A 144,179-nucleotide genomic window follows, 5' to 3' on the forward strand; every position below is an offset into this window, starting at 1 on the left:
GCTACTATTTAAGCTATAGTAAATTGATGCACAAAATAGAATTGATGTTGCAAGCCTAGTGACTCATGCGGATTATTATACATGGACGTTGGTCATATTGTAATTGGTCCGGTAGGCACCCAACCTCCTCTCTCTCTCTCAGTACAAGCACATGGCCAGGTAACAGGAGAGCTCTAGAATAGAAAGAAGAGGAAGAAGAAGAAGAGGAGGATGTGTGGTGCATATCCCTATTTTGGCACCAACATTCCTCTTGGTGAATGAGTCTAGATAGCCAATTAATTTTGGTTTACCTCACAATGTCAATAAAGGTTATATCAAACCAATTAAGCTGTAGAACAAGTTTGAAAAATACTTTTTGAGTTAGGGCTTATTAACCTTAAGGATTAGGGTCTTAGATATCAAAAGCTTAATAAAAAAAGTGAGTAATAGACGTCATTAAAGTACTACAAAAGTTTCAAGATGAGAGGATGTAGTCCTAGCCATCAGTTCACTTAGTAGCTTCCTTGGATAACAGTCACTTTGATTTTGGGCCTGTAATTCTTCAACTAAATGCTTGAACATTTTTCTCTTTCCCTTCTCTCTTTTTTTATATTCTCTATATTTGTCATAGATAAGTAGGCCCCAACTTATGTTTAAAGTTGAAGCTTGTTGATAAGTAGGTCCTCAATGTGATTGAAGAAGGACCTTACGCTATTGGGAATGAAAACCTCAAGAAAAAATTGTAAAGTGATGAATTAGAAAAGTAGATATACCTCAAGTGATGGTGGCTATTCACTTTGATTGAAGAAGACTCAGCTTCTTGCTTCATCTCAGATCTTCAATCTCCACTCATGGTAATGGAAAGCTCTCAATGTAATGACCTCAATGATAGAGCCTTTGATACCAAATGTAGGATACGATATTCATGGAGGGTCATAAACCAAGAGATCCATAACATTGAGAAAATGAAAAATAGCCACTCTTTCATTGTATAAGGGATACCTCTTTAAATAGGCACTTTGCTACACTTGGTCCACTTTGACATGCCAACTAAGATTCGTATCCGTCAATCTCATATTTCCACACTCTAAAGTATACGTCATATTGTTCTACATACAAGAAAGTCATCACACATATGCACATTTATATAATGATATTCAAATATTCTAAAATAAACTATCCTTGTGTAATAATCCACCCAAAAATATTATGGAACTTGACCCCCGCACGCCCGTGTTAAAGCTGTGAAAAGTCATCTCCCGCATCGACTAATGATGGTGGCTAAGTGGTTACCCTGCGTGCGCAATAAAAATCCCCATCCGCGATGTGCAATTAAGGTCGGGGCATGAAGACCGCAAGCCGCACAAGAACACCCTTCTTGGATAAAGGGAAAATGGATAATGATGAAATTTCGGCAAATTTCTTTTACTAATTATCCCTTCCCCTAACCGATGCATGGCTAGAGGAGAGGGAGTGTGAGAAGAGAAAGTGTGGTGTGTGGGGAGCATGAGGAGGGAGAGGCATGCATAGGCCACGTGGTGGCTACCTCTCCCCTCCCTTAGCACTATATAACCTCCCTCTTAGCCTTGGGGGGAGGCACAATCAAAGGGAGAGAAGGAGAAAAGGTTGCCTGATGTTGTTGCGAGGCCACGGTGCCCGCCATCAACGCCGCCGTGAGGACCGCCTACAGCACTGCTGCCACCGCCCATCCTCGCCATCAACTTCATAATCCCCCCCTTCTTTCGTCGTCATAATTCTCCCAATCATCACCCCTCCTTTCTCCCACGTGATTGTCGGAGACATAAGCTTCTTAGAAGCTTCTAAAGGAAAACCTCTTAAGCCTTGTGCATGCAATCTTTTCCCGGGTCTTATAATCCACTTTCGAAAAGGGGTATTCTTGTGTAAGGGAGAAGTGGACAGATTTTGAAGCTGTTTACCAAGCTTGGAGGGAATTCACAGATCGCGTAAGGGCGAAGGCAAACTCAGAGTCCAAGCACACTACATCAACGATGGCTCCAAAGCCAAAGTCGTAAGGTGCACGCGTGGAGGTCTCTTCCCCGAACATACACGTGGACATCCCCACGAGCCCTCAAGCCTAGGTTCCACGAGTTCAATTCCACATAAAAGAAATGCTTTATGCACGCTTAGGAGGAATGCATTTACGCTTGCCGTTAATTCATGTAGTAAAGGTAAAAGTAAATTTGAGAAATTATCTCTTTGAACGATGGACAAGGGTTGGTGCATGTCATGAAATTGGGGTTCTTGCATTTCCAAAGTTGTGAACATAAATTACTTGTCCGGTCTTATGAGCTTAGTTGCATGTTGCTTTTTGATGGGACCTAAAACGGGCCGACACTGGCTCATGCACTAGCCGGACCTCTATCATGCGCTCAACAACCCCACGGCCTTGCGGCCAGGAGCGTTGATGACACATACATCATACATTGCCTTCCTAAACATCTTGCGTTTGTATCACGTCTCGTAGTCCAACTCTAACCCAGTTAACACTCCTCAGAGGGAGTCCCAGCACATTGCCAAATAGCACGAAGTACAAACATAGGAGGTCCTCCCACGGCTGACTACCACTACCTCACTACGACTCTCCTACACCTTGGGGATTGGCCCCTCAATGCATCGCTAAACATATATAACACTTCGCACATAATTCCACTCAAGGTACCAATTGATTGTATCCAGGAATGTACCATTTTTCTCACTTTCTTTCCCCTAGGACCCAACGCCTAGCCTACAGCTTGGACAACCTTACTCACTCAACGTTGGTCACGATCTAGAGAATACAGGTGCTATGCATCCAGGAGTATTGTCTGATACCTTTAAGTTTCTTTATGATTTATGCAAGTTGTTAATGTCCATGTGCTCAAACAATTAAGAAAATCAGCATTTGCGCACATGTGGAAAACATTTCTTTCAATGATTTTGACTAGCGCTCGTATGCGGGGTTGCATGAACCTAGCACCGAGAAACCCTCGTGCTACTAGGTTCTTAATTTTTAATTATCGACCAACCTAAATGGTATGCATAAAAACCAGCAAGCTTTTCATCATTTCATTCAGCATTTAAACACCTTTTATACACTCTACCCCCTCACCCGTTTAGATTGTGCATTATTGATCTGTTTAGGGTTCATTTTCTACATTTTTTGTGTATAGATGCAAAGAAAACCACACTAGAACAAAAATGTGGGGATGAACTGAGGCAAATCCTCATGCTTTGGACCCCACAAACATTCATAAACATGGTTCTTATTTTTCCTTAATTTTCGGCACTCAAAATCTATTTTCCCCTATTTTTCACCATTTTCCCTATTTTTCTTGTATTTTTTACAATATTAAATAACTGAAAATACAAAATGGGTTGTGGGCTGTGGCCCTTAGATTAATTTGCAGCAAAAACACAAATTTAGTTGGTGTGTCTTATTATATTTTCCATTTATATATCAAAAACACCTAATTTCCCCCTGTTTCGCATGTTTTACGGGTTTTACACCATTAATTTCAGTCACAACACTTATGATTTTCTGATTTTCTGAGCATAAACTGATCAAACTCATAGCAAACAACAACATAATGCATAATCATCCCATGGGAACAAATATTCATGAAGTAAATTGCATAAAACATCAATTTCCTTTGTAAAAATGAAATTACTGTTCTTTGCGGGTTGCGGGTTTTTTATTTGCCATATCTCAGGACTGATTTCCAGCAGCCATTAATGTCCATGACAGTCCACAATCAGAAATCTTCATTCCTCTTGAACCACAGAGCAATCCCGTCTTCATTGGACAAGCATCCGTCATCCATTCTTCTTCTTCTTCTTCACCACATGAATCTGCCCTTAGAAGAGAGAGAGGGAGGAGAGAGAAAGACTGAAATCAGAGATCTTCATAGAGATCACCATTGGAGGAGCGAAGCATGGCGATAAGACCAGCATCCAGAGGGAATTGAAGGGCAATGATCAATGGGGGGGTTGTATTCAGGCTGGAAGATCCACCCCCAAGATTGGGGCGAAAAAAACAGCGCCATATTGCGTGCTCTCCCCACATTTTTCTTCTTCATGAAATGCCACAATTTGTTTTGGCATAAAATGTTGCATGTTCCCCCCCCCCCCCCCCCCAAAGGTCACTTACATTTGGCCACTCTAATGTCCACCTTTTCGTATCTTGCCCGATTTCTTGGCTCCTTCCCCGTCCGGACTCCGAATCGAGCTCTAAAAAATCCTGGGTGTCCGGCTTGACATCCCGCATTGGCTGGTAACTCTTACCAACCCGCACAACAGTCTGAAAAATTATGAAAAATCAACAAGTGTCGCTCGGGTGCCTTTAAAGCACTTTGCCGCTTAAAATCGTCCTAGGTCGAGCCGCCGCCTTTGATGTTGAATAATTTTCCCTTGATATTCGTAATTTTTAGCTATTTTTAAACATTTCTCGACATCAAAATTCCGCTCTCACTTTTCTTTTTGTGCATTTTGAAAGTGACAAGTCTAAGCGCATATTGCTTAGGGTTAAAAGATGAAATTGTTAAGTGCATCTTTTGGTCGTGGAAAGAATAAGCAAATATTGCATTTAGGCAATACACTTCCTTGTTGTGACTCGCATGAGAAAGTCGTTAAGATCTGCTAAATGTTGTCTCAATAATTGCATAGCATGGAAATGGAACCATGGACTTGCAAGTTGCATGCAAAAGATGCTTGGGAATGGATTAAGTCAACACTAGTCTTATAATATTCGTTTTACATGAGCTTCATTAACTACATTGCATGTAGAAAAGGTTGCATGTCATATCAAAGCATGAAATTCCATTGCATTAAACGGAAGTTTGTAGGCATAGTTTCTTGATGTGAATCTTGTAGGTTTTATGCAAGATATTCTCCAAATTGTCATTCGTCATGACTTTAGCAAGAAAAGAAGTAGTTATTGCAAAACCTTTTAGCTGCCTAAAAGTAATGAATCGCATGTTTCAATTATTTACACCTTTAGAACAAGCTTAGCATCGCTAAGAAAGGATCATTCCTTGTCGCAAGACAAGTAGACCAATTTACCTAAATCACTTGTGAGGGTATAACCCTCAAGGGATTCTTATAAGCATAGCTAGTTAGCACAACGAACACCTCAAGTGCTAGCTAGGGTTTAGCACATTAGAAATTCTACCTAGTGTCGCATATGGTCGCTAAGTCGAGACCTCAAACCTAAAGGTCCTACCCACATTCACAGAATGTTTGGGTTAATTGGATGCCCATGAAAACAATTATCTAGGGTTTCTACCCTAAGGATCAACCGACCTAATGCTAAAACTGGGATTGAGTTTGGAAACCCTAGGACTGAATGTTGTCGGCCTAGTACAATTAGGGTTGGGTTGGGTAAGAAGACACCCCAAACCTTGCAACTTGACTAAAGATAATTCCTTGACCAGGAAACACTATTCAACGGGTGAAATGATTCGCATGACACTTATGCAAGAAGTTGCAATGTCGCATGGCTTTGTGGTTTAATCACAAGAGAGATTTGCCACTCCTTGGAACGAGGTTGGCAGGTTCTAGCGCAAGTCTAACTTGCAAGAGGATGAGTAGACATCTTGTTACATCACCTTTCTTGGGCTAATTTTCCAAGTTAAGGGAAGTTATGTTTTGCCTAATAAGCAAAGGATCAATCAAGTTAGAGCGACATGGTCTCAAGGATTTATTGTCTTAATCTAAGAAACAGTAAGGTGTTGGTTAATTTGGGTTAACAGGGTATAACCCTAACCCAAGGATACAAGGGTACACAAACAATGAAACCCTTGGGGATCTTACCAAGTCGCCATTGATCCTAGATTGAATGCTGGAGGTATTCGGAGATAAGGATTCACTCCTTAGCAGTTGGCCAAATAAATGACCACGGGATTGATTGTGCTTGTAACAGTTTAGGAGCATTGTTTGCATTGTATGCTCAAGAAACTAAAGATGAAAAGATAATTAATACTTTAGCTTCAAGGCCTGAAGGGAGAGGCAGTATCAGTTACCCCCGACTTTGTGCCTATTCCTAACCAAGGGGGTTGTTAGCCGCGCTGGGAACGTGGACCAAACCCGCCATGAGAGACCTCTCCATTGGACGCTACTTGGAGCAGGACGCTTGGGTGCCAGGGGGCTCTGGCCGTAAATCCCTTGCCTTCTGGGCCCTGCACAAGAGGCCAACATGACTTGGGATTGGATCTCGAGGCCCGCATACTAGTCTATGGGCGGAATTTTGGATTAGTAATCCCTGTGGATTGTTGGATTGCGTTTGGGCGGATTATTTATTAGCCTACGGGCTAGATTATATGATGTATTCCAAAGATAAATAAGATCAATTGATGTAAAGAAACTTGTTTGACATTGCTTGTCTATGTCAAGTGCTAAGATTACGTGAAGGAACCAGTGACTAATTGGCTAATTAAGGAAGTTGTTTTATGCGTGTCTAACTAAATGTGGTAGGTAGCTAGACAACTAAAGCAAACTTGAGGAAAGTGCGGTGGATGTGGCCATGGGTTCGTCCTATGGATGGGTGGTCCCGGTGGGTCGGGAACTTTTCTCGAAGGAAATGAACAGCAAGGAACATTGACCTAGAGTCTAGATTACTAGAATTTCAATTTATGTTGTTTTAGGGGAACGGAATGGGACTATGCCTTATGGGCAGACAAGTCGAGCTTTGCATCCCTCTCGTTTCCCATTCTCCTTGAACCAAGTGCAGCATGAATCTGCTTCAACCCTGACATTCTGCGTAAAGTAGTTTGCTTGGGGTTTGACGCTAGCACCCTCTAGGAATTTGACCACTAGTTGAAACCCTGATTCAGATCGGTCCTAAGTGGGAATGGCCAGAATGCTTCCGCTACATGGCAGACTCGGGAAGACCTAGATCGTAAACCCCGTAACATTCCATGGGAGTGCCGAGCGGTGCTAGCAAATCTGAAAAAAAAGGCATGCACTGCTGTATACACAGTATACGTGGTATATGCAACACATTGAAGAGCTTTGGAAGCTCTCTGACAAGCCTAGAAGCACTCTTGGAGCATAGGTATATGCTGGAGGTCATATGTACCTGTTGTGATCCACTGCAAGCTGATTTTGGTAACTGAAATACTCAGATGTGGAGCATTTCAGATAGGCTAAAAACTGTCATTTAACATGGACAGCAAGCATTTTTTCTTTACTGAAGCATAGTGTGACATTTGGTGACATCTATGAGATGTATGTACTGACATATGTATGTCAGAATGTTCATGGGTTGAGAAAAGCATTAAGTGCTACTGAATGCTGAAATTTTTGGAGCTGAAGCAAATGCAATCTTGTCTTTTTGGCTAAATACAAATTGCAGAAGTAATGTATGACTTTGCTTATTAGAGACAGACAGTCTATGGTCACTACATAGTCATGCATTGACCTTGTCATACTGGAGCAAATGTATGGTTTGGTTTGAAGACACTTTGAAGCGGTTTGAAGCTAGTTATGCTGGTTTTTGGTTAACTACAACTTGCAAACAAAATTGTTGACACTTGTACTTGCTGATTATGCATTGTTTCGTGCTTCTATGCTCATGTCTGGAGTGACATATGTAGTTGCAGTCATATGAGAAGACTTGGGACATATATGACATGTGTGCATGTTGTTTTTGGCATTGAAAGTGCTGCTGTTAATCACAGTTTATAGGTTTAGACTGCATGTTTTTGGACCCTGGCAGTGGATTTGCAGGAGTTCAATCTGAAGCAAGTACATGGCATATGTATTGATAGTTATTTCTACGAGCTGGACCACTTGATTGTGGACTATTTTGGGCTAATACTGGGCTGAAATTTACTGGTTTTTTATTGCAATTAATTGTAGACACTATCATCAACTATAGTGGACTGAACTTAGTCAGTCAGACTTATTGACTTGCAGGGAGTTAGGCATTTGACATACGGTTTGTTGCATCATGGCTAATGCACATGGGACTGATAATATCATGCAAATAGTTGGAGAAAAGCTAGACAACAAAAACTTTGCATTATGGAAATTCGGAATGAAAAATTTTCTGGTTGGCAGCGAATATTGGGACTTATGCACAGGAGATGAAGCAGCTCCTGAATTGCCTGAAGCAAATGCAACAAATGAACACAAGAGAGCTCACAAGTTATGGACTAAAAGAGCATGTAAGATATTGCATTGGTTTTCATTATGTATATTCGATGCTATGGCTATTCAAATCACTGGCTGTGAGTCTCCGAGGATGCTTGGGATATACTGATGAGAAATTATGGAACCATGACATCCAATTGAAACAGCAGTTCAATAATATGTCTAGAAACGGCAGGAGCATCCAGGTGTATACCATGGAGATCAAGACCATAGCTGATCAGTTAGCTACCATTGGTTCAAGGGTATCAAAAGATGATATGATTGCTGTTGCATTGAATGGTTTAGGGAAAGAATACAAAGCATTTGACACTTCCATCTCAATTAGAGCAGATCCCCCTGACTAGGAAGAACTAATTGCATTGTTGATGCATGAGGAGGTCAAACTTGGCCTAAATACAGGTTATAGTGCCTCTCAGAGCAGAGACACTGTGTTATACTCTAGCCAGCGTGGTAAAGGAGGCAGAGGCCGTGATTCATATCGAGGTCGTGGCGACACTCGTAATGCCTATGGACAGCAGCAGCAGAGCAGGGAAATTGGCATGGTGCCAATACACAGGGCCAGCGAGGATCTGGTGGTTTTAGAGGCAGGGGGAGATCACCTCGAGGAAGAGGAGGTGGATCTGGATCTTGGCAGTCTTTTGATCAGTCCAACAGGGACAAAGATTGCCATTATTGTGGCAGGTATGGGCACATAGCGAAGGAATGTTACAAAAAGCAGAATGACATGAAGGCAAAAGGGAAACATCATGGGCATTATGCATCCTCTAGTGGTGGTCAGGATGATCAGGTTGATAGACTCTTTGCCATGCAGCATGTGTCCAAGTCTACGTCAAGGCAGAACAGAGATGACAGGTGGTACATTGACTCTGGTGCATCAAACCACATGACTCCGCATGGAGAGTGGTTTGATGAGATGGTTGCAAGTACACATGGTCATGTATGTACTGGGGATGACATCCAACATGACATAAAGCATAAAGGGATTGTTCCATTGATGATGCCTGATGGCAAGAAGAAAGGCCTACATGATGTCTTACATGTACTGACCATAACGAAGAATTTGTTGTCTGTGGGTCAAATGGCAGAACAGAATCAGCAAGTGAAGTTTAACAAGGATGGATGTTTCATTGAGGAGTATGGAAATGGCTGCAAGCTAATTGCCAAGGGAATATTTATAGAACTTGCTTAGATAAACTCTAAATGAGCTATAAAAACTTGGTTTAAGACCTTCATGGTTGCAATTAGTTTCCTCCATAGTGGTTATATTGAGGTTTTTTTTTCCTTGGTGCAGAAACAAGGCCTAGAATGATTGTTGTTTGCCTAGTTGATAGTCATGAAAAAGGTTGTGGCTTGAAATTTTCTTTTTTGTAATGTATCTTTAAATGTTGGATAGAGCTACCAAACTACAAGATTAAAGGAGGCTGAATAAAGGAGAACTTAGAAATGAGATAAAGGTTAAGCCTTTTTAACTTGGTCTTGCAGGCGCTCACCTAGAACAGAAGGAGCTTTCGAGAAGTTCCTATATAGGAAAACTTGTGAAATGTAGGGAATTTTCTCATATTTCCTACATATGTATGTATGCAATTCCTACATATAACTAGGAAATCACATTCCCAACTTCCCATAGTAGGAAATCCTTTATAACAACATGTGTATTGCTAACTTACATCTAGGGAATTCCATTCCCCACATCTCATATTAGGGAATCTTAGGTATTTATATATGCATTCCCTACATATACATAGGGAATTTTATTTTCTACATTTTAAAATAGGGAATTATAGGTCATGTAAGTAGGGAATTCAATCCCCACATGTCTAAGTAGGGTATTGAAAACAATCACATTTGAACATATTTGTTGTTTATTTACTTGCTTCTCTATCACTATGTTTACTAAATGGCCAACACTTTATGTAATTGAATATGAGAGGCCTTAAACTAAGCAATCACTTGATCCCATGCTAGTAATAACTAATAATGTGATTCATTTCTAGCCCATTTTGATATACCTTTTTCTTATGATATTGTACAATATGTTTCTTCTTACTAATCTAAAATCTTATAATTGTAGTGCACCAAGCCTTGTGACGATAAATTGTAATTAGCCATTTATTTGATATCAACCATGATTTGACTAGGGCAATCAAGAGAAATAGTTCCATCTTGTGTTCTTTAGTATTAGTTAGTTGAAGTCGATTGTTTTTTGGTGTAGAAAAATTAACTAGCATCTTTTTTACTAAAGAATTGATGTGAAGTAGTTGTCATCTTCCTTGTTTTAGGTGATTTTCCCAAATTAGGAAAAGTGAAATATCTATCCCATTCTAGCATATCAAAATCCTAAAGGGATCTCAACATTTTCTTTAAAAATATAGCACAGTTGGGATGGCCCCCTTGTAGGAACTTGTTAATCCATTGACCCAAGCAAAAGAACCTATTATTTACGGTAAGCATGATCCATAAGGAACATTTAAAAGCCACTTTATATCTCACTTGCTAACTTAGACTACCAAATTTTCTATAAGATTGCTTGCAAAATCACATGTCAAACTAATTTGAAGAGGAAAATTATCATTTTTATTTTTGTCCAAATAAGGATTTTCTCAAAGTCGATTCTTTAAGAATACCAACTCTAGTTCATCATTTTTGCACCTTCTTCCACACCTTACATTTATAGATTGTTGAGCTAGAGATTAATATTGAATTGATATGCAAAGGAGATCGAATATGGTCATTTCACTTTCATGATGGATCTATTAATGCATGCGAGATAGACATAAGCTATAACATGATTAGAGGTACATGACATGGAGAAATCAACACTTAGATAAGTAGGGGAAGGTATTATCCAAGATTGTACCATATCAGCATTGAAGTTGTAATCAAAACTTGAAAGAAATACAAATGAGTACAAGAATTTTGATGTAGTGTTTTTGCTACAACATGCATTGAAACTCAAGTGCCTTGAAAGTTCCTTACAAAAGTAAGAGGAGTATAGAACTCAAGGTGCTAGACTTCCATGTACTATACTTTCATTGCAAGTGAGATATTAGGAGAAGAAAGGATATATCAAACATATTCTTATTTGCTTGTAAACACTTCACATTTAGTGGCGATCACATATAAGGACAACACTATTGAGGAAGGAGAAAAGAATAAACATACTTCTTAAAGGAATTGCAAAATAGTTTTTACTAAGGATTGGCATCAATATGTTACATAAATTCTTCATAGGTCATTGACAACCATATGATTAATTGCTGATATAGTGACATTCCCAATGTGCTTTTCTTTCGAGGACCAAGAAATCTGTTGTGGTTGATAATGTCAATTTTTTAGGAATTGATGTTTTAAACGATGAGTAAAGAAATTGATGATGAATTATGTGTGAAACCCAACTCTTGCTAACTAAAATACGAAGAGATAAAGAAGTATATTTACTATCGTCATGAGAGAGAGAGTGTGTGTGTTATAAACGTGCACCTCTAGAATTTAAGCATATATCTTTGATACATTGAATGAAGAGAGAATGACAATAACTAGAGAAGGATAGCTGAATTAGAAAAAAACATGTTAGCTGGAGGAACTTACTATATATATATATATTCTACATCATGTGCCTTCAAGGCCTATTTCTAAATATCCTTATCTATGAATTTTTCCTGAATAAAACATAACCCTTTTCTATTCAATTTGTAAATAACCCCTTTATATTATTACCTTCTATACGTTTAAAAAAAGTATAAAAATGGTATTTTAAATTTCCTTATTTTTAACCCATGTGATGTACACATATATTCATGATTAACTTACCCAAGAATGTTAGAAGAGATTATTTTAGTTTGATGAGTCTTTTAGACCCAAAAACACTTGTAAGGGCATACTTTTACCTTATAACCATTTGATTTGAGAAGGCCATAGTAATTATACCACCTTGTTGATAGTACACTTCAGTCAATGGAAATACTGGACTAGTATGAAAGTCTATTTTTATTTGTAAAATAATTTCATTTGATCATGTTCACCCCTCAGAACACCATGTATCTCGCCCCCCTCATTGACATGGACACAAAAATCTCCATAGCAATCATCCAGTACAACATGTCCCTAAAACTGACTAAGCCTCCCTTGTTGAACCTTCTAAAAGCCTCATATTAGATACTATTTGGCTTATCCAAGGACATCCATTAACTAAAGAATAGTAGAGGCTTCTTTTTCTTGCTTTTCACAACATATGAAGCACTAATCCCCATCTTATGACATCAGAACAAGTGGAGATACATATTTCATTATGAATAGACATGTGGATCTTTGAGGGGTGGGGTTTAGGGAGACATCTCAAGCATTGATAAAAAGCATAAAAAGAACATTGCATGTTAGTTTTCAAATGCTGGTGTAGGATGAATCTCTTCAACCACAAGTGTGGATGTGGAACTCAACATGGTGCTATACAAGTATAATAGATGACTGAAAAGAAGGCAAAATGTAATGTGTCCATCTGTTTCCTTGTAGGACACGTCTTAGCAGCCCATCAGGAAGAGATTCTAGAAAGCGCTGCCTGGCACTCCCACAGAATGTTACGAGGTTTGTGATCTAAGTATTCCGGAGTCTGCCACATAGCAGAAGCATTTCGGCCATTCCCACTTAGGACCGACTTGAATCAGGGTTTCCCCTAGAGGTCAAATTCCTAGAGGGTGCTAGCATCAAACCCCAGGTGAACTACTTTACGCAGAACATCAGAGTCAAAGAGGATTCATGCTACACTTGGTTCAAGGAGAATGGGAAACGAGAGGGATGCAAAGCTCGACCTCTCTGCCCATAAGGCATAGTCTGTTGAGATGACAAGCTCAACACATGTGGACATTGATGATGGACCGCCTAGTTAGATGGGTCCACACATCCACACTTAGCACATCGGTGGTCATTATGACTCTCACATGGCCACTGACTCATTACTTATTATATTCAGGTTGTTACACCTATTTACAGCTAGCATAGTTATAGCACCAGTCAACTAGTGTAGTCAGTTATGCATTGTTTGACTTAGTAGGCCACTTTTCTTTATGTTGTATCTTATCTATACTTTGTGTACATTGTAAAGAGTGTGGAAGAAGAAGAAGAAACTAGACAGAAAACGTTTTGGCCTCCATCTCTCTTCTTGTCTCTTGAGTGAGCTTCTTCTTGTGCGCTTTGTGTGTGTTTGGCGCAGTATCTTGAGCAAGTCCCCCCACCACGCGATTCTTGACATGGTATCAGAGCCACGCCACTGAGAGAGGCTGATTTCAAAGGCTGAAGTGAAGGAGAAGAAGCAAGGTTCAAGCAAGCAAGCCATGGGTAAGAAGCTCTCCCATCCTTCCACTATTTCTCTTGGATAGTGCCTGTGGAGGCACCGAAAGCAGGGCATAGCAAGAATCTCAGATTACAGTGAGATTCGGTGTGCGCAAAGAGCGCTGTGTATTCTGCAGTGAGTTATTTTGGGCATCTGAAGCCATTTCAGGCCCTATTTTAGAGCCGCAAGGTTGCGGATAGCAATTTTGGGGTACACTGTGATTTCGGCTGTTTTGACCGAAAGTGGATGCGCAGGTTACAGATTGCGAATTTGTAATTCTTGAGGTGTTTGCAGGAAGCAAACATAAGGTTTATTTGCAAACAAGTTGCAGATTGCATGTATTGTTGAGCAGACAGTGAAAAAGGCTGTTTGGTGTATTGCTGTGAACTACAGGTCGAGGATTGCAGAAGATTTGCTTGTTGTTTGGTATTAGTTTTGTTATAATGGCAGAGAATAGTGGAAGCCCCATCATTGAGAAGCTCAACAAGAACAACTACCCTTCATGAAAGTTCCGTATCATGAACTTTCTTATTGGAAAAGGCCTCTACGAGTTTGTTTCAGGTGAAGAAAAGGAGCCGGAGGTGAGTGATTCTCCAATTGCAGAAGAGACAAAGGCACGGAAGAAATGGAATGCAAAAGACAACAAGTTCATGTATTGGTTGTCTGCACTAATTGACAATAATATACTGGGACATATTAGAAATGCAGAGAATTTATATGCAGCTTGGACCATAATTGAAAGTATGTTTTTCATAAATACAAAGGCATGAAAGATTCAACTCAAGCAAGAGTTGAATACATTGAAGAAATGGAAGATGTCTATCAATGAGTATGCACTGAAGGTAAGGAGCATTACAAATGCATTGGCAGCGATTGATGCAATGCCCGATGATGATGATTTGGTGTCATCTACCTTGGGTGGACTTAACAATGAAAAGGATTGGAAGTATTTTGTAACTTCCCTATATGTTAGAAAGCCATTTCCAGATTTCGATGAGTTAGTTTCCCTTATGATCACTGAAGAGATCAACATGCAGAGTGAGACATTTCGAAGAAGTGGTGAACAGCTTCAAGATTTCTACTCCAGTTCAGGAAGGGAATGTGGCAGGTTTTCTTCAAGAGGCTGTGGTATAGGACGTGGTAGTGACAACCAGCAAAACAGATTGAATCAGCAATTTGGAGATATGCAGGTTTCAGGAGGTCATGGTAACTTTAGAGGCAGGGGGAGCTTTAGAGGAAGAGGTGGATGGCAGAATAGAGGCTCTAACAACTCTGGTATCACTACTGTGGCAAAACAGGTCATATTGCAGCCCAATGTTATGCTAAGAAAGATGATATTCGCAGTGGTAAGTTGCAGTAAGGAAACTATGCATCGTCTTCACGATAGAATGAAGACAAAAATGAACATCTGTTTGTTATGCAGCATATGATGTATGCTATTACAGAAAAGGGAACACATGATGATGTTTGGTATGTTGATTCAGGTGTATCCAATCATATGACCAGCCATGCAGAATGGTTTGGAGAGATGCAGGATTTGCAAAATGCAGGTTATGTGTAGATGGGTGATGATTCATGCCACCCAATTTTACACTTTGGAAAAGTTCCCTTGTCCTTGCATGATGGTAAGTCAAAGAGTCTTTCAGATGTATTACATGTGCCATCTATTACAAAGAACTTGGTGTTAGTCATGGTCAAATGGTATATCAAGGGCTGTAAGTCAGATTTAATGCAAATGGCTGCTTTGTAGAAGACTTCAATGACAAGTGCAGGTTGGTAGCAAAGGGAAGTAGAGTTGGACGTATGTTTACTCTGGATGCAGGAATTCCTATTATGAATGCTGCTATGTATGTTAAAGGAAAAGGTATTGTTGCGGATATTGAAATTTGGCACAAACGCATTGGACATGCAAATGTACAAAGGCTGAAATTAATGCAGTCCAAAGGGTTTGTTACAGGTTGGCCTACATTTAGAGTTGCAGAATTTCATAAGGTATACAAAGCATGTCAGTTTGGTAAGCAGGCAAGACAACCCTTTTCACATGACAGAGATGTAAGTAGAAATATCCTTGATGTTGTGCATATAGACATTTGGGGGCCTACACAAAATGTATCTCTTGGAGGCAATTCATTCTTTGTCACATTCATTGATGATTGTTCTAGAAAGCTGTGGGTATATTTTATGAAGGAAAAGAGTGAAGCGTTTGAGCACTTTATAACTTTCAAGGCTGCAGTTGAAAGAGAAACACGCTTGAAAGTAAAGTGCTTGAGGTCAGATGGAGGGGGAGAGTACCTCTCGAATGAGTTCAGTGATTTTCTGAGGTCTCATGGAATAAAGAGACAGTTCACATGCAGATATACCCCACAGCAAAATGGGGTTGCAGAAAGGAAAAACAGGCATATTGCAGAAGTTGCACGCGCCTTGATGGCTGAAAAGAATATGCCTAAGCATTTTTGGTCTGAGATTGTTCATACTACTGTTTATATTATGAACAGAACTCCCACAGCTGCAGTTCATGGGATGACTCCTGAAGAATGCTTTACTGGCAAGAAGCCTGATGTATCGCACTTGAAGGTATTTGGCTGTGTTGCATACGTTCATGTGCCAGATGAGCTAAGGAAGAAGATTGATCCAAACGCAGAAAAATGTGTTTTTATTGGATACTCTTTAGAGTAGAAAGGGTATCGCTGTTATAACCCTGTCACATGTAAGTTCAGAGTGAGTAGGGATGTCATCTTTGATGAAATGAGTAGGGATGTCATCTTTGATGAAATGAGCAGTTGGTATGCATCTGGTGGTGATGCATTGGATGATGATGATGATCATGACACTCATGTGCAGGCTGAAAAGCAAGAATTACGGACTCTTAGTGGACCAGAGACATCATCTGGTAGTCCTTGGACTGGGAGACTAAGAAGTACCTCTACATCTTCAGGTGCATCTAGTAGCACTACAGGTAAAGACAAAGGAAAGAATAAAGTGTCATATGGCATGGATGTAGTTCTTGATGGAGACTCCAGTGGGTCAGAGATCTTGGATGACGAGCTTGGTATTCCTTCTGTCAGGACACCAGGTGTACAGAGTGCTCATAGTAATGTAAAGGCTCCATTGAGTGATCCGGTGGTACGCACATCTAGTAAGGTCAGATACCCTATTAAAATATTTGGTTTTGAAGGTTATGCAGCTCACCATTATGCTTATATGGTGAAACTAGTTGAGGATGCTGAGCCCACATGTTTTGGGGAGGTTGTTGGTCATGCTCATTGGGATGCAGCAATGAATGAGGAGATGGCTGCATTAGAGGCCAATAAGACTTGGGATCTAGTATCATTGCCAAAGGGAAAGAAAGCTATTGGATGTAAGTGGGTTTATAAGATTAAGCACAATGCATATGGTTCTATTAGTAGGTAGAAAGCTAGGCTGGTTGCAAAAGGCTAGGCCCAAACACATGGCATAGATTATGAAGAAACCTTCAGTCCAGTTGCTAGGATGGCAATTGTGAGATGTGTGATTTCTTTGGCAACAGCCAAAGGTTGGAGGTTGTAGCAAATGGATGTGAAGAATGCCTTTTTGCATGGTGATTTGCAGGAAGAAGTGTATATGGATCAACCAGCAGGTTACGAAGATTTAGAGCATCCCACATATGTGTGCAGGTTGAAGAAGGTGCTCTATGGGCTCAAGCAAGCACCTAGAGCATGGTCTGACAAGATTAGAGAGTATCTTGTCAATATTGGATTTTATGTTTCTGATGTTGATCACTCACTTTATGTGAGAAAGGGAGATGTAGGTTTGGTCATCATAGTCATCTATGTGGATGACTTGATTATTACAGGTGATAGTGATAGTGGGATTGTTGAAGTCAAGGACTTTTTGAAGAAGAAGTTTGAGATGAAGGATTTAGGTGAGCTAAGGTACTTCCTTGTCATTGAGGTGATCAGATGTGATGATGGTATATGGCTATCCCAAAGACAGTATGGCTTGGATATGTTGTCCAAGTATGGTATGACAGTATGCAAACCACTTTCAGTCCCGTTGGAGTAGAATGTAAAGTTGAGTGCTGATGTTGGGGATGAGATAGAAGACCCTACTATGTTCAGGAGGATAGTGGGGAGTTTGATCTACATGACCATTACAAGGCCAGACTTGAGCTACGCTGTTGGTCTTGTGAGTCAGTTTATGCAAGTACCTAGAAAGCCACATTTGGATGTAGTTAGACGCATATTGAGATATGTGAAGTCCACATTACATTATGGACTTTTCTGTGAGGCAGATGTACAGGTGTTTGGATACACAGATGCAGATTGGGATGGTAGTATGTCTCATAGAAGATCTACCAGCAGATATATGTTCTCTCTTGGTACTGCAAAAGTTGCTTGGAGCAGCAAAAAGCAATCTATAGTTGCTTTGTCGAGTACAAAGGCTGAGTATAGAGGTGCTGCTATTGCAGCATGTGAGGTAGTATGGCTACAAAAGTTAATGGCTGATTTGAATGTGCAAGTGGAAGGTCCAGTTTTCATTTATTGTGACAACATGAGCAGTATACAATTGGCTAGGAACCCTGTGTTCCATGCCAAGACAAAACATATTGAGGTACACTACCACTTTGTGAGAGAGAAGGTACTAGCAGGTGAGATTGACTTGGTGTATGTCAGCACACAGGATCAGATAGCTAACATCTTCACGAAGGCATTGGGTACAGAGAAGCTTCAAAAGTTTCGAAGCTTACTTGGAGTTGCAGAGATGTAGTTGAGCTTGAGGGGGAGTGTTGAGATGACAAGCTCAACACATGCAGACATTGATGATGGACCACCTGGTTAGATGGGTCCACACGTCTACACTTAGCACGTCGGTGGTCATTATGACTCTCACATGGCCACTGACTCATTACTTATTATATTTAGGTTGTTACACCTATTTACAACTGGCATAGTTATAGCACCAGTCGGCTATTGTAGTCGGTTATGCATTGTTTGACTTAGTAGGCCACTTTCCTTTATGTTGTATCTTATCTATACTTTGTGTACATTGTAAAGAGTGTGGAAGAAGAAGAAGAAACCAGCAAGAAAACATTTTGGCCTACATCTCTCTTCTTATCTCTTGAGTGAGCTTCTCCTTGTGCATTCCTGTTTGTGTTCGGCGCAGCATCTTGAGCAAGTCCCCCCACCATGCGATTCTTGACATAGTTCCATTATGTTTCCCTAAAACAGCATAAATCGGAATTCTAGTAATCTAGACTCTAGGTCAATGTTCCTTCCTGTTCATTTTCTTCGAGAAAAGTTTCTACTGTCGAATTCGTTTGAGAAAAGTTCTCGGCCCACCGGGACCACCCATCCGTAGGACGGACCCCTGACCACATCCACCACACTTTCCTCAAGTTTTCTTTAGTTGTCTAGTTACCTACCACATTTAATTAGACACGCATAAGACAACTTCCTTAAATAGCTAATTAGTCACTGGTTCCTTCACGTAATCTTAGCACTTGACATGGAAAAGCAGTGTCAAACAAGATTCTTTACATCAATTGATCTTATTTATCTTTGGAATGCATCATATAATCCAGCCCATAGGCTAATCCATAATCCGCCCGAAGGCAATCCAGTAATCCACAGGGATTACTAATCCAAGATTCTTCCGATAGACTAGTATGCGGGCCTCGCGATCCAATCCCGAGTCACGTTGGCCTCTTGTGCAGGGCCCGAAAGGCAAGGGATTTATGGCCAGAGCCCCCCTGGCACCCAAGCATCCTCCTGCTCCAAGTAGCGCCCAAGGGAGAGACCTCTCACAACAAGTTTGGTCCATGTTTTGGGCGCGGCTAAAAACCCCCTTGGTTAGGGTCAGGCAGACAGTCGGGGGTAACTAATAATGCCTCTCCCTTCAGGCCTTCAACCTGAAGCATTAAATATCTTTCCATCTTTGGTTCCTTGAGCAAACAATGCAAATAGTGCTCCTAAACAGTTATAAGCACAATCAATCCAGTGGTTGTTTATTTGGCCAATTGCTAAGGAGTGAATCCTTCTCTCTGAATGCCTCCAGCATTCGATCCGGGATCAATTGGGACTTGGCAAGATCCCCAAGGGGTTCGTTGTTTCTGTACCCTTGTATCCTTGGGTTAGGGTTATACCGTGTTAACCCAAATTAACCAACACCTTAGTGTTTCTTAAATTAAGACAGTAAATCCTAGCAACCATGTTACTCTAAGTTGATTGATCCTTTGCTTATTAGACAAAACATAACTTCCCTGAACTTGGAAAATCAGCCCAAGAAAGGTAATGTAACAGGATGTCTACTCATCCTCTTGCAAGTTAGACTTGTGCTAGAACCTGCCAACCTCGTTCCAAGGACTGGCAAATCTCTCTTGTGATTAAACCACAAAGCCATGCAACGTTGCTACTTGTTGCACAAGTGTCGCACCTAACTCATGGGAATCATTTCACCCATTGAACGACGTTTCCTAGTCAAGGAATTATGTTTAGTCAAGATGTAGGGTTTGGGGTGTCTTCTTACCCAACCCAACCCTAATTATACTAGGCCGACGGTCCTAGGGTTTTCAAACTCAATCCAAGTTTTAGCATTAGGTCGGTCGATCCTTAGGGTAGAAACGCTAGATCGTTGTTTGCATGGGCGTCCAATTAACCCAAACATTCTGTGAATGTGGGTAGGACCTTTAGGTTTGAGGTCTCGACTTAGCAATCACATGCGACACTAGGCAGAATTTCTAATGTGCTAAACCCTAGAGGTGTTCGTTGTGCTAAGTAGCTATGCTTATCTAAATCCCTTGAGGGTTATACCCTAACAAGTGATTTAGGTAAATTGGTCTACTTGTCTTGCGACAAGGAATGATCCTTTCTTAGTGATGCTAAGCTTGTTCTAAAGGTGTAAATAATTGCAATATGCGATTCATTACTTTTAGGCAGCTAAAAAGTTTTGCAATAACTACTTCTTTTCTTGCTAAAGTCATGACGAATAACAATTTGGAGAATATCTTGCATAAAACCTACAAGATTCACATCAAGGAACTATGCCTACAACCTTCCGTTTAATGCAATGGAATTTCATGCTTTGATATGACATGCAACCTTTTCTACATACAACGTAGTTAATGAAGTGCATGCAAAACAAACATTATAAGACTAGTGTTGACTTAATCCATTCCCAAGCATCTTTTGCATGCAACTTGCAAGTCCATGGTTCCATTTCCATGCTATGCAATTATTCAGACAACATCTAGTAGATGTTAACGCCTTTCTCATGCGAGTCACAACAAGAAAGTTTATTGCCTAAATGCAATATTCGCTTATTCTTTCCACGGCCAAAAGATGCACTTAACAATTTCATCTTTTAACCCTAAGCAATATGTGCTTAGGCTTGTCACTTTCGATGTATGAAGAGAAAAGCAACATGCAACTAAGCTCGTAAGATGGACAAGTAATTTATGTTCACAACTTTGGAAATGCAAGCACCCCAATTTCATGACATGCACCAACCCTTGTCCATCATTCAAAGAGATAATTTCTCAAATGTACTTTTATCTTTACTACATGAATTGACAGCAAGCGTAAATGCATTCCTCCTAAGCGTGCTTAAGGCATTTCTTTTATGTGGAATTGAACTCGTGGAACCTAGGCTTGAGGGCTCATGGGGATGTCCACGTGTATGTTCGAGGAAGAGACCTCCACGCATGTGCCTTGCGACTTTGGTTTTGGAGCCATCGTTGATGTAGTGTGCTTGGACTCCGGGTTTGCCTTCGCCCTTACGCGATCTGTGAATTCCCTCCAAGCTTGGTAAACAGCTTCAAAATCTGTCCGCTTCTCCCTTACGTAGGAATACCCCTTTTTGGAAGTGGGTTATAAGGCCCGAGAAAAGATCGCGTGCACAAGGCTTAAGAGGTTTTCCTTTAGAAGCTTCTGTCTCCCAAAATCATGTGGGAGAAAGGAGGGGTGATGATTGGGAGAATTATGACGACGAAAGAAGGGGGGACTATGATGTTGATGGTGAGGATGGGCAACGGCAGCAGCCCTGTAGGCGATCAGCGTGGCGACAGCGGCACACAGCCTTTTCTCCTTCTCTCCCTTTGATCGTGCCTCCCCTGAAGGCTAAGGGGGAGGTTAAATAGTGCTAAGGGGGGGCAGAGGTAGCCATCACGTGACCTATGCATGCCTCTCCCTCCTCATGCTCCCCACACACCACACTTACTCTTCTCACACTCCCTCTCCTCCAGCCATGCATCGGCTGGGGGGAGGGATAATTAGTAAAAGAAATTTGCCTAAATTTCATCAGTATCCATTTTTCCTTTATCCAAGAAGGGTGTTCTTGCACGGCTTGCGGTCTTCGTGCCCCAGCCTTAATTGCACATCGTGGATGGGGATTTTTATCGCGCGTGCAGGGTAACCACTTAGCTATCGTCATTAGTCAATGCGGGAGATGACTTTGCATAGCTTTTACACAGGCGTGCGGGGGTCAAGTTCCATAATATTTTTGTGTAGAAATATTAAATTCTCTCCCCCTTAGAGGAATCAAGATGTCCTCATCTCGAGAAGAACTAGGGGTATTGTTGGTTGAGGGTGCTTTCATCCATCCAAGTGGCATCCTCCTTTGGATAATCTTTCCATTGGACGAGACATTCTCTCAAGGTTCTGGATCTCAATTTTCTCTCCCTAATATCTAAGATCCTATCAGGCCGTAGCTCATGGACTCCTTGGCTAGGCATTACAACTTGCTGATCATCAAGTACATGGCTAGGATTAGGTACATACTTCTTCAGTAGGCTGATATGGAATACATTATGAACCTTTAGGTTCTCAGGGATTTGAAGTCTATAAGCGTTTGGCCCTAAGCACTTGAGAATTTTGTAGGGTCCACAATACCTTGGACTTAGCTTCCTGCATTCACCTAAGGATAGGGAACTCTTCTTTGGGCGGACGCAAATGAAGACCATGTCTCCTTCAGCGAAGTTTCTATCTTCACGTTTCAAATCTGTGTATGCCTTCTGTCTATCCTTGGTGGCTTGGATGTCCTGTCTTATTGACTTCATTTGGTCATCCATATCTTCCATCATCTGCCTTGAAGCTTCAACCCTCAAGGTTGGATCCGAGAAGTTTAAAGGACTTTGATAGTCATGCCCATACAATGCTTGAAAAGGGGTCATCTGAATGCTTTGTTGGTAGGAAGCATTGTAGGCAAACTCAACCAGTGGCAAGTATTGAATCCACCTTTTTGGTTCATGGCAGTAGTGTGCCCTTAGCATATCCTCAATGACTTGGTTGAGTTGCTCCGTTTGACCATCGGTTTGGGGATGGTAAGCTATACTTAAAACAGAGTTAAGTCCCTATGGCTTCGAAGATAGCCCTCCAGAAGTGTGATGTGAAGAGAGAATCATGATCACTAACGATTATTCTGGGCAACCCATGTAGTTTGGATATCTCCTTGATAAATAACCTTGCAATGTCGGAGGCTTTATAGTTTGTCTTAATAGGAATAAGATATCCAACCTTGGTGAGTATATCAACCACAACCATAATGGAGTTGTATCCTCCCTGAACTTGGGGTAGGCCAACAACAAAGTCCATACTAATGAATTCCCATTTCATTTGGGGAATGTCAAGTGGTTGCAAATTTCCTAGCATTTTGACATGTTTGGCCTTAATACGTTGACAAGGCAAACGCTCAGTGACATATTTGAGAACGTCACCTTTAAGCCTCTCCCAATAGTAGCTCTTTCTGACTGCATTGAGGGTCTTGGCATAGCCAGGATGTCCTAAGAAAGGGGAATCATGAGCTTCCCAAAGTATCTTTTGCTTGAGTGACTGGCTTTTCGGTTTACATAATCTCGTTCTATAGTAGACAAGTCCACTATTGATAGAGAATTCTTGATACTTAACCTGTAGCTTCAGGTCTTGATCCTTGATAGGGATCTCCCTTAAAAACTTCTGATAGGTTGGATCATGGCATGCATCTTCTCTAGCTAGCTCAAGTATTGGGTTGTTTGGCATAGATACCTTTGTGGCTAGAGATCTAGCTGTTGATGGATCTTCAAGATTAGAGAATTTAGAAATGCCTTGCGACTAAGTGTATCGACAACTACATTCTCCTTTCCAGGCCGGTATTTGATTTCAAAATCATACTCCTCTAGCACTTCAATCCATCGACGTTGCCTCATGTTGAGCTCGTTCTGGGTAAAGATCCACTTGAGACTTTTATGATCCCTCACTAGGGTAAACTTGTTACCCAGCAAGTAGTGTCTCCAAAGCTTGAGAGCATGGATGACAGCTAACAACTCCAAATCGTGGGTAGCATAATTCTTCTCATGGCTCTTCAGTTTCCTTGAAGAGTATGCTATAGGATAACCTTCTTGCATAAGCACACATCTTAAGGCAAGCATGCTAGCGTCAGTTATTAATTCAAACTCCTTGCTAGGGTCTAGAAGTTTCAGGATAGGTACTGATACCAAGCTTTGATTTATACTATCAAAGCTAGATTGTTCAGCAGTTGACCATACAATTGATGTTTGCTTCTTCAGTAGATCCGTTAGAGAGGCGTTGCAATCAAAGCATAGTTTTTGATAAAGTCCCTGTACCATCCTGTCAATCCAAGAAAACTGCATATTTCTTTGACAATTGTTGGTATTGGCCATTGTAGAATGTCTCTGACCTTGGCCAGATCCACTGAGATTCCTTCCCCAGATACAATGAATCCCATATATTCAATTTGTTGTTTGAAGAATGCACACTTCTTCTTTTTGGCATAAAGCTTATGTGCCCTCATTGTCTCAAGGACAATTGTTAATGGTATTTTGAGAAGGCTGCAGAAAGCGCAAGTGCTGGATACTATTTTTTGGTGGATTACTATTTTGTGGAGCTTCATTGTATTACTTTGGGCACTTGTGTATTACTTTTTACTCATGGACATCATCAAACTATCATGGTTGTATTATTTTGTGAGAGCCGGGCTCACTCCCGTGCACATTGTATTTATCACCCGTAGTTATATTTGTTGCACCTGCATGTGTTGCATGGGTTGCACACATGTAATTGTGATTAGAATAGTGTAGGCTTGGTCTATTTAGGCTAAGGTTCAAGCATGTTTCAAGGATTGAGCGGCCTAAAGCCCACTATGTGGGTAGGATGCCCAAAGAGGGTGCAAACCCTAATTCACAGTTGTGGAAACCCTAAACGCAAAAGGGGTGCAAACCCTAAATGCAAAAGGGGCGCAAACCCTAACCCTAATTCTATGTCTATATAAGGGTGGGAGGTCTCAGTTGTATACACCCCCTTTGGCACATTCATGCTGCGGAAGCTCTGTTAGTGCAACCATTCAATCTTTCTATTCTATCATCTTGCTTCCATTGTGTTGAGAGTGACTGAGAGGGAGAGAGTGAGAGGTGTGTTGAGCGAGGGACTGAGGGAAGGTGAAGCTCTTCGTCGTCTTCTTGCTTTTCTTGTCGTCTCTACTAGCTCTTTGACTCGTTGGTGTGCTTGGTGGTGGATGCGAAGGAGCGACGGCATCGGATCGTGTTGATCATGGTCGTGGAACTATCTTCGAGCCTTCGAAAGGTAAGTTAGGTGAGTTCACTAAAACTCGAGCTAGTCTTGTGTTCTTTATTCCTTGGGTTGGAGAGGAGAATGCTTGGTTAGTTAGAGCGGAGCGTGAGAGACAAGGTGAGAGATTGTCGCCAACGTGAGTTGCAGCTTCTGAAAGAATAGAAGTTCGTCCAAAGTCCCGACTGTTGGTGCGTTTGCCTCAACAACAATGCGAAGCTGGGGTTCATGATCTTCTTCCTGTTTGGAGTAAACTAAGGTATCGTCGAAGAAAACGAGTACAAAGTCATAAAGATATGGCCTAAAGATATCCTGCATTAACCTGTTGAAGGTAGCAGGTGCATTTGTTAGTGCAAATGACATTACTAGGAACTCAAAGTGTCCATATCTTGTGTTGAATGCTATCTTTGGGATATCTTCTTCCTTGATCCTTATCTGATAGCATCCAAACCTGAGATCAATCTTGGAGAAGATCTTCGCACCTTGAAGACGGTCAAGAAGTTCATCTATTCTTGGAATAGGGTATTTATTCTTAATGGTTGATTGATTCAAACCTTTGTAATCAATACACAGCCGAAGCATTCCATCTTTCTTTTTCTCGAATATCACTAGAGCTCCCTGTGGCTGGGACGGATATAGCCCTGATCTAACAATTGCTTAAGCTGCTCCTTTAGCTCAATTGCTTCCGGGATGGACATCCTATATGGCCTCTTTGCAATTGGCGCAGCTCCTAGCACTAGCTTGATTTCATGATCAACTTCCCTTTGAGCCGGAAGTTCTGTCAGCTCTTTAGGAAATACGTCTGCGTACTCCTTTATCCATGAAGGTTCTTCACTAGACTCCTAATTATTGTCTAGCTTATTAAGCTTAATCAAATAGACAGGTAGTCCCTTTGTAACTCCCTTTATTATCCGAGATGCTTTGGCCAATTGAATTTTTGGCTTTCCAGCCTCTCCTTGAGTTGTGACCAATTCCCTTTCACAGTTTCGAAAGGAAACTTGACCCTTCCCACAATGAATGTGGGCATCATTGGGTTTAAGCCAATCCATTCTGAGCAAACACTCATGGATACCTAGGTTCATGACCGTGAATCTGACCAAAGTCAACTTTCCTCCCACTAGGAATTCCACCTGAGGATGCACTTAGGCAATAAGTTTCTTTACATTAAAACTTGCTAAGCATTCCTCACATTACATTTCATGCCCAATTCAGCTTTTAGCCAAGTGACCTAATCACTTAACTTCTTTATAAATACTCACAGTCAAGATAGTCATTGATAAAAAGAAGTCTTATTTCATTCATATGGGCATAGCCCTGTCGGAGTATAGTTATTATTGCGGCGATGGAACAAGCTGCTATATTAATTCAAGGAGAATAAGATGTTGTTGCATTCAGCTATGGGAACTGGGTAATAGTATGGATTGGGGTCATGGATTTTTAGGAATCGATAAGTCATTGGAAGACTAGGGTATATTTTCCTTTGATATCCATTCTTCTCATGACATCCCAATACCTGAATTCTGTCGGCAGGGATTACTCGAGTCACTTCCTCGTACACATACTTTTTTTGTTTAACCTTTCGACCGCTGACATGTAGGGTTGTGTTTGCGTGAGCCTCAACAAAGATGAACAGCTTCATGATCTTTAAGTCCTCCATCCACTTGATTCTCTTCAAGTTGGTTCGAAGGTACGCAAGTCGGTGGGGAGCTATGTAATAGATCCCTGAAACACCCATCCATCTTCGTTCCATGATGCGGTCTAAGATATTCATCATATCAAGCCTTCGTCGATAATCCGAGGCATGCATCGTAGTCATAAACATGACCTGGAACACCAAGAATCTGTTCCATGCTTCATGACTCTACAAGACAACATTGATAGGTAAGTAAGGAGACGATCTTATTAGCAACATTTGCTCTACTTTTCCTTATTAAGTTTCCTTGAAAACATTAGTTCCTCGTCGGTTCGCTCTAATACCTGTTGAAAGAGGGGAGAGAGGGACAGGGATGGAGCTAACAGAGAACCATCAGGTTCTTCTTCTTTTCTTTCATTATTCAACACTAGAGTAATACCCACACTACAAAGAGTAACCTAGTGTTAGTGTAACTAGACTGACTAACTCTAGTTAGGTCACCGACTAGCTAAACCAACTTATTCAATGTAGTCACATGCAGACAACTGCACACTAGCTATCACAGATGTCGGTCATACATAAAGATGGACAGATAGGAGAGCTTGACTTCTAACACTCCCCCTCAAGCTCAAGACAACATCTGCACACCAAGTAGCTGTCTAAAACCACAAAACTTATCTTTACCCAGAGACTTGGTAAAGATATCTACAACTTGCTCATCAGTCCTCACATGCATGAGATCAACCTTTCTTGCAAGAACTATCTCTCAAATGAAGTGGTAGTGTACCTCTATGTGTTTTGTCCTGGCATGGTAAACTGGATTCATGGCCAGGAGTACACTACTGAGATTGTCGCATAACAGTGTCACTGGAGCATCAACCTGTATATCCAAGTCAGCCATAAGCTTGAGTAGCCATGCAATCTCACATGCTGCCAATGCAGCTTCCCTGTGCTCAGCCTCAGTACTGGATAAAGCAACCGTAGGCTGCTTCTTGCTGCTTCAGTTGATCATGCCACTACCAAAGCCAAAAGCATAGCCACTCGTAGACCGTCTGTCAAATGAGCATCCTGCCCAATCTGCATCTGTGTATCCAATCAGTGTCAAGGGCTTATCTCTGACATAGAACAGCCCATAGTCTACAGTGGACTTAACATACCTCATGATGCGTCTAAGTGCATCCAAGTGCGGCTTCCTCGACTTCTGCATAAACTAGCTTATCAGCCCTACAACATAGCTCAAGTCATGTCTAGTGATGGTTAAGTAAATCAGACTGCCAACCATCTGCCTGTACATAGTCACATCTTCAACTTCAGCCCCAGTGTTCATGTCTAGCTTTACATTCTGATCCAGAGGTGTATCCAGTGATTTGCATTCAGTCATGCCATACTTCTTAAGCATTTCCATGGCATAGTGCTTCTGTATCAACCATAAACCATTTTCAGCTGGTACAACCTCAATACCCAAGAAATACTTCAGATCTCCTAGATCTTTCATGTCAAATTCAGATTTCAGTATCTTCATTGCATGCTGAATTCCCATGTCATCATCTCTAGTAATTATCAGGTCATCAACATATATGACCAGCACTACCAAGCCACTATCAGTCTTCTTTGTGAATAGGCTGTGATAAGCCCTGCCAACAACAAATCCAAGGCTCTGCAAGTAGCTGTTGATCCTAGCATGACAGGCTCTCAGAGCCTGCTTCAGCCCATACAGTGCCTTTTTCAGCCTGCACACATAATGCTGAAAATCAGGGTGCTCATACCCTTCCGACTGAACCATATATACATCCTCTGCTAAATCACCGTTGAGGAATGCATTCTTGACATCCATCTGCTGCAATTTCTAGCCTTTTGCAATAGTCAAGGCAATTACTGTACGTATGGTTGCCATCTTTGCAACCGGGCTGAATGTTTCATCATAATCCAATCCATACTGTTGAGCATATCCTTTAGCAACCAGCCTGGCTTTGTATCTTTCCACACTGCCACCATCAGACTTACATTTGATTTTATAGACCCATTTGCAGCCAATGGTCTTTTTCCCATCAGGTAGTGGCATCAAATCCCAAGTCTGATTTTCAGCCAAGGCATTCATCTCTTCGTCCATAGCATTGCACCAATTTTCATCCTTTACTGCTTCAGCATAAGTACCTGGTTCTTTGATCTCCATCACTTTTGTCATGTAAGCATAGTGCTTTGCAGCATAACCAGTCTACATAAACCTATCAACAGGTCTCCTGATCCTCTCTGATCTCCTGAGCTGTGGCTCACTCTGAGCTTGCCTCTCATGAGGCGGCACGTAACGGCTCTGCCTAGCACCTGGCATCATAACAGATGGAATCCCCAATTCGTTGTCTAAGCTGTCACTGCTCGATGACTCATAGCCTGCTGTGAGTGGTCCTGTCACATCCTCAAAAACCTTTTCTTTTCCTTTTCCCTTGTCATTTCTCCCCCTCACTGACATGTCCATGTCAGTGGACGTAGAATTACAGTTCCGTAAGTGTCCTGACCAAGGACTCACTGCGGAAGATACATCTGATGTCTGACCACTCATAGAAGTACTCTCTGCAGGATTTTCAGCATGATTCATACTAGGTGCTCCATTAGTAGGCACCACAACCAGATTCCCATACCATGATGCTAACTCATCAAAGACTACATCTCTGCTGATGAGTGTCTCATGTGTAGAAGGTACATAACACTTGTATGCTTTCTGTTCCTGTGCATATCCCAAAAATACACTCTTCATTGCCTTAGGATCCAAATTCTTCCTCTTCTCATCTGATATATGCACATACGCAATACATCCAAAGACTTTCAAGTGCCTGATGTCAGGTCTATGACCATATAGTTTCTCATAAGGGGTGACTGCATGTATTCTTGCTCTAGGAGTGCAATTCAGTACATAAACTGCAGTCATTATTGCTTCAGCCCAATAGGCATTAGGCAAACACTTCTCATTTAGCATAGCTCTTGCTGACTCCATTAAGACTATGTTCTTCCATTCTGCAACACCGTTTTGCTGTGGTGTATAGCTACATGTGAGCTCTCTTCTGATCCCATACTTGGAAAGATATCTGTCAAATTCTTTGGATACATATTCACCTCCTCCATCTGATCTCAAGCATGATATGTAGTAGCCAAGTTCATTTTCAGCATGTTTTTTAAAGTCTCTAAAGACTTCAAACACCTCATCTTTATGCTTCAAAATGTACAGCCAAGTGTACCTGCTGAAATCATCAATAAATGAGACATAGTACCGTGCACCTCCAAAAGACGCATTATGCGATGGTCCCCAGACCTCAGCTGCACCAACTGCAAAGGCCTAGTGCTGCTTTGTACATGTCTCATGAAAGGAAATTGTGCCTGCTTCCCAAACTGACATGCAAGACACACATGCCCAAAGTCATTATACTTGAATTTCTGTAATCCAAGTATGACTGCCTTCTGCTGCATGGATTTCAGCTTTTGTACATTTACATGTCCAATTCTCTTGTGCCAAATCTCTATATCTCTAATGGCACTCTCATCATGAGCAAACATAGCTACTTTAAGTTCAGGAATGGTCGCTTCCAAAGTAAACATCCTGCCATCCCTTCGTTTATTATAAACTTTGTATATGGATATGGTAAAATATTGAAATATAAGAAAATATTCTCATATTGCCAAACTTTTATATTACATAGCTTGACTCTCATTAGAGTTTGATAACCTTAGATATACATAGGCAATACTTATAACTATACAGAAAGTAAAGAGAGCTTTGCTTCAATATCTTTGCAATAATATTTTTCTCCCATCTCTTTGATAGCCTCAAATTCTCAACATAAATTTTTCTTATAAAAGGAGTTAAATCAAATATAGAGACAAGTTTGTATAATTTGCTACAAAAACTTACCCTTTAATAAAGTTTGAAGACAAATAATCTTGCAATTCAATATTTTCATTCTAAGTTCATCCTTATTGATACAAAGTATATGATAACATTTAGAATTATAATGAATTTCTCATTGAACCATATATCAAGATCTAGTATAGAGTATTGACTAAAGTCATCAAGATTTTGGTCTAAAGTAGTTAGGTCACCACCAACATGATGAAATCTACTATAATAAAAGCTAACGATGCAATTTTGAGTAGTCATCATGTATTTACAAGCTAAGGATGAAATTTTGAGAAGCCATCCATCATGTATCCAAAGGCAATAGAGTCATGATCTATTTTAGATGTTAGCTTGACTTCTATCTTTTCTATCCGATCCTTCATCAACAAATTGCAAGACATGATCATAAACCAGTCTTTTCATCAAGAGTATGCCCTTTGAGCTCTTTTGGTGCACACCTCGGACGCCATATGCGCGTTGTCGAAGGGTTTTCGAAAGCAAAGTCGTGACCACTGAGGTTCTTGAGAAATTCCAAGATAGAAGATCAATCAAGAGAGATTAGGCTATGCAGCAGTAAATTCCAGACTCTTCATATTGAATGCAAAAATTGCTGATTTATCATGCATCTAAGAGATTTCTCAAAAGAAGAAGATTTAGGAGTCCATTCCTAATTATTGCTTGGATCCAAAGTGTAGGAAATCTGGATTTGAAAGCAAAGAGGAGGCACTTTAAGACTCCAATCGTGCAAGATGTTTTCCGAATTTCCTCAATCGCGAAGGTCTTCAAATGCAAGCGCTTACTTCCTTAGGTGTTAGAAGAGATTAGGATGATGACAATAAATCTCATGTCACTGTTATAACTTTCTCAATCTACAAAATTCTCATAGCTGAAGACTTGCTTGACCTTGCATGCACCTTTACTAACAGATTGTGTGGAAGAAAGTATCTTGGGCACAGCCTCTTAGAGCACCAAAGATCCATCAGCATGATTAGTGAATCATAAATACATTCCAGAAGAAATCAATGGAATAATGTATCCCTCTTATAGAGTCAACGAGCCTCCATACATCAAACCTTTGCCTCAGTTCTTGCCTTTCGATATTCAGTATGTGGCAACAACACACCTAAATTCTCCTCACTAATCACAATCTTGTGAGAATGCATTTGTTCTTCACAACCAGCACTTGATCAGAAGTCCAGTATGAGAGCCATATGTTGCGGATTTCATGAGTCACCCTGGCATCAGAGAGGGCATCCACCCACATATTGACAAAGCGTTCCTGCCTGTCTGGTGACCACGATCTATATCTTGCTCCAGGTTGAGAGAAGTTGTTTTCTTTCTCAATCATAACCTTCTCACGACGCCCTGTCAGCACATTCGAAGGAATAGGTACTCTTTCCGAGTGTCTTACTCAATCAAAGCGAGATGGGAAGTAGTTGACCTCCTCATCCCTGTGCATAAAGTTCATGAAGCCCTCATGGTGATTGTTGTGGTGCGTACACTTTGGTGCATTCACAGGTAGCATAAGGTAATTGGGTCCCAGACTGTGCCTTTGAGTATCTGCATATGAGAATATCCTGGTCTACAACAGTTTGTCATCAATATAGTACACACCAGGCACTATTGCGTTGCAAATCGTACATGGCGTTTATGCTTTTCTTCAATTCTGAGACCTTGTTCCCCCAGGTGGCCTACAACACGCCTCTTTCTGACCAGAAAAGGGGCCCTTCCCACATTAACAGAATTCACGAGAGCCTAGAAGTTTGGTGGATTGCTTCTCTCCCATATCATTTTGAATGACCAATTATGAGCTCCCACTAAGTGCCAGATGGAAGTTGTGATGATGAGCCTCTGTTTAAGAAAACCACGTTATCCTCCTCATTGTTCATCATATCCCTTGATCAAGGGTGTAAGGGTGGAGATTGGCTCCCAAAAAGCAGACAAGCCTTTACTGCACAACAGAGCCCATTTTTGCATAGAGCTACTATTAGCACATTTTGCTCTGCCTGTCTGTTCATGCGGACACTTGGTGTAGCATAGAGTAAGCATGCCATAATCACTTAGCAGTTATTGATAATAATCAAAGCACAGCATAGGCATGCTGTGATCACTTATTTATCTTGGGCAAATTTACAGACAGATCTTTTGGCCAACATTAACCAATCTTTGTATCAACATACTACATTGCTTTCCCTTTGACATACTCTATTCTCTACACATCCCCTTGAGATTTCTCATAGTCCATGTATTTCTTGAATAAAAAATTCATTTTTTTGGGAGGGAGCTCTAAGCATGTGGCTCTTTCAAACAAAGCACGAATTACAGTTGGATCTCCAATCGCCATTTCCTGGTCAAGGTAAACACTCCACAAATTTGTCCTCTTTGGATAATTTCGAAGTATCCCCTCAAACATGCCATGGGCTCTCTCTGGTGAACCAATTTTGAATTCTGAAATGGCAGCTTGAGAAATGAACTTGATATGTTTGTGCCATGGTAAATTCAACAATGCTCTATCCAATGCTTTATGAGCAGCATCAGGCATTTCCGCTTTAGCAAGTAGACTATCTACCTAAGCCAGACTTTTGAGAAAGATTTGAATTTCTGAATCATTGTCTTCAAAAGTTCATCGGCCAAATCATGCTGCTCACTCCTTTCATAAATTCCCAAAAGTGCCAAATAAAGCTTCTTAGGGTCATAGTATTGCAAAGCTCTCTGGAAAACCTTCAATGTTGCTTCCTTAGTGAGACTTCCATATGCTCCTTGGCATCTTTTACAAACCCTATTGTCACAATGGCTTTCATTTGAAATGAATCATGTTGATGTGCTGTCTCCTGTTCATCATTATGCTCCCCACCTCCATGGGTTTGTAGGTGTGCTTTTGAGTGAACATCAAATCATCTACTAAACAGTGAGGTTTGATCTCCAGCCCACGCAAAACAAAATGCAAACACAACAACTAAATATGTGCAAAAAAACAAATGTCACACACACAACTTTTTGGTGGATTCACACCTCCGATGCGTAGCAGTACGACATCCACCCCCCTCTGATCCTGTGCATCCTCCGGATGGGCCAACTACCCATGATCATTGTCGTCAAGATCCACGTATAGATCAATCTCTTCATTGTGTATTTTCGGTATATCAACAAGGTTATCTGTCATATCATTTGTCTCTTCTACTAGGGTTTCTTTTTGTTGCTCTTCTCTTGCAAATTCTTCCAATGCATAATCATCATCATCTCTTCTCTTGAAAATCTTGATTCTTTTTCCTGCAATAGACACTCTAAGCACTGTCCCATCCAATTCTGTCAGCTCATATGTTGCATTGTCAAAGACATGTTTCCCAAACCGTCTTTTCACCATCTTCCGAAGTGCAATATGCTGATTTTCAAGGCTGCTATCAAATACTAATACCCAATCTCCCTCTTCTATTGCTCTAGGCCGCAAACGATGCCTGTTGTCAAACCTGTCCTTATTTCTAAGTCTAGCAAACATCAACCTGCCCAATAGCTAGTTGAATATCCTCTGGTCTTCTCTTCAACTTCTAGATCCAAAGAGCTAAGAGCTCCTCTCTCGTCAAATCCTCTTGCCAAGGTAAAACTGACCAAGTCAAACCACAAGTCTCAGTCGGCATAATCGGTTTCTGACCATACATCAACTTTGCGGGCATATATCCTGTGGTAACACTGTGAGTCGTACAATCAGCCCCCACAAAGCAAATGGTAGAAGTCTCGATCATTATCCAATCCGTCCTCTGCATGCTTTGGCTAATGCTTTCACTATCGACGGATGCCCTCTTTCACTCTTTCCATTTCCCTCTGAATTGTATGCTGTGGTTAGAGCGAACTTGATTCCTAGTTGAGAGAAAATCTCCCTAGCTTCATCTGCATCCAATTCACCATGATCTGTAGTGATCGTACTCACACAGCCATACCTACAGAAAATTTCTTGATGACGCACTACGGAATACATATGACAGTCTCTGCAAGTCTCTACAAAGCGAGAAACATCTCTGTACAGGCCTTTCCACCAATATTTTTCCTTGATTTTCTCATAAGTAGCCCACACTCCTCTATGACTAGCCCAAGGACTCTCATGAAACTCTCTCATCACCTGTAACTGGGTCTCTTTATCGCACACAACCTGTAATCCACCTCTTTTCTTCGGGTGCTTCCAAAGAAATCTGTCCTTGAGAAAATAACCATAGGCTTTTCTTCTGATCTTCTTGAACTCTTCATATGTCCATTCATCTCTTTTGCTTAGTGTACTAAGGTACTTGCCAATCTGCAACCAATCTCCAACATAGAGTTCTTTTATGAAAGCCACAATATTATTGACATGACAAACATGATCAACCCTAGCGGCCGAAATTTTTGCATCATCCTCTTTTGCAAGCACTGTCTCCTCATCATCATATCTGGCTCTAGACAGCATATCCACCACTGGATTGTCCTTCCCTGCTATGTGTTTAAATTCTGGATTTAATGACTTGATGTATGTGATCCATCTCAGCATAGCTATATCCGGAGTAGAGCAACTCGTAAAGTACTCTTTGTCACATTTGAGAGCCTAGAAGTTTGGTGGATTGCTTCTCTCCCATATCATTTTGAATGACCAATTATGAGCTCCCACTAAGTGCCAGATGGAAGTTGTGATGATGAGCCTCTGTTTAAGAAAACCACGTTATCCTCCTGATTGTTCATCATATCCCTTGATCAAGGGTGTAAGGGTGGAGATTGGCTCCCAAAAAGCAGACAAGCCTTTACTGCACAACAGAGCCCATTTTTGCATAGAGCTACTATTAGCACATTTTGCTCTGCCTGTCTGTTCATGCGGACACTTGGTGTAGCATAGAGTAAGCATGCCATAATCACTTAGCAGTTATTGATAATAATCAAAGCACAGCATAGGCATGCTGTGATCACTTATTTATCTTTGGAAAATTTACAGACAGATCTTTTGGCCAACATTAACCAATCTTTGTTTCAACATACTACATTGCTTTCCCTTTGACATACTCTATTCTCTACACATCCCCTTGAGATTTCTCATAGTCCATGTATTTCTTGAATAAAAACTTCATTTTTTTGGGAGGGAGCTCTAAGCATGTGGCTCTTTCAAACAAAGCACGAATTACAGTTGGATCTCCAATCGCCATTTCCTGGTCAAGGTAAACACTCCATAAATTTGTCCTCTTTGGATAATTTCGAAGTATCCCCTCAAACATACCATGGGCTCTCTCTGGTGAACCAATTTTGAATTCTAAAATGGCAGCTTGAGAAATGAACTTGATATGTTTGTGCCATGGTAAATTCAACAATGCTCTGTCCAATGCTTTATGAGCAGCATCAGGCATTTCCCGCTTTAGCAAGTAGACTATCTGCCTAAGCCAGACTTTTGAGAAAGATTTGAATTTCTGAATCATTGTCTTCAAAAGTTCATCGGCCAAATCATGCTGCTCACTCCTTTCATAAATTCCCAAAAGTGCTAAATAAAGCTTCTTAGGGTCATAGTATTGCAAAGCTCTCTGGAAAACCTTCAATGTTGCTTCCTTAGTGAGACTTCCATATGCTCCTTGGCATCTTTTACAAACCCTATTGTCACAATGGCTTTCATTTGAAATGAATCATGTTGATGTGATGTCTCCTGTTCATCATTATGCTCCCCACCTCCATGGGTTTGTAGGTGTGCTTTTGAGTGAACATCAAATCATCTACTAAACAGTGAGGTTTGATCTCCAGCCCACGCAAAACAAAATGCAAACACAACAACTAAATATGTGCAAAAAAACAAATGTCACACACACAAATTTTTGGTGGATTCACACCTCGGATGCGCAGCAGTACGACATCCACCCCCCTCTGATCATGTGCATCCTCCGGATGGGCCAACTACCCATGATCATTGTCGTCAAGATCCACGTATAGATCAATCTCTTCATTGTGTATTTTTGGTATATCAACAAGGTTATCTGTCATATCATCTGTCTCTTCTACTAGGGTTTCTTTTTGTTGCTCTTCTCTTGCAAATTCTTCCAATGCATAATCATCATCATCTCTTCTCTTGAAAATCTTGATTCTTTTTCCTGCAATAGACACTCTAAGCACTGTCCCATCCAATTCTGTCAGCTCATATGTTGCATTGTCAAAGACATGTTTTCCAAACCATCTTTTCACCATCTTCCGAAGTGCAATATGCTGATTTTCAAGGCTGCTATCAAATACTAATACCCAATCTCCCTCTTCTATTGCTCTAGGCCGCAAACAATGCCTGCTGTCAAACCTGTCCTTATTTATAAGTCTAGCAAACATCAACCTGCCAATAGGTAGTTGAATATCCTCTGGTCTTCTCTTCAACTTCTAGATCCAAAGAGCTAAGAGCTCCTCTCTCGTCAAATCCTCTTGCCAAGGTAAAACTGACCAAGTCAAAGCATAAGTCTCAGTCGGCATAACCGGTTTCTGACCATACATCAACTCTGCGGGCATATATCCTGTGGTAACACTGTGAGTCGTAGGATCAGCCCCCACAAAGAAAATGGTAGAAGTCTCGATCATTATCCAATCCGTCCTTTGCATGCTTTGGCTAATGCTTTCACTATCGGCGGATGCCCTCTTTCACTCTTTCCATTTCCCTCTAAATTGTATGCCGTGGTTAGAGCGAACTTGATTCCTAGTTGAGAGAAAATCTCCCTAGCTTCATCTGCATCCAATTCACCGTGATCTGCAGTGATCGTACCCACACAACCATACCTACAGAAAATTTCTTGATGACGCACTACGGAATACATATGACAGTCTCTGCAAGTCTCTACAAAGCGAGAAACATCTCTGTACATGCCTTTCCACCAATATTTTTCCTTGATTTTCTCATAAGTAGCCCACACTCATCTATGACCAGCCCAAGGACTCTCATGAAACTCTCTCATCACCTGTAACTAGGTCTCTTTATCGCAGACAACCCGTAATCCACCTCTTTTCTTCAGGTGCTTCCAAAGAAATCCGTCCTTGAGAAAATAACCATAGGCTTTTCTTCTGATCTTCTTGAACTCTTCATATGTCCATTCATCTATTTTGCTTAGTGTACTAAGGTACTTGCCAATCTGCAACCAATCTCCAACATAGAGTTCTTTTATGAAAGCCACAATATCATTGGCATGACAAACATGATCAACCGTAGCGGCTGAAATTTTTGCATCATCCTCTTCTGCAAGTAGTGTCTCCTCATCATCATATCTGGCTCTAGACAACATATCCACCATTGGATTGTCCTTCCCTGCTATGTGTTTAAATTCTGGATTTAATGACTTGATGTATGCGATCCATCTCAGCATAGCTATATCCGGAGTAGAGCAACTCGTAATCATACCTATCAATGCAAGCAATCTGTCTCTACCACAACTAGGACTCTAGTAAAGTACTCCTTGTCACATTGGAGAGACTTAACAATTCCCAGTAATTCCCTCGATTTGCGGATACCTCCTCTGTCTCTCATTTAGGACTTTCACTCCAAACCGAATAGCATACTTGTTTCCATCTGCATCATCTTGACCCACAGCCGAACCTGTGCCAATTGGACTAGTGTCAATTGTCAATAAAATAGGCCTTCCACAATTATAATCCGCTTTCCTGAGAGTAGGAGAAAACTACAATAACTTCTTTAATTTCGGCATGGCTCTAGTGTGGCTCTCATTCCAACAAAATTTATGCCCCTTTCGAAGCAGTTGATATAAACAATCTACTATGTGTGCAAAATGGGGTATCCAAATCATGTAAAACACACAGGCTCCAATGAATCTCTGTACCTCTAAAGTGGTAGAACAATACTCCGTAATCTTGCCTATAGCATCCACCTTCTTAGGTGAGGGTTTCCTGCCATAATACCCACACATATGTCCAACAATGACGACCTCATTTACTCCAAAAACAGATTTTTGCCCTGATAGTGTCAAGTTCACTTCTTCTAACCTAGCCAAAATCTTTTCACAAGCTGAAATATGATAAGCCACAAAGTATCTCCATCCCTGCTCATTTAGACTCTCATTCTTCTCTTCTTTTGCACACCCCTTAATGGGCACATCATCCAAGAAAGGCATGGTAAGCTGAGGTATGTACTCACGAAGGACCTTATGCATGCATTCATCATATACGCAACAGAATTAGTGGCACCTTGAGGCAAGGTACACATCGTGACAAGTCCAATAGGAGTTCTCATAGTGGTTATGTCCCTACTTTCCAAAGCCAGCTGAAATTGATCATATCCTGAATGCAAATCACCTAAAGAATAGATGGCATGTCCAGCAAATGCTTCTGCAAACTCATCCACAACTGGACCTAAACCAAAATTCCTGATAGTAACTCTGTTTACTAGCTCCATGTCCTGTATAAATCGGAGAGTACCATTCTTCTTTGGAACCGTAAACCACCTATTTGAGTATGGTGTAGATGAAGGCTCTAGGATTCCCATCCTGATTTTCTCATTCAACAAATAAACTAACTTTGGCAGGTGTGCCCTAGGCACTGGAATAGGTCGGAGATTCCATGGAATATGAGGAATAGTAAAGATCACTATAGGGGCAACAATATTTGGATTCACACATCCAATCTCATGTGAAAAGAAAGCAAACCCCCTTCCATGTCGCTCAAGCATATCCTGAAAACATTGCTTCTAACACCATATTGGGGAATATGGGAATTTCCCATAAGTTTGGGACACGAGGTCAAATCTTTGGATTTGTCATAACTTGAACATTATAACTCCAAATCGAGTGCTCTATAGCTCAATAGATTCCATTTTTCAAGTGCTTTTCAATTATAGATCACATCATATGGTTTTGAGAAACTTATGGGTACATCTTTTTAGTATTAAAAAATGGGAATTGGGAGATTCCCAAACTCACTAATATTGTGTTTTCTCTCTCAGGGTAGTAAGAAATCAACATTTCCAATTTTTAATTCAACAAGAGTCTCTGCTGAAAATTTATGGCCTATGTGCTCTGGATTCTTCAAAATTGGCTGCTTGGCAGCCCTCTCTATTTGCTGATCACTGTCAGGTGGAAGCGGTCCAGCTACCGGCTTCACCTTCTTATCCACATCCTTGTATTTCGTGTCAATCCTGGCTTCATTATGATCCTCTACACTACTCAAATCTTGCTGTAAATCAACAATTTTGCCCTCTGGTGGACAGAATATCCTTAGCCCTCTGCTCTATGGACTGCATAGGAACAGCCCTAAACTCTGGATGTTGAAATATCTCAGTAGAGTAAACTCTATTGGCTGAAAGATTTCAGCCCTCTGTGTCTCTGTAGGCTGACCATAATCAGCCGAAAACTATGTTTGCTGAATTTCTTCAGCTCTCAACAGTTTTTGCTGAGTCACCTTAGCCTCTAACTCTATCTGTGACACAAAATCCGAAATTTCATGAAACATGTCCAGGGACAGCACTGATACATTACTGTGACAACTTTGCATATCAATTTTTAGCATATTTTCCATCTCTCTCATCGTATCTGCACAAACCATACTATCATACATCCCATCTATATGCTTATCATCCTATAAAATGCCTGCATTTTTCAAATCTTTCTCCTTTCTGCATATGTACTGCCTGGCAGCTCTAGCAACTTAGAAATCTTTTGATACTGTTTGCTGAAATTCCAACAAAATTGGAGGAGAAAACACTGCTGCCAGGAGGCGAGAACTCCAATCTCCTCTGCTCTGTACCACCGTCATCTTGCGGAATAGCGGTACCTAATGAAAACCTGAATCCCTCATAGTGGGCAAAGGTACATCTTGAAGAGTATCCCTATTTCTAACATGGTTTACACACAGTCATAAACTGGACTGCTCTCATACCATCTTTACTGTGAATCCATGCATAAGCAGATCCATCATCCATTACTTTTGTCTCCATGTGCATCTCGGTAATGAATGGCTGTCCCAGGATTATGGGGTAAGAGCATGAATCCTACAAAAAGAAATGGAAATCCTCCTCTACATCTCCAATAGAAATCCTGACACTGGGACAGGTAGCATACAAATCACTTGTAGTGTTGTTGGCGGCTCTCATACACCACCCATGCTCTGCATCCATAGGCCATCTATTACTTTCATAAACTCCATGAGCTATGAGATTAATCTCTGAACCATGATCCACCAAAGCAACATAAGGCACCTGTTTCTCTCCAATTTTTACCATTATTTCCGTAGTTGCCCTAGCCCAATGACTCCGCGAAAAATGACTACATGGTACCAAGATAGCCTCATCAGTTTCAGCATAATGAATAGGCTAAACTCTCTTCTCTGTCTATGGAAAAACAGAAGCATTCTCAACCATAACCTCATCCTCATCCTCATCCAACTCCCCAATCAAAACTCCCTATGTATCAGTAGTAGGCAATGTATGTCTTTTTCTCTTCAGGATTTCTTGGAACTAATCTTGAAACTCTCTTTTCGAGATGCCCAGAACCTCAGAAATAGTAAAAGTCACCTCACTGCCAAGTATCTTGTCATTAAATATTTTCTTCATGTTCGTAGATATCTCAATATCAGACTGTTGAGATATTGAGCTCCACTCATGATATGCCAGGGTGATCGTTGTGCATTTATGTCACCGACTTGTCAGTTGCAGATGCGGTTGGTACACCGCCCATGAATAATAGCTACATGATAGCTATCCTTATCTACTCTAGTTCGTGGCTCAGTTAGTATGCCACCTTAGTTAGTTGAGTTTGGTTTGAGACCCATATATAGGGTTCTTCTATTTCCTTGTACTAGAGTTCTTTTGGCTTACACAACTAAGAAGAGGAAAACTGTTTTCAGCCTCCATCTGTGTGTGTATTCCCCCATTGTGCAAGCAAGAAAGCTACAAGTGAGACTCCTTCCTTCTCTCCCACAATCGTGACATGGTATCAGAGCCTTGTTCGTGGTAAGGAGCTCAAGAAAGCAAGCCAAGCTCGCAGTGTTCTGGTAAGAGGAGCAGTGTTGCTTTCATTTTCTGTTTTGGGAGCAGATCTATGTAGGTAGCACAGTCGAAAATTGCAAGAGTGCATTGTCTCAGGTTGAGACGCCCTTCGCGGTGAAGCAAGAGGGCAGTATATACTGCGGGTAAGGGCTTTAGCCCTTGGCGACCCTGTTTTTTTGATTTGAGGCCATTTCGGGGCTTGTTTTGGAGGCGGAAGTTTTCTGCACGCACTCAGAAAAGGCCCAGTTTTATGCTGTGCAGCCACTGTTCTATAGGTCGGTGAAAAGTTACTTTAGAAATTGCATCGTATGCTTGTGCGCAGAGACATTGGGAGTTACAGAATCATCCCTGTTGCATGTTGATGCAAAATCGTCACTAGGAAGTGACTGTGTGGTCAAATACCACTTTCGTCAGTTTTGCAGATTTGCCTTTGTGAGGCTGAAGCTGTGTTCTTTGCAGTGACAGAATTTTTTGCAGTGTTCTGTAATGGCGTCTGATTCTCTCTCACAGATTGTCACTGAAAAGCTTGACAAGAGCAACTTCCAAGAATGGAAGTTTAGAATGACGAATTTCCTTATGGGAAAAGGATATTGAGAATTTGTTGCAGGAAATGAAGAAGAACCAGTTCTTCCTGATGTTCCCAATCAACAGCAAATGCAGGCATTTCCAGCATGGCATGAGAGAGCCAGGAAAGTTATGTACTGGCTGTCTATCAGCATTTCAAACTCTATGATTGTGCATATTCAACATGCAAGAACGCCAAAGGAGACATGGGATACTTTGTCAAAAATGTATAGCACAAATACGCAAGCCAGGAAAATGCAGCTCAAGCAAGAGTTGCACAATGTGCAAAGAGAAAGTACGAGCATCAATGACTACCACATGAAGGTGAAGAAGATTGCAGATACACTTGCTTCCATTTGGTCGCCAGTGGAAGATGATGATTTAGTCTCAGTGACCTTGAATGGTCTAGGAAAGGATTATGCACAGTTCCGAACATACATTTCCGTCCGTGAAAGATTTCCTGATTTTGAGGAGTTGATTGCTCTTCTAATTTCTGAGGAGCAGAGAAATGGTGGTGCATCTTCTTCAGGAGGAACTTCAAAAGAAGCTGTCTTCTACTCAAATGCTGGAAGAGGTAGAGGCAGAGGTAGAGGAGGCCGATTTGGAGGCCGTGGTAGAAATCAGAATATACAGCAAACTCAAGAAAACCAGTCCTATGGAGGAGGACGTGGCAACTCTAGAGGCAGGGGGAGCCAAAGAGGTCGTGGTGGATGGCAAAGAGGCCAAAATGCAAACAGTAATGTTGAATGCTACTACTGTGGTAAAATGGGTCATATGGCTAAAGACTGCTATAAAAAGCAGAATGACATCATGAATGGAAAACTGCAACAAGGGAACTATGCATCTTCTAGTAGATAGGGTGATGACAGAAATGAGCATTTGTTTATGGTGCAGCACATGAACAATTCTGTGACAAGTGCAGAAGAAAGCAATGATGTATGGTATGTTGACTCAGGTGCATCAAACCACATGACAAGTCATGCAGAATGGATGGAGGATGCAAGGAAAATGGAAAAACCAAGATTTGTGGAGACTGGTGATGATATTGCACATCCTATTGTGCAGATTGGAAAAATTCCTTTGTCTATGCAGGATGGAAAAAAGAAATACTTGTCCGATGTATTTCATGTCCGGAATATCACCAAGAATCTGGTTTCTGTTGGTCAAATGGTTGAGCAGGGCTTGCAGGTCAGATTTAATCCTCATGGATGCTTTGTTGAGGATATGAAAAATAAAGGTCGCTTGATATCAAAAGGAAAGAAGAAGGGCAGAATGTTTACGTTGGATGTAGACATGTCTGAATTGAGTGCAGCAATGTTTGCACATGGGACCGGTGTAGTTGCAGATATTGATATCTGGCATAAATGCATTGGTCATGTTAATGTACAGCGACTTAAATCAATGCAGGCCTAAAATATTGTTGCAGGATTGCCTAAATTCAAGGTTGCAGAAATGCATAAGGTATGTGAAGCCTGTCAGTTTGGAAAACAGGCAAGGAAACCATTTCCTAGACATGTTCAAGAGAGTAAGAAGCCATTGGAATTAATCCACTCTGATGTGTGGACTACTAAAGCTGCATCTCTTGGAGGCTGTCATTATTTTGTTACTTTTATTGATGACTATAGCAGAAAAGTTTGGGTGTATTTTATGAAAAAGAAAAGTGAAGTTTTTGGGCATTTCAAAACTCTTAAAGCTATGGTTGAAAAAGAAACAGGCCTGCAAATAAAATGCCTAAGGTCAGATGGAGGGGGAGAGTACCTCTCAAATGAGTTTGCAAGGTTCTTGCAGGAGCATGGCATAAAGCAGCAATATTCATGCAGTCATACCCCACAACAAAATGGAATTGCAGAAAGGAAAAACAGGCATATTGGAGAGGTATCTCGTGCCATGCTCAACGAAAAAGACTTGCTAGATTTTTACTGGGCTGAAGCAATTGCTACAGTAGTCTATATAATGAACAGGACTCCCACTGCAGCAATACATGGGATGACTCCAGAGGAGAGGTATACTGGTAGGAAACCAGATATTTCTCATTTGAAAATTTTTGGTTGCATTGCCTATGTACATGTGCCAGATGAGTTGAGATCCAAGTTGGATCCAAAGCTGAGAAGTGCATCTTTATTGGTTACTCTCTGCAGCAAAAAGGGTATAGATGCTATAACCCTTCTACTCGTAAGTTTACAGTGAGCAGAGATGTTTTTTTTAATGAGATGAGTAGCTGGTAAAAACCAGTAAATGTGATTGATGATATAGATGCACAAAATGGTAATGCTGCACAGAATTCACAGCAGCAGTCACAAGATATTAGTGGACCTAGAGCGTCCTCTAGCAGTGGTTCACATTCTTCGCCATGGACAAGCAGATTGAGATTAGGAGAATCTTCTCAAAGCAATGCAGATAGTGGTATGCAGGTATCACGAAAAGGAAAAGAGAAGGTTGATCAGCCCATGTTTGATGTGAATGCAGGTCACTCTTATGTGGATGGTGAATCCAGTGGCTCAGAACAGAGCATTGATGATGAGTTGGGTATTCCTTCTATTGTTACACCTGGAGTAAGGAAGACCAGGGATGTTTTGAGAGAACCTGGGAGTGAACCTACTTTGCGCAGGTCTACGAGAGCTAGGTATCCTGTGGATAGGCTGAAATATGATGGATTTACAGCCATTCACTATGCATATATGGTCAAAGTGATACAGGAACCAGAACCCACTTCTTTTGAGCAAGCCATGGGAAAAGAAAAATGGGAGAAAGACATGGATGAAGAAATGGATGCCTTGGAAGCAAATGCTACATGGGAATTGGTACCTTTGCCTAAAGGTAAGAATGCAATTGGCTGTAAGTGGGTTTATAAGGTGAAGCACAATGTAGATGGTTCTGTGAACAGATACAAGGCAAGATTAGTAGTCAAGGGGTATGCGCAAACATATGGCATTGACTATGAAGAAACATTCAGTCCGGTTGCAAGGATGGCAACCGTAAGAGCAATCATTGCTATGGCTACATCAAAGGAATGGTCTTTACATCAGATGGATGTAAAGAATGCCTTCTTGCATGGTGATTTGCAAGAAGAGGTATATATGGAGCAGCCACTAGGTTATGTGCATGTTGTTCATCCTGAGTTTGTTTGCAGGTTGAAGAAAGCATTGTATGGCTTGAAGCAAGCACCTAGAGCATGGTCTGACAAGATAGGACAGTATCTCGTCACTATTGGCTTTTTCAGATTTCCAAGGCAGATTTCTCACTTTATGTGAGAAAAACAGAGAAATGTATTATGCTACTTGTCATTTATGTTGATGATTTGATTATGACAGGTGACAGTGATGAAGTTATCCTTCATGTGAAAATGCTATTGAAGCAAAAGTTTGAGATGAAGGATTTGGGAGAGCTGCGTTATTTCTTGGGCATTGAGGTGATTAGATCACCAAGTGGGATACAGCTCTTGCAGAGGCAGTATGGATTGGACATGCTGTTCAAATATGGGATGACAGGCTGTAAGCCTATTTCAGTTCCTTTGGAGCAGAATGTGAAGCTGAGCACAGATGCAGGTGAGCTTCTGGAAGACCCTACTATGTACAGACGCATAGTAGGAAGCTTGATTTATATGACTATTACCAGGCCAAATTTGAGCTATGCTGTTGGATTGGTAAGTCAGTTTATGCAGGCTCCAAGGAAACCGCATTTGGATGCGGCTAGACGCATACTTAGGTATGTGAAGTCCACATTGTAGTATGGACTATTTTATGAGACTGGGGTTCAAATACAACTGCATGGATACACTGATGCTAATTGGGCTGGTAGTATTTCTGATAGACGATCTACCAGTGGATATGTGTTCTCGTTTGGGAGTGCTACGGTCACTTGGAGCAGCAAGAAACAGCCTACAGTTGCCTTGTCGAGCACAGAGGCCGAGTACAGGGGTGCAGCAATGGCTGCATGTGAGGTAGCTTGGTTGCATAAGCTACTTTATGATATGCATCAGCCTACAGATGGGCCAGTTGTCATTTATTGTGACAACATGAGTAGTATACACTTGGCAAATAACCCAGTCTATCATGCTAGAACAAAGCACATTGAGGTGCATTATCACTATGTGCGGGAGAGGGTTTTACTAGGTCTTATTGATCTAGTTTATGTCAGCATAGAGGATCAAGTGGCTGACATATTTACGAAGGCATTGGGTGCAGAGAAGCTGCGCAAGTTCAGAGACCTGCTTGGTGTGCAGGAATTGGGATTGAGCTTGAGGGGGAGTGTTGAGATATTGAGCTCCACTCGTGATATGCCAGGGTGACCGTTGTGCATTTATGTCACCGACTTGTCAGTTGCATATGCGGTTGGTACACCGCCCATGAATAATAGCTACATGATAGCTATCCTTATCTACTCTAATTCGTGGCTCAGTTAGTATGCCACCTTAGTTAGTTGAGTTTGGTTTGAGACCCATATATAGGGTTCTTCTATTTCCTTGTACTAGAGTTCTTTTGGCTTACACAACTAAGAAGAGGAAAATTGTTTTCAGCCTCCACCTGTGTGTGTATTCCCCCATTGTGCAAGCAAGAAAGCTACAAGTGAGACTCCTTCCTTCTCTCCCACAATCTTGACACGGACATCAATCTAAACCCTGGCTACTTTCTCTCTTTAGGCTCTTGTCTCTTTTCTTTCTTTTGAGCATCTTCCATCTGTTGTTCTGGCCCTGGTCTCAAAGACGTCCCTGCAGTAGGTGGAGTAACAAACTCACCCCCTCTAGTTTTTTTAGCAGCATTTGGATTCTCTTCATCTCTCTTACGCTTCTCCTCAACAAGTACATCTGCTCCCTGAGACTTAGCCAAGTAGGCATAAATAGTGTACCTGTCAATAGGCGAATCCCAACATGTCTTAGATCTGATGCTAAAACCTGCACTAGTCCAAACAGTCTACAAAATTTTCCCTTTGTTTGTCGTCTCCATAGCATAGATCCATAATGCTGACTGACTCTCTAAACCTTTCTCAATCTGGACTCCATGTGCAGAAGCATCTCCTCTAGCTGCCACATAAGTACGCGTAGCCATACCATCTACTAATTTCTTCATTACGCCTTTTCCAAATTGGTAGCAAGTGGAGCTCCTGTTTCAGTCAACAAGATCTTGCCATCTTGTCCCCAAAATACCAAATTCTTCCTCCTTGCATCTTGAAAAGATTCACAATCCCTGCAATGCTCATGGTCCTTATTATCACAGCAAATACATCTTCGATCTCTCCTAGGTGCACTAGGAGCACTCCTAGGTGTAGTAGGAGCACTAGAAGAAATAGTAGGTGTAGTAAAAGCAAACTGCTCTTTCAATTTTCCCACCAATTCTTCTTTAACTGACTCCAGTGTCAAATCCATTATGCCTTTTATTATGTCATCAAGAGAGGAAAGAACCAACGAAGCGGATGGTTTTGGAGCAGAAGGAGTTGGCATCGGTCTTGGAACAGGAGGAACAGGAGGATTAGAAACATTAGGCACTAGCATAGGCCAAGAAACTGGCTGAGGAAGAGAAGAAATGATAGGGGTAGAAGCAGACAGAGGAGTAGAAGATAGCATTGGTGTCATAGATCCATTCTGTAGGCGAGTCTTCCATATCCATCTATTGGTCAAAGTCGAGACCGCATCTTGAGCATCTTGCCAATACATTTTAAGACCCATAGGCTTCGTGCAATCCTCAAGAAGCTCTCCTAATTCTTCCTAAAGAGCAGGATCTGCAGCTTGCAAGAAAAGCTCAACTTTCTCAACATCCAATGCTCTTTGTTCAATAGAATCAAGGTGACTATACCTCTCTTCAAATTCTTATATCAATTCTGAAGCAGCTAGACCTTTGTTTGGCATGTAGACCCACTCTCGGAATGACCGCTGTGTAGCCATCCCAAAGTCCTCAAGAAAATATTCCTCTTTCAGGGCCTTCTTAAAATCTTGCCAATGCGCTTGGATGTCATGTCTTATTGACTTTATTGGGTCATCCATCTCTTCCAACATCTGCCTTGAAGCTTGAACCCTTAAGTTTGGATCTGAGAAGTTTAGGGGACTTCGACAGCCATGACCATACAATGCTTGGAAAGGGGTCATTTGAATGCTTTTTTGTTAAGAAGCTTTGTAGGCAAATTCAACCAAAGGAAAATATTGAATCCACCTTTTGGCTCACGACAACAGTGTGCCCTAAGCATATCCTCGATAATTTGATTGACTCGCTCTGTTTGACCATTGGTTTGGGGATGGTAAGCTGTGCTAAAATAGAGTTGAGTCCCAATGGCTTCAAAGATAGCTCTCCAGAAGTGTGATGTGAAGAGAGAATCACGATCACTAATGATTCTTCTGGGTAGCCCATGTAGCTTGAATATCTCCTTGATAAACAACCTTGCAATGTCTGAAGCTTTATGGTTTCTCTTTACTGGAATAAGATGTGCAACCTTAGTCAGCATGTCAACCACAACCATAATGGAGTTGTATCCTCCTTGAACTTGGGGTAGGCCAACAACAAAGTCCATACTGATGAATTCCCATTTCATTTGGGGAATGTCAAGTGGTTGCAATTTCCTTGGCATCATGACATGCTCGGCTTTGATACATTGACAAGACAAACACTCAATGACATATTTGAGCATGTCACCTCAAACTCCTTACTACCTCAGTTACTACCTCAAACTCCTTACTGAGGTCTAAAAGCTTTAGGATAGGTGCTGATACCAAACTTTGCTTCAATCTGTCGAAGCTAGTTTGTTCAGGAGTTGACCATGCAAGGGAAGTTTGCTTCTTCAGTAAGTCTGTCAGAGGTGCTGCAATCAAAGCATAGTTTTTTATGAAGACCCTATACCATCCTGTCAATCCAAGAAAACTATGTATTTCTTTGATAGTTGTTGGTATTGGCCATTCTAGCACATCTCGACCTTGGCTGGGTCCACTGAGATTCCTTTCGCTAATACGATGAATCCCAGATATTCAATCTGACGCTTGAAGAATGCACACTTCTTCATCTTAGCATACAGCTTATGTGCCCTCATTGTCTCAAGGACAATCCGAAGTTGGGGTTCATGATCTTCTTCCTGTTTGGAATAGACTAAAGTGTTATCAAAGAAGACGAGTACAAAGTCATCAAGATATGGCCTAAAGATATCCTGCATTAACCTATTGAAGGTGGCATCCGCATTCGTAAGCCCGAATGACATAACTAGGAACTTAAAATGTCCATATCTTGTGTTGAATGCCGTCTTCGGGATATCTTCTTCTTTGATCCTTATTTGATAGTAACGAGACCTGAAATCAATCTTTGAGAAGATCTTTGCATCCTGAAGATGATCAAGAAGCTCATCTATTCTAGGAATAGGGTACTTGTTCTTGACAGTTGATTGATTCAACCCTCTGTAATCAATATGTAGTCGAAGTGTTCCATCTTTCTTTTTCTGGAACAGTACTGGAGCTCCCCATGGTGAACTGCTAGGATAGATGTAGCCATGATCTAACAGTTGCTTGAGTTGTTCCTTTAGCTCAATTGCTTCTTGTATGGCCATTCTATAAGGTCTCTTTGCAATTGGTGTAGCACCTGGTACTAGCTTGATCTCATGATCCACTTCTCTTTGAGGTGGGAGTTCTATCAACTCTTCAGGAAATACATCCGCGTATTCCTTTAGCCATGAAGGTCCTTCACTAGAATCTTTCTTCTGATCTAACTTGTTGAGCTTAATCAAGTAGACAGGTAGTCCTTTTCTGACTCCCTTTATGATCCGAGATACTTTGGCCAATTGAATTTTTGGCACTCCAACCTCACCTTGAGTTGAGACTAAATCCCCTTCAGAGAAAGGAATTTGGCCCTTTCCACAATGAATGGGGGTGTCATTAGGTTTAAGCCAATCCATTCTAAGTAGACACTCATGGATACCTCGGCTCATGACTCTGAATTTGAACGAAGTCATCTTTCCTCCTAGAAAGAATTCCACCTTAGCAGTTTTCCTGGTACATGTAACCTCACGACCATTTGTCAATTCCATAAGCAAGATAGGCGCTTCTACTATGGCTATTCCTAATCTTTTTGCACAAGCTGGTGAGATAAAGGAATGTGTACTACCACAATCAATCAAGGTCTTGAAACCTTTACCTTGGTAGTCCAACGGTATCTGAATCACTGAGAATTGGCGATTCGGCCCTTTCTTGTGAAGAGCGGCATGGATTGTCGCCCTTTCAAACTCTGCTTCCATGGTCGAATCTTCTTCTTCTTCGCACATTTGCCTATTGGCAACGCAGGCAGTTCTTCCTCTACCTCGGGTAGCGGCTCCCTGTCCACGGCCCGTTCCTTGGAAAGGTGCTTGACGATGTCCTCCTCCAAGCTTGGGACATTGCCTCTTGAAATGACTGGGCTCGTTGCAGTGGAAACAACGGAGGTTTCGGCCATTGCTTTGAGTAGGAACAAAGTTGTTGATATTATTAGTCCTTGCTTTCTTTCTTTGTCCCTGATTTTGACCTTGAATTCTCTTCATTTGAGGCCTATATGCTCCTCTGTTTGGGTCATTATAAGACCAAGTTTTGTTACCTCTTGGTCTAGTCTACACCTCCTGAATTATAGGGGCAGCTTGAATGAGTGCGTCCTGTAGATCTGATGGGCGCATAGATTCAAGAAAGGTATTCACTAGTGGATTTAAACCATCACAAAATTTTGACACCTGCTGTGTCATGTCCATCTGTGGCGCATACTTAAGAAGTGAGTCGAATTTAGAATAGTATGCGTCAAGAGTGAGCCCACCTGTTTTAGCTTGTAGAACTCATTCATTTTCTGCTTGCGATACGCAGGTGGTAAGTATCTTCCCTGCACGGCTTTCTTTAGCTTCTCCCAGGTAACGGATCCTTCCGCAATCCCTTGATCTCTGCACCATTACTTCCACCAAAGCTTGGCTTCGCCAGTGAGCTTCAGCTTGGCGAGCATAGCCTGATTGGCGAGTGCAATACCGGCTACTTCAAAGTAATCCTCCATGGATTCAATCCAAATTTCAGCATCTGCTTGGACGGACCTACCTCTCCCATCAAATTCGGGCGGCTTAATCTTCTTGAGAAGAAACTTCTTCTCCTAGATTATAGCAGTACTTGATGTAGGAGGCAAATTGGGAATCTGTACCTAGGGTTGTGCCTGGATAAAGGTTTCTTAACATTATTACTCATTAATCATTACGATTTACATTTCATCTCCATTTCAACTATCAACCAAGCAATCTAACCACTTAACTTCTTATCGATTCTCATGAACAAAACAGACATTGATAAAAAGAATTCTTATTGTATTTATATGGGCATAGCCTTTTTGGAATATAACATTTCTTGCGATGATAAGCCAAATGTTTACATTTAGTTTGGGGAGAATAATGTTGTATTACATTTATCTTCAAGAACTGGATAATAGTATGGTTTCGGGTCATGGATCTTCAGGAATCGGTAATTCATTGGAAGATCAGGGTATCCTTTCCTTTGGAACCCATTTTTCTCATGGTGCCCCAACACCTTGATCCTGTTGGTGGGGATTACACGAGTCACTTCCTCATATACATATGAGTTCAGCTCAACCCTCTGACCACGAATATGTAAAGTTGAGTTTATGTGAGCTTCCACAAAAATGAACAGCTTCACGACTTTCACGTCTTCCAACCACTTGATCCTCTTTAGGTTGGTCTGTAGGTATGCAAACCGGTGGGTAGCTATGTAGTAGATTCCTAAGGCACCCGTCCATCTTCATTCCATATACAAAGGCGATGGATTATAAATATGCTCTAGGATGTTCATCATCCCAACCTTTTGTTGATAATCTGAGGAATGCATCACAGTCATAAACATGACTCGAAACACTAAGAACTTGTTCCATGCTTCACAATTCTGCAAAGTAAGGAAATGTTTGGAACAACAACATTTTCTTTACTTTAACTTATTAAGATTTCATAAAAACAAATCCTTTGTTGGTTCGCTCTGATACCAACTGTAACGTGTCCACCTGTTGTCTTCAGGACACGTCTTAGCAGTCCATCGGAAAGGATGTATAAAAAGCTCTGCCCAACACTCCCATGGAATGTTATAGGATTTGCAATCTAGGACTTTCCGTGTCTGTCACGTAGTGGAAGTATTTTGGTCGTTCCCACTTAGGACCGACCTGAACCAGGGCTTTTTCTATTGGTCATTTCCTAAACGGCAGCTAGCGTCAAACCCGAGCGAACTACTTTACACAAAAACGCTAGGTCCGGAGTGGATTCACGCTGCACTTGGTTCAAGGAGAATGGGAAACGAGAGGGATGCGAAGCTCAACCTCTCTGTCATAAGGCATAGTCCCATTCCGTTCCCCTAAAACAACGTAAATCGGGATCACTTATAACTTAGACTCTAGGTCAGCGCCCTTTTTCTATTCGTATCCTTTCAAACGATCTTCTCACTGTCCATCATGATTGAGAAAAGTTCCCGGCCAACCGGGACCACCCATCCGTAGGACGGACCTATGGCCACATCCTCTGCACTTTTCTCAGGTTGTTTTAGTTATTTAATTACCTAACACATTTAGTTGGACATGTATCAATCAGCTTCCTTAATTATCCCGTTAGGTTTCTTCACGTAATCATAACACTTGACATAGAAAAGCAATGTCAAACAAGTTCCTTTTCAACAGGTTATCATATTTATCTTTGAAATATATAAAATCCAACCCGTAGGCTTATCCATAATTTTCCCGAAGTCTATCCAGCAATGCACAAGGATTACTAATCCAAGATTTCCCCCTTAGACTAGTATGCGGGCCTTGAGATCCAATCCCGAGTCACATTGGCCTCTTGTGCAGGGCCCGGAAGGCAAGGGATTTATGGCCAAATCCCCCTCTGGCACCCAAGCGTCCTCCTGCTCCAAGTAGTGCTCAACGGAGAGACCTCTCGCGGCGGGTTCGGTCCACCTTCCCGGTGCGGTTAACAACCCCCTTGGTTAGGGTCAAGCAGGCAGTCGGGGGTAACTGAAGCTACCTCTTCCTTCAAGCCTTCAACCTAAAGCATTAGATATCTTTTCATCCTTTAATTCTTTGAGCAAAAAAAGCAAAACAGTGCTCTTAAAACTATTACAAGCACAATCATTTCCATTGGTCGTTATTTAGCCAACTACTAAGGAGTGAATCCTTCTTTTCGAATGCAACCAGCACTTGATCGGGTATCAATTGCGACTTGGAAAGATCCCCAAGGGTTTGTTTGTTAACCCTATATCCTTGGCTTAGGGCCATACCCTATTAACCCAACTTAATCAAAATCTTTAAGTTCTATTAGCAGTGAATATATTATTCCAATTCACTGATTGGTCTTTTGCTTCCAAGCAAATATCTAATCCCCGTATCTTGGTCACTTTACCAAAGCAAGGTACTATATCAGGACAATTATTCATCCTCTCGCAAGATAAACTTGCGTACAAATATACCAATATCATTCTGAGGAATTGGCCATTCCCTTGTGATCAAATCATAAGATTGTGCGACTCTACAACTTCATGCACAAGTGTCGCATCTACTATGGGACTATTTACCCATCGAATGGAGTCACGAAATCCTGAATAGATATAACAATCTGTTCCTGAGTGCATTAGGCCGACATTGTCGATCCTAGGGTTCCAAGTTCAAACCGAGTTTGATCTTTTTAGCGAGCGATTCTTAGGGTATAAACCCTAAATCATTTCTCGCAAGTATGTCCTATTGTCCCTACATTCAGTGAATGTGGCAAGTCTTTAGGGTATTGGGGTTTTAGCTATGGCAATACGAACGTCTAGGTCACGTCCTCAACGTGTTAAATCCTAGTTAGCTCTTTGGGATATGTTGCATTGAGTTACCCCTTCCGAAATGAGTACCTCGTGGTTTTAGGTGTTTAGGTTTAAACCAATTTAACTCGTCTGGTCTTGAAGATAATTACGCTATCATTCTCGTAACCACATGATTCATTGTCTACGTATAAGTTGATTTACAAACCCTAACTTTTCGAGTTAAGATCAAAGCATAGGTTAAGTTATAGCATAATTCTAATTGATCATCCTATAACATGTAAACAAGATTCATGCTACTAAGCTTTTAGGATTTTGTGTTTAATCATGCACTTTTTTTCTACTTTTTTTTTTCTGAACGAATTTGTCGTAAGTTGATCTTACACAACCTTTCATTGATTTGAGTTTTTTAGGCCACTTGCCTAGAGGTAAATCTTCTTCATGCAGCCCTAGCAATTTTCTACGGTTGCTAGCAACTTTCTTTAAGAATCATTTCGAAAAATATGTTCAATAATGCAATATGCGGTTTATTCCTTCCATGCGTAATCGAAGTGTACTATCATAATTCCATTTTGTAAAGATGGGCATTAATTAATCTAATTAATGCATAAAGCCACTTGCTAGAAATGCATAGAAATCTTATGCTCACTTTATTTTGTTCGTTTTATTGAAAGATACTAATGACCAAATTCTTCCATCGTGAGCTATTTTCTTTAAATTAGTCAAAGTATTTAAATCGAAAGATGCATCCTATCTCCAAAAATGATCCATGCACGATTGAATTATAATGACATAAATCAAAATTAGGAAGAAAAACCTAGACTTGTGGTGAAATGTCCACATGGATGCTAGGAGACGATCCTCCTGCGGTTGCGCGTTGTGCCTTCTTAGGAGCCATCGCGAATGCGGTCTTTCCGTCTTGGATGCAGATTTATGATCTTGGCCGATCTTCTTCGAACTTGAAACTCCCTTTGTGAGACTGAATGCCCCGTCTTTCAGAGTCGGCTTTAGAAGGCTTTATAGGTTTTTCCTCCTTAAATGTGGCTAAAGGGGAACTTGTGGGGAACCTAAGGGGAAAAAGGGTGTTTGTGAAGGCCAATAGCAAGGGGGTTCTAAGGGACCCCAAGGTTAAGATGAACCCTTGTGTAAGAACGCGAGGGGGGGAAAAAAAAACTCAATGGGCTTATAAAAGCTTGGATGGGACAATACGGAAGAAGGCTTTGAAGGAGGCCCACAAGAAAGGATTAAGGGGCCTTTGAATTCTGGGGGTGGGGAGAACCCACGGGGAGGGTTTTTAAATCTCGGGGAGGGGGATTTAAAATCTTTCGAGGGTAAGGCTTATTAAAGCCACGGAAAAGGGCTTAATGGCCTTTTACAAGCTCAGATGAGATCCCACGGGAAAAAGGGGAAAGCAAGGGGTGCGAAAGACCTTCTAAAGGAAGGCTTTAAAGAGGCCATATGAAGGGGGGCTTCTTAGGAGGCTTCTTAAGAAGCTTCTAAAGCTTCTAGGAGTTGCCGTGGAGGCCCACATGGCGAGAGAGAAGGAGATGAATACTAGCGGCAGCAGTGGACAGCGCTAGGGCGGCGAGTAGCAGCAAATCTTCAATATCTTCTTCCCTCCACTCTCAATGGTGGCATCTGCCACGAAGATTATCGCCTCCTCCTCTCTATCAAAGCTGTGTGATGGCTCCCACTCTCCTCTCATGACTCCCCTCCCCTCCTCAACAACAGCGTGACGGTCCTGTCCTTCCTCTATCCCCCACGATGCCCTGGTTTTATAGCCGTGAGGGAGAGGTACCTCCCTCCCTTTGGCCATTGGCATGGGGTTCACCCCCCCTCCTGCATCCAGCAAGGATGCTCATTCTACCCCTTTGCTCATCTATGACCTCCTTCGCAAGGCCTACGTGCCCGTGGTTTACTCTCCCACCTCCAGCACAGCCTTCGGCTGGGGAGGATAAAAAGATTTGAATGAAATATTTCACCATAAATCTTCTCAATTTCCTCTTGACCTCCTCCCAAGAGGAGGTTCACATGGAAATATGCGGTTGTTTCATTAACCATAGTTTTGGTTCTACCAATGATACATCGTGTTTTAAATTTTCACTCTCCATGACCCAATGCCGACATTGTCTTTTGCCTGAGAATTCACACGGCTTCGTAATAGCTGAAATATTACATAGATAGAATACTTAAGTTCAGTGGGTTTGAGTTTGCAGCTAGAGTAGGCTATGGGATGAGAATCTTGCATAAGGACTGCTCCTATTCCAAATCCACTAGCATAAGTAAAACTACTAAGAAAAATGGTCTATTGAAGCCAGGTAATTGTAATACAGGAGCATGAGTTAAAGCATGTTTCAACAAATCAAAGGACTTTTGTTGATTGTTAGACCAATTATACACGATGCCTTTCTTTAATAGTTTTTTCAAAGGTAATGCAAGCAATGAGAAATTCCTCACAAATTTTCTGTAAAATCTAGCAAGACCTTTAGATGAAATAATATGTCCTAAATATTCAACTTTTGTTTGGAAAAATTCACTCTTTTCTGGATTGGCATATAATTGATTCTCTTTTAATAATTTAAAAACCAAAGACAAATGTTCATAATGCTCATTCTCATTTTTACTGAAAACCAATACGTCATCAAAGAAAACAATGACACAATGCTGATGCTTCAAAAATATGTGATTCATCATATGACTGAATGTGGCTGGTGCATTAGTTAAACCAAAAGGCATAACCAAGAATTCATAGTGTCCAAATTGTGTTCTAAATGCAGTTTTGAATATATCAGATTTGTCCAATCTTACTTGATGATATCCAGATTTAAGATATATCTTGCTGAATATGCAGATACTTGTAGCTTGTCCATAAGATCTACCCTAAGAATCGGATATCTATTCTTAATAGTAATTTTATTTAGGACACGATAATCAATGCACATGCGATAGGTATTGTTTTTCTTCTTCACTAATAAGACAGGTGCACCAAATGGAGAACTACTAGGTCTAATTAGTCATCGGGTTAGCAATTCTTCAATTTGGCTTTGAATTTCTTTCTATTTAATTTGGTTATGTCTATATGGTGCTTTACATGGTGGTTGTGGTCTAGGAATTAAATCTATCTTGTGATCTTCAGGACGTACAGGTGGTAATCCAAGTGGTAAATCAACAGCAAAACATTCTTGGAATTGGGAAAGAAATTGTACGTGCCTAGGATGCATCTGGTTTTCTTTAGCTTTTATTTCATTCACCCATATTAAGTAGGATTTGCTACTTTTTCGTAATGCACGTTTAGCCTGAGTATGAGTAAGAAATGGAAAATTATTGAGAGTGTGCATGCCATGCAATGTGATTTATTTTCCTTGAGAATGGATTTTCATTGAATGTGTAGAATAATCTATATCAGGATTGTATTGATGTCGCCAAGGCATTCCTAAGATAATGTCACTAGACTACAAAGGCACAACTAAGAAATTTCTTCGTTTAGTATAATCACCAATTTTAATTTCTAAATCATGCACCTCTTGTGTTCCATTATATCTCGTACCTAGGAATGCAGCCTTGATGTGATAATGTGTAGAAACAGTATGTAAATTCAATTCTTTGACCAATTTTGTAGAAATAAAGTCGTGTATACTCCCATCATCATGTAAAATAGTCTTTTCTTCACCATGCACAAGACATTTCATTGTTAATAAGGAATGGGGATTTGGCATGCCTGGCAGAGTATCGAAAGTAGTACCAATGTCGTCATCGTCTTCCGTAAAATACGGCATCTCTTCACGTTCTTCATCTTCTATTTCTCCCAAATAATTGATATGAACAGTTGGCTTTTTGAATTGACAATTGGCCACGAGATGTCCAAGTTGATGACATTTGTAACAAACTATGGGTTTTGCTTTCGATACATTATTGGTAATGGCAGGAAGTTTAGGAATGTTGGGATTTGACTAGAGAGATGGCTTAGGGTTTGAATTTGTGTTTGATGGCAAGACAGATGGTTGTGTCCAAGATTTACAGAATGAAGATGGAAGAAAAAAACTTTGATTGAATCTTCGAAAATTTTAATTTAATTATTTGGAACCAAAGTTACCATTAGTTTGAAATTGTTGTGGTCGCTTATCTCATCCTCGAATTTTGTCTTCAGTGTCATGGGCCAAGGAAATTGCATCTTCGAGAGTTGTTGGCTTGAACATATTGACCTCCGCATAAAAATGTCCAAGTAAGCTAGACATAAACTTGCGTTTATGGGTTGCTTTAGGTACATCTTCGAGCATTCGTAGTTGCAATAAAGCATTCCAAAAACGCTCAGTATATTGTGAAATAGGCTTACAATCCCTTTGTTGTAGAAGATCCCATTGTTTGATTGCTTTTTCGTGAAATTGGGATGGAAGGAAATTTTGCAAAAATTTCTTTTGGAAAGTCTCCCAAGTAGTGGGACAATCAATGCTTTTGCGGACAACAGTCCACCATAGGGATGCTCGGTCAACTAGATGGTTAGTGAGACATTTAATTTTGTCTTTCTCAGCACATGATTCTTCATGGAAATAATCATCAAAATTGACTGATAAAAGCAAGTACAGTCTTTCCATTGCGTGATCCATTCAAAGTACAAAATTTGAAGTATCTTTTACTTATCTTTGTTTCTTTCCAAATACATTGCGCTTCAAGTGTTGAATCGATCGTAAGTTGTATAAGATCTTCAGGTTGCGATCCATCTTGGTCGGCAGTAGATCGTTGCAGATTGGCCAATTAAGCTTGCAAGGTTTGTCGTGCTCTTCATTCCTCTTGAAGCTGCATCATAATCAAATCTAGTTTTTGCTCCATCATTGGTTCGGGTAGGTCATCTTCAGCCATAAAATTTTCAATGGTTTGATCGGACATCTTGTAAAATTCTAAAAGACCTCACACACTCGAAACCTTGTTAGCAAGATGAGCATAGCTCAAAGTCAGGTTTACAAGGCTTTTTTTTTAAAAAAATTTGGCTTTTGTAGTATCTCTCCTTTACAATTGCGAAATTTGATATCACGGTTGTCTTCCAAGAAGATAATCTTGCGTATAGACTGCATGGTGCCAAGTGTTTGCTGGAATCTGGTTCTGTTAGTCCACAGGTGTGAACAGGGACTTCCAGTGAATTGTAAGCAGGTTCCTGTGTAATCAAATAGAAACTGTCGCTATGGTAGGTAATTGAAGTTGAAGCTTGGAAACTTTAGAACCTTGGGGTTCTAAGATTTTTTTTAAAAAAATTTAAATGTGATTTTTCTGAGGACAAGAGGACATTGAAGTCTGTTTCGGCGAAATGCAGTACATACTGCCACCGCCAACGGAAAAAAATGATGGTTGAAGCTTTTTAAAAGCTTCCCTTAAAGATTTCTAAGCTTATTCTCCAAGCTTTAATGGCTATGGATAGAAATTTTCTTATCTGCTCAGAAGAAATCAATGACTTGATGTAGGATCTTTCCGCGTGGTCCTTCGCCTGCTGTAGAGGCTGCTCCCTCGTGATCTGAGTATGTAGCAGGGGGTTCTTGACTGCCAGGAACACGCTGGTATCAACCGTTTGCCACGAGATTGACTGTAGAGCTCGATCGTTCCAGGAGCTCCACCTTCGTGCGAGATGGTAAGCGATTGGAAGCTCTCCATCTCAGCTTTGCTCTAATACCACTATGCATAGATCGGACATCGTATGCACGCGTAGTGAGCGCCAGAAGGTTCCTAAGAACAAAAGAACTCTACTTTAGTACATTTACATTGGTTACTCTCACTTTTAAAGAAAATATTTTTATAATTCAAAGGTACTTTATACCTCCCCCTTCTATGTGGATAGATATGAAATCAATCCCCCCATATAAACTTGATTACTAGGCTTGAGATAAGCCTTTGATTTTATGAATGTAAAGGATGTTTGTTTGTCTTGGGAAGAGGAGTGCAATCCCGAGTTAAATATGATACCATGTTGAGAGAGAGAGAGAGTACGAGAGAGATACACAAATAAGATGAGATCGCAGAATCTGCAAACCATGATCAAGACGAGCGTAGTTGAGATGCATGACAATCAAAATAGGGATATGCACGTAAGAATGATGAAAAGTATTGAGTGACTAAACAGAAATCCTGAAATAGAGAGGCGTAACGTGCAAGACGAGATGACGCATACAAGAAAAGTGCTATTTCGATCGAGCAAAGAACGTGAACGATAATAAAACATCGCTAAAAATATCAAGATGTTTGCTTGTCGTAATCAACATCATTAACAAAGATGAGCGATTAATAAACTATAATTGGGGATTAACGAACTGTAATTAGAAATACATTTTTAAATAAAGAATCGCAGATTCGAGCAGAATTGCTGTCTTGAATCCTGAACTGTCATAACTTTTGATCCAGAACTCCCATTGACAAGCAATTTTGACAAGATTCGAGAGCACGACGAGAGCTATGCATCTGGGCCTGGTTTTGTTTTTAAAGAAAAAATTAACTAATATTTCTAATTTGAACAAGTTCATGTATCAAACATGACTTGGGTCTCACCTATATATACTAACTCTACATCAATATGAATCATTCTTTGGGAGCATGTCTTGTGTATCTCTCTTGTACTCTCTCTCTCTCTCAACAAAATATGAGAGAGAACTTTGGAACCACAAAGTGAGGGATAAAGACTTGAATTGGTAGATAAAATAAGGAATTGTTGATGATGATGATTCTTATGCATGTATGGAACCCATGGACTTAAATGATGACTCCACCAATTAAACCTCTACTCTAATATCAACGTTCTTGAATAGAACCTTAAACCACAAATTGATGACCCAATTGCACAAATTAAAATTGCACACAAGAGGAGAATAGAGAGGAGAGAGAGGAGAGGAGAAGTGTGAAGTAGTAGGCTAGTTGTTGTTCACACTGAAGGAGGAAAAGAAGACCTAGGAGGAGTCAATAACTAATTGAAAGGAGTTCATCTCTTCTGGGTACACAACCAACATGTATGCTCTCATATGATCTCTATTCTTCCTTACCCATATTTGTTTGGGACTATCTTGAAGGCACACTTTTCTTTTTTGTGGTTCTTCTCACCATGTAGGCCTCTCAACTTGAAAGAGACTCTTCAATCTAGTAGGACACTATGGTTTGTTTGCCCTTAGCTTAGACTACTTGAGATCTTGAACTACCTACAAACCCTAACCCAAAGAAAAAGGGAAACAAGCAACCTAGCTTGCCAAGCCCTTGGAATCTCGCCAAGTCGCAAATGATCCAGGATCGAATGCTGGGAGCATTCAGGAAGAAGGAATCACACCTTAGCAATTGGTCGTACGAATGACCACTGAAATGATTGTGATTGTACACTTAGGTACATTGTTTGAACTTCTTTGCTCAAGGAACTAATTCAAGGAAAAACACTTAATGCTTCACGTAAAAAGCCTGGAGGGAGAGGCAGGTTCAGTTACCTCCGACTGCCTGCTTGGCCTTATCCAAGGGGGTTGATTAGCCGCGCTGGGTACATGGACCGAACCCGTCGCGAGAGGTCTCTCTGTGGGTGCTGCTTGGAGCGGGAGGATGCTTGGGTGCCAGGGGAGGCTCTGGCTGTAAACTCCTTGCCTCCGGATCCTGCACAAGAGGCCAACATGACTCGAGATGGGATCTCGAGACCCGTGTACTAGTCTACGGGCGAAACTTGGAGCAGCAATCCTGTTGATTGCTGGGATAGCCTTCGGGCATGATACTTGATGTATTCTGGGACTATGATAAATAAAGATCTGATATTTGAAAAAGAACTTGCTTGACATTTTTTTTGTGTCAATGCCTAAGTTACGTGAAGGAACTTGTGTTCAAAGTGACTAATTAAGGAAGCTACTTTTGCATGTCAAACATAATGTGGTAGGAAATTAGATAACTAAGCAACCCAAGGAAAGTGCGGTGGATGTGACTTGGGTCCGTCCTATGGAAGGGTGGTCCCGATTAGCTGGGAACTTTTCTCAAAAGACGTGATAACAAAACTGTGAAGACTAGAGTCGGTAGGGTTAGAATCCCGATTTATGCTATTTTAGGGGAGTGGAATGGGACTATGACTTATGGGCAGAGAGGTTGAGCTTCGCATCCCTCTCATTTCCCATTCTCCATGAACCAAGTGTAGCCTAAATCCCCTTTGACTCTGTTGTTCCTACACAAAGTGGTTCACCTAGAGCTCAACGCTAGCTACTTCCTAGAGACTTTGCTGATAGGAAAGAAACCCTAACTTCAGGTCAATCCTAAGTGGGAACGATCGGATACTTCCACTCGGGGCAAACTCGGGAAGACCTACATCGTAAACCCTATGACATTCCTTGCGAGTGCCAAGCGGCGCTTTCTAGACTCTCTTCCCGATGGGCTGCTAAGACGTGTCCCACAAGTGGATGAGCGGACGCATTACATGCTTGAATTCAGGTGGTTGCTCCAAATCTTCTTCCTCGGGTTTGACTTCCTGAAAACTGATCTGATATGAGTATCAGAGGGTTCAGTGAGAAGAAAAAATGAAAATGTCAAGTTTTGAAGCTTTGGCTATGGCTACCCACAAAGATGATAGTTAGGATTTCACAGATTGTGACAGATAGAGAGAGAATTTTGGGAAGCACTTTCAGCTTGAGATTTCCCACTTGGGGGTCTTCAAATGCCCCCTCAGGGGGTTCACTATATATATATCCTCTATATAACGTGCATTCATGGTCTATTTATAAATATCCTAATCTCTTAATTTTTCTTGAATAAAACAGAATCCTTTTCTATTTAATCTGTAAAAGTAACCCCTTTATATGACACCCTTCTGTATTTAAAAAATGTATAAAAACGATATTTTAAAAACCCCTTATTTTGAACTCACGTTATATATAAATATATTTATGAGTGACCCCCCAAGAATTCCCCACAAAGATCTAGAGAATTGCGACCTGCACGCAACATGGCAGCAATAAAAATAGACACATGCATAGTTTCAGCAACAAACTCAAATTCCATCAATGATGCTAAGCTATAACTAGGTAATGTCAATGTTTGAAGTGATAGCAAGTTATCCAAGGAGTCAAGGGAGACTTCTCCATAGAAGAGCGTGAAGAGATATGCTCTGGTTTGAAAGATCTAGGTGCTAAAATAGAGGTGGGTAAAGGATGTGGATATGGCATACACAAGTTCAAGATGAAGGTGAAGTTGAAAATGGAGTTATGAGCTAGATGTGAGCTAGACAAAGATGACCAGAGGTGAAGAGAGACTAGAGAGCTATGCCATGCTCAGCTGAGCTTTGATACCATGTCAGAAACACGGATCTAGAGCATGACAAGAGCTATGGAGGATGGAAGATGAATACACAACTTATAGATGACATAGACTTATATAGACTAATTGTTACACAAGTGAATTAAGTTTCAAGATGGAAACTTGGACTCATAAACAATTCTTGTGTGAGATGGACAATGACACTGACAATTACTCAAACTGATAGTACCATTACCTTGAAATGAGTGTCAACGCGTACATGCCTTTATAGCTTTTGGATAGTAGCATTGTATCTCATTGTGCTTATGGGATTTTTTCATCTCTTCCTAAGGCATATATCATATTTATATCTTCCATACAAAGGAACTTATAGGCAAGCCTCTTTTGGGTCCAAAATTTTGGTTGGGAAATAGAATACTTTGAGCTTTGATTTCAAGATCTTTTACATTCATACTTGACAAAGGTCACATTGTTTAGTGCTTTGCCACTTACGGACTTGGATATTTATGTTGTTTGCATACTCTTAGATATTACTTAGCATTATTGGGCTTCCAGATATTACGATGTATATTATGCATTAAGCTTTCCTTGCACTCAGTTATTTTGACTTACTTCCAATGAGAGTAGTTTTCAGTTTTACATTGTAAAGCTTGGTCTTTGGAGCCCTAGGATCTCTCTTTATGCTCTTTTGTTTATGCAAAGCTTGTCCTTGTAGTCATTGATCACTATGGACTGATCCCTATTTGGGATTTGGTTCTCCAATACTTCCTCTTATCAAATATATTTTCAATCTCATGGATATGTACTTCATTATGTATTGAGCTTCACTATTCTTGAGCAATGAGTTGGTTGTAGTGTGGTAGATCTTAGATGTGTTTAGAGATCTATTATGTATAGTTGCCTTATGTACATGGTTACCCTGTGGTTGGGATACATCTATATTTGACACTTTTGGATTCTCTAAAAATATTGGGTACTTGGAGTTCCATACACTTTGTTGGACACTACTAGTTTCATTGTAAGTCATGTTGCTATGTAGACTTCCTTAGTAGTGGAAACACTCTATTTTGGATGTTTCGTCTACAATTGCCTCATTATTTACTACATTTTTATTGAAAACATTGCTAAAATTAAGTTTTGAGCCACTTTATTGAGAGAAGCTACTTGTATTAGACACTACTACTTTCATTTTGTTGACAACAATACATTGGGTTGTTCTACCCTATTGTATTCATTCCTAGCTTAATTTTGGGAATGTATACTAATATTGTACTAGCCCATTAAGTCTTTACTTTGCAGTCAATAATGGCAAGAGCTTCTAGTGCCTCTAGGGATAGTGCCATCTTTAACATTGATAAGTTGGATGGAAATAGCTTTAACTATTGGAAGACTTAAACATAGCAAGGTTTGGTGTAAAAGAAGCTAATTAGAAAATTGAAATGCAAAGGTATAAAGCCCAAATATATGGATGCTAACACTTGGAATGACCTTGATGAGATATACAAGCCCACTATCATTTTGTCTTTGTCTAAGAAAGTATACTTTAATGTTATTTGAGATTGGAGGTGGTGCATCGTAGTTATGGGAGAAAATATGCAATCTTTACGATAAGAAAAACCCTACCTTAGAGTTATACTAGCTCAAGAAACATGTGGACCTTCAGTTGAAGGAAGGCACTTCGATGTCTACTCATTTGGATTAGTTTCACTCTATTTGCAACTAACTTACTTCACAAAAGATCATCTTTGGTAATAATATAAAGCTTATCTTTTTGTTTCTTGCTCTTCTAAGGCCTTGGGATACCTTTTGTACTACTATTATCACTAATGCTCTTGAGGATGGTTTCGAGTTGTAGAGAGGGAGCCTTGCTGATAATACCTAGACATATGCCAAATATTGCAAAAAATTTCAAGAGTTTCTATACATTTGACACATTATTACCATATTCTTACATTAATTTAATGTAGATGCGGTGTTTATAGTTGGTGTCTTTGGAGGATGGTCTTTGCAATCCATTAAGAGGAAAAAGAAGTATGTTACATTGAGCCTAATGTTATAGGATTTGTAGTAGGGAAAAAAGATAATTTCCTACCTTTACAAAAACGATAAGTTTCAAGGCAAGTTAAGGGAAGAGGAAAGGATCAAAGATTTTCTAGGAATGATAAGGTCAAGACATTCAAATGTTCTTGCAAAGTGCAGATTGCTAGGGGCATAGCATTTACAATAGTTAGGTGTATAATTCTAGTATCATTAGACAAAAAAAATCGCATCATCATCACTATCTAGTTCAACAATAGATTTGACATGTTGTTGTTTATGGTACTTATGATGATTATGTGGCTTAGAATAGAGTGGATGATGTTCATAGTACTGCTAAAGAGAATACGCATAATGATCATATCTTTGCTACCTATAGGAAAATGGTTGAAGAGGGTAATGCCCATATGCATTAGTTGTTGTCCATGTGCACTTTCATGTTGCTCAAATTGTAACATGCCCGCTTGTCCGCTTGTGGGGCACTTGGCAGCCCATTGGGAGGAGGGTCTAGAAGGCTCTGCTTGGCACTTGCAAGGAATGACATAGGGTTTGCGATCTAGGTCTTCCCGAGTCTACCCCGAGCGAAAGTGTCTGGCCATTCCCACTTGGGATTGACCTAAGGTCAAGGTTCCTTTCCTATCAGCAAGGTCTCTATGAAGAAGCTAGCATCGAGCTTTAGATGTACCTCCTTGCGTAGGAATGACAGAGTCGAAGCGGTTTCATGCTGCCCTTGGTTCATGGAGAATGGGAAATGAGAGGGATGCGAAGCTCAACCTCTTTGCCATACGACATAGCCCCATTCTTTTCCCCTAAAACAGAATAAATCGGGACTCTACATCTACTGACACAAGGACTTCATAGTCTTATTATCTCATCATTTGAGAAAAGTTCCCGGCTAATCGAGACCACCCTTCTGTAGTAGGACGGATCTAAGTCACGTCCACCGCACTTTCCTCAGTTTTCTTTAGTTATCTAATTACCTACCACATTACATTTTGACATGAAAAAGTAGCTTCCTTAATTTAATCAAATTAATCACGGGTTCCTTCACGTAACTTAGGCACTGACACAAAAACAATGTCAAGCAAGTTCCTTTTTCTCCAATAACTGCTTTTTATTTATCAAAATCCTGGAGTATATCCAATATCACGCCCAAAGGCTATCCCAGCAACCTACAGGATTGCTCCTCCAAGTTTCGCCCGTTGACTAGTACACGGGCCTCAAAATCCCATCTCGAGTCATGTCGGCCTCTTGTGCGAGATCTGGAGGTAAGGGATTTACAGCCTGAGCCTCCCCTGGCACCCAAACGTCCTCCCGCTCCAAGTAGCACCCACAGAGAGACCTCTCGCAGTGGGTTAGGTCCATATACCCGGTGCGGCTAACAACCCCCTTGGATAGGGCCAGGGAGACAGTCGGAGGTAACTGTTCCTGCCTCTCCCTCCAGGCTTTCAACCTGAAGCATTAAGTGATTTCCTTGAATTAGTTCCTTGAACAAAGATATTAAATAATATACCTAAGCGTACAATCACAAACACTTTAGAGGTCGTTTGTACGACCAACTGTTAAGGTGTGACTCCTTTTTTTCCGAATGCTCCCAACATCCGATCCTGGGTCTTTTTCCCAGATGCTCCCAGCATCCGATCCTGGATCGTTCGCAACTTGGCGAGATCCCAATAATCTCAAACAAGATTACACAAGCAAATGTTCTTGGTAAGTTAACTTATTTTGACTTGCCCTTTTCCCTTGGGTTTTATCTTATAGTATCTTAACCCTAACTTGGCAGTAGCTGGTCAGTCAAGGCAACGGACATGCCTTATTCACAATCCAACCAAGGGTCTTTTAATCTTCTAATTCCAACCAAGCTCAGTACACACTAAGCAACACATGATTCTTCATTTAGACCTTCAAGATGCAGTCTAGATGCATGTGATCCTTCCATTTCTCTTAGTGCAGTTTTATGCAGGATTTTCAAATCAACCTTATCTATCATGCACATGGTGCGTTTAGTATAGTTGTACATCCTGAACGACCTTTTATCTCTCTTCATTCCTCACAACGAGTACTTATTCCTAATGCACCGGATCACATGTGACTTGCGTATATGAGAGTCTAGGTTTTTGTCCAACGGTGCAAGTGTATCTCATGAACGGAAACTAACATTTCATGTGTTCCTTTTAATCATGATTGCAAAACATGAATTCCAAATGACTATTCATGCACTGAACTGGTTAAAAAGCTATCATATTATGTGAAGTAAGGTGATAACCTCATCATTTTATGTGTGTAAAAGCTATCATGCATATAAGCTTACCATTCTCTACCATTTCACGCATGCAACCTAGGACTTAGAGTAACAAAAACCCTAAGGCTCATTCTTGTTCCATGCATGTAGCTAACCCTTTCATCTCTTCCATAAGAAATAATATATAATTAGTCATAACACTTTAAGAATCTGGGTTTGGTTCATGTTTGTAGGGGTGTTTATTGCGTTGGTCGCTCCGCTCGCTTCTCCCGCATTACCAGTACCAACGGTAACTTTGGCACCTATGCTTCCCACGATTTTCTTCTTGGGTGCCATTTCTACTTGAGGTTTGGGAAGTCCGGGCCTTAGCGGTCTTCAGGATGATCGGTATGGGAGGGAAAGGTCGTGGAAAAGGGGATCCTTTGTTGATGAGGGGGTAACTTGTCTCCAACTTTCTTCCTTTCTCTTTCTCCTTCTCTCTCTCTCCCTCTCTTCTTCCTCTTTTCTCCTCCTTTCTCTCTCTCCTTCTTCTCTTCTCTCTCTCTTTCTCTTCTCTCCTTCTCCTTCTCTCCCTCTTTTTCTCTTCTCTCTCCCTCTCCTTCTTATTCTCTCTCCCACTCCTTCTTCTCTCTCCTCACTTCTTCTTCTTCTCTCCTTCTCCTTCTCTTCCTCTTCTTCTCTTCTCTTTTCTCTCCCACTCCTTTTTCTTCTCTCCTTCTCCTTCTCTCCCTCTTCTTCTCTTCTCTCTCCCTCTTCTTCCCTTCTCTCTCCCACTCCTTCTTCTCTCTCCACACTCCTTCTTCTCTCCTTCTCCTTCTCTCCCTCTTCTTCTCTTCTCTCTCCCACTCCTTCTTCTTCTCTCCCTCTTCTTCCCTTCTCTCTCCCACTCCTTCCTCTTCTCTCTTCTCACTCCTTCTTCTTCTCTCCTTCTCGTTCTCTTCCTCTTATTCTCTTCTCTCTCCCACTCCTTCTTCTCTCCTTCTCCTTCTCTCCCTCTTCTTCTATTCTCTCTCCCTCTCCTTCTTCTTCTCTCCCTCTTCGTCCCTTCTCTCTCCCACTCCTTCTCTCTCCTTACTCCTTCTTCTTCTCTCCTCCTTCTCTCCCTCTTCTTCTCTTCTCTCTCCCACTCCTTCTTCTTCTATCCCTCTTCTTCCCTTCTCTCTCCCACTCCTTTTTCTACTTCTCTCTTTCCACGTGCCCTTAGCTGGTTGGCAAACGGGGGGAGGGGGGAAGGGTTACTTGAATCATAGGCCCTAGGGGGTGCTGTCACGGCAAATCAAAGGGGGGGTTGAAGACTCAATGAAAGGACCAAGGGCGCTGTCGCAGCTACAACACGAGTGAGCACGGGGGAAAAGAGTCACAGACGGGGGCCCAGGGCCACACAACTGCCGATGGAGGGAGAGGGTGTAGAAATAGGGAGGGGGGATGCTCTTTCCTGTCTGTCGCCAGGGGAGGGGAGAAGCCTCCCCTTATATAGGGGGGAGGAGGTGGGTGGCATGGCCACCCCTCCCACCTGGGGGGCTGCATGCCCCCCCATCACCACCACTCCCTCTCTCTCTCCCTGACGTGCTGTCGGTGGGGAGAGAGAGGGGGTTAAAATTTTTTGATCTGATGATAATAATTTTTTTTTTTTGGAATTAAAAAAAGGGGGGGTGTTTCTATGGGGGAGAAAACACGAGAAATGTTACATCCTCTCCCCCTTAAAGGAATTGAGATGTCCTCATCTCGAGAGGACCTGGGGGTATTGTTGGTTGAGAGTATCTTCATCCACCCAGGTGGCATCCTCTTCGGGATAATCTTTCCATTGGATGAGGTACTCTCGCAAGGTCCTTGACCTCAAATGCCTCTCCCTAACATCTAGGACTCTATCAGGCCGTAGCTCAAGGACTCCTTGGCTAGACATTACAATTTGCTGATCATCCAGTACATGATTTCGATTAGGTAGATATTTCTTCAATAGGCTAACGTGGAATACATTATGAAACTTTAGGGTTGCGGGTAGCTATAGTCTGTAAGCATTAGGTCCTAGGCACTTAGTGATCTTATAAGGTCCACAATACCTTGGGCTTAGCTTCTTGTACTCTCCCAAGGAGAATAAACTCTTTTTAGGGCATACGCAAATGAAGACCATATCATCTTCAATGAAGGATTTGTCTTGCTGTTTCAAGTCCACGTAAGCCTTCTATCTATCCTTGGAAGCTTGGATGTCCTGTCTTATTGACTTGATTTGATCATCCATGTCTTCCAGCATCTGCCTTGAAGCTTCTACCCTCAAAGTTGGATTCGAGAAGCTCAAAGGGGTATGACAATCGTGCCCATACAATGCTTGAAAAGGGGTCATATGAATACTTTGTTGGTAAGAAGCATTGTAGGCAAACTCAACCAGTGGCAAATATTAAATCCACATTTTGGGTTCGTGACAGCAGTATTCCCTAAGCATATCTTCAATGACTTGGTTGACTCGTTCCGTTTGACCATCAGTTTGGGGATGGTAAGTTGTGCTAAAAATGAGTTGAGTCCCAATAGCCTCAAAGATAGCCCTCTGCAAGTGTGATGTGAAGAGAGAGTCACGATCACTAATGATTCTTCTGGGTAACCCATGCAGTTTGAATATTTCCTTGATGAATAATCTTGCTATGTCCGAAGCTTTATAGTTTGTCTTGAGAAGGATGAGATGTGCGACCTTGGTGAGCATATCTACTACAACCATAATAGAGTTGTATCCTCCCTAAACTTGGGGTAGGCCAACAACGAAGTCCATACTAATGAATTCCCATTTCATTTGGGGAATGTCAAGTGGTTGCAATTTCCCTGGCATTTTGACATGTTCTGCCTTAATGCGTTGACAAGACAAACATTCCGTGACATATTTGAGAACGTCACCCTTGAGCCTATCCCAATAATAGCTCTTCCTGACCTCATTAAGGGTCTTGGCATAGCCAAGATGTCCTAAGAAAGCGGAGTCATGGGCTTCCCAAAAAATCTTCTGCTTGAGAGTATGGCTTGCAGGGATACATAATATTGTCCTAAAGTAGACAAGTCCACTACTGAGACAAAGAATTCTTGATACTTTGGGTTTTGATCCTTGATGGGGATCTCCCTTAGCAATTTCTGATAGATGGGGTCATGACATGCCTCTTCTTTAGCTAGCTCAAGAATTGGGTTGTTTGGCATTGATACCTTTGTGGCTAGAGATCTTGCTGTTGATGGATCTTGCAAAATAAGAGATTTTAGAAATGCCTTGCGACGACTGAGTACTAGAATCTCTTTTTCAGGCCTATATTTGATTTCAAAATCATATTCTTCCAGCACTTCAATCCATTGACGTTGTCTCATATTGAGCTCATTCTGATCCATTTAAGACTCTTGTGGTCTCTCACTAAGGAAAATTTGTTACCTAGCAAGTAATGCCTCCAAAGTTTGAGAGCATGGATGACATCCAACAGCTCCAGATCATGAGTAGCATAATTTCTTTCATGGCTCTTCAATTTCCTTGAAGAATATGCTACGGGATGACCTTCTTGCATAAGCACACATCCTAAGGCAAGTGCACTAGTATCAGTTACCACTTCAAACTCCTTACTAAGATTAGGAAGTTTCAGGATGGGTGCTAATACTAAGCTTTGCTTTAGTTTGTCAAAGCTGGTCTGTTCGGCAGGTGACCATACAATTGCTACTTGCTTCTTTAGTAGGTCAGTCAAAGGTGTTGTAATCAAAGCATAATCTTTGATGAAAATCTTGTACCATCCTTTCAATCCAAGAAAGCTATGTATTTCTTTGACAGAAGTTGGTGTTGGCCATTCCAGAACATCTCTGACCTTAGCTAGATCTACTGAAATTCCTTCCCTAATACAATGAATCCCAGATATTCAATCTGTCGCTTGAAAAATGCACACCTCTTCTTCTTGGCATAAAGCTTGTGTACTCTCATTGTTTCAGGAACAATGCAAAGCTCGAGTTCATGATATTTTTCCTGTTTAGAGTAGATTAGGGTATCATCAAAGAAGACGAGTACGAAGTCATCAAGGTTGGGCCTAAAGATATCCTATATTAACCTATTGAAGGTAGCAGGAGCATTCGTTAGCCCGAATGACATCACTAGGAATTCAAAGTGTCCATACCTTGTGCTGAATGTAGTCTTCGGGATATCTTCTTCCTTGATCCTTATCTGATAATATCCAGACCTGAGATCTATCTTAGAGAAGATCTTCGCACCTTGAAGATGGTCAAGTAATTCATCTATTCTTGGAATGGGGTATTTATTTTTTATGGTTGATTGATTCAACCCTCTATAGTCAATGCATAGCCGAAGCGTTCCATCTTTCTTCTTTTGGAACAACAGTGGAGCTCCCCATGGTGAATTGCTAGGACGGATGTAGCCTTGGTCTAACAGTTACTTGAGTTGCTCTTTCAATTCAATAGCTTCCAAGATGGACATCCTATACAACCTCTTTGCGACTGGTGCAGCTCTTGGTGCCAGCTTAATTTCGTGGTCGACTTCCCTTTGAGGAGGAAGTTCTGTCAGATCTTCAAGAAATACGTCTGCGCATTCCTTTAACCATGAAGGTTTTTCCCCAGATTCCTGATTCTGATCTAGTTTATTCAGTTTAATCAGATAGACAGATAGGCCCTTTCTAACTCCTTTTATTATCCGTGTTGCTTTTGCCAACTGTATTTTTGGCTTACCAGCCTCTCCTTGAGTTATGACTAGTTTCCCTTCAGAATTTTGGAAGGAGACTTGGCCCTTTCCATAGTGGATGTGGGCATCATTGGGTATTAGCCAATCCATTCCGTGTAAACATTTGTGGACACCTAAATTCATTACCCTCAATCTCACTGAAGTTGTCTTCCCACCCAGTAGGAATTTCACCTTAGCAGTTTGCCTAGTATAAGAGACATCATGACCATTTGCCAATTTCACAAGTAAAGTAGGTACGTCTATTGTGGCTATCCCTAGCCTTTTTGCACAGATCGGTGAAATGAAGGAATGCATACTGCAACAATCAATCAGGGTTTTGAAGCTTTTACCTTCATAATCTGATGGATTTTGAATCACCGAGAATTAGCGATTCGAACCCTTCTTGTGCAGAGCGGCGTGAACCGTTGCCCTCTCAATGTCAGCATCCATGGATGGATCTTCTTCATCACCCAGCTCCTTGTTGGAAACACTGTAGGTTCTCCCTCTGGCCATGATGGTGGCTCCTTGGCCATGGGCGGCTCCTTGGAATTTCCCTTGGCGATGTCCTCTGCTAAGCTTGGGACACTGCCTCTTCAAGTGTCCGGGCTCATTGCAATGGAAGCAAAGTAGATTGCGGTCATTACCTTGTGTAGGAACAAAGTTGTTGACAGCATTGGCCCTAGCCTTCTTCCTTTGGCCTTGATTTTGACTGTGCGCTCTCTTAGTCTAAGCCCTGGACATACCCTTATTCTGATCTCTGTAAGGCCAAGTCCTGTTGTTCCTTGGTTTGGCCTGTACCTCCTGTATTATTGGAGCAGCTCAAATGAGTGCGTCTTGTAGGTCCGTTGGATGCATGGATTCCAATCGGGTGTTTATGGGTGGATTCAACCCAGCATAAAACTTTGACACCTGTTGTGTCATATCCATTGGAGGTGCATATTTTAAGAGCGAAATGAGCTTTGAGTAATATGCATCAAGGGATAGTCCAAGCTGCTTCAATTCATAGAATTCATTCATCTTCTATGTGCGGTAGGCAGGTGGCAGATACCTCCCTCGCACAGCTTCCTTAAGCTTCTCCCAAGTGAATGTCCCTTCCGAGATCACTTGGTCTTTGCACCACTGTTTCCACCAAAGTCTTGCTTCACCTGTAAGCTTAAGTTTGGTGAGCATGGCTTGGTTAGCAGGTGCAGCTCCTGCTGCCTCAAAGTAGTCCTCCATGGACTCAATCCAGATCTCGACATCGACTTTTTGAGAAGGAACTTCTTCTCTTGAATCATAGCTGAACTTAGTGCAGGAGTTGGACTTGGAACCTGTGCTTAGGGTTGCATCTGGACAATAAGATTCTTTATGTTAAAAACTCATCAAACGTTTTCCATATTACGTTAATACGACTGGCACAGTCTTTAACCAAGTGGTTTAATCACTTAACACCTTAGCTAACATTTACAATCAAGATAGACGATAGTAAAAGTCTTTTTCATTCATGAGGGCATAGCCCTTTGAGTACATTTATTTTGGAAAAGTAGAACAAGCTGATTGATACATCAATTTGGGGAAAATAGGAATGTGTTACAATCGGCTATAGGGACTGACTAATAATATGGAGTGGGATCGTGGATTTTTAGGGTACGATAAGTCATAGGAAGCTTGGGGTATCCCTTCCTTTGATACTCGTTCTTCTCATAGCACCCTAGCGCTTTGATCCTGTCGGCAGAAATCACCCGGGTCACTTCTTCATAAACATACTTGTTCTGCTTGACTTGCCGACCGCCAACATGCAAGGTTGCGTTTGTGTGAGCTTCGACAAAGATGAATAGATTCGCGATCTCTAAATCCTCCATCCACTTGATTCTCTTCAAGTTAGTCTAAAGGTACGTGAGTCGGTGGGCTGCTATGTAGTATATTCCTGATTCTCCCGTCCATCCCCATTCCGCATACAAGGGTGAAGGATTATAGATGCGGTCTAGAATATTCATCATGCCAAGTCTCTACTGATAATCCGAAGTATGCATTGCAGTCATAAACATGACCTGGAATACCAAGAACTTGCTCCATGCTTCGTGACTCTGCAGTCCAGCATCCTTAAGTGAGTAAAGAAATGTTTTCAACAGAAAACACTGCTCTATTCCACTAACCTTTCCCTACCTGTCCCCTTATTCCCTTTATTTTTCTCCATTAGGTTCCCTTGTAAATCTTAGATCCCATTGGTTCTCTCTGATACCAACTGTAACGTGTTCCCTTCTTCACTTGTGGGACATGTCTTAGTAGCCCATCGGGAGGAGGGTCTAGAAGGCTCCACCTGGCACTCGTAAGGAATGACACAGGGTTTGAGATCTAGGTCTTCCCGAGTCTACTCCGAGCGGAAGTGTCCGGCTGTTCCCACTTGGGATCGACCTGAGGTCAGGGTTCCTTTTCTAAAAGCTATTATATTATGTGAAATAAGGCGATAACATCATCATTTTATGTGTGTAAAAGCTATCATGCATATAAACTTACCATTCTCTACCATTTCACACATGCAACCTAGTGCTTAGAGTAACAAAGACCCTAAGACTCATTCTTGTTCCATGCACGTAGCTAACCCTTTCATCTCTTCCATGAGAAATGATACATAATTAGTTATAACACAAAGAACCTGGGTTTGGTTCGTGTTTGTAGGGGCGTTTATTGCATTGGTCGCTTTGCTCGCCTCTCCCACATTACCGGTACCAACGGTAGTTTGGCCCCTACGCTTCCTGTGAATTTCTTCTTGGGAGCCATTTCTACTCGGGATTTGGGAGGTTTGGCCTTAGCGGTCTTCAGGATGATCGGTACAGGAGGAAAATGTCACGAAAAAGGGGATCCTTTGTCAATGAGGGGGTAACTTGTCTCCAACTCTCTTCCTTTCTCTTTCTCCTTCTCTCTCTCTCTCTCTCTTCTTCCTCTTCTCTCCTCCTTCTTTCTCTCTCTCCTTCTTCTTCTCTTCTCTCTCTCCTTCTCTTCTCTCCTTCTTCTTCTCTCCCTCTTCTTCTCTTCTCTCTCCCTCTCCTTCTTCTTCTCTCCTTCTCCTTCTCTCCCTCTTCTTCTCTTCTCTCTCCCTCTCCTTATTCTCTCTCCCACTCCTTCTTCTCTCTCCTCACTCCTCCTTCTTCGCTCCTTCTCCTTCTCTTCCTCTTCTTCTCTTCTCTCTCCACTCCTTCTTCTCTCCTCCTTCTCTCCCTCTTCTTCTCTTCTCTCACCCTCTCCTTCTTCTTCTCTCCCTCTTCTTCCCTTCTCTCTCCACACTCCTTCTTCTCTCCTTCTCCTTCTCTCCCTCTTCTTCTCTTCTCTCTCCCACTCCTTCTTCTTCTCTCCCTCTTCTTCCCTTCTCTCTCCCAATCCTTCCTCTTCTCTCTCCTCACTCCTTCTTCTTCTCTCCTTCTCCTTCTCTTCCTCTTCTGCTCTTCTCTCTCCCACTCCTTCTTCTTTCCTTCTCCTTCTCTCCCTCTTCTTCTCTTCTCTCTCCCTCTCCTTCTTCTTCTCTCCCTCTTCTTCCCTTCTCTCTCCTCACTCCTTCTTCTCTCCTTCTCCTTCTCTCCCTCTTCTTCTTTTCTCTCTCCCACTCCTTCTTCTCTCCCTCTTCTTCCCTTCTGTCTCCCACTCCTTCTTTTTCTACTTCTCTCTTCCCACGGGCCGCAGTTGGTTGGCAAACAGGGGGGGACTTGAATCGTAGGCCCTAGGGGGCATTGTCGTGGTAGATCGGAGGGGGGGTTGAAGACTCAACGGAAGGACCAGGGGCACTGTCGCAATTACGACATGAGTGAGGACGGGGGAAAAGAGTCATCGATGGGGGCCCACGACCATGCAGCTACCGACGGAGGGAGAGGGTGTAGCGGGCAGGGGGGGCGCTCTCTCCTATCTATCATCGGGGGAGGGGAGAAGCCTCCCCTTATATAGGGGGGGAGAGGAGGTGGGTGGCATGGCCACCCCTCCCACCTGGGGGCTGCATGCCCCCCATCACCACCACTCCCTCTCTCTCTCCCCGACATGTTGTCGGTGAGGAGAGAGAGGGGGGTTAAAAAATTTTGAACTGATGATAAAAAAAAATTTTGAATTTAAAAAAGGGGGGTCTTCCTATGGGGGAGAAAACACGGGGAATGTTACACAAATACATTTGCATATTGCTACCCATGTAATGAGCATTCTACCCATGACCATCAGATGGTTGTCCATAGCCATGACCATAAGGGTGCTCATGAGAGTATGTATGTTCTTCATTTACATTTTTCCTATAGTATGTATGATGCTCAAAAGAAATATGACCATCATTCACACATGACTATCCATAAAAGCAATCATGACTATCATCATAATGCTAGTCACCAAACAAGCTGGACCTTGACAAGCATAATCATCATCATGTTGTCCATAATAATCATGTTGTTACTCATACGATGACTATGTGTAAGAAAATACACAATAGGAATATCCATAAGATTTAGCACCATATGAATGTTGTCTGTTGTTGAGGATTGAAATGACTTGATTTTTTGGTTGATTCTTGTTGTTTTTGTGGACTAAATGGTTGATTTTTTATTGAATTTGATTATGATTAGTTTTTTTGGAAGTGTTTAAGAGTGTTTTGGATGAGGTTGATTAGGTTTGAGAAGATCATGATTTTTTATAGTGGAGATATGATGTTCTGATATGTTTTGTTGATGTTCTGTTAGTGTCTGATTGAGTCTGTTGAGCTTTTGTTTTGCTCTCTTTTCTTCTTGTATGAGAGGTTGGAATAATGATTGATGAGCTTTAAGAATTTTTGGAATCTTATTGAATAATTTTTTATGGTTTTTAATGATTGAAGTTGAGCTAATGCTTTCTGATTACCTTCTGTAAGGTTCTTTAGACCTTGTGTTTGAGCTTCTATAGAGCCTTTGTTTTATGTTTTGTTTTGTTCTATATGCCTTTGTAAGTGTCATGTGGGATGGATGTGTAGCTTGGGGAAGTTTCTAACCTTGGGAAGAGATGAATACAAGTTCAAAATAGCTCAAAGAAGTGGAAGAAGTATTTGCTGAAGACTCAAGTAAAAACCGAAGTGACAATGACACTTTTAAGCTACAAAGGAACACTGTAGTGGCTCTAGTGACCTTTCATATCAGACATACCTCTTAGGGGGGGTATCCATGACCAAAGAGGGGTCATGAATGATGATTCTTTATTATTTCATTGTACCATTGAGATAGAATATGATTGAGAGAGAGAGAGTGTGTGAGAGATAGCCAAATCTATACTGAACAATGTATCTATAAGTGAGACATTATGAGAGAAAGCTACGGAACTATTAAAGATGAATGCTATGTGATGATTTCTATTCAAAGTAGTACAATATCTTGTGTTTTAATGGTCTCTTGATGAATTCTATGAAGAATGTGAAGAGAATAATAGATTTTGTTCAAAGTTAAATTCGTGGGAAAATAAGTTGCGTGAATATTTCTTGTTCCTAGTGTTCTTTTCCTTGTTGTGGTCACAAAAAATATAAAGATATTTGTATTGATGATACAAGATATATTTTCTTGCTATAGATTCCTTGTTTACTTGGTGTTCCTCTTGGGAATCTATGTTTTTGGTGTGCAACTAGAGAAAATTGCCATCAACAAGCATCAAAAGAGATTGAAATGAAGGAAATGGCATTGCTGGGAGAAGAATATTTCAATGGATGCTTGCAAAGTTTCTTCTACCCCTAAAGAATTGAAGATTCTCATTGCCAAAGACACTTTGTACAAATAGTTCATCCCACAATGGCGGAATCATAATACCATCTTGATGCAGGCTCTATGTGGTATACTATTTTCCCTCCCTATTGAAGCAATAGAGATGTGCATCTTGGTTTGGGGAAAACTAGAGTAGAAATAGAGAGAACAAACATCCATGGGAAATTTTTCCTTCATTGAAAAGTTTCCAAACATCGGCAAGTGGAAAATTGTGAAGAAGCTTCACGAGTCATGGTCACTTGAAGTTTACAAGGATAAGAAAGAAAAAAGTTTGAATCTGTTTGTGGATGCTCAACAACAAGATACATGGGATGCTTGATGCATTGAAAATCTTCTATTTGTCCAATTAGAAAACCACTGGAAGTTGGTGGACAGAGTGTTCTTGACAATATACTCTGTTGAAACCATTTGAAGTCGACATTGCTATAATAATGGCACCACAATAATGCTTAGAAGAACGAGTTTTGATACCTTTAGAATTGAATATCATCTCCTCAGTAGTGGAATGAAAGTTGAATTCAGAGACATTGAAAAGAAGGAAATAGAAGAAACGTTCGCAAGAGATTCCTCTACAGATTAAAGCCCCTTTGATTCTGTTCTGTTGAGTACAAAGTAACTAGGTGGAGTTAACTCCCTGATAAATGACGTGATCAAGAGGCAAGCACTAGAACAAGTCCAAAGATACTTGAGAAGAGAGAAGGAAAAAATAAAAGCTGAGAACAATCTAGAAGTAGTAGAAGCCTCCTTTGATGCCCTAGTAGCACACTTTATAGAAGTCCCAATGGTGACTCAAGGTCCCCTTCCTAGTTAGATTTGTCCTAGAAATATTGATGACGGGCCAATATATGTAGTCACATTACCCATTTTTAAGGGAGTACGATGAAGTCCCTAATCTTCATGTAGCATAGATTATGGTAGCATGTGTAGCTAACAACTCTAGAACCCCAGAGCATAGGTTGGCGATATTTCTTGCCACTTTCAAAGGCGTGGCATTTCAATGGTATGAGAGACAAGTAGCAAGAACTTTGTAATATTCTCACCATAGCACTTCATATCAAGAAACAAATTCGGGCTTGAAATGTTTTAAAAACTACTCGTCGAGTTATCACATAAGATCGCACATAATTTTTTAAATATCAAGTCTTGCATTAAATCAATTCCACAATCTGACATGAGAAGATGCCGCAATGTTCTCAGCCAACAAAAATCAAATACGCCTTGTAAATAATATTACCATGACTTGATCATAATTTTTACTACATTATATTTGATTTAGTATTCCTGATTCCATTTAATGCATCAAAAATCACATTGATTTCGTAACCGCAAGACAAATCGCAAAAGCCTTAATCGGTAGACAAAGAATGTGCAAGAACGAGCATGATATTGAGCAAGTTAAGTATCAAAGAGTATGGCATGACTTTATAAACTAGAAAAGTCATGAGGTAACTTAGCCGAAAACCACCAGATGAAGTCATTTTGAAGAAAAAATACGTTTTTTAAAAAATATGCCAAAAATCATGAATTTTTGACACCTTGAGGGAGAGAAAGCATTTTAAAATAATCTCCATGCCACCATCCAACAGGTAGGCAATCAAAAAGCATTTTTTATAAAACTTACTTAGCTATTGACAAGTAGCAAAAAGAATGAGTTGACTTCATGCTCCCCCTCATGGCTATAAATACACCCCCTCTCCTTCACAAAGGAAGCAAGAAGGAAGACCTCGTGATGATAGAAAAATTTCTCAACTTCTATTTTCCATTGTAGCTTGAGCCTTGAAAGAGGAAAATACCTCTCTTCTACCTCATTGCAATTTTCTCTAACCCTTGTTATGCCTTCCTTCCATATAGCCATATCACTAAGTAAAATGTGGTGAAATTTTTCTGGACAACCACAAACTCTCCCTGAACTACCATGTCAATTTTGCTTGACATCTATGGCTCCACCAGGTCACAAAAATTCAAAAATCCCATTCAAAGCAAGAAATGCGGCCGATGGAGAAAATGATGTGGTTAGAAATGGAAAAACCCCAGTTATTACAAACTTGATAGAGATAACATGTCATTGGTTTGGAAAAAAATAATATTTTATAAGCTTATTGCTATATTTGGCTTTAAATGATTATTAACGCATTCTAAAGAAAATGCATATGAACTATTGGTTAGGAAAATAGCCTAAGTGAAAAGACTCTTTAACTTGGAAAAGGATTATATGCATGTCATTAAGAAAATATCTTAATTATAGTTTATTTTGTGATGTTTATTGTTATTTCATTAATGATATGTGTGATTATAATAACAAAAAAAGGTAGATGGTGTTGGGGAAGGGAATATTTTATAATTTTTCCTTGAAAGTGACTATCTCTATTTCATTTTGCTAATGATAAAGAGATGCATATGAGTTTTATAATAATTTATAGAAAATCATTTAGATAATATCATGAAATAATCAATGTATCAAATCAATAGAAAATTGCATAGAAAAATATGTACTAGATGCGCATAAATTAGGTATGTGAAAATATAATTTGATGTATGAAAGATGAAATAAAAATTACACTTATGATTTTTGCATTGCTTAGAATAAAGTTTTCTAGAAAAAAAATTAGCATTGCACTTGGGATATAGCCAAATGAAAATTGATATTTCTAGATAACGTTGAAAGTTCGGACATCGTCGATTAAACCATGGAATATGAGTAAAATAATTATTTTCTTACTGAAAACACATGCAATGTTAATAATAATGATTATATTAGCGAGAGCATCAATATCATGAGTTGACTCGCATATGAGTCAGCGAGAAAACCTTACCTAAAATATCAAGAATGTTGAGGAAAAAACAATTATGGAATACTTGATAGCCATGAATCTATTATTATTAGGAAATTAAATAAATATTAGAAGTCTGTAAGACTTGTTGGACATTGATAAGAATTTTCAATACAAATTCTAAAGTCTAAGCAGACTTAAGAAAGCATGTGAAATCTTGCTAAGCGCGGGTTAGGGCAAGGCAACGCATAAATTACCTGCAATAGGTATAAATGCCCATATTATCTTTTAGGGCGAAAATACCAAGTTTTTTATATGGATTAAATAGACTTCAGATTCGCGAAATAACTTGCAGATCCCGAAAAAGAGTTGCAAGTAGAAAGCAAAAACCCTAAGATTAGGTTGGACCTTGAAAGAGAAACCCTAGATTTGGGTGGGGTTGCTATTTGTGCTAAAAATACTTGTTGTTTTTTCTTTTTTGATTTGTGCATGTATTAATGGTTGCACGTGAAAGATTGATTGTGCTTGCAGTAGTTCGATCTGATTGTAAATATATAATCGTGATAATAAGAGGAAAGATCATGATATGCCTCCCCCACGACTAGACGCAGAACCTTGCTCTAAGGGGGATTATTTTGTACAGCTACGAGGAGCTTTAGAGTGGCTTAGATGATAGCGAGAGGTCACTCGATGAGGAATCCATTAGGTAGGAGGAGGTGGGAGTGCCAGCAGGGCTCTCGCCGTAAATCTCTCGATCGCTCCTAGGAATTGTCTGGCCCTCACACAAATTAGGATGGGATCCTAGAGTCCCCAGTACTAGTGAAGGAAAGAAAATCTTGGAGAGTTTTTTTCCTTCTGCACAGATAGGAGGGATTTTCCATTGAATGGAGGTTTATCTTCTGTATAGGCAGAAGGAAAAAATCATTGTAAATAACTTTGCAAAATAATAAATAAATAAATTTTGTCAAAAGACTATTTTCTATGTCTTTGTGTTGTGGCTTATTATGCGAAGAAACCTATGATAACAGGTTAATTAACAAAGTTGCTTTCATATGTCATAACTTAATTTGATAGGTAATTAGAAAACTAAAGAAAACCATTTGTGGGAAGCGGGTGACCAAGATCCTTGATGGATCTATCCTATGGATGGGTGGTCCTGGTAAGCTGGGAGCTTCTCTCAAGAGATTAAACAAATTGTTAATTAGAAAAAATTAGGTAGAGCTGAGTGTTGACTTACCTAGGGATAGGTCTTAAAACCTTGATCATAAATTATCTTAGGAGAAAGGTACAATGGTTATGCCAAAACTCCGTTAAGGTTTCCTAAATCCTAACGAGTTGCTGGAAAAAAGTGTTGCACTCCATGAACCAAGGGTAACTACAATTGATCCAATCGGATGAGAAGCCCTTGTGGGACACCTGTGATGGAGCTAGCTGATGCATCGAGACCTCAGTTGTCAAATTAGGACCCCGAGCTTATAGCTTGATCCTCATGGGGATGGACTCTACCTTTCGTTACTATGGGGTGGACTCTGGAAAACCTAGACGATAGACCTTGTGCATTCTCGTGAGTACCGGGCAAAGCCATCTAGGATATTTCCCCAATGGACCACTAAAATGTGCTACTAGGAAATTAGTTAGGCACATCACACGTGGTATTAGAGCATAATTGAAATTAAAAATATATGTAGTTTTTAAGACCAGTTGTTGTAAGTAATAATCACCCTACTAATTGTTAAGGGATAAACTTTGGCATAATAATGAAGCTTGGAACCAATTCTTTGTTTTTCGAGTAATGTACACATCTGCGTTGAACTCCATGGATGATGAGTGGAGAAGAGAAATGATGAGGATACTTGATTGTCTATATGATCCATCCCCTATGAATCGTGAAAGAAGATGATTCCGGGATGAGCGTTATTGTTACTTCGAGCCTGATCAATTCTTCAACATGTAGACTAGTTTAAAATGCCTTGAATGGATGGAAAATTTAAAAATAGTTGCGGCCTTTATCTTTTGTCCATCTAAGAATCCACTTATGATTACCAGTGGTCGGCAGATACGTCTAGACAGTTATGTCTATGAGAAGTTACTGAAGGTAATCCCAATCAACAAGATTATAATCCACGGACGTCTCAAGTATCGAGATTACCATATCCATGGTATTCTAGATCTACCATTTCCACAGTATAGGTTTTTGGACATAGACAAAAATTGGCCTCTTTCTTCTACATGAGTGTAATTTATATCCATCCCTGAAAAAGAAAAATATAATGATATCCTGTTTTGGAAATTGTATATAGTATCCAACCTATCCTATCGATGCTCATGTATCTTTACTTGTAAACATATGCCATTTGTAAATATCCCTTGTAAAAATCATAACATATGGCTACTGATAATAAAAGATAACAATGGCTAGATTTTGTAAAAATATTGTGCAGCTCTTTGCCCCAACATTATTTTAAAAAACTAGTAAGATATATTAATGTGGAAACGAAGCTAAAAATTTTAAGTGCTAAACTAAATCGTGAAACTTATGATAACCCAAGGTAATACAACTATCACTAGTTTAATTGAAATTCAAGAGAAGAAGTATCTCCTTAAGCAGGTTAAGCCACTAGAATTAGATGGCAAGGGCAAAGACACTAAAGCTGAGGTAGAGATTTCAATTGAGTCCATGGAGGACTACTTTACTGCCATGGGAACTACCCCTGCTAATCAGGCTATGATTGCCAAGTTAAAATTGACCGATGAGGCACGCCTGTGGTGGAAACAATGGTGTAAAGACTAGGGACTTACTGAGATTGCTATTACCTAGGTTAAAAATGAAAGAAGAGGTGCATGGTCGATATTTTCCACGATCTTATTGCACACTAAAAATGAATGAGTTCTTTAACTTAAGACAGCTGGGAATGAGCCTGGAGGCATATTACTCAAAGTTTATCTGACTACTTAAATATGTGCCTTCCATGGCTATTGCTCATCAGCAAATGTCAAAGTTTTGTCACTGATTGAGTGCTCCTCTAAACACAAGCCTTGAATCTATGCGTCCAACTGATCTACAAGATGCTTTGATTCGCGCATCACCTCTTGTTTAGGAGATTTAATTAAAGCCAAGGAATAATAGGCTCAAGAATCAAAACAAAGGGACTTCACGGGGCTAGGTTAAGCGAGCCCAAAGTCACCATCCGCTTGGTCAAGGAAAGAGGGCCAAAACAAATGTAGTCGATAACTTCATACCTACAGGAAGTAATTCAAGAGTACCTAGGTGTTTCCACTATAATGAATCAAGCCACTTTAAAAGAGAGTGCCCAAAGCTTGGCCAAACTCCTTGCCAATGATAGTACAAATTTCAGAACCAAGCTTCAATTGCAAAAGGGCTTGAAGAAGAGGGAAACCCAAGTATGGAAGCCGATATGGAGAGGGCATTAGTTCACACCACCCTCCATAAGATAGGCCCAAATCACCAGTTTTCAAGGATTCAAAAACCAGCATAATATCAGGGTAAGTCCTTTAAAATTCTAATTGATTGTGGAAGTACAAACTCATTCATATTACCAAAGTGTGCCAAGAAATTAGGTATAGACACAATACCTACATCTAGGTTGCTTGTGGAACTTGCTAATTGAAATGAAATCTTGTCTACTTGGAAAACTTGCAAAGCAATATTTAGCCTGGGAAGCAATCTCTTTAAAATGGGATTTCGGATCATGAATCTAGGGGCCTACGAATGTCTATTGGGTATGGATTGGCTAATCCCCAATGATGCACATATTTAATGCAGAAAAGGCTAGGAGAAATTTCAAAACCTAAAGGGGAAAAAAGTGATGACCCAAGGTGAGGTAGGAAAACTCAAGGCTCAACTAGCCAAATCATCTCACATAATAAAATGGTTAAGAAAAGGATTACCTATGTATCTCATAAAATTAAATAAGGTTGAGAAAAATAAACAAGACAAGGGAGAGCCATCTTGGCTGAAGGAATATGATGACATCTTCCCAAAAGAGCTGACTGAATTACCACCTCAAAGAGAAGTCAATCACGAGATCAGACCTTAACCATGTGCCGCTCCAATCGCTACGAGTTCGTATAAAATGTCTATCCTTGAAGCAATTGAGTTGAAAGAGCAACTCAAGCAATTACTGGATCAAGGATGCATCAGATCTAGTAATTTGCCATGGGGAGCCCCAATATTGTTTCAAAATAAAAAAGACGCAACTCTCCACCTTTGCATTGATTATTGAGGTCTAAACCATGTAATAATGAAGAATAAGTATTCGATCCCAAGAATAGACGAGCTATTTGATAGGATCCAAGGGGGAAAAATCTTTTCCAAGATTGACCTCTGATCTGGATATTACCAAATAAGGATCAAGGAAGAAGATATCCCCAAAATTGCCTTCAACACCAAATATGGTCATTTTGAGTTCTTGTAATGTCTTCTGGTTTAACTAATGTCCCTGCTACATTTAATAGATTAATTCATGACATTTTTTGACCTTATCTTGATGAGTTTGTCCTAGTCTTCTTTGATGACATCCTAACATACTCCAAGAGAGACGAAGACCATGAGCTGCAATTGCGTATTGTGTCGGACACAATGAGGACACACAAGCTCTATGAGAAGAAAAAGAAGTGTGCATTTTTCAAAAGATAGATGGAATATCTCCAATTCATAGTATCTACTAAAGAAATCTCTATAAATCTAGCCAAAGTTAGAGATGTTCAAGAGTGAAACCTCCAATGACAGTTAAGGAAGCAAGAAGTTTCTTAGGGTTGACTGGATGGTATAGAGTTTTTCTAAAAAATTACGCCCTAATAGCTGCACCTCTCACTAACTTGCTAAAAAAGAAAACTACCATTGTATGTATGCTCATTGAGCAAGGCAATTTTGAGAAACTCAATAAAATTTTGGTAACAACACCCATTTTAAAGCTACTTGACCTAAGTCAAGAGTTTGAGGTCGTAACATATGCAAGTTCTCTTGCACTAGGTTGTGTGCTTATGCAACAAGATCATCCGATAGCCTATTCCTCAAGGAAATTGAAAATCCATGAAAGGAATATGCTATCCATGATCTTGAGTTATTAGTTGTGATCCATGCTCTCAAAATTGTGGCAACACTATCTTCTTGGAAGCAAGTTTACTTTGGTCATTGACCATAAAAGTCTCAAATGGATATTTACTCAACTAGATCTCAACATGAGGCAGCATTGGTGGATTGAAGTCTTGCAAGAATTTGATTTTGAAATCAAGTTTAGACCTAGGAAAGAGAATGTGATTGCTTATGCATTAATTCATAAATCTTTTGTGGATGCACTTATCATGGAAGAGCCATCTAAAGGAGAGATTTTAGCTACCATGATATCGATGCCTAGCAATCCAGTCATTAAGCTATCCAAAGAAGAGGTAGACGAGGATCCTAAGTATCACCTAATGCTTAGAGAAATCCTAGTTAAGGACACTGATCCTAAGCTTAGAGTCAAATACCAAAATTTCACTGTGGATGATTGATTTGTCTATTTCAAGAAAAGGCTCTGCATTCCCCTAAGTCAAGTGTTGAAAAAGAAGATATTATGGAAAGTCCACGAGTCTCCATTCTCAGGACACCCTGGCTATGCAAAAATTCTTAATGCAGTTAAGAAAAGTTACTATTGGGAAAGACTGAAGCATGATCTACTCAAATATGTTACTCAAGAATAAGCTCCTCTAATCATTAATGAGTAAATCCCTGATGATAAGAGGTCAATTTCTTCTATTACAACCACATGGATCACTTGTTTGTTCGACAAAATGGACAAGAACAATGGGCTGCCCTATTTATGACTGGTTTTTTCCGCCCATAACAGTCCATACACCTTCAAAATCCTCCCCCTTTGCTTGCCCCAAAGTCACTTAAGTACTTGGGTACAAGTTCGGCTTAATTGGAAATAAGGTAAATAAAATGAGAGAAGACGCACATAAGAGCAGGTTGAATACTTTTCTCGCAGATTTTCCCCTTTTATAGACTGTCATACCATTCATTTTCGTCATACCAAATGGACGGGTAAGAGGAGCTCTCACCTTTCTTGTTTGTATCTTCATCTTCAGCTTCAGTTAGCCTTCAGTTTGCATGCTCTAAAGCATGCACCATAGCTCACGGTTCTTCTCCAGTTGTTGCAGGTATGCAGGCCCGCATTTTGCACCGAAAGATGCGGGCTGCATCTTGTTTAGCTCCCACTTCACTTTTTGAGCTACTTAGAGGTCATTGATAGGTCACTTAAGTTTATTACTTCAGGTCCCCCATGAATCTAGTGGACTTTTGGCATTTTTCTTGAGTTCTAACCATGTTTTCCACTTGAATCAATGCGATTTATCCTGCAGACTGTCAATTACTTCCAGCTGATCAAGTTATAGGTTCCCATAGACTTAATTTTTTATCAATATATGTGGTACAACTGAGAATTGTATGACAAATACAAATGAACTTATGTAACTAAGTGATATCTAAGTTGGTTGTTGGGTAACAATGACTGAGTTATGTATGAAAATTCCTCTTATAAATCCTAGTAAAGTTCTTCTATGTTCATAAGAATCTCATGATTTATATTATGAACAATGAACTCTTTGACAACGACTGTTTGTGAAAGAAATCTTTAAGCTTCATGGATTGCATAAACGGATCGTTAGTGACATTTCTAGAGAAGTCTATTTGAAGCAATTAGAACCTGGCTTTGCTTTAGTAGAGCTTACCATCCCCAAAATGATGGTCAAACAGAGCGGGTTAATCAAGTCATTGAAGATATACTAAGAGCTTACTATTCGAGAGAACCGAGAAGGTGGATACAATATTTTCCCTTAGTAGAATGTAACGTGCCCACCTGTTATCTTCAGGACACGTTGTCGTCGCGTTAAGGGTTGAAGGTCTACCACCGGGGCTTTAGTGTAGAAGAGGAGTTTAGAATTCAAGGTTCAGGAAGGGAGAATATATTGGGGTTTAATAAGATCCGGGATTTAGAAATGATTTAGGTACGGAAGAAGAGTTCAAGCTTTTACACTATGTACTTAGCATACATGAACGGAAGAAATAAGTCTATCTTGATTACATCAAATGCCTCTGGTTGCATACATCATATCATAAAGGATATTTTCAGATCCTCAATTCATTTATGAATATCAAATGCAAGATCTAATGGCATTTATTTCAAGTACATGGATGGATTTCAATCCTTTGGGACAAGTATTTTGTTGATAGATTCAAATGCATTCAAGATTTGGGCCAAAGATACATGAAATGAATTGAAGAAGCATAATTTTAGCTTCAGCCCTGTTTTAAAACAGAAAATTCCAGCCCATAATCAAGTTCAAAATGAGTGCATAAAATCAAGAAGAAGCACTTCTGATCATTGATGAACAATGTCCTGATGAAAAGAGGTCATTTCCTTCCATTACAATCACATAGATCCCATGTTTGCTCATAAAAATGGACCATAACAGTGGGCTGCCCTGTTTATGACTAGTTATTTCAGCCCATAACAACCCGTATGCCTTCAATATCCTCATCCTTTTCTTGCCCCAAAGTCACTCAAGTACTTGGGTACAAGTCGGGCTTCATTGGACCAAGAATATGGTAGACAAAATGAGAGAAGTCGTGCATAAGAGCAGGCTGAATACTTTTCTCTCAGATTTTCCTCTTTTATAGACTGTTTCAGCATGCATTTTTGTCAGACCAAAGAGGTAGAGAAGTGGAGCTCTCACCATGTTTACATCTTCAGTAATTGGGCCTGTTGATCTTCAGTTTGCGTGCTCCAAATGATGCACCATAGCTCCAGCTCTCTCCAGTTTGCTTCAGACTATGCAGCCCACATTTTGCGCCGAAAAATGCGGGCTGATCCCTGCTCAGCCCCTGGTCACTTTTTGACCTACCCAGGTCACTTGCTGGTCACTTAAGTCTTTTACTCCAGGTCCCATGTGGACCTAGTGGACTTTTGGCATTCTTCTTGGGTTCTAACCATATTTTTGCACCTGTATCAATGTGATTTATCCTGCAGACTGTCAATTACTTCCAGTTGACCAAGTTGTAGGTTCCATAGACTTATTTTTTATAAATATACATGGTATAACTGAAAATTATATGCTAAATACAAAAGAACTTGTGTAACTAAGGTGGTTATTGGATAACAATGTTTGAATTTTATATGCAAATTTCTCATATAACTCTTAGTGAAGCTCTTCTGTGTTCATAAAATTCCCATAATTTATATCATGAACAGTAAACTCTTTGACTACGTCTTAGCAGTCCATCAGAAAGGATGTCTAGAAAGCTCCACCCGGCACTCCCATGGAATGTACGAGGTTTGTGATCTAGGACTTTTTGCGTCTGCCTCATAGCGGAAGTATTCCGACCATTCCCACTTAGGACCAACCTGAATTAGGGCTTTCCCTATTGGTCATTTCCTAACGGCAACTAGCGTCGAACCCAAGCAAACTACTTTACGCAGAAATGCCAAGTTCGAAGCAGATTCACGCTGCGCTTGGTTCAAGGAGAATGGGAAACCAGAGGGATGCAAACTCAACCTCTCTGCCATAAGGCATAGTCCCATTCCGTTCCCCTAAAACAACATAAATCGGGATCAATTATAACTCTAGGTCAACGCTTTTGTTGTTCGTATTCTTTGACGATCTTCTGGCTATCCATCATGATTTAAGAAAAGTTCCCGCCCAACCGGGACCACCCATTTGTAGGACGGACCTATGGCCCATCCACCGCACTTTCCTCGGGTTGTTTAATTGGACATGTATCAATCAGCTTCCTTAATTAGCCCGTTAGGCGCTGGTTCTTTCACGTAACCATAGCACTTGACATAGAAAAGCAACATCAAACAAGTTTCTTTTTAACAGGTTATCATATTTATCTTTGAAATACATAAAGCCCAGGCCGTAGGCTTATCCACAATTCGCCCGAAGGCTATCCAGCAATCCACAGGGATCACTAATCCAAGATTTCGCCCGTAGACTAGTATGCGGGTCTTGAGATCCAATCCGGAGTCACGTTAGCCTCTTGTGCAGGGCCCGGAAGGCGAGGGATTTACAGCCAGAGCCCCCCTTGGCACCCAAGTGTCCTCCTGCTCCAAGTAGTGCTCAACGGAGAGACCTCTCACGGCGGGTTCGGTCCATCTTCCCGGCGCGGTTAACAACCCCCTTGGTTAGGGTCAGGTAGGTAGTCGGGGGTAACTGAAGCTACCTCTCCCTTCAGGCCTTCAACCTGAAGCATTAGATATCCATTTATCCTTTAATTCATTGGTCAAACAAAGCAAAATAGTGCTCTTAAATCTGTAACAAGCACAAACATTTCCATTGGTCATTTATTATTGGCCAACTGCTAAGGAATGAATCCTTCCTTTCGAATGCATCCAGCACTTGTTCTAGGATGACTTGCGACTTGGCAAGATCCCCTATATCCTGGGTTAGGGCATACCCTATTAATCCGACTTGGTCAAACCTTAAGTTCGTAGATTATTCCAATTTATCGGCTGGTCTTTTACTTCCAAGCAATTATCTTTACTCAAGAAAGATACTATATTAGGATGATTATTCATCCTCTTGCAAGATAACTTGCGTAAGGACGTGCCAACCTCATTGAGAGAATTGACCATTCCCTTGTGATCCAATCACAAGATAATATGACTCCGAACTTGTTGCACAGGTGTCGTATCGAACTATGAGACTATTCTACTCATCAAATGGAGTCACGAAACAATTTGTTCCTGATTACATTAGGCTGACGTTGTCAGTCTTAGGGTTCCAAGTTCCATATTTTTAGCGTAAGATTCTTAGGGACAACCCTAGATCACTTCTTAAGTATGTTCCGTTGTCCCTACGCTCAGTGAATGTGGGCAAGTATTTAGGGTATAGGAGTTTCGGTTTTAGCAATACGTGTGACTAGGTCACGTATTAAATCCTAGTGAGTTCTTTGGAATTGAATTAACTCTTTCTAAAACGAGTACTCCGCGGGTTTTGGTGTTTAGGTTTATGCCAATTTGTTTAATTCTTGAAGATAATTACATTATCACTTCCATAAACACATGACTCGTTGTCTACGCGTAAATTGATTTTCAACCCTAACTTATGGATTTAAAATCAAGCATAGGTTAGGTTATAACCTAATTCCAACTAATCATCCTATAACTTGCGAATAAGATTCCCGCTAAACAAGCAACCTTTTACTAGTAATTATGCAGTTGAAAAATGATAATTGACTAGAGTTATGCAACGTAAGAATCATTTCATGCCTTGCAATTCCCTATGGGTTATTAGCACTTCCCATGATGGCTTATTGCGAAGAAGATATGGCCTAATAATGTAACATGCAATTTTATACTTCCATGCCTAAATGGAGTGCACTATCTTAATTCAGTTTTTGTAAATATGGATTAAACGCATATCAATTTTCTAAAGCATTTAAGACGAAAAATGCATCCTATTTCCAACAATTATCCTCACACGATTATATCAATACCAAATAAAAATTAGGAAGGAAAACTTGGACTTGGGATGCGATGTCCATGTGGATGCTAGGAGACAATCCTCCTGCAGTTGCACCTTGGGCTTTCTTAGGAGGCATCGCAAATGCATCCTTTCCGTCGTGGATGTAGCTTTGCGAATTCCCTTTTTGAAATACCACCGTCCTTTATGAGTCTTCTGTTCTTTCCTTTCATAGCAACTCTTTGAAGGGATACTTGTGGAGGAGGGGAGAAACCATGGAAAGGGTTAAAAACTGGGAAGGGGTGTTTCAAAATCCTCCGCGAATAAGGCCCATTAAAGCCATGGGAAAGGTTTAATGGCCTTTTAAAGATTCACAAGAAAGGGAAAAAAAAGGTGTAGAAACCCTTACGAGGGCTTTTGTATGGGGAAAGAAGGTGTCAAATGACCCTTAACACTCTCTTTTCTTTTACGTGTGGGGGGAAAAAAACCAAGGTACGAGAGAGCTAAAAGGGGTATTTTTGCATGGGAAAACAAAGGGGTCTAAGGGGCCCTTAGGGGGATTTAAGATCCGGGAAGAAAAAGGGCTTTAATGTAAAATCTTTTGGGGGAAAAAGGGGCTTATAGAGCTTCAAGGGGGAAATTTGAGGGGGGGAAAAGGGCCTAAGGGAGCCCTTAGAGGAAATTTTCAGGGGGGGTAGTTTTAAGGCCACAGGAGGGGGGGCTTAGGAAGCAACCCTTGGAAGCTTCCAAGGGCTTCCAGAAGCCTCACAAGGCCACGTGGGGGGAAGGATAACTCCCCAGCCGTTTACGACGGCGAGGAGGTGGCCGTGGCAGACTGGTGCGATAGTTCTAAGCGGCCCCTTCTCTCCCAGCCCAGCTCTTCGACGACGTAGAGTGGCGGAAATCAGACTCCTCCTTCACGACGGCGTACGGCTTCAGGCGGTGCCGCAATCTGACGGCCTTCAAACTCTCTCTTCCTCACAATGCACACACAGTGCCTCACTCTCTCCCTCTTGAAAGTCGACGCCGTCCCCCCCTTGAGGCATTCATGGTAGTGCTCCATCCCCCCTTCCGCTTGCACCCCATTGGTTTAAATAGGGGAGGGGATAAGATCCTCCCTCCCCCACGCGTCGAGGCGCATGATCCATAGCCTAGGCAAGCTCCAGCAAGGAGCTTGCCTACACATGCTATTCCCCTCTTCCTCCAGCTCAACAGTCGGCTGGAGGAGAGGGGAAATAATTTTAAAAATAAATCCTTTATCTAATTAAAAAAATTATCCCTATGACTTATCCTACCCTAAGAGGGGTTTCATATGCAAATTGCATATTATCATTTCGGAGTTGTTACATAGAATTTTCCTACAATGCGTCATATCACTAGAGTATTCAAATGACTCCATTTCAAGCATCGTATTGGCAAGATTGTTTGATGCCATTAAATTTATCTTATCCAACCCTAAAGATTGAGGCTTCCAAGAAAATGCTAGAAGATATGAATGATCAAGTCAAAACTATCAGACAAGATATCCAAGCTGCCAAAGACCCCTAGAAAGCTTATGCTGATGTGGGACCGCAAGAGCGTATTTTTCAAGAGGGAGACATGGTTTTCATCTGTGTATGCCCAAAGAAGAGTTCTCTGTCATTGGAAAAGTTCAAAAAGTTGAGTCCAAGGTATTATGGACCATACAAGGTTCTCAAATTCCTAGGAGCTAATGCCTACAAACTGCAACTTCCTGATCATGTGAAAGTCCACAATGTATTTCATGTTAGTCTTCTGAAAGCTTATGTGGCAAATCAAGATCATATTGTTGATAACTAACAAATTGTAATGCCTAGTCAAGGATCCCTTGAACTCCAGCGTGATAAGATCCTAAATGTAAAAGAGAAACCTTTGAGAAACATAACCATTAGAGAGTATCTTATCCAGTGGAAAGACTACTTGAGGAGGATGCCACCTGGATAGAAGAGACAGCTCTAGAAAAGCAGTTTCCCCAATTCTTTTCAAGATGAGGACTTCTTGATTCCTCTAAGGAGGAGAGATGTAATATTCCCGCTATAACACTTCATATCAAGAAACGAATTCAGGCTTGAAATGTTTTAAAAAATACTCGTCGAGTTATCACATAAGTGACCGCACGCTATTTTCCTTGTATTAAATCAATTATGCAATGTGACATGAGAAGACGCCTCAATGTTTCCAACCAAAAAAAGCAAAGACGCCTCTTAAATAATATTATGAAGTCTTGATCATACATTTTCTCGCATTATATTTGATTTAGTATTCTTGATTCCATTTTGGAAGGAGGAAAATACCCCACTTTTACCTCATTTCCATTTTCTCTACACCCTGTTACACCTTCCTCCCATACAACCATATCGTTAAGAAAAACGTTGGAGAAATTTTTTTGAATGACCATCAACTCTCCCAGAACTACCACATCAATTTCGCTTGACATCTATGGCTCCACGAGGTTGCCAAAATTCAAGAAGCCCATTCAAAGCAAGAGAAGCAAGAAACACGGCCGATGGAGAAAATGACGTGGTAGGAATTAGCAAAACCCCTGTTATTGCAAACTTGATAGAGGTAACGTCTCATTGGTTTGGAAAAAAATAATATTTTATAAGCTGATTGCTATATTTGGATTTAAACGATTATAAATGCATTCTAAAGAAAATGCATATGAACTACCGCTTAGAAAAATAGCCTAAGTAATATAATAGTTTATTATTCAGTGAAAAGAATCTTTCAATTGGAAAAGGATTATATGCATATCATTAAGAAAATATCTTAATTATAGTTTATTTCATGATATTTATTGTTGTTTCATTAATGAGGCATGTGATTATAATAACAAAAAAAGGGTAGATAATGTTAGGGAAGGGAGTATTTTATAGTTTTCCTTCCCTAACAAATGCATATTTTATCTCTATTTTATTTTGCTAATGATAAATAGATTTATATGAGTTTTATAATAATTTATAAAAAATTATTTATATAATATTATGAAATAATCAATGCATCAAATCAACAAAAAATTTCATAGAAAAATATATACTAGATGTGCATAAATTAGGTACATGGAAATATAATTTGGTGTATGAAGGATGAAAGAAAAATTGCACTTATGATTTTTGCATTGCTTAGAATAAAATTTTCAGAAAAACAATCAGCATTGTACTTGTAATGAAAGAGGTCAAGGGGAGAGAGAAGGAGAGCTGAGGAGAGGGAAAGAGAACAAGAAGAAGAGGAAAGAAGACTAGAAGAGGAGAGAGAAATAGAGAAAAGAGGAGAGAAGGGAGAAGGAAGCTGGAGATGAAGATGAAGAGTATGATCTTGATAATAACTGGTTGCCCTAATCTGGGGCTCTTACACCTTAAATACCCCGATCAGTGTGACGAGGTGTCTAAACCCTAGTCAGTGTGTATTCCGCTTGTTAAAATCCATCCCACTCGAAAGGTTTTTACCATAAAAAACAAGGAGAAACAGAGGGGGGTGATGGGTGGGCTAAGGGAAGGTTGCAGAGTACTACTCAGAGCCCTTTGACAATGGAGAATAGGTGTGGAGAGACTAGGGACACCATGCAGTCCTGAGCCGGTCGACTGAAGTAAATTGGTCATAACTTTTGATAGGCGTCTCGAAATTGTAACATTCCCGATTTCTAAAATATGCATTCTTCATATGAACCTCCTCTTAGGAGGCCAAAAGGATAATTCATGAGGAAATAATGGCAATTTTTTTTAATTATCCCTCTCTCCTCCAGCCGACTATCATGTTGGAGGAGAGGGGAATAGCAAGGGCAATTAAGCTCCTTGCTGAAGCTTGCAGAAGGACAAAGCCATGCAGGATGCCACGTGGGGGAGGGAGGATCCCCTCCCCTCACCTATATAAGCCTTGTGGGGGGAAGTGAGGGGAGGAGGAGCATAGTGGGAGCCTTCATGCTACTGATAGGACAGTGAATCACTACCGTAGAGGGAGTCATCACATTGTTGATGATTGATAGAGAAGAGGGGGCGGTAATCATCGTGACGGACGTTGCCGTTGAGAGTGGAGGGAAGAAGCCGCTGAAGATCGCCATGTGTTGCCGAGCAGGACGCTGCCATTGCTGCCAATGAACCCTGATGGACCTAAAAACGGGCCGGCACTGGCTCATGCACTAGCCGGACCTCGTCACTATGCGCAAGACAACCCCCTCGGCCTCGCGGGCAGGAGCGTCTATCAAAATCTCTGCCTTCCTAAACATTGCGTTTGTAATGCGTTGTAGTCCAACTGATCCTAACCCAATATTGCTCCTCAGAGGGAGTCCCTTTCACATAGCCAAAAGGCTCGAATCACACACACATGGGGTTCCTCCTACGGCTGAATGCCGTCAACCCTCTGCGACTCTCCTACACCTTGGGGATTGGCCCCTCGATGCGTCGCTCCACATTTAGACATTTCGCACAAACGTCACTCAAGGTACCAAATGAGCGTGTCCAGGAATATACCATTTCCTCACTTGACTTCCCCTTTAACCCTCGTCTATCCTACAGCATGGGTACCTCACTGCCTCTCAACGGTGGGTCAAGGGCCTACTGAAAACAATTGCTATGCATATCCAGGAGCTGACTCTGATACTTTTAATTTCCTCTAAATGATCATGCAAAGAGGTGGATGTCTAGTGCTCAAACATTTTAAAAACCAGCAGCGTGCAAGTGCAAAACATCTCTTTCATGCTTTTCTTTCTAACCGCTTTGTGCTTCGCTGCAACACCTAGCACCGAAGTGATCTTCGTGCTACTAGGTTTTAATTTTTATCATTATTATTCCGTCCTAGATGCAATACATATAAAATCAGCAAATTATTCATCATGCTCGGCGGCATTTAACCATTTTTTCCACAACTCTTCCCTCCCCCGTTGATAGTGCATCTTGGTCTTGCGCATAGTGACGGTCCGGCTAGTGCATGAGCCAGTGCCGGCCCGTTTTTAGGTCCATCAAACCCCATCTGCGCCTCCATCCCTTATCCACGTGGGCTTCCATGATCTCCAAAAGCTTTAGAAGCTTATTAGGAAGCTTCTAAAGCCTCCTTGGAAGCCCCCCTTCTTGTGGGCTTCCTCATAACCCATTTTCGTGTGGGTTTAATAACCCCCCCCGGATCCAAAAACCCCCCTTTCCCGTGTATCCCATCCAAGTTTTTAAAAAAATCCCATTAAGCCTTTTTTTTCCCCCTCTCGCATTCTTACTCAAAGGTTCATTTTAATCTCGGGGTACCTTAGAACCCCCTTTCTATTGGCCTTCACAAGACACCCTCTTTCCCCCCCTTTCTACTAGCCTGAGTTTAAGGAGGAAACCTATAAAGCCTTCTAAATCTGGTTCCAAAAGACGGAGAAGTTAATCAAGGAGGCCAAATCACAAAGGAAGTTTCGCATACGAAGGAGACGACCAAGATCATAAATGTGCATCCAAGATGAAAAGGCCACATTTGCGATGGCTCCTAAGAAAGCACAAGGCGCAACCGTAGGAGGATCGTCTCCTACCATCCATATGGACATTTCACCACAATTCTAGGTTCTTCTTCCTAAATTTGATTAATATCGTAATATTTCAATTATGCATGGATCATTTGAGGAATGAGGATGCATGTTTTTTCGATTGAAAATACTTTGGCTAATAGCTCACAATTGAGGGATTCGGTCATTAGCATTTTTCAATAAAACAAACAAAATAAAGTGAGCATAAGATTTCTATGCATTTCTAGCAAGTGGTTTTTATGCATTGCAAAGTAATGAAATTAGATTAATTAATGCCCATCTTTACAAAACGGAATTATGATAGTACACTTTGATTAAGCATGGAAGGAATAAACTGCATATCACATTATTGAACATCTTTTCTTTGAAATGATTCTTAAAGAAAGTGCTAGCAACCATAGGAAATTGCTAGGGCTACATGAAGAAGATTTAACTCTAGGCAAGTGGCCTAAAAACTCAAATCAACGAAAGGTTGTGTAAGTTCAGCATACGACTAATTCATTCGGAAATGAAAGTAGAAAAAGGCTTCATGTTTAAAAATAAAATCCTAAAGCTTAGTAGCATGAATCTTGTTTGCATGTTATAGGATGACTAATTGGAATTATGCTATAACTTAACCTATGCTTTGATCTTAACCACAAAAGTTAGGGCTTGTAAATCAACTTAAACCTAAACACCTTAAAAAACGCGAGGGACTCATTTAGGAAGGGTTAATTCAATTCAACATATCCCAAAGAGCTAACTAGGATTTAACACGTTGAGGACATGACCTAGTCACTCTTATTGCCAAAGATGAAACTCCTATACCCTAAAGACTTGCCCACATTCACGGAATGTAGGGACAGTAGGACAGACTTGCGAGAAATGATCTAAGTTTTTAACCCTAAGGATCTCTCACTAAAAAGATGAAACTCGGTTTGAACTTGGAACCCTAGGACCGACAATGTCGGCCTAATGCAATTAGGAATGGATTGTTATATCTAATCATGATTTCGTGATTATAAGACTCCATTTGATGGGTAAATAGTCCCATAGATTTGATGCGACACTTATGCAACAAGTTGCAAATTCGATGGGTAAATAGTCCCATAGATTTGATCACATGGGAATGGCCAATTCCTCGGAATAAGATTGGCAGATTCTTACGCAAGTTATATTGCAAGAAGATGAATAATTGTCCTAATATAGTACCTTTCTTGGGTAAAGTGACCAAGATACGGGGTTTAGATATTTGCTTGGAAGCAAAAGACCAATCAGTAAATTAGAATAACATATGTGCTACTATTTGAACTTAAGGTATTGATTAAGTCGGGTTAATAGGGTATGGCCCTAACCCAAGATATAGGGTTAACAAATAAACCCTTGGGGATCTTGCCAAGTCGCAATTGATCCCGGATCGAGTACTGGATGCATTCGGAAAGAAGGATTCACTCCTTAGCAGTTGGCCAAAAATAATGACCAATGGAAATGATTGTGCTTGTAATAGTTTTAAGAGCACTGTTTTGCTTTGTTTGCTCAAAGAATTAAAGGATGAAAAGATATCTAATGCTTTAGGTTGAAGGCTTGAAGGGAGAGGCAGCTTCAGTTACCCCCGACTGTGTGCCTGACCCTAACCAAGGGGGTTGTTAATCGTGCCGGGAAGGTGGACCGAACCTGCCGCGAGAGGTCTCTTCATGGAGCGCTACTTGGAGCAAGAGGATGCTTGGGTGCCAGAGGGGGCTCTGGCCGCAAATCCCTCACCTTTCAGGCCCTGCACAAGAGGCCAACGTGACTGGGGATTGGATCTTGAGGCCCGCATACTAGTCTATGGGCAGAATCTTGGATTAGTAATCCCTGTGGATTGCTGGATAGCCTTCGGGAGGATTATGGATAAGCCTACGGGCTGGATGTTATAAATGTATTCCAAAGATAAATATGATAAGCTATTGAAAAGAAACTTGTTTGACATTGCTTTTCTATGTCAAGTACTATGATTACGTGAAGGAACCAATGCCTAACAGACTAATTAAGGAAGCTATTTTATGCATGTCCAACTAAATGTGGTAGGTAATTAGATAACTAAAACAACCTGAGGAAAGTGTGATGGATGTGGCCATGGGTCCATCCTATGGATGGGTGGTCCCGGTTGGCCGAGAACTTTTCTAAATCATTATGGATAGCAAGAAGATCGTACAAAGGACACGAACATCAAGGGCGCTCACCTAGAATCTAAGTTATAATAATCCCGATTTATGTTGTTTTAGGGGAACGAAATGGGACTATGCCTTATGGCAGAGAGGTCGAGCCTTGCATCCCTCTCGTTTCCCATTCTCCTTGAACCAAGTGCAGCGTGAATTCGCTTCGAACTGGGCGTTTCTGCGTAAAGTAGTTCACTCGGGTTTGACGCTAGTTGAGAGCGGAGTTTTGAGCTCGAGATGTGCCTAAAATTTTCCAAAAAATCCAAAATTTAGGGAAAAAATATTCAACGTCGAAGGCGGTGGCTCCATCTAGGATAATTTTAAGCACCAAGTGAAATACTAGTCTTAAAAGGCGCCCGAGTGACACTTGTTGATTTTTGATAATTTTTCAGACTGCCGTGTGAGCTGTTAGGAGTTGCCAGCCAATGCGGGATATCAAGTCGGACGCCCAGGATTTTTCAGAGCTTGATTTGGAGCTCAGACGGGGAAATGGGCACAAAATGGTCAAGGTATGAAAAGCTGAACACTTGGGAGGCCAAAATTGGGCATGCCTTTTGAGTTTGGACCCCCCCTCCCTCCCCTCCCCCCCCCCCCCCTTCAAAATTTTAAGCATACAAGATGAAAAAACGTGGAGAGAGAATGAGGGATGAAGGCACCATCTTCATGCCCGATTTTTGCACCTCCATGGATGGAGATGGAGATGGCAGGCTGTGAGTACCCCATACAACTGATCTTGGGGCTGATCTTCTCCCTCTTGGCCAATCTTATCGTCTGTCTTCGCCGATAAAATGATGGCCTGGATGAAGATCTCCGATTTTAGTCTTTCTCTCTCCTCCCTCTCTTTCCCTTAAGGGGCTGTTCTTGTGTGTAAGAGGAAAATGAAGCATGGTGAAGAAAAGCTTGTCCGGATGAGACCGGATTGCTTCTGGATGGATGAAGACATGAAGAGTGCTGTTCTTGAAGATATTGAGCATTAAATGGATGTTGGAAATCGGTCCCGTAATTAAGACCAAGAAACCGAGACCTGAAAATAAGCGGTAATGCTATTTTTACAAAGAAAAATGATCTTTTCATGCTATTTGCTTTATGAAACCTTGTTCATATGGGATGAAAGTTCATTATGATATTTTTTTCCATGAGTTTCAACTGTTTGCAACCTGAAAATCAGAAAATATAAGGCTACATGGCCGGAATTAGTGTTAACATACATGAAAACACGTGTTTTAAGAGTAAAATTGGGTTTTTTGCTATATAAATGAGAAATATGATATGTCACACCAACTAAATCTGAGTTTTTGCTGTCAATGAACCTAAGGGCCACAACCCACAATCAATTTTAATTTTCAATCATTATTTATTAAAGAAAAATAGGGAAAAATACTCAAAAATAGAAAAAATGGGTTTAAAATTAGGGAAATTTATATCTATGTTTGTGCAATGTATAATGATGGCAAAGCACGAGGTTGGCCTCAGTTTGTTCCCATTTCTATGTTTTGTGCGTATTTATCATTCTTTTAAAAGGGAGAAATGCATAGAAACCCTATCTAACCGATTAACGATGCAAAATACAAAGAGTTGGATAGAGAGGGGCTGAAACACTGAAAGATAAGAAAAGATTTGATTTATGCATTGCACTTGGAATATAGGAAACGGTTTCAATAAAGAGGATGGTAGCATGAGCATATGGCTCGGTGCCTCCTTTCAACGCAGCACGCGTTAGTAAAATTCATGGAAAGAATGTTTTATGCACCATGCATGATGCTGATCTTTCTTTTGTCTGAGCACATAGCCATACACGATTTGCATTAAGCATAATAATTAAAAGGTATCAGAAAAAATCTCCTGGATGCATGGCACTTGTCTTCCTTAGGTTCTGACCAACGATGAGCATGAGAGGATGTCCTAAGCTATAGGTTAGCCATTGGGTCCTAAGGGGGAATTGTAGTGAGGAATGGTACATCCTCGAACATAAAATATTGGTACCTTGAGAGGAGTTTGTGCTCGTTTGTGTTATATGTTTAGCAGCGCATCAAAGGGCCAATCCCTGCGATGTAGGAGAGCTGCAGTGGGGCTCCGACTATTAGTCGGTGGAGTGCCTACATATGTGTGTGACCGTGGCATTGCCAATGTATAAGGGTTCTCCCTTTGAGGTGTTTTAGGAAAACGTTGGAGTATAAAGTATAAATGCATAAATTAAGCTTTAGGGCAGTTTGTCCTTCAGCATTAGATTGACGCTCCTGGTCTGCGAGGCCGTGAGGGTGTTTGTGTGTCATGAGTATGAGGTCTGGTTAGTGCCATAGCCAGTGCCGGCCCATTTCAGGTCCCATCAGTGGTGCGTCTACCGGGAGCTGTCGATAAGTGGCGGTCTTCGAATCTTGGTCTCATAAGGGACCTGTTAGTTTTATTCTATTGGTCGATAGTGGCCTTGAAGCAGTGGATATCAAGTTAGTCTGATAAAAACCTTGTTCATCAGTATGATGATCAATCCAAGAAATCCCCAACACCTAAAGGATACTTTGTCTATCTTGAATAGTCTAGTGGGATCTTTGACACGTCAGGTGATTGAGTATTTTACCCTTTGCCCTGAAAGTGATACCATGCTTGAGTTTGGGTCACTATGGGAAAATACCCATGAAGCTTTCTCTAAGATTAACAATCCATGGAGATTAGAGAGAAGGGAAAGTGAAAGTAGTGCTAAGATGACACAGTCATCTATGATCATTCATGATGATAATGTCATAGAAAAGACTATGACAACGATGGTTAATATGCACATAGGAGGACATGATGATTACGATCTAAAGATACATCCGATGCTAGTGCCCGACGCAGTTGGGTACTGTAGTGTGATTGCCAAGATCCATAAAGCATTGGATGATGTCCATGTGTGTGGGAAACCATTGTTAGTAAGGAAGACTTCATTAGGAACTATCCTAAGTTCTAGCAAAGTGGTGGCAGATGAGAATAGGCTTGCTAGAACACCACTAGCAGATGACGGGATAGATTCCCTATTGCATAGTGTTGGACTCCCTAAACCACTTTGTGAGTTGGCAGAAAGGGAAATTCATGGAATGAGTGACTCTTCCACACCAGTAAAGGTGGAAATGGAAGAGATTAAAGACCCTAACACACTGGTATTAGGTCATGATGAATATGAAGATTTTAATGATCCAGTGTTAATCCCAAAAGGAAGGACTAAATGTCCTCCTCTTTATAGGGATGTCCCAGTGTTTTATGGGTTGCCAAATGAGGATCCGATGATTCATTTAAGAGAATATGACCTATCTTGCATTTCAAGTGGGTTTGACGATATACATCGGATGCTTGTATTCCCAAGTACCCTAAAGGGAGAGGCAAGGAAATGGTACTGGAGCCTCCCAAGAGGGTCGATCAGATCATTTGAGGAGTCTTGTGATAGATTTCTAGATGAGTATGAAAAGCAACTCACTATGATTCAGGTCTTAGGCAGCTTATGCAGTTTAGACAGGAGTCTTATCTTTCTGTTAAAGAGTATGCTAGAGCCTTTGATAGTACTCTTAGGCTTTGGCCAAGAAGAGCCAATGCACTACCAGATGATGTGCTATGTGAGCTCTTTCTGAATGCCTTAGAGATTAATACGCAAATCCAAGTGGAACTGCGGAATCGTAAGTCGTTAAGGGAAGCAAAACTGCATGCCATTGATTATGACGGGCATATTCAGAGATGTTGGGAAAACTTTTGGAGTTTTCCCCACTCAATGCAAGTGCATCCTAGCTTCCAATCATTTCTGCAAGGAGACAGGTCACTTGTTGATACCAAGGCAACCTATGAGGGAAACCTTGGTGGCCAAAATCTCAAAGCAGAAAATGGCCATCCTATGAGTAGTAATGATTTGCCTTTCAGTGAAACGGTTCCAAGCCATGTAAGTCCCATTAGGGCTTGCAACACTTCCACGAGAGGTAGTTGTGATGGCAACATGGATAGAACCAATGGGTCTGTGAGTGTTGATAAGCATTCTGTGTGTGGTTCTAATTTTGTTGCTAGTAAGGCTCTTGGGAGACCTTTGGTGTTGGAATCATGCTTCCGGGTGGATGTTGTTCCCTTCAGTGAAAGCATGGTTCTTATGGGAAAAAATTTGCAGTATGGACGTAAACAAGTAAAGACATCTTTTGTAAAGAGGATGAAAAATGCTAAAAGTCCACCTGTGCTTCACAAAGGTCATAAGGATGTGAGGCCATTTGGCCATAGGGATAAGTTTGCATTGAGTTCGTTAGACCAGTGCAGCAAATTGAGGGAGTGCAAGAATACTAAGGGAAATGTGAGATGGGCTTGGAGACCCAAAATCTCCAAAAGTATGGCAGGAGTGTCGGATGCAAGGCCAAGGATCCCATCTGGACATATTCTATTGAACCCCCAAGAGGATAAGACCTGATATACATCTGACAATATACACTGCCTTGGGATACACCCATGTGATGTGCCTAGGCTTGAAGCTCTACCTAGTTGCACTGATTTATGTGAAAACCCAAATAGGGGAGGTTCGAATGAGTACAAAGCTATGATTCTTTCTCCCAAAGGATCCACTCAGCCACTTGAACGACTAGTTTATTCGGATGACAATAAATGTGGGACATGCGAGCCCACTGAGGCCGTTCATTCAGCTCATAATGTCCAAGAAGGGATCGGCCTTATTGATGAGTTATTTGTGGAAAGGCTTGGACTTGTAGCTCTACAAAAAACCTAAGATAAAAAAATACAAGATCAAGCTTTTAGCTAACTTGTATGAGTAGCATAGGGCTAGTCGACCTATTATATGCTATCCTTGGCACCCTGGGTACTCTGATAGGGTGTGATGTATATGCCAAGGATATCAGTATTACGTGGACTAAAATGACCTATCTAGTTTTAAGCTAGGAAGGCTAGCTGCTTTGGATATTACGTCCAGATTTCATTAGGCCAAGAGGGCCAGTTGTCTGTTTAGTACAGGTGCGGTTAATGATTTCTTATTTTAGTTCTGTGCTAGACAAGTTCGAGAAGAGCTTGGAAGGAGCCTTTTGTTACGTGGAAGCTTCTCGTGGACCTATCCAGGTGATATTTCTCCTTTACGAGTACCGTGTTTTTATGCTATTTGTGTCTGTGTACTTGTAGGGTTTTTTTTTTCCTTGTTGGGGACCGGCGTCCAAGGCATGAAGTCCCAAGTTTAGGTTGGGTATGTTTGAGGGAGGTGTGAGTAGTGGTGGCCTCGTGTAAAGACATTGTCAAGCATCACAAGACCTGTTTCAGAAGGTGGTCCTAGTGACCCTATTCTGCTAGCATGCTAAGCAGTCGTTCTAGGAGTTCTTGTTAGTTGTGAGGCAGTTAGAGAAGCCTACCAGAAAAAAAATGAAAATGATGATAGAAAGAAAGAAACCCTGAATATCCCAAAAGAAAATAACTATATACAGAGGTGTGTAAAAAGGGGTTCTAACCCCCTATAAAAATAGAAAAGAAAAAAAAGGAAAATTTATAAGCAATTGATCATCGCCTTGCGAAGGCCTAGTAGGTTCCTGGGGACGAGTCAGACCTAGGGCTGATGCCTTGTCTTCCTAGGGGTGGCGTCTTGCTGGAAAAGAAGAAAGTAAGGAAGGTTGGAGCGAAAATAAAGTGAGCGTCAGAAAAGGATTAAGTGTCGCCTTGCAAGGGCTTGCTAGGTTCTTGGATACTGAGACAGGACCTGAGACCGATGCCCTGTTCTCCTTGGGTCACTACGCTCAAGTGAAATACTCTTAAAAGGCGCCCGAGAGACACTTGCTGATTTTTGATAAATTTTCAAACTGTTGTGCGGGTTGTCACGAGTTTCCAGCCAATGCGGGATGTCAAGCCGGATGCCCAGGATTTTTCAGAGCTCGATTTGGAGCCCGGATGGGAAAATGGCCACAAAATGGTTAAGATATAAAAAGGTGGACACTTGGGAGACCAAAATTGGGCATGCCTTTTGAGTTTGGACACCCCCCTCAAAATTTTAAGCATACAAGATGAAAAAACGTGGAGAGAGAATGAGGGATGAAGGCACCATCTTCACGCCCGATTTTCGCACCTCCATGGATGGAGATGGAGATGGCAGGCTGTGAGTACCCCATACAACCGATCTTGGGGCTGATCTTCTCCCTCTTGGCCGATCTTATCACCTTTCTTCGCCGATAAAATGATGGCCTTGATGAAGATCTCCGATTTTAGTCTTTCTCTCTCCTCCCTCTCTTTCCCTTAAGGGGTTGTTCATGTGTGTAAGAGGAAAATGAAGCATGGTGAAGTAAAGCTTGTCCGGATGAGACCGGATTGCTTCTGGATGGATGAAGACATGAAGAGTGCTGTTCTTGAAGATGCTGAGCATTAAATGGATGTTGGAAATTGGTCCCATAATCAAGACCAAGAAACCGAGACCTGAAAATAAGCGGTAATGCTATTTTTACAAAGAAAAATGATCTTTTCATGCTATTTGCTTTATGAAACCTTGTTCATATGGGATGAAAGTTCATTATGATATTGTTTTCCATGAGTTTCAACTGTTTGCAACCTGAAAATCAGAAAATATAAGGCTACATGGCCGGAATTAGTGTTAACATACATGAAAACACGCGTTTTAAGAGTAAAATTGGGTTTTTTGCTATATAAATGAGAAATATGATATGTCACACCAACTAAATCTGAGTTTTTGCTGTCAATGAACCTAAGGGCCACAACCCACAATCAATTTTAATTTTCAATCATTATTTATTAAAGAAAAATCGAAAAAATACTCAAAAATGGAAAAAATGGGTTTAAAATTAGGGAAAATTATATCTATGTTTGTGCAATGTATAACGATGGTAAAGCACGAGGTTGGCCTCAGCTTGTTCCCATTTCTATGTTTTGTGCATATTTATCATTCTTTTAAAAGGGAGAAATGCATAGAAACCCTATCTAATCGATTAACGATGCAAAATACAAAGAGTTGGTTGAAGACGGACTGAGACACTGAAAGATAAGAAAAGATTTGATTTATGCATTGCACTTGGAATATAGGAAATGGTTTAAATAAAGAGGATGGTAACATGAGCATATGGCTCAGTGCCTCCTTTCAACGCAGCACGCGTTAGTAAAATTCATGGAAAGAATGTTTTATGCACCATGCACAATGCTGATCTTTCTTTTGTCTGAGCACATAGCCATACACGATTTGCATTAAGCATAATAATTAAAAGGTATCAGAAAAAACCTCCTGGATGCATGGCACTTATCTTCCTTAGGTTGTGACCAACGATGAGCATGAGAGGATGTCCTAAGTTGTAGGTTAGCCATTGGGTCCTAAGGGGGAATCGTAGTGAGGAATGGTACATCCTGGAACGTAAAATATTGGTACCTTGAGAGGAGTTTGTGCTCGTTTGTGTTATATGTTTAGCAGCGCATCAAAGGGCCAATCCCTGCGATGTAGGAGAGCTGCAGTGGGGCTCCGACTATTAGTCGGTGGAGTGCTTCCATATGTGTGTGACTGTGGCATTGCCAATGTATAAGGGTTCTCCCTTTGAGGAGTTTTAGAAAAACGTTGGACTATAAACTATAAATGCATAAATTAAGCTTTAGGGCAGTTTGTCCTTCAGCATTATATTGATGCTCCTGGTCCGCGAGGCCGTGAGGGTGTTTGTGTGTCATGAGCATGAGGTCTAGCTAGTGCCATATCCAGTGCCGGCCCATTTCAGGTCCCATCACTAGTTGCCGTTTAGGAAATGAGCATTAGGAAAAAAACCTGATTCAGGTCGGTCCTAAGTGGGAACAGCCAGAATACTTCCGCTATGTGGTAGACGTGGAAAGTCCTAAATCACAAACCCCATAACATTCCATGGGAGTGCCAGGTGGAGCTTTCTAGACATCCTTTCCGATGGACTACTAAGACATGTCGTGAAGATAACAGGTGGACACGTTATACAAATGGAGCATACTATATGTCGAAACGGATCTTATGACGAGTACTTTCAGCATATGTAGAATGCACATGCATGAGATTTGAATAAGTATAAAACTATTCTAAAATAGTGTACAGTCTGAAGGCGAGAAGTGGGCAATTTGGGGCCTGACCGGCTAGTCTTCCAACCATTCATCGAGGATGGTTGCTGGGGGCCAAGAGGCTTCTTCCAAGGGTAGGCCTTGCCATTTGATGAGATATTCTTTGATGGATCGGGATCGTAAGTGCTTATCTTGCTGCCCAATGATTGCTTTAGGAACATTTTGAGTGATGCCCTCTTCATCGATGGGGGGAAATTCTTCCACATAGTCCATTGAGGAGCCTACAAAGGGTTTCAGCTAAGTGACATGAGACACATTGTGGATTTTGGTGGTAGGGGGGAGTTCTAAGCAGTAGGCCAAGTCATCAACTCTCTTCAAGATGTGGTATGGGCCATAGAAGTGATGGGCTAGCTTGTTACTGCTGCCCTCTTTGAGAGTGGAGTAGCGGGACTTAGGCACTTTCAAAAGGACCAATTCTCCCTCTTGGAATTCCAAATGCCTGTATCTTTCATTATCATAGAGTTTCATGTGTGTTTGGGCCTTCTGAAGATTCATTTTGCATTGCTGAAGTAAAGCTTGCATCGATCCAATTTAGCTTGACTCTGAGGATTGATCTTATTGGTAAACAAGACTGTAGGAAGGGGAACCTTATACCCATATAAGGTCTCAAAATGGAAAACTCCAATACTAGAGTGTATGGAGTTATTATATGCAAACTCAGCCAAGTGAAGCCATGTATTCCAACTCTGCTATACAACATGGCAAAAGTGCCTCAAATATGTCTCAAGCCATTTGTTCACTCTCTCAGTTTGGCTATCAGCCTGAGGGTGGTATGCAGTGTGGATGGAGCAAGCTTGGTCCCCATGGAGGTGAAAACTATCTGCCAGAAGTTGCTCATAAACTTTGCATCCCAATCATGTACTATGACTTGTGGTAAGCCACGCAACTTGAAGACATTTTCCATAAACAGAGTGGCCACCTTAGAGGCAGTATATTGGATCTGAGCCGGGATAAAGTGGATAGCTTTGGTGAGGCAATCAACTACCACATAGATACTATTCCACCCTTTCTTAGTTACGAGAAGGCCAGTGATAAAGTCCATTGTTATGTGAGTCCATTTCCCTTCAGGGATAGAGAGAGGCTGCAAGAGGCCAACAGGCCTGAGTGTACTATCCTTGTTCTGTTGGCATGGAACACATTTGGTCACAAAGTCCTTGACGTCCCTCCATAAGCCTTTCTAATGAAAGATCTTGGCAATCCTGTCATATGTTTTGAAAACACCCAAGTGACCGGCAGTGGGGCAAGAATGCATTTCTTCCATAATCTTCTACGTGAAGGGGGAAGTGTGTGGGATGACAATCTTGCCATGGGACCAAATAAGGCCATGCTTGAGCTGATATTGGGAGTTTTCAGCCATAACCCCATGCTGTAATTATTGAAATATGTGGTTGAAATGATCATCTAACAAGTAAGCCTCCTGGAGCTCTTTAACCCAATCACTATGCAATTCTGAGATAGATGACACTCTGCATGCCCACATTCATGAGAGAGAATCAACCACAATATTATCCTTGCGCCGCATGTGCGAAATATCAAAGTCATATTTTTGTAAGGTTGTCGCCCATCGCCTTTGCTTAGGAGTCAAAGTAGACTGCGTCAAGAAATATTGGAGGACTCGGTGATCGCTTTTGACTTGGAAGCGGTTGCCATACAAATAGTGGTGCCATTTCTTGATGGCATGGAGGATGGCCAACATCTCTTGGTCATATACATTCATTTGCATCTCCTTCTCATCAAGCTTGCGGCTTTCAAATGCAATCACACCATGCTCTTGCAACAATACAGCACCAATACCCTGGCCACTAGCATCACAATGAATGGTAAAGAGCTTAGAGAAGTCAGGGAAAACAAGGATAGGGGCTAAAGTAAGTGCGTCCTTTAACTGTTTGAAGCTATGATATGTAGTGGCATCCCAAAAGAATGACTCTTTTTTCAATGATCAGTCAAAGGTGCTACAATGGTGGCATAGTGCTTAATGAAGCATCTGTAGAATGAAGAGAGATCAAGGAAGCCACCAAAGAGGTGGTGGTGGAAGGAGTGGGCCAATCCTTAACACATTGCACCTTTTTGGGGTCACTCTGTATACCATTTTTGCTCACAATGTGTCCCAAGTACTCCATAGATGTCTACATGAATATACATTTGCTCTCCTTAGCAAAGAGTCAATGCTCTCTCAATATGTCAAACACCCTCCGAACATGTGTCAAGTGCTCCATAGATGACTTGTTGTAAATGAGGATGTCATCAAAGAAAACAAGCACGAACTTGAACAAAAAGGGTTGCATGATTTTATTCATGAGGCTTTGAAAGGTGACAGGGGCGTTAGTCAACCCAAAAGGCATCACAAGAAAATGGTAAAGTCCATGATTAGTCCTGAAGGCCGTTTCGACCTCATCTCCTTCCCGCATACAAATCTGATGATAGCCAAAGTGCAAGTCAATCTTAGTGAAAAAGCATTCCTCTTTTAACTCATCTAGCAAATCATCAATCGGTGGGATGGGGTAGCCGTTCTTCACAGTAATTTTATTCAAATCTCTATAGTCAATACATATGCAAAAGGAGCCATCTTTCTTTTTGACTAAGAGGACATGGGATGCATAGGGGGAAGAACTCGGTTCAATGAAACCCACCTCTAGCAACTCCTTGATTTGCTTTTTAACCTCTTCATGCTCACACTTGGAGAGTCTATAGGGGGGTTTGTTCACTAGCTTGGAATGGGGCTCTAGGTCAAGTGGGTGGTCCACTTGTCTCTTGGGAGGGAGTGATGTATGCATCTGAAATAAGTCATTGTATTCCTCAAGTAAGGCCTGCAAGGCAGAGTCATATGATACTGTGGAGGGCTGATCAGAAGTGTCCTTATTTAATTGCAAAACAAAGATCTGTGAGCATTTATTAAACTCCTGTTTGAGTTGCTTTGTTGTAATGAGCTAAAAATTAGCATGATCTCGAACTCTCTCTAGGTGCATAGGTTGTTCATGCATCATAAAATCCATGTTAAGCTGAGAGAAGTCCATAGCAAATTTCCCCAATTGTTTCAGCCAATCACAGCCCAAGACAACATCAACGGGGCCCATATCTAGGGCAATCAGATCAACCAGTGCCACATAATTTTCAGCCAAGCATAAGGGAACTACATGACATAGATGTGTGCTGATTTCTTCTTCTCCGTTTGCTACTTGGACCTTCAAGGGGTGGTGTAATGCCATAGGAATACATTTCAACCACTCAATGGATGATTGATTGAAAAAACCGTGAGTGCTTCCACTATCCACAAGGATAAAAACATGCTTCCCATTGATACTGCCTTGAATGCGAAGGGTAGTGGGGTTGCGGGAACGCGTCCAAGCATCCAAGGAGATCGAGCAAAGGGAAGTGGGAGGTGGGTGGGATGCTAAATCAAGTATTTGTTGAGGGTACACCGCTTGGATCAAAGGGAAACCCATCCTCCAGGTCATAGAACTGCTCATGATCAACATCCTCCGTGGGCTCAATCTGGTCAATGGCTAGGTCATCCTCCTCATTGTGCCAATCTTCCATGACATACATGCTATGAAATTTGACCTTAGCTATCTTGTACGGGTATTTGGAGGCATGATCAACAATGTACTTATCTCCACATTTAAAGCATAGACCCTTTTCTTTCCGTTCCTTGACAACATATGGGGAGATGAACCGTTGACTATTGATCCATGGGAAGGTGATGCAGTAGTGGACTGTTTATTTTCAGCATACCGATTTTCAGCAATAGATCTCGATGCTGTCCCAAAAATGCCCATTTTTCATTCAACATGGAAGGCGGGGTAAGTGGGTACTTTGGGGCTGTTATTAGGCATAGAAGAGCCTCAAAAACCACCTCCGTATGGGGCTGATCATGAAGGGATGCAGGGAGGTCCAACACCTTGTTGAAAATGCTCATTCTTACGATACTTTCTTGCATATCTCTCAGCTAGTTCCATTGCATCAAACAATCTAATGGGTTTTTGGGCCATGACATCAGCCGATAGACTCGGTTCCAACCCATATATGTACTTGTGCAATTTAGCATTGTCACTGATGCTTTCCACATATATGGTCAAGTTCATGTATTGATTAGTGTAGTCACCTACAGTGAGGTTACGCTGGTCAAGACTGTACCATCTTCTTGCCAACCGTTCTTTTTCCACAAGGGACACAAAAACTTGGACCATATGCATTTTGAAATCTTCCCAATCAATGAACTATTGATTCTCCAGATTGATATAGGGCCATCAAGTGTGGGCAAACCTTCCAAGTGGAGAGAAGAAAAAAGTATTTTCTAATCATTAGTGCGGGGGTAGATGTTGAAGTAGGCCTCCAACTTAGATGTCCATTCTTCCATGTCAGATGGTGAGGGGGATTACCCATTGTACTTTGTGAGAATGACCTTGCCATGCAAATCATAGGGGCCATGCTGCCCATGAAATCCTTGCTGTCCATGCATCCTGTGGTGGCCATACATGCCCTGTTGTTCCTTGTGGTGCATTTAGCCCATATTGTCCATTATAGCCATGTTGTCCATGATTGCCAGGCTCGCCGTTTGTACCATATTGTCCTTGATGGGGCTGATTCATATGTGGTGCATGGGGGCTCCTAGGTAGAGCGGGTGAAATTCGACCCAAGGTGGGAGACGGCCTCAAGTGAATGTTATCGGCATGGTGGATAGGGAAACTCAATACGGGCTCATCATGCATATGAGAGGGTTCCCCGATCTCATAAGTAGAAGGGGAAATTCCCTTAGTGCCAAGTATACACTGTGGGCCATGTGATGGTTCTTGATGTGGAGGGCATCTAGACTCATGTCTAGAGTCATTGGTCTTCTCTTGGGATGAAGCGGTCACTAACATAGCAACAAGAGCAGTGAGTTGTTCCAAGGTCTGTTGGATCTTTGAGTTTGAGATACCCATGTGCTCGATCACTTCATCAAACTTAGACATCATCTGGCAGTGGTTGGTAACCATATCATTGTGGTGTTCCATATGACGGAGCTCATGTTGATAGAGGGTGTGATTAAGAAGGGCATACGGGTCCCTTTCAGGCATGTCCTCTAGTATGTCACCATGGTAATCTTGCGCTGAGATTTGTTCCTCATTCATGGAGGTCTGGGAGTCTCTAATCTCCCTTTGGAGTTCCTCTTGGGCCTTGCTTTTGCCTTTCTAGCCAGCCATTTTGATGTAGTCCACAGGACCTGCTATCAGTAAAAAGGGTGTAACTCTTAGTAGGAAACTCCGATTGCTGAGTTTTTGGGCTCAAATCGGAGGGGATGACGGCCTCTTAGAGATGCGCTATTAACTTTTATGACAAAAAATGATCAGAATTTTTTGTAGGGTTTTACAGTGCCTGTCCTGGAGTGGTCTGCAACCTATCCACAGTGACCCTAGTGCACAAAAATGGGCATAACTTTCACATCGTAACTCCGATTGGGGAGATCTTTGATTCAAATCGGAGGGGACAAATCCCTCTTCGAGATGAGATATAGGATTTACTCCCAAATTTAGGACAGAATTTTCTGCAATGGGATCTTTTTGACAGACTTGCAGGACTGTGACCAAAAACACTGCCTGTCCCTTAGTGCCAATGTCTTACATGGATAGAGCATAGATCAAGGTGCTTGATCGGACACATCAATAGCTTCTTGAGCATACTGAATATAATCCCAAGCATCATTGCAAACCCATCAACTCTACTATTCATGCATAAGTACATTCACTGCTATACATCTCCATTGACTGTATGCACCTCAAGTGGCATACATGGGTGCCATTAGCATTGTGGGGTATCCAAGAGGGAACATTGGGGCAGGGAAGTGGGGCTTATGGAAGTACCTACACCTGCAAACAAGTATTGGGCTCTGGATCACCGAGAGGTGGGCAAAGTTTCCCCCGGGCCGAGTTGTGCACCCCTTCAGGGTCTTAAGTGGTAAGGGAGGGTCACCTCTCTTTTGTCTTACCACCTCGCTTGGCATCGGCCTTTTTCCTCAGTTGGAGTATACATGGCAGACATGTTTAGTTAGCAATCAGCATGAGATGCATTGGAAAGAGACATTGGGCCTTTTCATGAGATGGAAGGAATGATGAAGGTTGGGGTAGGGGTTACCTTGGCAGTCTAGTGACTCGCTGGCTACTACTTACCCAATTTACAATGGCTAATATTCATCCAAGATCATAAGACAAAATAGGGGTTAATGTTAGCCATAACAATGAAATTTGGGAAGAGGTATGATGCTTGTATGCAATCTTGAATCTCTCCAATAATGGATTAAGCTCAGCAAGTGGCTAAATTGAGAGATTAAGATCAGAGTGGCATACCTCTTTAATGCTTGTGACGACCGTTGAAGCCCAAATCATCATGATGCTGCTTGCCCCATTGATCAAGTCCGGTTGTTGGTTGGGCATCCATGGAAGAGTACTTCAGCATTTGAGTGCTCTTGCTGATGAAGAAGGCTCCCAAGCTTATCCCGGAGCTTTAGCTTCAAGAATGGGAAGCTTCACGTGAAGCTTTCATGGTTGCCCACAAAGCTCCCATGCATGTTGAGCTCAATGGCTTCATTTGGGCAAGAGGAATCCTTCACGGGCTGAAGCAGTTGTGGGGTTGAGCTCTCCAGGTCAGAGAAAGCTTCAGTTAGGAGAATCCGTGGCTGCCCCAAACTGTTTCAAACAGTCCCAGCTTCTGTCCACCATGGGAGTTAATTCTCGGGAGCAAAGGTGCCAAAGGGGGAAGGCCAAAGTGCTAGAACAATGCCTTGGAGTGGCAGGAGGGGAGGGCAGTAAGAGGAGAAGTGGTAGGACAACTAGCGAAAAATGCAGCAAAAATTGTGGGGCTATCCTATAGGCCTCCTAGACAACAAATCCCCCTAGTACACCCCTTGATCAGGAGCTTGGGAGGTGAGGGAAGAAGTCTCGGGGCTGGTTGATGTCAGGGAGCACCCTCAGGTCAGATTTCTTGGGGTTTCTTTGGGTTGGCAGCCATGGCAGCTTGCAGGAGAAGAGAGAGAAAGAGGACTGAGGCAAAAAGTAACTGAGGTTTTTCCCTCTTCCAACTCCTGGAACTCTAAACTTGGCCTGGAACCCTTAAAATTTGCATGAAAAGAAGTGAAGACCTACTATTTTAATCGTTTTACCTCCAGAGATGTCTAAGTCTCTAGCCATAGCTCCTGCTTGCTCCAAAAAGTTAAAGTTAACTATAATCCTTCTTGCAGTACCTGTACCTGTAAGCTGAGTAACTTGGGTTTTTGGGATTTGAAAAGGAGAAAGAGGAAAGAGGAAAAGGACCAAAGCTTGAAGCTCTGATACCACTTGTAATGAAAGAGGTTGAGGGGAGAGAGAAGGAGAGCTGAGGAGAGTTAAGGAGAACAAGAAGAAGAAGGAAGAAAACTAGAAGAGGAGAGAGAAAGGGAGAAAAGAGGAGAGAAGGGATAAGGAAGCCATGGAAGCTGGAGATGAAGGTGAAGAGTATGATCTTGATAATAACTGGTTGCCCTAATTTGAAGCTCTTACACCTTAAATACCCCGGTTAGTGTGACAGGGTGTCTAAACCCTAGTCGGTGTGTATCCCGCTTGTTACAATACTTAGGACATAGCTAAATGAATATCGATCTTTCTAGATAATGTTGAAAGTTCAGACATCGTCAATTAAACCATGGAATATGAGTAGAATTAAATAAAAATTATTTTCTTACTGAAAACACACGCAATGTTAATATTAATGAATATATTAGCGAGAGCATCAATATCATGAGTTGACCCATGTATGAGTCAGCGAGAAAACCTTACTTAAAATATCGAGAGTGTTGATGAGCCATGAAATACTCGACAACCCTGAAACTATCAGTATCAAGAAATTAAATAAATATTGAAAGTTTGTAAGACTTGTTGGACATTGATAATAATTTGTTGAGATAAATTCTAAAGTCTAAATAGACTTGGAAAAGCATTTGAAATGCTGCTAAGTGTGGGTTAGGGCAATGAAGTGTATGAATTACCTACCATATGTATAAATGCCCATATTATCTTTTAGGGCGGAAATACCAAATTTTTAATATGGATAAAATAGACTTCAGATTTGCTAAATAACTTGCGGATCATGAAAAAGAGTTGCAAGTAGAAAGCAAAAACCCTAAGATTAAGGTGGGACATTAAAAGAGAAACCCTAGATTTTGGTGGGGTTGCTTTCAATGCTAAAAACACTTGCTACTGTTTCTTTTTTGATTTGTGCATGCATTAATGGTTGCACATGAAAGATTGATTGTGCCTGCAGTAGTTAGATCTGATTTGCAAATATATAATCAGGATAATAAGAGGAAAAACAAGGTTGACCAAATCTAAGGTTTGGATTAGTCTTAATAAATTGGATTCCTTACTTTGTAAGATGGTATTTAACAATGAAGAGAAACAAAAATTTATCAATGATGTGCATAGCTTCTATGAAAACATGGTGGAAGCTAGGGGAAAAAGCTCTATCACACATTACATGGCGCATACTAAGTCAATATTTTAAAATTGTATAAATTGTATAAATTATTGAGCATAGTTTTACTCATGTGTGATATGTGTCTTTGTAGCATATCCGTGAGGCACATGGACTATACTTTGTAGAAAAGGGAAAGATCACGCTATGCCTCCCCCATGGCTAGATGCAGAACCTTGCTCCAAGGGGGATTGTTTTGTACTGCCGTGAGGAGATTTAGAGTGGCTCTGATGACAAGGAGAGGTTGTGCGTTGAGGAATCCATTGGGTAGGAGGAGGCGGGAGTGCCAGTAGGGCTTTGGCCGTAAATCTCTCGATCACTCCTAGAAACTGCTTAGCCCTCACTAGAATTAGAATGGGATCTTGGAGTTCCGAGTACTAGTGAAGGGACGAAAATCTTGGAGGATTACTTTTCTTCTGCCAGACATAAGGGATTTTCTGGTGAATGGAGATTTATCTTCTATGTAGGTAGAAGGGAAAAATCACTGTAAAAAACTTTGCAAAATAATAAATAAATATATTTTGTGAAAATATTTTTTTCTATGTCTTTGTGTTGTGCCGTAAAATTATACGACGGAACCTAGATAACGAGTTAATTAATGAAGCTGCTTTCATATGTCATAACTTAATGTGATAGGTAATTAGAAAACTAAAGAAAACCATTTGTAGGAAGTGGGTGGGCAAGATCCCTACTGTCCTACTACAGATGGGTGCTCCTGGTAAGCTAGGAGCTTCTCTCAAGAGATTGAATGAAACGTTAATTAGGAAAAATTAGGTAGAGCTAAGCGTTGACTTACCTAGGGACATGTCTTAAAACCTTGAAAAAAATTATCTTAGAGGAAAGGTGGTGCAGCGGCTGTGCAAAAACTCCGTTAAGGTTTCCTAAATCCTAACCAGTTGCTCGAAAAAGGTATTGCACTCCATGAATCAAGGGTAACTATGATCACTCCAGTCAGACGAGAAGCCCTTGTGGGACACCTGCGATGGAGCTAGCTGATCCATCGAGACCTTAGCTGTCAAATTAGGACCTATAACGTGTCCACCTGTTCTCTTCAGGACACGTCTTAGCAGTCCATCGGAAAGGAGATCTAGAAAGCTCCGCCCGGCACTCCCATGGAATGTTATGAGGTTTGCGATCCAGGACTTTCCGTGTCTGCCACGTAGCGGAAGTATTCTGGTCATTCCCACTTAGGACCGACCTGAATTAGGGTTTTCCCTAATGGTCATTTCCTAAACGACAACCAGCGTCGAACCCCGAGCGAACTACTTTACGCAGAAACGCTAGGGCCGAAGTGGATTCACGCTGCACTTGGTTCAAGGAGAATGGGAAAGGAGAGGGATGTAAGGCTCTCTCTGCCATAAGGCATAGTCCCATTCCGTTCCCCTAATGCATCGTAAATCGGGATTATTATAACTTTGACTCTAGGTCAGTGCCCTTGCTATTCATTTCCTTTGAAATGATCTTTTTGCTGTCCATCATGATTGAGAAAAGTTCCCGGCCAATCGAGACCACCTATCCGTAGGACGGACCCATGGCAACATCCACCGCACTTTCCTCGATTGTTTTAGTTGTCTAATTACCTACCACATTTAGTTGGACATGTATCAAAAAGCTTCCTTAATTAGCCCGTTAGGCACCGGTTCCTTCACGTAATTATAGCACTTGACATAGAAAAATAGTGTCAAACAAGTTCCTTTATCATATTTATCTTTGGAATACATTTATTAAGTCCAACCCGACAAATCCATAATCTGCCCGAAGGCTATCCAACAATCCACAGGGATTACTAATCCAAGATTCCGCTCATAGACTAGTATACGGGCCTCGAGATCCAATCCCGAGTCACGTTGGCCTCTTGTGTGTAGGGCCTGGAAGGTGAGGGATTTATGACCAGAGCCTCCCTGGCACCCAAGCATCCTCCTGCTCCAAGTAGCGCTCAACGGAGAGACCTCTTGCGGCAGGTTCGGTCCACCTTTCCGGCGTGGTTAACAACCCCCTTGGTTAGGGTCACGTAGACAGTCGGGGGTAACTGAGGATGCCCCTCCCTTCAGGCCTTCAACCTGAAGCATTGGATATCTTTTCATCTTTTAGTTCATTGAGCAAACAAAGCAAACGGTGCTCTCTAAACTGTTTACAAGCACAATCATTTCCAGTGGTCGTTATTTTGCCAACTGCTAAGGAGTGAATCCTTCTCTCCAAATGCATCCAACACTCGATCCGGGATCAATTGCGACTTGGCAAAATTCCCGAGTGTTTGTTTGTTAACCCTTATGTCCTTGGGTTAGGGCTATACCCTATTAACCCAACTTAACCAATAGCTTAAGTTCTATTAACAAAAATCTTGTTGCTCCAAATTATTGATTGGTCCTTTGCTTCCAAGAAAATATCTAATCCCCTTATCTTGGTCACTTTTCCCAAGAAAGGTACTATATCAGGACGACTACTCATCCTCTTGCAAGATAAACTTGCGCAAGAATCTGCCAATCTTATTCCGAGGAATTGGCCATTCTATTGTGGTCAAACCACAAGATCATGTGACTCTGTAACTTGTTGCACAAGTGCTGCATCTAATCCATGGGACTATTTTACCCATCAAATGGTGTCTTCCAATCACGGAATCATGATTAGATAGGAAACAGGGTTAGGGTGTCTTCATATCCAATCCGTTCCTGATTGTACTAGGCAGACATTGTCGGTCCTAGGGTTCCAATTCAAACCGAGTTTCATCCTTTTAGTGAGCGATCCTTAGGGTAAAAACCCTAGATCGTTTCTTGCAAGTATGTCCTATTGTCCCTACATTTTGTGAATGTGGGCAAGTCTTTAGGGTATGAGAGTTTCAGCTTGGCAATAAGAGTGACTAGGTCACGTCCTCAATGTGCTAAACGCTAGTTAGCACTTGGGGTATGTTGCATCGATTTAACCAAACACAATATTAGTGAGTTTGGGAATCTCCCAATTCCCATTTTTTGAATACTAAAAAGTTGGCACCCGGATAACATGTCCATAAATTTCTCAAAACCATATGATATACCTATCATTGGAAAGAACTTGAAAAATGGAATCTATTGATCTATATAGAGCTTAATTTGGAGTTATAGTGTTCAAGTTATGACAAATCCAAATATTTGACCACGTGTCCCAAACTTATGGGAAATTCCCATATTCCCCAATATGGTGTTATCATTCCTAAGTGATTCCTTCGTGGTTTTAGGTGTTTGGGGTAAACCAATTTACTTGTCTACTCATGAAGATAATTACGATACCATTCTCGTAATCACATGATCCATTGCCTACGTATGATTAGATTTACAAACCCTAACTTTTCTGGTTAAGATCAAAGCGTAGGTTAAGTTACGGCATTGATCCTTCTAAAACATGCATTCAAGATTAAGCTTTTAGGGTTTTATGTTTAAAATGAACCATGCAGCTTTTCCTAATTTCATTTATGAATGAATTATTCGTATGCTGAATGAGCGTTACACAACCTTTCGTAACTAGTTCATGCAGCCCTAGAATCATTTCCATGCCTTGCAAATTCCTACGGTTGTTAGCAATCTTCTTTCACGAATCCTTACGAAGAAAGAGATGTCTAATAATGCAACATGTGATTTTATCTTTCCATGCATAATCGAAGTGTAAAACAATAATTTCGACTTTGTAAAGATGATCATTAGTTGATCTAAATTCGTTACTTTGCAATGCATAAAAACAACTTGCTAAGAATGCATAGACGTCTTATATCCTTCTTTCATTCGTTTCTTTGAAGAATACATATGACCGACTCTTCGATTGTGAGTTATTTACTGCAAAAGTGCATCCTAATTCCATAAATTAACCATGCAAAATTTCAATATTTCGATGTAAACCAAAATTAGGAAGAAAACCTGGACTTGTGGATTCGGTGAAATGTCCACATAAATGTTAGGAGATGATCCTCCTGCGGTTGCACCTCTTGTGCCTTTTTAGAGGCTATCGAGAATTCGACCTTCTTGCCTTGGCCGCAGACTTATGATCTTGGCCCGTCTCCCTTCCTTGTGCTCACTATGCTATTGATTATGGCATGGTAACTAACTATGGTGAGCCATCATGCTTCAAGGAAACAATGACTAGACATGTCAGCAAGAAGTGGTTCAAAGCTATGCTATCAGATATGGAATCTCTTGAAAAGAATGGACTTGGGATTTGGTGCATCTTCCTAAAGGGAAAAAGATGCTTCCATGCAAGTGGGTTTATAAGATGAAATTTACTTATGGTTCCTTGTCAAAGTACAAAGCACAGTTAGCTAGAAAGGGGTACAAGTAGGAACATGAGATTGAGTTTGATGAGATCTTCTCTCCTGTAGTCAAGATGACTACTTTGAGAACCATCTTGGGCTTGATTGCAACTGAGGATATGGAACTCATCCAGATGGATGTAAAGACTGCACTTTTACATGGTGATCTACATGAGGACATATATATGTAGCAATCTTGAGGGTTTTGTGGCAAAGGGCAAAGAGAAGATGGTATGTAAACTCAATAGGAGTTTGTATGGGCTGAAACATGCACCTCGAGAATGGTATCATAAGTTTGATACATTCATGCAGTCTCAAGGATTTGACAAGAGTCAATTGGATCACTACTTATATACAAGAAGACAATAGATGGCAACCTGATTATATTGGTCTTGTATGTGGATGACATGTTGATTGTAGGTAGGGATGTTCATGCCTTGGGCTCTCTAAAGCAAAGTCTACATGATGGCAGCTTCGACATGAAGGATCTTAGTAATGCAAATCATATTCTTAGGATGGGAATACTTAGGGATAGACCAAAGGGGCTTCTCTATCTATCCCAGCAAGAGTATGTAACCAAGGTTTCGTAGTGTTTCAATATGAAGGGGGGGAAACGATTGGGGTTCCATTGCCTCCATATGTGAGACTCACTGTAGAGGACAACCCTACATCTGATGATGAGAGGGGTGATATGGCCAAGATTCTGTATTCTCTAGATGTTGGTAGTTTGATGTATACTATGGTTGCTAAACGTCTTGACATTGCCTTTGCAATGGGAGTGGTTAGCAAGTACATGGCAAACCCTAGTAAGAAGCACTAGGAAGCAGTGAACGATATTATGAGATACCTCAAAGGCACAAAGGATTTGTGCATCTATTTTGGTAAGCAAAAGGCACAAAGGGTCTTCCAGTAGAGTAGTTTTTCCATTGTCGACAGATGATGGGGATTGGATAGGTATAGTCTCTTCAGCTTTGTACATACTTAGACTTAGGTGGTTCTTTTTCCTCTACCTTTGGGCAGATTGCCTTTAGGGGGGAGGTTGTTGGGAATAAAGGGCAATGTACCTGACCATTGGGCCCAACATTGTACTCTATGTACTATATACCTATCCAGAAAACCAAAAGAGGTACACTATTGTACCCACACACTCATCATTGTCTCTCTCTCTCTCTCTCTCTCTCTCTCTTGCATAGCATCCACCATTGAATCTCCATTCTCTCTTCTATTCGTGCACTTCACATTTTCTATTGTATTCTCTGCCTTTGCTTCTACATTTGTCCCTACTTCCATCTCTGTCTCTGTCTTTATCTTTTTCTCTTCTACGGCCATGTAACAGGACAATACATCCATGCCTCTATTCCACTGTAAGAGGTTTTTGTAATCCTAGATCCTTCATTGTCACATCCGTTATCATGTTCACCGATGAAACTCCATTAATCAATGTGTCTACTATAAAGCATCCTTGAATCCACTTGCCAAAATCTCTGGGGTACCAAGATCCAAGAAGGTGTTAGCCACATCTGCTTCTTTCACAGGCTCTGGGGCTTTATTAGACTTAGGCGCAGTAGTAGGAGTCATCCTTGGGGCTCTTCTTCTTGTGAGTATGTTTTCAAATTCCTTTCGACGCGATTGGGAGACAACATTAGAAACTTTCAAAATGTATGATTTGGTTTAAAGGTGTCTAGGTCTTTGATTAAGTCATATTCTCTGATGGGATCCATTGGCTTCTCCAATCGGCTCAAAAATGGGGCAACACCCACTTTTATCTTTCCTCTTTCTTCTCAGAGCAGCAATATCTACAATTATTCTACTATTGGAGGTACTTTAGCCTCCTCCATCTCTTGGACCTTTGGTCCTGTCTTTGTAACTGTCTCTGTAGCTCTCTGTGACACTACAATGCTTGGTACTACATTGTTCTACTCTACAATGTTTTGTTTCTCCTTGTGAAGATTGAAATTCACGGTTTTGGTAGAGGGAATGTTCTCTTTTGGAACTATGGATTCTCTTTTCTTGGCATGTGTTATTGCGACAACTTCAAATTCCACCTAATTGGAGGTAGATTCTTAGGTCTTCTGTTGGAAATCAGGAGTATCTTTTACAAGAGCTGGACTAGAATAGTCTTTTGCAGTGTGGCCTTCTCCTTCACATTGACTGCATAAGGGTTTATAGTCTATGGACCTTGTAGGGTTTGGATAGTTCGGTGAGATATGCTCCTTTTCTCCACATTTGTAACACCTGACTTCTGATCTTTGATCACTGTCAAACTGTCGTCCTCTATAACTTTGAGAGGGAAACCTCATTGGGCCAAAATTAGAACCAAACTCTCTAATCTTTGGTCTAATATCATGGGTGTCATCTTGGATTCCAACAAGTTGAATCTTACTTCTTCATATTTCTTCCTTCTTTCATGCATCTCCTTCAAAGAGCAAATGTCCTCTATATGGTTCTTCCTTAAACAATACTATGAATTGAAGGCTTTAGGAATGGTTAGCTTTTGGATACATTCAGTTGTTGGCTAAATTTCCCACTTGATGGTACTTGTCGCACCAAGTATTAGATCACATCACATCTCTTTCACCTCCTATAGGACTTGATATGTTGGTGGTATTTAGCTTCAGCATCTACATTTGTTTTATAATCACATCTATCAGCTCCTTCTTAATGCTTGCAACTGAATTGGACCGGTAGTCCTTCAAATTTTCTCCTCTTGAAGTACTTGCAAAATAGGGTTTTGGAAAGCCTCTATAATCAGTGCATAAACTGGTTGGGTTTATCTAGAGGATCCTATGTTCTGATTTGGATTCATAGCTCCTGTTGAGACTGGGGGTTGTTGGTTCCAGCTGGTAGGATTCCATTGCTCTTGATGAATTGCCATTGGGGGAATTGTTTGAGACCACTGTTGTTGTGGTTGAGGTACTGCTATCTACAATAGCCATTGTGGATTTGGTGCACTGTACTACAGCACTGTTTGTATCTAAGAGTAGGGGTAGGGAACTATCCCTGGGACTGCATTTGGTGGGTATACCATTCCTAGCATGGGAGGAGGTAAGACTCCTCTTCTTGAGGTCATTGACAGCCGTGCTTCAACTTCATCATACAGTCTTACACCTTCCCTATGGCTTGTACGTTGGCTAGCCTTCTCAATTCCACAAACTTATGAACTTCTAGTTGTAGGCCTCTAAGAAAAACTCCCTTCTGGATGCCTTCGTCCAAGTGATGGTTGGTCCATCTCTTCAGTATGGATTTCATTCTAGAGGCATATGCTTCAACCCATTCACTAGAGGATTGACTTAAATTCATAAACTCCTCTCGCATCTGCTCTTCAAAATCTTCACGCCTGAATTTAATGGAGGAAGGTCACCTTCATGTCATCCGATATACCAAAAGTTTGTGATGCGCCTACCTAACAATTCCCTAGCAGCATGTTTTAGTGGTCCATCAAGGAACTATCCTAGATGGCTTCACTCGGAACTCGCGAGAATGCAGAGGGTCTATCGTCTAGGTTTCCTATAGTCCACCCCATAACAGAAGGTACCATCCATCCCCACGAGGATCAACCTGCAAGCTTGGGTCCTGTAATATTTCTGCTGAAAATATTACTAGCCGCGTGAGTCTCAAGCCATGACAATTCCGACATTGAAGATACGGATGGTGCAAACTTTAATGGTACACGACAACATGACCCTCCACTGAAAAAAATCGAGACTAAGGTTTAATAAAAACCCACATATCTTCATGAGAACCTCCTCTTGGGAGGAGGTCAAAAGGATAAGGTTAGATTTATGGGAAAAAAAATATTAACCCTTCTTTTCCCCCAGTCGAAGACCGTGCTGGAGGGGAGGGAGTGAAGTATGGATGACTAAGCTCTCTTGTTGCTGGAGGACGAGGGGGAAAAATGGCCATGCAACTAGCCGCATGGGGGAGAGAGGTCTCCTCTCCCTTCCCTATAAAAACCCCCTATGGGGGGGGGGGGAGTAAGGGAAGGAAGAACCGTAACGCTATAGGCCGAGAGAGAGAGGCTAAGGAGGGTCGTGAGGCCGCCAGTCCAAGAGAGAGAGGGAGGAGAGCAACGTCGCCTCTGAGTGCGCCGTGAGATGGGAGGATTGCCGCAGAAGGGCCGCCAGCTACTGCTGCACTGCCATCGTTTGACTTCCGTCGCCAATAAACCGTCAGAAAAATAGTCGCTTCTTCCTCCACGTGGACTTCTGTCAGCCACAGAAGCTTCCAAGAAGCTTCTAAGGGGGCTCTCTAAGCCCCCTTTCTCATTGAAATTTCCACCCAAGTCCATTTAAGACCCCTTCCCATGGGGTTCCACCAAAGCCCTATAAAGCTCACCTTACATTGGGGTTTAAGCAACCCTTCCTGTGGAAATCCCCACTCAAGCTCATATTACTCCTGGGTTTCTTAAAACCCTTTTCCATTGGCCCTTCTCAAGCGGTCTTTATACCCTCGGAATTAAGGCCTTTCCCCTTGCATCCTCGGGAATTGAGCACTCCCCCTTGCATACTACAAAGCTATTTTTCTCCTTTCGATGGATTCCCACACTAGCTGGTTTTAAGCCCCCTTTTCCCACTGAATCTCCTTAAGTCCACTTTATCCCTTAGCTTTCTTTTAAAGCCCTTCCCGTGGGTTCACATAAAGCCATATTAGCCGGGTTTTAACCCCTTTCCCATTTCAACTCCCACAAGCCATTTTACCCCGAGGTTTTTCTTAAGCCCCCTTTCTGTGAAGATCAATTGTAGTCCCGGAACTTCTACGAAAAGAAGGGGAGTTCATAAGTTCCCATTTCCAAAGCCCAAATTCTGCAAGAAGGTGCATTGGTCAAGGAAGCCGATTCTCAAAGGGAATTGCGTGAAGGTTGGGTCGACACCCTGTGAAGCAAAGGTTCAATATTTGCAGCTGCGGGGCTTGCAAATTTGCATTTATAGCTTGTTGTCCTAAAATTCAACATGTCCTACCACATCTGGCCGTCCAAACTACATGTTTTCATATTGAGATTATGGAGCATCATGGGAAATACCTTGCCAACCATTTTTAACATCATTTCTTGCATTTTTAGGGTCATTTACAATAGGTATTCACTATTATCTACTGGGCACAATTTGTTGTATAACATGTAAATATTCTCTAAAAACAACCCTTCTAACCTCCTCTGTCTTTTTTCGGATTGCATATACATGCAGTCTTCAGAGAAGATTGCATCATTGCTACATACAATTTTCCTTTTCTTGGGATCCCATAACCTGTACCCCATTTTATCCTTGTCACTATATCCTAGGAAAATGCATTTACAGGACTTTGGTTGAAGTTTGCTGCATTACAAATATGCATAAAGGCCTCACAACCAAACACTCTTAGATGAGAATATGAAGGTGGCTTTCCCGATCACTCTTCTTGAGGGACTTTCCCCCCCAAAGACCTGTTCCATGATCGATTAATCAAGTGAACAACTGTCATAATTGCCTATTCCCAAAAACCATGGAATAATGCAACATGAGACTGCATAGTATAGACCTTATCCTGAATGGTCCGATTCATACGCTTTGCAACTCCATTGTGGGGTGGATTGTGAGGGGCAATGACCTCCCTCTTTATCCCTTTTCTATCACAAAAGTCTTGAAAGGCTTTGGACACCTATTCCCCACCATTGTCAGAGCGAAGACACTTAAGCATCTTACCAATCATGTTCTCAACCAATGCCAATTTCTTAATTTTTTCTTACCACCAATAGGGTATACCCAAATGTGACAAAGTATTTCTTTCCCCCTAGGGATAGCCCTAGCATTTGACATACATCTGAATGTACTAACTCTAAAAGCAAAGATTTCAATGAAAGTAACTTTTTATGTGAAGTCTGTGCATATTTACTATAAACACAATGATTACAATACTCAAAATCAGCATATCAAAGACAAGGCAAATAATCCAAACAAGATTGTACTTTCATTCCACTTTGAATCATGTATCCCAACCGGCCATGCCACAAGGAAACACTTGGTTGCTCGGTCAAGGAAACAACATGGTCACACACACTAGATACATGTAGCAAATACAAAGTATCACTCTTTGAGCCTCTAGCAATAACCCTAGATCCCTTACAAATCTTCCATTTCCCATCACCAAAGGTGGTATGAAAACCATCATCATCTAGCTACCCAGTACTCGATTGAGCTCTTCTTGAGCTAGTGTACATGCCGTACATTCTAAAGAGTAAAGATAGATCCATGCTGAGACTGCAGCTACACACTGCCAATGACTGCAATGTCACATGCATAGTTGTCCCCCAAGTGGACAACACCATGTCTACCCAGTGTAGTCTGAGAACCACTCACGATGAGAAGTGACATGAAATGAGGCACCTAAATACAAGATCTAGGTATGCATGTCATCATATCTATATCTGCTACCAAGGCAAGTGTGTTAAAGCAAAAAGAGACAAGGAGTACATCATGACCATTATTGGTCTCATGGTTGGACTACATTCACTTCTTCAATCTTGACACTGCTCTTCTTAGCTAACTGACTATCCTTCTTCTCATCCTTGCTATCATCACTCTTCTTACCCTTTCCTTTATCTTTATTCCACTTAAAGAATTTCCACTTAAAGTGTCCTTTCTTGCCACAATGGTGGCACTCCACATCTTTACCACGAGATTTACTGCATCCTTTACTTTCAGATTTTCCCCTCTGCTGAGACCTGCCTCTAGTACGCAAAGCATTGGACGAATTTTAATATGCATTGTTCTACCAAGTCATCTCTTCCATAAGTAGAGAACTCTCTACATCCGAGCACATCAGCATAACATTTAAGTTGCTTATGGCTGTCTTGAAAGTATTACAACTTTCAAGTAGAGTACATAATATAAAAGTAGCATTCATTGATATCAAACTTTGAGGCAACTAGCTGGCTGAAAATCGAATTACACTCATAGAGGTATATAGACATGTTTGTTCCCTCCTTCATTTTTAAATTCATCAATTTCTTCAGCCAATAGACTTTACTGGGGGAACATTCTTTTCAGCATATAATTCCTCCACTCGCTTCCAAATGGCATAGGTAGAACCAAGTCCTTCTATGTTGAAGAACAAACCATGGAAAGCTAAAAAGTCAATGGTCAAATGAGCGAGCTCATTCATCTCATCCCAATCCTCTTGCTCTATGTCCACCGGTGTCATGCTCCTTGCAACTTGATAGGCTTCACATGTTTCTTTTGCATGAAAACATTATCGCACTGCTTTTACCAAATTGCAAAGTTACGTGCCCCTTCAAGCTTCTTGATGTGCATAAGATGATTGTTGTCACTACTACCATCGATAATTGTAGCTCAAATGACAAGAATACAAGCCAAATCTATCAAAAAATAAGTGACCAAGAAGAGATGCAAACTAACTAGCAAGATCTACTGCTCATTGTAAATAACACCAAAATGTCTACATAGATCTATTTCAGCCTAAAAATGAGGCATAAATCATGTGCACCCAATGTCCAAGCATGTGTCAATAATATCAGTACCAAATCAGTACATAAGGACCTCAATGGGAACCATCCAACTATCCAAAATACGCTCTCTATTATGGTACTTGCAAACTGTAAATTTCTAGCCAAGACAAAATGTCTCAAACTCAAAACCAACCTCAAAGCATCCCCAAAATTATTCTAGGTATATGACATCCAAGGTAAGCATCTAGACATCACTTTGAGTACCCGAGATGATAGTGCCTGCAACCAATAGACATGTGATTCAGTGAAAAAATTGCATTCAGCCCATACTATTAAATTGGTGAATTCACTATCAAAATGAGCAATGACAATGCCAAAGTTAGCTCCAAATCAGTACCAAATGGTAGGCACAACATTCCATGACAATTAGGCATCCATTTGGGCATGTATAAGCATCAAACAACCAATGCTATTCAAGCATATGCATGAACTATCAATGATGCCCTATAAATTGTTATGAATAGTCTAAGAAATTGAGTAAAACACTCCCAATGTCCATGCCAAGCTCAAATGAAATGCCAATCTCAAGAGTGAACTCTCCAAGTTTCCAATGATGGTCCTCGAGTTGCCAATGATGAGAAGGAGATGATCAAGAGAGTGGGTTGATATGGCTCCTCTAGCTAAGATTTATATACAATCTCCTTGAAAAACAACATCTATGTTTTCAATTTTAGCCATACTTTCACTCAAAATCAGCTCACAAGCTCCTTCATAAAGTCATATAGCTCAAAGAGAGCTTTGTTTTCATAAAAAAAAGTATTTGAATCCGAGTTTTCTAGCTCAAGTTATGAACAAAATAGTAGCATGTGGTCAATTTGTCGAGAATTGAGACAGACTCATGGCTGCTGATGTGATGGCACCTGGCTGGTTGGGAGGGCTAGAAGGCTACAATGACTCAATGCTAATGTGGGGGTGGGTCCCAAATGACCCTCAAAATCTCCCTCTTGAAGCTTAGAGGGAATGGTAATTCTTATGCTTTACAAGAAGCAAAGAGACATGGTCAACCTATTTCTAGCTTGAAGTGCTCTTCCAAAAGAGCTAAAGACACACTCAATAATGCACTAGCTCTACCCTGATAGACGCGAAAGAAAATGAGATCAAGACATACCTCAATGAAGAGCTACCATGGCCACCATAGCTACAAGTTTTCAAGCCGATTGCTGCTCCCTTGATGTGTAAGCTCCTGCTCTAAAGTCTCGAGCTCTGATCCCAGTTTGAATTCCTTGGATAGAAGAGAGAATGGAGCTTCAATGGTGGATAGTATGCATGAGAGAGAGAGAGAGAGAGAGAGAGAGAGAGACATGGAGACAATGACATAGTGTGTGGGTACAATAGTGCACCTCTTTTCATTTTGTGGATAGGTATATAGTACATAGAATACAATGTCAAGCAAGCATGCCCAGTGATCAGGTACATTGCCCTTTATTCCCAACAACAAAATCTATTCTTCTCTTATAGAACCCCTATAGAGATGGAAACAAAGCCTCAAGAGGATGAAGATGACCGTTGTCGAAGGCTTTTCAAAAGCAAAGTCGCGTCCATAGAGGACGTTGACGAATTTCAAGATATAAGATCAATCATGTGAATAAGCAAGACGAGAAAATGATGCCAAGTAACAATTGTATTGCTGCCAAGATGCTTACAAAATACAAGATGAATTCCAATTTGATCAATCCATTGGTTTTAGGTCACCCGATTTAATTCTGCAGCATTTGTAGATCCTTCTGCTATAATGATCGTATGGATCTTTGGAGCTCCTTCTTGCATGTCAGCATGAGAAGAAAAATGTAGGTGAGCGTTTTTTGGGGGAATAAAGACAAGTATTCATTCCAGCATGAGAGGAAGATGTAGGTTTACTGACAAAAGTTGGTTTGTTTTGCTCTTTTGTGTTTCTTTAACAGCTGAGAACTCCAGGATTCAGTCAGAGCTGCCCAATGCTGGCCACCATAGCTAGGCTCTTGCTTCAGATGCATCATAAATATGAACTGCTTTACATGCTTGCTAGAGACCAGCAAGAATTTGTAAGCATAGCTGCAAATGCCGTATGACTTACAAATATGGCCATGCAACTGACCCAGAAGTTCATGGATTCAAATTACCCTTTGTTGTCTGTCCAATGTTGAAAACCAACCCTGAAAGTACGATGTGGCAGTTGGATTTTTCATTTACTCTTATGCAAGTAGAGACCCTTGTCCACTAAAATAGCTAAGTGTTTTTCTTCACTGCCATAGTTCTAGGTGAACATAATCAGCATTGGCTATCACTGCTATGTCCACGGTTGGCCTCAACTGAGAGCAAACTTCTAGAGCATTGTGCATTGGATCTGACAAGAAATTTCCAATGAGATCCTTGTTCACAGAAACTTTTGCATCAACATCTACAAAAGCTTGTTGAGTTAGTATATAGTCAAAATGACATCACAATTGATCATTCCGTATACAATCATCATGAAGAACTCCCCACTGTTGCTGATCCAGGGTGCAGTAGCAATATCTGCACGTCGTCAACTGATCTCCTCTTTCTACATCACGGCGGCCATCATGATTTGACCACCAGAGACTTGCAAGCTTCCTGGGAATAGCTCAAGGATTATACTATTCCTTTCCTAGAGCACGTCCATGATCTGGCTGCGGCTCATGTCGATGACCCAGTACATGACCATCATTCCCAACAGCATTAGTTCGCACGAAGGTGTAAAGGCGTCGTTGCTTTTTCTCTCTCTATTGTTGCCAACACAATATCTGAAATAGACCCGATCTACATCATGACTCCCTCCAAAAGCAGAGATCAGCACCCTTCATTGTGCCATTGAAGGCATCATTAAGTCCCACACTCAATTTACAACCACACACTGAGTGTTCAAACAGTAAGCCCTTCCACACTCAGTCCATTATCACTGCAACAATTGCCATCAACTTGCATAAAACACAAGAGTGGATATAAGCCTTTACCTAACTTCACTCCATGAAAATTTGCTAGGAATAAACCCCAATGAAAGTGCCTTGCAGTTTTATTGCAGGTATATCCTCCTCTTTCCTTGTGCCATTTAAGGCATAGGACCACACTGAATTTATGACCAAACATTGAGTATTTCAAGGAGCATGCCCTTTCATACCTAGTCCATTACCATTGCAACATTCACCATATAGAAAAGTATATCAAAGTGACCTTGTTGAGTCAAGCCTCGAATATGCAGCAGCACGACACCGTGTGGAAGAAGACTATGAATGTGAGATGGAATAATCTATCCTACTTGTAGAAGACACAAATGAGAAAGACGTTCTAGAGGCTACAAAAGCAGAAGACCCCATGTTGTTAGATAGAGTTTTTCTAGTACCCTTTGGACTGGCTAATGAATCAAATCATAGACAAAGACTTTATAAGAAAACTAAGCAGAATAAGCCTTCCTTTAGTAGTGGCTCTTGTTGCCCAAAGTCACCCTTCCTAAGAGAAGATGATGATGATGCACCTTGCCAACAACAACCAGTACTAGAGTCCAACCAGAACTCTGAAGGGTCGTGTTGTGTAACATTCTTGGAGGCATCCTTGGAAGATGAATCCTCAAGTCAATAGATAAATAACCCTCCCACCAAACCTGAAACATCCATGATACCCCCTTCAGCATTCCAAGGAGTAAGCTCAGACCTCATGAAAATAGGAAGTTGGTTCTAGTGGAGCATCAAAAGAAGAGACCACTCCCTTGAAGGAGTCAGATCTATACCGAGAAGGAGTCTGTGTAGGACCTTCATTCATGAAGTGGAAGGTGAAAAGCAATTAATATCCGTGGATGCTGAAGGGGAAACCTAAGGGTATGAAAACACAAATACATGTGGTTAAATGGAGGTGCTAAGGGCCATGTGTGGACACTACAAATGCCGATGCATGCTCAAGTTTTAGCAACTTTTTGACAATTCTATGGGTAGATCAATTGCTACTCTAACTAAAAATTTGACTTAATTTACAATATCCACAACTGCATGTGTGTGGGAGGAGCTTTTGACAAAGGGGAGTGTAACATGTCCTCTTAGTATTATCTAGGACACGTCTTAGCAGTCCGTCGGAAAGGATGTCTAGAAAGCTTCGCCCTGCACTCCCATGGAATGTTACGGGATTTGCGATCTAGGTCTTCCCGTGCCTGCCACGTAGCAGAAGTATCCTGGCCGTTCCCACTTAGGATCGATCCGAATTAGGGTTTTCCTGACTCGTCATTAAGTAACAGCAACTAGCATCGAACCCGAGCGAACTACTTTACGCAGAAACGCTAGGTCCGAAGCGGATTCACGCTGCACTTGGTTCAAGGAGAATGGAAAACGAGAGGGATGCAAAGCTTAACCTCTCTGCCATAAGGCATAGTCCCATTCCGTTCCCCTAAAACAGCGTAAACCAGGTAAGACATAACTCTAGGTCATTGCTTCCATTATTCATTTTGATAATCATCCTACTGTTCATCGAGATTTTTGAGAAAAGTTCCCGGCTAACCGGGACCACCCAACCGTAGGACGGACCCATGGCCCATCCTCCGCACTTTCCTCGGTTTGTTTTTAGTTATGTAATTATCTAACACATTGATTTGACATTTAACAGTCAGCTTCTTTAATTAATCCATTAAGCACTGGTTCCTTCATGTAATCTTAACATGTGACATAGAAAACGATATCAAGCAAGTTCTTTGTTAATATTTCATCATTTTATCTTTGAAATACAATGAGTTCCGCCCGTAGGCTTGTCCATAATCCGCCCGAAGGCTATCCAGTAATCCACAGGGATCACTATTCCAAGCTTCCGCCCGTAAACTAGTATGCGGGCCTCGAGATCCAATCCCGAGTCACGTTAGCCTCTTGTGCAGGACCCGGAAGGCGAGGGATTTACGGCCAGAGCCCCCCTGGTACCCAAGCGTCCTCCTACTCCAAGTAGAGCTTAGCGGAGAGACCTCTCGCGGCGGGTTCGGTCCACGTTTCCGGCGCGGTGAACAACCCCCTTGGTTAGGGTTAGGGAGGTAGTCGGGGGTAACTGAAACTGCCTTTTATTGGTTTGGTTATCTTTTGGAAGGTAATATTAATCGTCTTGTCACGGTTTTGCTATCCTTGTGACAATTTACTTTTCAGTCAATACAGTTCAATTTAAACTTCCTTTTTCCTTGCAGATGAACGCATGCCGCAACGAAAGAAACCTTTCATGAATTTAATCATTTACAATGATTTGTTGCGAAAAGGAATAAGACTAATGGTGCAAGATATAATTTCTATACCTTTAGGATTTAACTAAAATATACTACTATAGTAAATGGATAATCTTGCTCATAATTTATAATGCTTGATGCAATTCGAAAGAAACTAAGTTCTATATATTATCATTCATTCAAATAAGCTAAAATCCTTCATTACAAATAACTCGGACAAATATATCCTATCCCTAACAATTTCCCTTTGCATGATTGACTTAAAACTGAATTAAAGCCAAGAAGAAAAACCTGGTTTTGGGGTGAGATATCCACATGGATACTAGGAGATGCACCTCCCACATCTACTCCTTGGACTTTCTTAGGAGGCATCACAGTTGTAGTCCTTCGAACGTGGAAGCAGCTTTACACTCTTTTTTTCAGAATTCCACCGTCACTTCCTTGCACCGTCCATCGAAAGTAGTTTTTGGAAGGCTCCCTCCTTGAAGTCGGGGGAATTCGAAAGGGTGTTTCAGAATCTTTTATGACTAAGACCCATTGAAGCCATGGGGAAGGCTTAATGGCCTTTTAATGACTCGTTCAAACGAGGAATGAAAAGGGATAGAAAAGACACAAGATGCGGGAGAGAACTCTAAGGGAATATAGTAACCATAAAGGTTATAAGTAAGGTCGAAGGACCCTTAGGTCAACTTGGAGGAAAGGGTTGTCAATACGCCACAAGGGAAGGGTTAGAGAAGGTTTAATCACAGGGGGGGGAGAAAAAAAAAAGGTGATTCCAATATCCACGCAAAAAGGGGGTCTAAGGGATTATAGAACACGAAGGGGGATGGGTTCCAAGGCTCAAGAGGAAGGGGGCTTATAGGGGTTACCACCAGGGAGAAGAAAAAAGGGTTTTTAAGGCCTACGGGAAAGGCTTCATGGGTAAAACATAGGGGTTCTAACACCCATCGAAAAGGGGGATTTAGACACATGGGGGGGGAAAAGGTTTCAAAGCCCATAACAAAGGGCTTAAAGGTTAAATCATGGGGGGGTATGGAAGGGTTTTTGGAAAGGCACGAGAAGGGGGATGAAAGGGCCTTAGGAGGATTAAAACCGAGGGGGGGGGGGGGGGGGGGGGTTAATAAAAAGGTATAGGAAGGGGGGTTAAGGAGGCCCCCCCTTTGGAAGCTTCCAAGCTTCCAGAAGCTTGGGGGGGTGATTAAGACCGTCAGTCTCGACGGCGCAATGGAGGCGGCTCCTCCCTCCCTCGACGGCGTCGCGTCCCTCTGCCCAGGCGGCCAGCAGAGCGAGTCCGTCCCCTTCTCCGTCCTTCAAGCGGCACAGGCAGCACTACCCTCATGTATATCAGCCCTCCCCTCCTTCACTCACGGACGATTTGGGCAGCGTCACCATTTGATATTGCCGTCCTCCTTTTTCCCCTAGCGGCAGCAATGCAGGGTTTAAATAGGGGAGGGGAGGGGGATCCTCCCTCTCCTTCATGTCAGCACGCATGGCACTACTCCCTGCGAGCTCCCACCGAGGAGCTTCTGGCTTCTTTCTATTCCCCTCCCCTTCCAGCACAACAGTCGGCTGGGGAGGGGAATAAATAAAAAAAATTTGCATTTATCCATTTGATATTTTACAGGGAGATTGATGATATAAAAGATTACGGTGTAATTATGAGTTTCTCTAATCATAAGGATGTCGTGGGATTCGTCATAACCCATCAGTTGGGCATGGAAGTCATGGTGGGCCAACATATGATTGCTCGAGTACTGAATGTGGTAAAGAACGATGGGATAGTGGCCCTAATGATTCAACCAGATCTTGTTTATTCTAAGCAAGACTCAAGTACAATGCCAAAGAAGGCTAGTCACAAGAGAAGTATTGCGGGTTTGAAGGTTCAACAAACAGCATTTGCTGTCATTGAACTGAACAAGGACAAATATCTGATTTTATCACTGTTAGAGCATGATAATGTAATTGCATTTGCTGCGGCATATTCCGAGAAGCATGAGGATCAGCAACACAGCAACCTAAGCGCTGATGTAAATCAAAGACAATATAAAGAGTGCTATTTTTCAAAGCTTGGCGCCTTAAACAGAAGGAAAAGAACGACGATGCTTTCATTGCTTTTCTGAAGCCTTTTTCGAAGTGGGAGACAATTATAAATCGCAACCACGACTGCCGGAACGGGTGGGCACAGGAACGAAGTGACGCAGAAGCTCGTGATAAAGACACAGTGGAGGACGGCCGAAGGCAATGACTGCAACGGGGGAATCTTGGAGGCGACGAAGATGAAAGAGCTATTACTAGCTTTAAAGCTAGTGATGGAGGATGAAGCTGCTGCTAAACGATGCAGGAAGGAACGACGGTGATACAGTAAAAGACGTGAACAAAGACATATTGAAGTTGACGAAGTGACCAGTTCTTCAGAACAACGAGAAGCTGTAGTGACGATGGCCAGCCCGGACAACATGGCTGTGGATATATATCAGCAACAAAGGCCCCACGCTTTTGCACGGGTTTACCCGGTTGTTGGGTGACTATGGGGCCCACAAATTAAAAGCCCCCTAAAAGGGGCATTGGTCTTGCCTGGAGGATCATCCCGAGTATCAAACGCTATACCCCCGATCCCCACACAGTGAAGCTTTAAACCACACGCCCGCGAATCACATTGATGAATGCTATATCTCTCGTTTTAACTTGATTTTTAAAAAACAAAAAGGTTGAGAGACCGGCAAGCAACCGGGAGTTATCGGCACGTCCCCATAAAAGCGGGACCTATACTGAAATTTATCTTCGGCCGGACAACATCTACGGTGGGAAGACGAAACAAAAATGATGCTCGAGAAGTTGACGTCGAAGCTGTGAAGCCGAAGTACCAAGAAGAGTGACGAAGGACAGGACGCAACAAACAATGCAGCCGAGGGGGGGAAGCTAAATCGAATTATCTGTCGTCAAGAAGTTATGTGACATATATGGATCTCTGGTGCTTTAGTCCGTCCTCGCTAGATCTTACAAATTCGAAGAAGTTTGTTATCGAGCACATAATGATTATTTCTAAGTTCAAGGATTGCTTAGAAGATGAAGTGAGGCTCCAAAGTGGTGCAGGACTTGTTGGATTTGCAGAAGGAGATGGGTTGCGACAAAGAAAAATATGGCACATGGACTGAACTATGTTTGATCTCTGGCGATAGCGATTTAGTCGTTGACAATACAAAAACTTGAAGAAACTCTTTTCAGAACTATAGAAGGGCGAGGATTGCTCTATCTATGGTGGCGGGAAATTATTGCCTTCAATTTCGGAGTCTGGAGGCTCATGATTGTCGAGGGAGAAGCTAGTGGATCTATTGTGCGTTGAATAGAAGTTTAGAGGAGCATGACAATTTTCATTATCTAGACTTCTACATATTGAAAATAGAAGGCAGCTAAGGCCAATGAGTAATGCATTTGATACTTTAGAGAGTGTATTTACTATGGTACAAAGATCATTGAACTTAAGGGGAAACTAAAGCTGGTGGATTACTATAAGAGCATATTAAGCCATTATCATATGCTGAAGGGAGCGTAAGGAAGTAAAAGAGAAGACTTTACTTCAAAACTAAATAGGAATTGCAACAATAGAGTTAACACCTACTCTTTCAATCAATCTAAATGTTCTGTTTACCTATTGTGAGAAGTAACATCTCTCTGGATTGATCTTTTACAATGACATAGTAAGCTTTTGGAAAAGCAACAATTGCTATCATTGAACTATATATGCTCACCCATCAATCTTATACTCCTTGATTTCAAAGAAAACACATGTAAAACCTTAGAAGGATCCAAACGCTCATAATGCAATCATGTGTTCCTTCAATGGAATATTCTGCATCCTCTTTCAGATTTCATGAATTCAACTTAAGATGAGTACTCTTCATCATCCTTTGCTCCCATCTTGCAAAGCGTCCCTGCGACAAGCGGCATTCAATGAACTCCCACGTGAATCCTGTGCAACACCATGAGCATTGGGGATACCTAGAACAATGCTTTGATAGATGGTGAGAGTATGTGATCTCTCTCAAACCAAAAAAATGTGTCTTCGAAGCCTCTTCAGGAGTTCTTCTAGGCCAGGTTGTCTCTATACAAGGGATAGCAATAGACCCTATCAAGATCGAGAAGACTGCAGCCTTAATAGCGCCAACCAACCTCAAATAGTTGAGGGGAATCCTTAGCCATGTGGGTTATTATAAAAGGTTCATTTTACACTTTGCAACAAAGGTAGCCCCTTTGTATAAGCTCTTTGAAACACCATATTGGGGAATATGGGAATTTCCCATAAGTTTGGGACACGTGGTCAAATCTTTGGATTTGTCATAACTTGAACACTATAACTCCAAATCGAGTGCTCTATAGCTCAATAGATTCCATTTTCGAAGTGCTTTCTAATGATAGGTCGCATCATATGGTTTTGAGAAACACATCTTATCACATTCAAAGGCTGTAACAATTCCCCATAATTATCTTTTTACATGTGGACACCTTCTCTGTCGTTTCGTCAATACTTTAATACCAAACCAAATTGCATATCTTTGTCCTTCCTCATCATCTTGCCCAACTGCCCATGCAACCTTGATTGGGCTCATATCAACAATAATAATGATAAGGTTTCCATGTCAATAATCAACCTTTCTCAATGTAGGAGCAGATTTTGAGAGCCGCTTCAATTCTTCATGTACCCAAGAATCTACATACCTTAGATACATTCATGCATACATCTTGCATACTATGAATCTCATCTATTTTCACTGGTGATGGTCTTCACCCATAGGGCCCACACATATGCCCAACAATCAAAACCTCTTCAACTCCAAAGACTAACTTTTGTCCAGAAAGAGTTAAATGCACCTCCTTTAGATGCGTCAAATGTTGAGAAATGTGCAATCACATCCACCAAAGCCTCTTTCTTTGGAACAAACAAGGCAAAGAAACATACTGCAAATAAAGCCTTAGACTAGGTCATGTATGCATGGTTTATTAAAACCACAGTTGGTGAATAACATGGTCACTTTCCACCTATCTCCACCTACCAATACCACGTATTGTAACCCTATAAAAGGCACTCATCCCCACACTCATTCCATCAGTTATTATCAATTAGTTGTACTTGCATTACGCTTGGATAATATTAGTTGTTCTTCTTTGTCAATGCTTCTGCCTCATTATGATTGTTTATTTGCTCATTAGTGATCCTCCATAGCATGCATTCTCAATATTTTCAATGATATCAAAGTGGGTTTTAAGTAAGTGAGTCATCAAGCCACTAATTGAGTCATTCCAGTTTGAATTTCTGGCTCCCTCCACTTTTCCATGAATCTCTCACCTACCTCCATAGCTACCCACCTTCAGTGGAGGACTTGAATCTCCCTCCCCAGGCCATTTAAGCTTGTGGCTTCTTCTAGGAAAATACTCCTTGACTCAGGGCACTCCCGCCAATCACGTCAAACCCAACAATTGGTGGTTCTACTATCCAACATTGCGCCTTTACTCAGTCTCTTGCCAGTTTTTGTGCCCTCTCAGTTCAGACTACTCAATCTGCCTACACGGTGATGATGCTACCCAAGACCATAGGGTAATTAAAGCCACATAACCAATCTATCTTCAGCTCAAAGGGTTTGTAAAATGATTGAGACTTTGTGCTGCAATTAGCAAAAAATCAGATGGCTGCTGAAACCCTAACTGAGAAGCCATAGCTCCTTCAACATCAAGCTTCTATTTCCTTTCATTTTCTCGGTTTTTCAGTTTTCCTTCAACATCAAACCAACAAGAAGAAGACATTTTTTGAAGATTCAAGTTCAATCCAAGAAAATACAAGAACGATCTCTATTGACACTTATCTAGTGCTTTTAGCACTTATGACATTTAACACAATGAGCTTTGCCTCTAATCAAATCTGATTTTTTTTGCAACTCCAGCATCAAATCAAGGAGGGGAAGACTGGAACTTGCAAGATCTTGGCAATTCCAAGTTCAAGGGAATCATAGTAACCAAATCACCTAGTGCTTCTTGGCACTTTTGCTCAACTAAAATTTGAAATTTTTGGAGCTGATTTGCTGCTGATTTTGCAATCTCAAAATGGGCAAAGACTCATCGACATCCTGATTCAACGGTGTTGGATTCCATACATGGCAAACTAGGATCAAAATGATCCTAATGAAGAAAGGCTTGTGGTCAATCACAAGTGGTCAAGAGAAGAAACCAAGGGAAGCTACACTTTTAGTCGTATGGGATGAAAATGATGATAAGACTCAAGCTATTATCAAGCTCAAACTTGATGACAACTCCATTCATCATGTTGATGATTGTGAAACCTCTTAAGTGACATGGGATCAATTAGAAACCCTATTTGGAGCTCATTCCAAATCCTCAAAATATGGTTTACTGATTGAATTTTTTAGGCTTGACATGCAAAGTAATACCTCACTTGCAACTCATTTGAATTATATGGAAAGCTTGTTGACACAACTTGCAGGAATCAACTTGCAGATGGATGAAGATATTTGCATTGGAGTGCTTCTCGAAAGTCTTCCACCTGAGTTTCATAATGTGTATACCACATTAATCAACATGCCAAAGCCAAAACTTGTGGACATCAAAGTCTCTCTCTTGGAAGAGAAAAAGAAGATCAAGAACAAGAGAGAAACAAGCATCCCAAGAGGAGACCAACAACTCCTCTATGTGGAAGGGAAGAAGAGCGTAGTTTGTGATTTTTGTAAGAAAACTGGGCATATTGAGAAAATTTTCTATACTAAGAAAAGGTCTCAATGAGCATATCTTGCTATAGTCAAAGAAGATGAAGACAACGTTGAAGAAGAAGGAGAAGAAGAACCCCAAGAACAAAAGGATAGGACTTACCAATACCTCTTTTGTAGCTCATTTTCTGATAGACTTTTTTAAAGTTTAACATGTGGAATTGCCTAATGTTGCCATCATAAGCTCCTATGCTCCTCATGTAACCTCTACCTACAGCCTCTACACACTTAGTGAGGCCTTGTAACAGCCTCTAGCTTTGTATGGTTGTCTTTGTTTCTTCCATGTCTACACTTAGCAAGGTTCTACTCACGATAGCCTTTGTATACTCAGTGTCTTTTCCAGTTGTGATTGAGGAGGGATGTTGAGAAATGTGCAATCACATCCACCAAAGCCTCTTTGTTTGGAAGAAACAAGGCAAAGAAACATATTGTAAATAAAGCCTTAGACTAGGTCATGTATGCATGGTTTATTAAAACCATAGTTGGTGAATACCATGGTTACTTTTCACCTATCTCCACCTACCAATACCACCTACTCTAAGCCTATAAAAGGCACTCATCCCCACACTCATTCCATCAATTATTATCAATCGGTTGTATAATATTAGTTGTTCTTCTTTGTCAATGCTTCTGCCTCATTATGATTGTTTATTTGCTCATCACTAATCCTCCATAGCATGCATTCTCAATATTTTAACATCAAAATTCTTTCACAAGCCACAATATGCTCTCCAACACATTGTTTGTACCCATAAGCATCCATGTCTTCCTTTTTTTCATCCATTGCACACCCTTTGCTTGGAACATCATCCAAGAAGGGCATTGTCAATTGTGGTATAAAATCTCAGAGTACCCTATTCATAGCACTTGTCATGTGTGCCATAGAGTTTGTTGCAGCCTGTGGGAGAGTACACATCTGTACTAACCCCAAGGGAGTCTTCATGGTTGTGATATCCCTGCTCTGAATTGCAAACTAAAACCAATCATACCCCCGAGTAAAGATTACCCAAATAATAGATTTCTCTGCCTGCAAAAGCCTATGCAAATTCATCAACCATATGACTTGCACCTACATTTCTTATGGTCACATTATTGATCGGTTGCATATCTTGAATAAATCTCAAAGCACCATTCTTTTTGGGCACAATAAACCAAAGATTTGAGTACAGTGCTGAAAAGGGCTCCAAGATCTTCACGCAAATCATTTCATTTAGCAAATCCATTAGCTTTATGGCAAGTAAGCCTTAGGCACTTGAATAGAGACAACATTCGAATCCACAAAATCTATTTTAGTTGGCTGAAATGCAAATGTTTTCCCATACCTAGCCAACATCTTCATAAAAATGTCTCTTTTAGCAACAAGCAAAAGAAACCCTTCTATACCAACTTTCAATTCCTGTAATGTTTTAGCTGTAAACTAATGACCTATATCTTTAGGATCTCGCAAGCTTGGTTGATGTGATAATTTCTCATATAGATCCTCACTATTTGGAAGAAGTGGCAAAGCAATTGGTTTCTCTTTTTGTCAATTGTCTTATACTTTGTCTCCACAACTACTTTAGCCCATTGTAATCCTTTCTAGTGAGCAAACAATGCTATAACATCATACATGTTCGAAGAATATACTGACAACACTCTATTTTCAGTCTCATTTTGTGCATGTATAATTGCTGAAACTTCAGGCATAGTATCAATAATATTCTGCCCATGAAAGAGGCTTGAAATGCCTTCATTTTCAACTAACAACTCCAATGCTCTCAATTCCTCAGTAGCCCATTTCATAGATAGGCATTTAGCCTTGCACATAGATTCCATAGGCTTAAACCAAAATAAATTGTTTGATGCAGCTTGAGAATAACCAATAGTACATACATGCTTCATTCCATCAAGAGGTGAGTACATCCTTTGTAGCCCTGCATTACAACAATGCTCAATGAAAATCTAGGTCTTTGAATTCCCTTGCATTTGGAGGCAAAGGAGACTCTCGAAGCATATCTTGATTCCTAGGATGATTAATAAAAATTATAAGAAATTGGACTCATTTTCTCCCATCCTTGCTTCTAATTTTTGCATAAGCAAAACCATCATCAAACAGTTTTATGTCCATATGCACTCCTATAACATAGGACTGTCCCAAAATGATTGTATATGAGAAACTATCTCTGAAAGATGGGGCATTCAGTCACAAAGGGAGTTTCACGTTCAAAGAAGATCGGCCAAGATCATAAATCTGCATCCAAGATGGAAAGGCCGAATTCGCGATGGCTCCTAAGAAGGCACAAGGCACAACCGCAGGAGGATCATCTCCTAACATCCATGTGGAAATTTCACCACAAGTCCAAGTTTTTCTTCCTAATTTTGATTCACTTCGTTATAATTCAATCGTGCATGGATCATTTTTGGAGATAGGATGCATCTTTCGATTTAAATACTTTGACTAGTTTAAAGAAAATAGCTCACGATGGAAGAATTCAGTCATTAGTCTCTTTCAATAAAACGAACAAAATAAAGTGAGCATAAGATTTCTATGCATTTCTAGCAAGTGGCTTTATGCATTAATTATATTAATTAATGCCTATCTTTACAAAACGGAATTATGATAGTACACTTCGATTAAGCATGGAAGGAATAAACCGCATATTGCATTATTGAACATCTTTTTCGAAATGATTCTTAAAGAAAGTTGCTAGCAACCATAGAAAATTGCTAGGGCTGCATGAAGGAGATTTAACTCTAGGCAAGTGGCCTAAAAAACTCAAATCAACAAAAGGTTGTGTAACATCAGCTTACGACAAATTCATTCGGAAAAAAAAAGTGCATGCTTAAACATAAAAACCTAAAAGCTTAGTAGCATGAATCTTGTTTACATGTTATAGGATGATCAATTAGAATTATGCTATAACTTAACCTATGCTTTGATCTTAACTCCAAAAGTTAGGGTTTGTAAATCAACTTATATGTAGACAATGAATCATGCGATTACGGAAATGATAGCATAATATCTTCAAGTCCAGACAAGTTAAATTGGTTTAAACCTAAACACCTAAAACCACGAGGTACTCGTTTAGGAAGGGGTAATTCAATGCAACGTATCCCAAAGAGCTAACTAGGATTTAACACATTGAGGACGTGACCTAGATGTTCGTATTGCCATAGCTGAAACCCCAATATCCTAAAGACTTGCCCACATTCACTGAATGTAGGGACAGTAGGACATACTTGCAAGAAATGATTTAGGGTTTACACCCTAAGAATCGCTCGCTAAAAAGATCAAACTCGGTTTGAACTTGGAACCCTAGTACCAACAATGTTGGCCTAATGCACTCAGGAACGGATTGTTATATCTAATCACGATTTCGTGACTCCATTCGATGGGTAAATAGTCTCATAGTTGATGCGACACTTGTGCATCAAGTTGCAGAGTCGCACGATCTTATGATTTGATCACAAGGGAATGACCAATTCCTTGGAATAAGATTGGCAGATTCGTACTCAAGTTTATCTTGGGAGAGGATGAATAATTTTCCTAATATAGTACCTTTCTTGGGTAAAGTGACCAAGATACGAGGATTAGATATTTGCTTGGAAGCAAAAGACCAATCAGTGAATTTGAATAACATATTCACTACTAATAGAACTTAAATATTTTGATTAAGTAGGGTTAATAGGGTATGGCCCTAACCCAAGCATATAGGGTTAACAAACAAACCCTTTGGGATCTTGCCAAGTTGCAATTGATCCCAGATCGAGTGCTGGATGCATTCGGAAAGAAGGATTCGCTCCTTAGCAATTGGCCAAATAACGACGAATGGAAATGATTGTGCTTGAAATAGTTTTAAGATCACTGTTTTGCTTTGTTTTCTCAAAGAATTAAAGGATGAAAAGATATCCAATGCTTTAGGTTGAAGGCTTGAAAGAAGAGGCAGCTTCAACTACCCTCGACTGCCTGCCTGACTACCAAGGTAAAGGTTTCAAGACCTTGATTGATTGTGGCAGTACACATTTCTTTATCTCACCAGCTTGTGCAAAAAGATTAGGAATAGCCACAGCAGAAGCACCTATCTTGCTTATCGAATTGGCAAATGGTCGTGATGTTACTTGTACTAGGAAAACTGCTAAGGTGGAATTTTTTCTGGGAGGAAAGATGACTTTGGTCAAATTCAGAGTCATGAGCCTAGGTATCCATGAGTGTCTACTTGGAATGGATTGTCTTAAACCTAATGATGCCCACATTCATTGTGGAAAGGGTCAAATTTCCTTTCTCTAAAGGGGATTTAGTCTCAACTCAAGGTGAGGCTGGAGTGCCAAAAATTCAATTGGCCAAAGCATCTCGTATCATAAAGGGAGTCAGAAAAGGACTACCTATCTACTTGATTAAGCTCAAAAAGTTAGATCAGAAGCAGGATTCTAGTGAATGACCTTCATGGCTAAAGGAATACGCGGATGTATTTCCTGAAGAGTTGATAGAACTCCCGCCTCAAAGAGAAGTGGATCATGAGATCAAACTAGTACCAGGTGCTGCACTAATTGCAAAGAGACCTTATAGAATGTCCATACCAGAAGAAATTGAGCTAAAGGAACAACTCAAGCAATTGCTACATCAGGGCTACATCTGTCCTAGTAGTTCACCATGGGGAGCTCCAGTACCGTTCCAGAAAAAGAAAGATGGAACACTTCGACTATGTATTGATTATAGAGGGTTGAATCAATCAACTGTCAAGAACAAGTACCCTATTCCTAGAATAGATGAGCTTCTTGATCGTCTTCAGAGTGCAAAGATCTTCTCAAAGATTGATCTCAGGTGTGGTTACTATCAAATAAGGATCAAGGAAGAAGATATCCCGAAGACGGCATTCAACACAAGATATGGACACTTTGAGTTCCTAGTTATGTCATTCGGGCTTACAAATGCAGCTGCCACCCTTTACAGGTTAATGCAGGATATCTTTAGGCGATACCTTGATGACTTCGTACTCGTCTTCTTCGACGACACTTTAGTCTATTCCAAATGGGAAGAAGATCATGAACACCAACTTCGGATTGTCCTTGAGACAATGAGGGCACATAAGCTGTATGCTAAGATGAAGAAGTGTGCATTCTTCAAGCGTCAGATTGAATATCTGGGATTCATCGTATCAGCAGAAGGAATCTCAGTGGACCCAGCCAAGGTCAGAGATGTGCTAGAATGGCCAATACCAACAACTATCAAAGAAATGCACAGTTTTCTTAGATTGACAGGATGGTATAGGGTCTTCATAAAAAACTATGCTTTGATT

General features: G+C 41.1%; 2 pseudogenes; both read right to left on the bottom strand.

The window, feature by feature from the left end:
- Positions 1-32,661: 32,661 nt before the first annotated feature.
- Positions 32,662-35,290, bottom strand: LOC148036206 (rRNA biogenesis protein RRP5 pseudogene; annotated as a pseudogene).
- Positions 35,291-35,476: 186 nt separating this feature from the next.
- Positions 35,477-121,028, bottom strand: LOC148036207 (rRNA biogenesis protein RRP5 pseudogene; annotated as a pseudogene).
- Between the last annotated feature and the right edge of the window lie 23,151 nt (positions 121,029-144,179).

This window comes from Lygodium microphyllum, chromosome 5 (genome assembly GCF_053477565.2).
Source record: "Lygodium microphyllum isolate KBCC chromosome 5, Lygodium_microphyllum_v1.1.10, whole genome shotgun sequence".
Classification (NCBI taxonomy): domain Eukaryota; kingdom Viridiplantae; phylum Streptophyta; class Polypodiopsida; order Schizaeales; family Lygodiaceae; genus Lygodium; species Lygodium microphyllum.